At 39.9% G+C, this 144,179-nt stretch overlaps 3 protein-coding genes and 1 long non-coding RNA gene across 5 annotated transcripts; 3 read left to right on the top strand and 1 right to left on the bottom strand.

Moving 5' to 3' along the window:
• Positions 1–8,492: 8,492 nt before the first annotated feature.
• Positions 8,493–13,107, bottom strand: LOC141362785 (uncharacterized). 2 transcript variants are annotated; one of them, XR_012368371.1, is made up of 4 exons: positions 13,044–13,107; positions 12,310–12,473; positions 11,725–11,841; positions 8,493–11,052 (listed from the first exon to the last, which is right to left on the bottom strand). It is a non-coding gene; the product is annotated as an uncharacterized lncRNA (long non-coding RNA). The 2 variants fall into 2 exon arrangements; XR_012368372.1 differs by lacking the exon at positions 12,310–12,473 and having other exon boundaries at positions 13,044–13,070.
• Positions 13,108–20,941: 7,834 nt separating this feature from the next.
• Positions 20,942–48,817, top strand: LOC129425626 (Fc receptor-like protein 5). Its single transcript, XM_073865101.1, has 15 exons — positions 20,942–20,972; positions 27,676–27,711; positions 27,792–28,076; positions 28,274–28,564; positions 29,118–29,393; positions 35,731–36,012; positions 36,099–36,236; positions 36,360–36,530; positions 36,644–36,919; positions 38,729–38,980; positions 39,063–39,266; positions 39,483–39,569; positions 40,418–40,507; positions 47,882–47,941; positions 48,041–48,817. Exons 1-15 carry the CDS (start codon positions 20,942–20,944, stop codon positions 48,076–48,078), a joined length of 2,517 nt encoding a protein of 838 aa, XP_073721202.1. The 3' UTR covers positions 48,079–48,817.
• Positions 48,818–53,925: 5,108 nt separating this feature from the next.
• Positions 53,926–56,325, top strand: LOC129421047 (NAD(P)(+)--arginine ADP-ribosyltransferase 1-like). Its single transcript, XM_073865028.1, has 3 exons — positions 53,926–54,397; positions 54,670–54,796; positions 54,874–56,325. The coding sequence occupies exons 2-3, from the start codon at positions 54,740–54,742 to the stop codon at positions 55,645–55,647; spliced, it is 831 nt and encodes a 276-aa protein (XP_073721129.1). The 5' UTR covers positions 53,926–54,397; positions 54,670–54,739; the 3' UTR covers positions 55,648–56,325.
• Positions 56,326–74,763: 18,438 nt separating this feature from the next.
• On the top strand, positions 74,764–132,630 carry LOC141362842 (Fc receptor-like protein 5). The gene is made up of 11 exons (XM_073865100.1): positions 74,764–75,013; positions 79,645–79,680; positions 83,457–83,713; positions 106,327–106,336; positions 119,471–119,737; positions 120,881–121,153; positions 125,262–125,387; positions 125,471–125,656; positions 130,388–130,666; positions 132,170–132,421; positions 132,506–132,630. The coding sequence occupies exons 1-11, from the start codon at positions 74,764–74,766 to the stop codon at positions 132,628–132,630; spliced, it is 2,061 nt and encodes a 686-aa protein (XP_073721201.1).
• The last annotated feature ends 11,549 nt before the right edge of the window (positions 132,631–144,179 follow it).

The following is a 144,179-nucleotide window of genomic DNA, read 5'->3' as shown; positions in this document are numbered from 1 at the left end:
CAGGTAACTAGTCAATCGTCTTCCTCCTTTAGAGGCTCGGGGCTGTAACACAATTCCCACTGCACCTTTAACTGTAACTTTCTCCTACAGATGGGACTGGTAACAGTAAATGCGGTGAGTACTTTTACAGGTACCTATTAATCATCTTCCTCCATTAGAGGCTTGGGCTATAACACAATTCACACTGCACCTTTAACTTCAACTTTCTCTTACAGATGGGACTGGTAACAGTAAATGCGGTGAGTACTTTTACAGGTAACTATTAATCATCTTCCTCCTTAAGAGGCTTGGGCTGTAACACAAAGTGTGTGTGCAGTGGATGGATCTACTCACAGGCCTCTCATGGTGAGCTGGTTTCTGGTGGTTTTTACCTCCAAGTCCTCAATCGCAGCGAGGGGTTAGAATACTGTCACTGGCGAGCCGTACGCTTCCCTCTCCTCTCCGTATGTGCAACTCCAAAGATCTGGACGGGGCGCACCTTTGAAGAGGCTCCGTGACAACCAGGTTACTACACTTCTACACACACTGTGCTTTTCTCCTCATACTCATCAGCATACGAATTTCTACTCACACCAGAGTCTGGGCCTTCAGTATAATCCACCATCAACTGCACCAACTCCACGACGGGGGCTCTTGATGCCACGCACGTCTCTTCACCAAACCGCTGCACAGCAGATGTATAATTAGCACTTCTTCTCTTACGGCCGACTCACTATAATGGCTCCTGACAACGAATACACAGCACAACACTTCACAGCATCAAGTGTAACACTCAGCAAAGTCAAAACTCACCCACGACACACTTAGTAAGGTCAGGCCAAGATCTTCCCGGAGTCAGCTATGGGCCGGCGGGGCGTTGTAATGAAGGCTGATGTTGAAAATAGCTGTTGCAAGGATTCTCCTTCCTGATAATAATACACTTTGCTCCGTGACGGGGCCGCTATCTTCTTTCACTGGGGGCTCACACACACATGAAACGACAGGTTCTCAATATACACATCCCACAGTAAATTCCTTGTACTCACAGTAAGTTGTCACACTCTCTCTCTCTCTTAGACTGCGTGGCACCCGCACAGCGAAGCTGCATATAATTTCAGTCAAGTTCAGCCAATGATTTAAAATGAGGATATACATGTCAACACTTCCACAATGTCAAGAACTTTCAGTATACTCAGCCAACGATTTCTTCTCTTCTTCCGTTTCCAACTCACAGTTCGTTCAATCCTCCGTCCGCTCTCCACAACAGCGCCAGTATCCTCTTCACCACCGTAGCAATAAGCTCAGTCAATACAGCAAGCCCGATGGGCAAACGAACCACACGAAGCGACCCGAAGCAACAACCACAACACCAACCTTTAATTTTCCTCTCCCTTTTATACTCCTTTGCTTCCTTACATCCTCCAATCCTCGATCGCTACGTTTATTTAACACACCTGCGCATCATCAGCGTGATTTTGGTCGCGGCGTTCTCCCGGAGATTCCGGTGTTTCTACTCATGCCGCCGGGCGGAACTCAACTCCGGGTGGAACCAATCTTCTCGAATTTTGGTTCCGCCCCATGCATTTGTCACCGTGTGACATGAAGCAAATCGGTCGGTTTTTGCAGTATATTGAACGTTATTTACAACATTATTAGCATCCATACAGAACTGTGGCAACATATAAAGTGCGCTTTTTACACTACCACTCTTTAGGTGGCGCTAAGAGGCTGGTTTTGCCTGCGGTTGGTAAACCATACTCTCTGCGCCACCTACAGAGCGGGAGCGTAAGTGCACTTCCTATTTGGCTGCGTTAATGCTTTAAATAAAGTTACATTTCTTTCAAAAACTGATCGATTTGCTTCACAAGTCATTATGATTACTTCTGTATTGGATATATTTGCTTTGGTAAAACGTGCAGTTGCTGAAACTGATTTTATGTTCATTCATTTTGGAAATTAAAACTTTAAAACGGAACCACCTTTGTTTATTTTTCTCTGCACAATGGTAAGCGTTAAACCAGCCAGCTGTTTTGTTAATTACATAAGTAAAGTTTTGCCCATTGCATAAATAATACTTTTTTAAATATTTTTGTCCGACACTATGGTTACAGGCGCCGCGTGTAACTGGCATACGGGTTTGAGGTCGGTTGCTCGTTCATACAGGCAGTGTTATATTTGTGTCCTTAATTTGCTGTGTGAACAGGACACTTCCAGACTCACACCTGTAAGTAAATACGGTTTTCACTCCCAAAATTGGCTTTCATCTATCAACCGTCATTATCACAACAAAAACTAAAGAAATGTTACTACAAGTGGACCTATTTATTTACTCATCATGCTGTGAGTACACCACAGTTTGGTCAGTGAAACAATAATATTTGTACACTGATTTTGTTTTAAAATATTCCTGTTTGGACAGTCTATTAAATGAATTCTTGATATATTTCATAAGGAATGTGTAAATCTAATATTTGTTTAATGTAAATTTGGACTGAACAACACACTTTTGTTTTATGTCTAAGCAATATTAGTTTTAATGTGAATTTGGAATGAACAACACAGTTTTGTTTTATGTCTAAGCAATGTTTGAAAAATAAGTGATTGTTCAATAAACTGTAATAATTTTACCCTTTTTGTCATAATTTTTATACTAATGTTTTTCTGATATTATGTAGCTTAATTCATTTGAGTTAAATCAACTTAAACCATGTAAGTCAATCGGGTTCCTCAAACCATTTGAGTAGCTATATAGTTGTGTGAACTTATTCATTTGAGTTAAGTCAACTTAAACCATTTAAGGCAATCGGTTTCCTCAAATCATTTGAGTAGCTATATAGTTGTATGAACTAAATAAAATGTATTAAGTGAACTAAAACCATTTGAGTGGTATGAACTTAAGCAAACTTAATATATTTGAGTAAAGGTAACTCAAACATTTTTAGTCATATGCACTTATAATTTACAGTTTACAGTACTCATATGTATGAGTTTTAAAACTTAAATGGTTTAAGGCAATCGGTTTCCTCAAACGGTTTAAGTTGAGTTAACTTATCGGGTTTTACAGTGCAGTTAAATATTGATTAAAATGCAAATGAATGCAACCTATCTTCGTTTTCATAAAAACAAAATCTTGTTACTTTTTACATTTGTTGAATTGTATTTGTACAAAGTATTTCACACAAATCTACTAAATGACATCATCTCTTCACGAACCATCAGATCTGTGTTCACAGGTAAATATATCTGCAGACATCAGTGTTAGTGGTCTAATGGAGATGAGCTCATTGTGGTTCTGGTTTCTGTTTTGTGGTGTGAGAGACAACACTTGTTCATCAGCTTCTAATAGATTCAGGTTCAGGTCACTATAGCTATTATGTGTTGATGATGAGAAAAAAATGTTTAAAATGTCACAACCAAAAATTTTTGTACAAATACACATATGTTTTTGTGATGCCCCTTTTGTAGATTTAATCTAGAACATTAATGTAGTACATTGTAGATCTGTGGATTTCAACCTTATTGGCTTCAAGGCCCAAGTGAGGATGACAGTAACAAACTGAAACCCTCTTCATCGTCAGGTGGTCATGAGGGTGTGTTAGACGCAAGGTTTCGCTTTTCAGCTCAGTGATTGTTTATCTCGGCATCTACTCCGTGTAGTGAGCAGCAATGAGAAGCAGTGCATTCCATTCACCCGTACGGCGGCCGACCCATGAGTGAAAGAGTACAAAACAGCGTTTCCGAAACCTGTCACTTTTATCGACCGAATATATACACATCTGTCTGTAAATGAGCACATGGTTAGCCAGGCAGTAGATTGTCTGAAAGAATATAGCCGTTTAATGTGGGTGTGTGGTGATTGAGACAATGTTATGGTTATAAATCTAAACTGACAACAGAAAATATGTAAATGACAATGGCTTTTTGGGCAACACACCCAGCCAACATTTGTATATAGGGCCCATATGGGTATGAACTGGGCTGAAAAATGGGCCCTATATAGGATTGTCCGCGGGTTCCATAATGGCCTCATGCCAGTTGCCCACATGGATTTCATGCAGGATTGCACTTGCTACTAGGTGGGCCCCACCTGGGCAACATGCACGACACCCATATTGGGCCCAGATTTGAGTTTTATATGGGTACTACATAGGGACAACATGGTCATGAAGTATGGGTTGTAAGTGGGATTGTCCACGGGTTCCATATTTGCCCCTTGTCAATTACCCATGTAGGTTATCTGTAGGATTCCACTGGGTGTTTGGTGGGCCCCATTGGGCAATATGCATAATGCCCATGTTGGGCCCAGATTTGAGTTTTATGTGGGTACTACATAGGGACAACATGGTCATGAAATATGGGTTGTAAGTGGGATTGTCCGCGGGTTCCATGTTTGCCCCTTGTCAATTACCCATGTAGGTTATCTGTAGGATTCCACTGGGTGTTTGGTGGGCCCCAATTGGGCAACATGCATAATGCCCATGTTGGGCCCAGATTTGAGTTTTATGTGGGTACTACATGGGGACAACATGGTCATGAAATATGGGTTGTAAGTGGGATTGTCCGCGGGTTCCATGTTTGCCCCTTGTCAATTACCCATGTAGGTTATCTGTAGGATTCCACTGGGTGTTTGGTGGGCCCCAATTGGGCAATATGCATAATGCCCATGTTGGGCCCAGATTTGAGTTTTATGTGGGTACTACATGGGGACAACATGGTCATGAAATATGGGTTGTAAGTGGGATTGTCCGCGGGTTCCATGTTTGCCCCTTGTCAATTACCCATGTAGGTTATCTGCAGGATTTCACTGGGTGTTTGGTGGGCCCCAATTGGGCAATATGCATAATGCCCATGTTGGGCCCAGATTTGAGTTTTATGTGGGTACTACATAGGGACAACATGGTCATGAAATATGGGTTGTAAGTGAGATTGTCCGTGGGTTCCATGTTTGCCCCTTGTCAATTGCCCATGTAGGTTATATGCAGGATTTTACTCGGTTTTAAGGTAGTTCCCAAATGTACAACATAAGCAAAACCCATCTGGGACCCATCTTACAGCTCTAAATGGGTGCTACACGAAGACTACCTGATCTAAAATCTGGGTTGCTGGTGGGATTGTATGCGTTTCTGCTACATCTACATGAGTTTCAGCTTTGAAAAGCTGTGGCAGAGGTTAAACCAAAAAAATTAAAATGTTAGTCTGAACTTGCATTAAACTACACAAGAAAAACTTTTTGAGTCTGTTACCATAAATACATTTGTTGCAGAATTGATCAAACTTTCAGAATAGGAAGTTGTGAACCAAAGAATCATACAACCCCCTTGACTATATTTAGGCAAAAAATACCCCAAAAGACACAATTCACAACAAAAGGTACAGCAAAATATAGATTTCTTTAAAATTATAACTATAAATCCTAGGTCAGCAGCTAGTAAATACAATAACTATAGTTAGGCTGTAATTAATTTGTTGCAGGTAAATACATTATTTTAGTAAACTGCATATTCAATAAGACATATCCAGTGTTATCCAGTTAGCGTATTGTAATGAGAGGAGTGTGATGACGCCCTGTATTAACAGGGCAGAAAGAAGTAAAGCACACAGTGACACTGAAATCCTTTCAAATTCCATTTTTATTTAACTAACCATCATGCCACATTTGTTACAATGGCACAAAACTATTTTAGAACCTTTTAGAGTCTTGAGTGTTTTGAAAAGAAGTATGTCCTTCAAGAAATACAGTAACAAGATAAAGTATATTAACCTTTTGGAATTTCATAGCTTTCTAAATAAATTTGTCATAAAATGTGATCTGGTCTTCATCAAGTCAAGGGTATTGACAAAAATAATGGTTCTAAAAAAACAAAACAATAAAGACATGAAAGAACAGAATTATTTAAGAACAACCTAAAAACTCATAGTGCTTGTGAAAAAAGTATGTGAACTTTTAAGCGAACGAGACCTCGAAAAAGCAAAATGGAGTCAGGTTTTATCACACCTGGAGTCTCTTTAAGATAATGTATTTGGAGGTGTGGACTACAGCTACTTTAAAGTTTACTTTTGGAGTTCATTTTTTTATATGGGCCATGCCTCACCAAAAAGAGCTATCAAAAGAGCTTTAATCAAGAATTGTTGCTTTACATGGAGCTCGAAAGGGTTAAAAGTTATGTCAAAGACTGTAGAAATTCACCAGTCTACAGACATACAATCTACAAATGGAGATGCTTTGGGACTGTTGCTACTCTACCAAGAGATGGACACCCAGTCAAAATGACACTAAGAGCACCACGAAGACTCATTAAAGGAATAGTCTACTCATTTTCAATATTAAAATATGTTATTACCTTAACTAAGAATTGTTGATACATCCGTCTATCATCTGTGTGCGTGCACGTAAGCGCTGGAGCGCGCTGCGACGCTTCGATAGCATTTAGCTTAGCCCCATTCATTCAATGCTACCATTTAGGGATAAAGTTAGAAGTGACCAAACACATTAACTTTTTCCTATTTAAGACGAGTAGTTATACGAGCAAGTTTGGTGGTACAAAATAAAACGTAGCACTTTTCTAAGCGGATTTAAAAGAGGAACTATATTTTATGGCGTAATAGCACTTTTGGGAGTACTTCGACTCGGTGCAGTAACACCCTCCCTCTCCCATTATGAGAGTGAGAAGGGGAGCGGACTTTTCAGGCGAGTCGAAGTACTCCCAAAAGTGCTATTACGCCATAAAATATAGTTCCTCTTTTAAATCCGCTTAGAAAAGCGCTACGTTTTATTTTGTACCACCAAAGTTGCTTGTATAACTATTCGTCTTAAATAGGAAAAACGTTGATGTGTTTGGTCACTTCTAACTTTATCTCTAAATGGTACCATTGAATGAATGGGGCTAAGCTAAATGCTATCGAAGCGTCGCAGCGCGCTCCAGCGCTTACGTGCACGCACACAGATGATAGAGGGATGTATCAACAATTCTTAGTTAAGGTAATAACATATTTTAATATTGAAAATGAGTAGACTATTCCTTTAATGAGGTATAGAAACAACCCAGAATGACAGGCAAAGATTTGAAGGCATTATTGGAACTCTCTGTATTTGAGTCTACAACACGTAAAACACTGAACAAGCAGTGTATTCACGGCAGGACACCAAAGGAAGTCACTACTTACAGTACTAAAAAGAACATTGCTGCACGCCTGAAATTTGCAAAAGAACAAATTGACATTCCAACAGTGGTATTTGGCAAAATGTTTTGTGGACTAATGAAACGAAGATTGAACTATTTGGAAAAACACACAGCACTACATCTGGCATAGAAAGGGCACGCAATATCATTATGAAAACATCATCCCAACTGTAAAGTATTATGGAGAAGACCTGTTGATTTGGGCCTGCTTTGCTGCATCAGGGTATGGCCAGCTTGCAATCATTGAGGGGAAGATAAATTCCCAAGTTTATCAGACAATTCTTCAGGATAATGTGTGAATGTCTGTAGGAGGAATGTCTGGGTGATGCAACAGGACAAAGACCCAAAACACCGGAGCAAGTCCAGAGGAGAATGGCTTCAGAAAAACAAAATCCGCCTTTTGGAGTGGCCAAGTCAAAGCCCAGCCAGACCTCAACACAATAGAGATTTTATGGATTGACTTGAAGAACGGCATACACATGAGACGTCCAAATATTGAAGCGTGAGCGCTCTTTTGCTGTTAACTGTCATATTAGCAGAAACTTTAAAAAGAGGGCGTTTACTGTGACCTTGTTTGAGGGTGAGAGGTGCACAAACACGCAGGAGAGAGTGAGAGAGTCCGGTTCTTCAAAGCACTGTAAACTTCCCTCACCACACCGTAAGGCCTGCCTCTCCCCTCATTCGATTGGAAAATGGAAAGACGCGAATGACGTCGTGCGCTTTTCCGCTCTCAGCGCTCCTTCAAAAGCGAGTGCTGCGACTGGCAGCAAAAACCGCAAGCCGTTCGGCACGCATAAACAGCACGCAAACGCTCCCTGCCCAAAAAATATCATTCAAAAAAAGGCGCCTGCAACTTCCATAAACACGTTTGATGTGGTTGGCCACTAAGTGTGTTCAATAAAGACATAAAAGATCAGAAGTTGTGTTATTTTTTTAGACACATTATGTTAGATGGAGATCAGATCACATTTTATGAAAAAATTATAAAAAAAGTATGAAAATCTAAAAGATTCACATACTTTTTCTTGCCACCATATATAGTATAAGGAGGTATGTACTTTGATAAATATATTGCGAATACAATTAGAAAAAAAATTATATTTAAAGGGCCCATAGGAAAAAAAAATAAATTGACAGAACAACTGAGTTTCAATTTCAACAAACCACCATCATTGTGATCTGTGTTTGCATTTTAAAGGACACGTTTAAAGGACGCAGTTTTGCTTGGACCTACAAAGTGGCAATTTCAACTTGCTATAACAAATTATCTATATATACGATATTTTGAGCTAGAGTTTCATATATGTACTCTGGAGACACCAAAGATTTATTTTACATCTTAAAGGGGCCATTTCACAAGACCTTTTTAAGATGTCAAATAAATCTTTGGTGTCCCCAGAGCACAAATGTGAAGTTTTAGCTCAAAATACCATATAAATAATTTATTATAGCATGTTAAAATAGCGACTTTGTAGGTGTGTGCAAAAATGTGCTGTTTTGGGTGTGTCCTTTAAAATAGGGGTGCACCGAAATTTCGGTCGCCGAAATTTTCGGTCGAAAATGGCATTATCTGTTTCGGGCCGAAATAAAAAATCCAGCCGAAAAAGTCAACCGAAAATGAATGTTAACTGCGCCCCTCCCATCCGTGCACTAGCGCTTGGGTTTCACTTACGGTGATCAGTCGTCTCCCACCCCTCCCCTTCGTGCTCAAGCAGGTTTCACTCACGGTCGAGCTGTTTGCACGCGTCTGCAAAGATTAAGCATGTCTTGATGTGTAAACTTTAGAGAGAGTCGCGCTAATATGTCTCATACTGTAATCCATTAACATACATTCGGCGAATAAAGCAACGAAACACAACGTAACGTTTTTATGTGGAGCGACTGTTGCGCTGTTTGGGATCCACCCTCGTTCTCTATGTGTGCGGGCGTTTAATAGTGCACATACGAGAGAAACGCGTTTAAAAAAAAAAAAACAAGCAAACATAAAATCTCTCTGTTATTGACAGGGCACATATAAACAAAATTATCTCCACAGTATTCTTTTTCTAATAAAAACATTTGTTTATGTCTTAAGTGTATGTATAGATTACAGTCAGATTAACCTACTTAAGTCTGTGTCATTAATGTTAATCAAACAACCCATGACAAAGAGACAAATAGCTCTAAAAATAATAATACATTTAATTTATTGTGTTATGATTCATTTAATTTGATTTCTGTACCTAATGCTAATTTCAGACCTTATTAATGTACAACTTTGTTCTTTTTTGTAAATGTTTGCAATTTCTTTATTGTTTATTAGATTTTTTCCCACCTGCTTTTTGCTGATCCGAAAAATAATCTGATCTGTGCCTCAAAAACTGTAATGTGATCCGAACTGTGAGGTTTTTTTATCCATCACACACCCCTAGTAAAGTTAGTACACAGTGATAGCCATAAATGCAATTGTACTTATAATTGGCATAATAATTTCTTTCGGTGTTTCGGTTTTTCGGCCTTGGTTTCCTTTTTTCGGTTTTGGCCAAGAATTTTCATTTCGGTGCATCCCTACTTTAAAATGCAAATGAGCTGATGAAATTCAAACACTGATAACAATGATGGTGGTTTGTTGAAATTGAAACTTAATTGTGCTGTGAATTTTTTTCTCTGTCTCTCCCTCTCTGCACTAAATGGCAGTGCTGTGGTTGGATAGTGCAGATTAAGGTGTGGTATTATTATAATAAGAGCTCCTTCTGACATCATAAGGAGAGCCAAATTTCAACTACCTATTTTTTCACATGCTTGCAGAGAATGGAAGTTACTGGGTTGATCTTTTTCACATTTTCTAGGTTGATAGAAGCACTGGGGACCCAATTGTAGTACTTAAACATGGAAAAAGTCAGATTTTCATGCCATGGCCCCAAAAATTATTGAAATGGGGCCCTTAAAAGTAAATGAAAGTAAGATAATTACAAACACAGTTTTTCAATATTTTACTATGTTCTTCCATCAACTTAGCCGAATAAATACATATCTCTCTTTTCTCAATGCGTACACTTAAACTTAACTTGATATTTCGCAGAGTCTGCTCAATGTACTAACATTAGTACAGGCGTGTTGGTTATGTTGACTGTAGTTTAAGCAAGAGGGGGAGTAGTCAGGAGTGATGATGTTACTGTGCCCAAGGTCGAGTGCTACAAACTAAGTGCTCTTCCGCCATACAATATAGTTATATTTTTTACCATACTTCCTCGTGTAACTACTCATGTAACAGTCTTTGAATAGGGAAAACATGGAAGTGTTTGGTGGCTATTAAATTCATCCCTGTTTGGATCCTAATGAATGAATGGTGCTTGGCTAAATGCTAACACATTCACGCCACACTTTACAACAAATAAAGGCAGGGTGCATGAAAGCCAATGTTGATATTTGAAATCATCTAAACAAACACACCCTTACCCTAATAGAATCTGGACCTTCTTTTGATAGACCCGCCCCACACATACGCAACCCAGGCAACGATGTCATTTAGTAGACATGCTGCTAATTGGCTACAAGTGTGTTTTGATAGTCGGCCTGTCTCCCTTTTCCAAAACGTTTTTTTTTAGAAATTGTGCACCCCACCTTTAAGTGCACACATTGAGAAAAGAGAGGTTTGTATTAATTCATCTAAGTTGAGGGAAGAACATGGTAAATATTGAAAAATGATTGTGTTTTCCTTTAAGAAAAATTAAAGAACTACAACAGTTCAAATCAACAACTGTAGTTTTAACCTCTCAAACAGACATCCTTTTCTGCATTCTTGATGCTCTCTGTCCTCCTCTGTCCCTTGCCCCAGTAAACCATTTTGGCAGTGCCTTCTCAGCTTCTTGCTGGTTGACCTTGGACATCAGGGCGTTGTTCTTAAGAGCATCTGCAAAACCAAATACATTTTTAAGATAAAGAAATATTAAAAATGGCACATTTGTACTTTTTACAATGACAGTCTTTGGCATACAGTAGGTATTAAAGGATGGATACTCGAACCGAGCCAGCGGGACCCGACGGGCCGGGTTCGGATAGATATTTAGAAATTATGTTCGGGTTGTGCTCGGTGCAATAAGGCATTGAACATTTGAAATTTAAAACAGCTTATTATAATATGTAGGCAGCCAATGGGCCTGTTTATAGCGATAGTTCATCTTAAAATGAAACACGCGCATTCACACATCACCTTCTTATTCATCTAATGTTTAATAGCGGGTTGCAAAACAACTTCATAGGTGCATACTGCCACCTACTGTATCGGGTGCACAGAATGAGGGCGTAGGGGCTGCCATTTCTCTGGGGATAATGTTGTATTAGAGGTAAAAAATGATATAAATACTGTTCGGTTTCTCGCACAAACCGAAGGTTTTGTGTCTTAAGTAGGACACGGATGTGTCGTCACGAGCTGCAGGGTTTTATTTGGATTTGTCTGTGCATGTTTTTTTTTCTCTTTCGGTTTTTGTTACCATCCACTTATACAACTGACAGTTGTATAACTGTAAACTGTTGGAGTTAAAAATCTACATTTGTGTTCTACTGAAGAAACAAAGTCACCTACCTCTTGGATGGCCTGGGGGTAAGCTGATAAACATAAGTTTCATTTTAAGATGAACTATCGTCATCCATCTTCATGTGTGCGGAAATGTGTTTATGTTGAATAACAGCTACTCAGGATCTGAAAAAAATCCATAAAAATGACAAAATTATATGAGTTAACAGCTACTGTTAAAGTTCACTAACCAAGTCTATACTATACAGTATGTACGCTAAAAAAAAATCATGTAAAGGTAGGCATAGAAGTCAACAGTCTTGTTATAACGCTGCACCTAATTGCTTCCCTACATCCAAAATGACATTAAAACTTGTAATAGATATCAGTGATCAAACTGAGCAAACAAAATAGTGCTCTTACTAGATGCAGCCAAACGAAAACGTGATTTCCATAGGAGGGGACAGCAGTCAATATTTTACTTGAGTAAAAATACAGTAATTCGTGTTATCTAATATTATCAAACTAATGTGTCACAAAAAGCACTCACATCTGAACAAACATTACTTTTTAGAGCGAATCAGACGCCAATCGTAGATGGATTTTCTTCCTGTTGTGATTCAAGTGAACATTTCTGAAAGCACGTTAACTTACTTTGTCAGCTTGCGTGCGTTTATCCGGGTCTGACGCACAGGTCGCGCGAGCATTTTCGTCTTCGAATACATTTCCCGCTTCTGTTTCAGTAGATTGATAGTTCACTTGCATCCACTCCTTGGCGTGTTTTTAAGTTTCACGTTACGAGCGAGAAGTGCTGCAGCCTGCAGATGTACAGATGATTCAGATCTTGCAGCAAACGGAACAAATCATTCAAACTGATTCAAACCGTTCAATCAATAGCTAGTTTAGAATCGACCCGGTACAAAACAGTAATTCATTTGAAATATTTTGTGAAGTACCGACTCGTTCAAAAGAGTCATTCATTCACAAATCAAATGCTTCGGCAAATTATGAAATAATAATAATAATCTGAAGTTCGCATTTCGTACTGCATTAAAATAAAGTGCGTCGTGCAAAACTGAGGGCATGTCAATAGAAATATCATCGAGTTACGAGTAAAAGTAAAAAATACCCACTATAACTGTTATCCTAAAGCGCTTCTTAAGTAAATGTTACGTTAACAGAGTAAATGTAATGTTTTAAAACTCTAACAATTTAAACACAAGGTTGATTTTCGCAACCTCGACCGTACGCATTCACCAAACGTTATCCCGGCGAGCTTCGCCACTGATTTAGAATAACATCCAAGAATATTTTAATGTTTGACTACTTGAATATACTTTTTATCAACAGTTTAATGTCATATATTGTAATAAAACAGATCTACTCACCACACTTCGAGCTTGCAGCACTCCAGTAAAGACAGCAATGTACCAGCTCTACGTTAACTGGCTCAGGAGAACAATGCGCATGTCCTTTTTTTCTTGGCGCCGTTTTTTTAAACGAATACAACATAGTGATGATGCAGGACAAATCACTTTTTAGCATTAATACTGCATTTTCTGTAGGATACGCACATAATTCGAGTTTATTGCAATACACGTACACACACACAAACACACACACACACAATGTCTACGGTTTAGAATTTGTATGGGCCTGTATCTGCATAAATATACCCCAAAACACAATGTGCATATAGCCCTTACGAAAATTTACCATGGTTTTATTGTGGTAAAAGTGTAAACATGTTTTTTTGGTGTATTGGTTACTAGCAAAACCATGGTTCTACTATGTTTTTTGTTTTTGTTTTAACTATAGTAAAACCATGGTTAATTTTCTACATGAAAGTATAATAGCCCATTGAAAAAAGAGACAGCCTAGCTAACGAAAATTAAGCATGTTTTTTTGTGGTACAGTAAAATGTTTTTTGGTATTGATTAGGCCTACTATTGGCAAAACCATGGTTTTACTAGAGTATGTTTTTTTTTGTTGTTTAAACTGTAGTAAACCATTTAATTTAATTTAATTATTTAATTTTCATAAGGGTATATTTTGGAAAACTGTAGCCCATAGACCCCAAATAAATAAAATCCAGTAGCCACGCAGTGACGGCCGCGTGGTGACTTCTTTATCGAGGGCACATGATGCAAATCTCATCACAACATGTAGCCTGTCATGTGTGTGGCATGAATTTAGTGTAGTGTCTTGCAAGTATTTTGTGAGCGCCTCTTTAATTACAAATCCTTTCGATGTGTGTCCAGCAGGCACGATGCATGATGCACATGGTTCACATGACGCAACAAACACATATTTTGACATGATGAGCAACACACATGACACCCCAAACACAAATTTTTGAATCCTTCACAAGAGAAGTCACCAGCCACCCCTGCACCACACCATAGTTGGTGAAACAAACTGTAAACTTATTTCTGAAATCTGATTGGTTGATTGAAATGTTACCCCCGGGTCAACATAAAGTTGCCCTGAGGACATCAACCACTTGGCAAAATCAGGAGAGCCTAGTTGCTCAATGCTCTTCTCATGGACCTAAACTCATGGACTCAGCATGACTCCGCTTGTCTCAATGTTGGCTAAACATTCTAAACACTTTCAGTATTGAAGGTCTGGCCAGAGCATGATAGAGGCCTTTGGTGTATGGTGATAATTCACTTAGTATCTATCAAAACATAAAATCAGTTCTACATATGAACAAATCCTCTCAGTATAGCAAACATTGGAGACAATGTAAATAAAAGATTTTTGTGCAGTTTTGACTGTTTAATGTATTAAAATTACACTTAGACATCCCACCCTACAAAAACTGATTGGGAAGGAAGCTCACCAACAAGCCCCCGCAAAAAAAAACATACATTTAAAATAATTAAATCATCAATATAAATTATATATTGTGTTATATTGTTTATTAGCCTACTTTAATATGGTTGCTCTTTTAACAGCTATAAAATATATGTACAATTATGAAGGACACCTTAAACTCCTTTGACCCTATATTTATAAAAAACTACACATATTTAAAATAAGATAAAAAGGAACAAATAAAGATAGGATCAAATGTTTTTGTTTTGTTTAAAAGCAGAGGGTTTACACACAGATACACTTTTATGTACTTGAAAAATAAAGTAAATATTGTATTATTTTCCAGTGTTTTTTTTGGACACTCTGTCATTTACTGTACATTGTAAATAAACTACTGTACAGTGGTTTACTGAGCTGAAGAGAGAGGTTGATTGTAAGCCTGCCCACAGTGAAAACTGATTGGTATAGATATCAGAATACGGTGAATATGGTCTGTCACTTTCTCACTTTTGCTAATTATGTTAGATCGCTTTAGACTTGCAGGAAATTTTTAACCTGAGCCTGAACCTAACTAATTTTTGCAATGTTTTGTCATCATATTACAAATAACATTTTAAATGCACTAATACCCATGCAAGCTTTGGGTAAAAAATGCAAGGCTTCTGTTACATTGATGCAGCCGTCTTTACTTAGAAGTTATCCTGCAGTCCTTTGGGACTTCATAAACTATTAGGCTACATGTCTTGCTTTTAGCGTCACCATGGTTTGTGAAGTAAGACAGTCTGAAAACATAGGCATAAACCTTTCAGGATCCCTGTTTAAAACAGGGCATGAAATGAAAATTACATATGGGGGTCCATGTCGGGAGCTTGTATGGGACTGATTGTGTTTGCCCATTTTGGTCTAATATGATTTGACAGAAAGGGTCCCATAAGTGTTTCCTTATTTAGAATCCATATACTCATGACCTATGTGGGTCCCACTTTGGGCCCATATAAGGAGTCTTTATAGGAATTATTGTGTTTGCCCATGTTGTACCCATATGGTTTGGCCGAAAGGGTCCCAAATGTGTATTCTCATTCAAAACCCATAAACTCATGACCTATGTGGGTCCCACTTCAGACCCATATAAGAAGCCTACATGGGAATAATTGTGTTTGCCCATGTTTTACCCATATGGCTTGGCCCAAAGGGTCCCATATGTGTTTCCTTATTCAAAAGACATATACAGGTGACCTATGTGGGTCCCACTTCTAAACCATATAAGAAGCCTATATGGGAATAATTGTGTTTGCCCATGTTGTACCCATATGGTTTGGCCAAAAGGGCCCCATATGCGTTTTCTTATTCAAAAGACATATACAGGTGACCTATGTGGGTCCCACTTTCGGGCCATATAAGGAGCCTATATGGGAATAATTGTGTTTGCCCATGTTGTACCCATATGGTTTGGCCAAAAGGGCCCCATATGCGTTTCCTTATTCAAAAGACATATACAGGTGACCTATGTGGGTCCCACTTTCGGCCCATATAAGGAGCCTATATGGGAATTATTGTGTTTGCCCATGTTGTACCCATATGGTTTAGCCAAAAGGGCCCCATATGTGTTTCCTTATTCAAAAGACATATACAGGTGACCTATGTGGGTCCCACTTTCGGCCCATATAAGGAGCCTATATGGGAATATTTGTGTTTGCCCATGTTGTACCCATATGGTTTGGCCAAAAGGGCCCCATATGTGTTTCCTTATTCAAAAGACATATACAGGTGACCTATGTGGGTCCCACTTTCGGCCCATGTAAGGAGCCTATTTGGGAATATTTGTGTTTGTCCATGTTGTAACCATATGGTTTGGCCAATAGGGTTCCATATGTGTTTCCTTATTCAAAACACATATACAGGTGACCTATGTGGGTCCCACTTTCAGCCCATATAAGGAGCCTATATGGGAATAATTGTGTTTGCCCATGTTGTACCCATATGGTTTGGCCAAAAGGGCCCCATATGTGTTTCCTTATTCAAAACACAGACATGTGACCTACGTGGGTCCCACTTTCAGCCCATATAAGGAGCCTATATGGGAATAATTGTGTTTGACCATGTTGGACACATATGGTTTGGCCAAAAGGGTCCCATATGTGTTTCCTTATTCAAAACACATATACAGGTGACCTATGTGGGTCCTACTTTGGACCCATATAAGGAACCTATATGGGAATAATTGTGTTTGACCATGTTGGACACATATGGTTTGGCCAAAAGGGTCCCATATGTGTTTCCTTATTCAAAACACATATACAGGTGACCTATGTGGGTCCCACTTTGGACCCATATAAGGAATCTATATGGGGATAATTGTGTTTGCCCATGTTGTACCCATATGGTTTGGTTAAAAGGGTCCCATATGTGCTTCCTTATTCAAAACACATATACAGGTGACCTATGTGGGTCCCACTTTCAGCCCATATAAGGAGCCTGTATGGGAATAATTGTGTTTGCCCATGTTGTAACCATATGGTTTGGCCAAAAGTGTCCCATATGTGTTTCCTTATTCAAAAGACATATACAGGTGACCTATGTGGGTCCCACTTTTAGCCCATATAAGGAGCCTGTATGGGAATAATTGTGTTTGCCCCTGTTGTAACCATATGGTTTGGCCAAAAGTGTCCCATATGTGTTTCCTTATTCAAAAGACATATACAGGTGACCTATGTGGGTCCCACTTTTGGCCCATATATGGAGCCTATATGGGAATATTTGTGTTTGCCCATGATGTACCCATATGGTTTGTCCAATAGGGTCCCATGTGGGTTTCCTTATTCAAAACACATATACAGGTGACCTATGTGGGTCCCACTTTCAGCCCATATAAAGAGCCTATATGGGAATAATTGTGTTTGCCCATGTTGAACCCATATGGTTTGGCCAAAAGGGTCCCATATGTGTTTCCTTATTCAAAACACATATGCAGGTGACCAATGTTGGTCCCACTTTGGGCCCATATAAGGAGCCTATATGGGGATAATTGTGTTTGACCATGTTGGACACATATGGTTTGGCCAAAAGGGTCCCATATGTGTTTCCTTATTCAAAACACATATACAGGTGACCTATGTGGGTCCTACTTTGGACCCATATAAGGAACCTATATGGGAATAATTGTGTTTGACCATGTTGGACACATATGGTTTGGCCAAAAGGGTCCCATATGTGTTTCCTTATTCAAAACACATATACAGGTGACCTATGTGGGTCCCACTTTGGACCCATATAAGGAATCTATATGGGGATAATTGTGTTTGCCCATGTTGTACCCATATGGTTTGGTTAAAAGGGTCCCATATGTGCTTCCTTATTCAAAACACATATACAGGTGACCTATGTGGGTCCCACTTTCAGCCCATATAAGGAGCCTGTATGGGAATAATTGTGTTTGCCCATGTTGTAACCATATGGTTTGGCCAAAAGTGTCCCATATGTGTTTCCTTATTCAAAAGACATATACAGGTGACCTATGTGGGTCCCACTTTTAGCCCATATAAGGAGCCTGTATGGGAATAATTGTGTTTGCCCCTGTTGTAACCATATGGTTTGGCCAAAAGTGTCCCATATGTGTTTCCTTATTCAAAAGACATATACAGGTGACCTATGTGGGTCCCACTTTTGGCCCATATATGGAGCCTATATGGGAATATTTGTGTTTGCCCATGATGTACCCATATGGTTTGTCCAATAGGGTCCCATGTGGGTTTCCTTATTCAAAACACATATACAGGTGACCTATGTGGGTCCCACTTTCAGCCCATATAAAGAGCCTATATGGGAATAATTGTGTTTGCCCATGTTGAACCCATATGGTTTGGCCAAAAGGGTCCCATATGTGTTTCCTTATTCAAAACACATATGCAGGTGACCAATGTTGGTCCCACTTTGGGCCCATATAAGGAGCCTATATGGGGATAATTGTGTTTGCCCATGTTGTACCCATATGGTTTGGCCAAAAGGGTCCCATATGTGTTTCCTTATTCGAAACACATATACAGGTGACCTATGTGGGTCCCACTTTGGGCCCATATAAGGAGCCTATTTGGGAATAATTGTGTTTGCCCATGTTGTACCCATATGGTTCGGCCAAAAGGGTCCCATATGTGTTTCTTATTCAAATACATATACAGGTGACCTATGTGGGTCCCACTTCGGGCCCATATAAGGAGCCTATATGGGAATAATTGTGTTTGCCCATGTTGTACCCATATGGTTTGGCCAAAAGGGCCCCATATGAGTTTCCTTATTCAAAACACAGACATGTGACCTACGTGGGTCCCACTTTCGGCCCATATAAGGAGCCTATATGGGAATAATTGTGTTTGCCCATGTTTTACCTATATGGTTTGGCCAAAAGGGTCCCATATGTGTTTCCTTATTCAAAACACATATATAGGTGACCTATGTGGGTCCCACTTTGGACCCATATAAGGAACCTATATCTGGAATAATTGTGTTTGCCCATGTTGGACCCATATGGTTTGGCCAAAAGGGTCCCATTTGTGTTTCCTTATTCAAATCACATATACTCATAACCTATGTGGGTCCCACTTTGGACCCATATAAGGAACCTATATGGGAATTATTGTGTTAGCCCATTTAAGACCCATATTGGTTGCCCAAGAGGGCCCCATATGTGTTTCCTATTATGAGCCCATGCCCTCATTTCCCATTAACATCCCAACTAAGACCCATATAGGGAGCCTATGTTTTTTAACCCATGTGGGGCCTACTACACTAACCCAAGTGAGTCCCATATAAGATGCCCATAATAGGACCATGCCCACTTGGTACCCATGTAGCCCAAGTAAAACCCATGTGGGGCCCACATATACATGTTGGCTGGGCACTGTATTACAATACATAATATTTAGAGAATAGAAGCAAAACTGGTCTGAAGTTGCAACTAAAAAAACAGTTTGATCCAGTGTCACAGTTCCACAAAATCATAACATTGTTTCTTAAATAAAAATGGCTAGAGATGTCGAGAATATCCTTGTGAAGGGTCACCAACAAACTACAACCAGCAGCCAGTATCTGGTGGGTCCACACTGCCTATAAGTGAGCCCCGCGGCTCTCCTGATTTTGCCAAGTGGTTGATGTCCTCAGGCTAACATTATGTTGACCCTAGGACAACATTTCAATCAACCAATCAGATTTCAAAAATAAGATTATAGTTTGTTTTAAGTTTAAGCTTACAACCAGATTTAGCTGTTTCTAGACCATTGTTTTTTACTTATCATGTCCCTCTGATTTTAGGGTTTGGTTATGGTTAGGGTTGGGGTTTGGGGTAGGTTTAGGTTTTATTTAGAAAAATTGTGTCCTTGGGATAGCACAATATGTTGCCCTGAGGACATCAACCACTTGGCAAAATCAGTTCGAGCTATACAATAGCTCCACAATTGCAATATAAGTTTTTAAATTTTTTTTTTTTTTTTGAGGTAACAGCCAAAATTTCAGGTGCAAATGTGTACACAGTAGCTCAGGTTCCTCCCTTTATTCAGAAACATAACATCACTTCTCTACAAGTATGATCTCAGGTTTCATTTCTATCTATAGTACAAATGATGCAAGATGAGTTCTGCTCTAAACCACAATACTGTGGTGGATCCGCCCCTGAACCTACTGCTATTAGGGTAAGATGTTGAAGCATCTTTAGCAAACATGCCTTAGAAAAAGACATTATTGCTGCGTATATTGAGACACATCAATAGTACATATTTTAAGATCTGTTAATGTAAGTTATTTTCAGCTGAGAAGCTCAACTTAACAGGTGTTAAGCCTTTTTTGTGAAACTGAGGGATAGTTATTGTTCTGAATTATGTCATTTACAAGTATATTGCAGCAAACATTAGTCTTAGAGGTCTGAGTGAGATAAAGTTCAGTGTGGTTTTAGTTTCAGTTCTGCAATATTGTAAAATGTGTAAAAACAGCATTTGTTCATCAGCTTCTAATAGATTTTTCCATTACAAACACTGTCCACCATTACTATGTAACCATTAATGAATGCTGTTTTGCTCCATTTAATGCTATATGAAAAAATTAAACAACAAAACATTTGTGTAGAAAAGTCTATGTGATGCTTCATTTGTAGATTATATCTAAAACTAAAAGTAGTAGATGGTGTGGTAGAGCCGTGGATCTCAGTTTTTATCAAGCCCCCCCCCCCAGTAAAGAACTCCATAACTTAAATATAAATGCTTGTTAAAAAAAGAACCAATCACTGCTACATATATTGATAAAAACAAATAAAATAATATTTTATTTTAATGCGTGTACAGTAGATCTTTGATAAATAATTTCAAACCATTGTATGTCCCCCTAGTGGACCCCCGGCTGGTTAAGAAACTGTTAAGGAGGAAGTCTTGAGGTTTTATTACAGAGTGTTTAATGTTCAAGTGTCAGTCATCAGTAGATCAGTATGGAGTTGATTTCTCTTCCTCTAGTTCTCTGTGAGTATTTTCTTCTCTCTATGGATTTCACTACACATCAGTTACTGTCACATCGTTTACAGGATTAAGTCATTTTTATTTTTACTAAATCTTTTCATGTTCCTGTCAGAGTTTGTGTGCGTGCGTGTGTGTGTTTTAAATTAGTCCTGTGGTTTTGTTTTGTACATCTATCCTTGTAGATATGAAAGTCAGTAAGTGTGTATAAATAATCCTGTATTTGTAATGTGAAGTCCAGACTGTTGGCTTGATGTAAATGTGCTGTTCTCAGAACAGTTGAACAGAAACGTTTGTCTGGTGTGATATTGAAATCTGTAAACAGGACAATCAACAGCATGAGATTTTGTGTTCAAGAGCATTGGAGAGTCTGTAGCTAAGATGAGGCTTATTTTACCGTAGTAAAGAGGTTTGTGAAATAAATACTGTACATGTGAACTTGCTGATAAAGTCTTTATAGAAAGTCCCTTTTGGTTTTATTGTAGTAATTTTTATTTTTATTTTGGAAGATTAATTACCATTTGTATGACTATAGTTTCACTAGTTATTGTGGTGAGCCAAGGCCGTATCCACAGATTGAGCATTGGGGGAACCAAAACATTCAGGACTAAATGTATCACATAGCAATAAACAAAATTAATCCGCAGCAAATTAGATCAAAAGAGCTTCATCTTTTAACTCATATTTACATTTGCGAGTGAGATTTTTCTCAAATGCGAGCTGCCGGTGACGTTGACAAAACTTCCGAAATTTGTTTTAAAGACTGTGCGATGTGTAGCTGCGCAAAAGTAATCACGAATGAACCTACATTACTGTATGCTTACTGTATAACAATTTTACATAATTTATATCTACTATATAACATATTACAAACAAACTGCATTTTAAATTTTTAATATACATAAACACTTCTAAAATATTAAAATATTTATGGGTGTTTACTTGGAGACTGACTATTGGCTGTTTTATTTGAATAAATCATGAGTTTAATTTTAGGATCATAGGAGCTTTTTTGGGGAGGTTTTTACTATAAATATAATTATAAATATAATAATTATTTAGGTCTGTTTTTTTCATAAACTCTTACTGTAGCAGGCTCGTATTTTGACATGACGCGCAATGCACATAGATTCACATGATGCATCGAACACATATTAAGATATGATAATCCACACACATGACAATGTTTTGAGGAGTTTCGCATTCGTGCCTCCTCGGAAAAAAGTCACAAGCCGCCACTGGTTGTAGTGAATTATTTCTCATAACATTAGATTTAGGGGATGTTATGAGAAAACGGGTCAGGCTAGGACAGGATATTGGATAAAGTTAGCAAGCTTATTAATTGTAAATATTATTCTCTCAATCCATCCATTATTGTGTAAAAAAGATAAAGGCTATTAAATTCTATGGGGGTGAATTGTGTGTATATTAATACAAAAAAGCCCAGTGTGGCACTGTGATTCTGCTGATGTTATAATGAGTTTAGGGATGAATAAGAATTGAAAGTCATAAAGTTGACATCTCCCATCAGATGTGAAAGAACACTTATTATCCGATTCACGATTTTACATTTTGTGTGTAAGTGTGTGTTAGTACATATTAACCATATGCAAAGGTACAAATCCCAAAGTAAACGATGATGCGAGTTATGATGTCGACTACAAAGAATGCTTTGCTTGAGGCTGTTATTTTAGTTTTACTCTGTAAAGACAAAGACTTGTAAATGTTTAATGTTCATTTAACTTTTAATAAAATGTTGCCAGTAAACAGTGTTGGGTAAGTTACTTAAAAAAAGTAATCCACTACAAATTACTAATTACTACTTTAAAATTGTAATTTGATTACATTACTGATTACTACATGCAAAAAGTAATCTAATTACTAATTACTTTACTTTTAAGTTACTTTGACAACATCAAATGTAAAAAAGCTACAAAGTGAAACTGTCAGAAACAAGGACGGATGAACCCAAACGCAGGCGATGACGGGGGTGAACAGAAAACACTTTATTATAACACAGACAAAACAAGAGCCCACGTGGGGGCAGAACAAACACAGAATACTGACAGATGACTTAAACTTGACTTGACTATGATTCTAACGCTAGACAGAATCACACAGTAACAGTACAAAATGAACGAGCACAGGACTAAGAACACAATGGCATTAAATATGAAAAACTAAACAGGATAAGGAGAAAACAAGTGAGGGTAATGAACTAATGATTAAACTATTAACAGGGAGAAGAAGAGGGCGGAGACAAGAGACGAGACACCGAAGGTCATATTTGAATGCTTAAAGCTTTTTTGGTGTGATTTGCACTCTCCTGAAATTGCTGGTCATAATGATGCAGAAATATTTGTAGCTTTTATAATAAGTTACACATGTTTAAAATTTCTCATTAAACATTCTACATTTATTAACATCTATCTATCTATCTATCTATCTATCTATCTATCTATCTATCTATCTATCTATCTATCTATCTATCTATCTATCTATCTATGCACATTCATTCACGGTCGCGGAGACAGAAACTAGAGTTTTAACACGTCATCGCATTCGCGAGGGCTTTTTGGTCAAGTTAAAGAATGTTAATATTCATGTTAGTTCGTTAAATATAACAATCAAAAGTTGTTTTGGTAATTGTTTAAATAAACATATGATTAATTAATGCAAGTGCACGCATTGAGCTCATGATTAAATAACATAGTTAAATAATGTTAACAAAGAAAACCTTATTGTACATTAGTAATTTAAAAACACACCTGTACAATCGCTTCTGGCAGACCAGATGTCATCGCGCAAAGCCCACTTTTTTGGACATGTATTGTCTGTATTCCACTTGAATGATAAACCACCGCTCACACAGCATCCATTTGCTTGCGTCTCCGACGAGTGATTATGCACATGCTCGTTACTGACGCTGCGTGCATGCTCGTTAACAGACTCTGCGAGCATGCTCGTTAACAGACGTTGCTGAGCAACAGCGAAACGTCATTTTAAAATACATTTTAATTAATTTTTCAACACTTAATTTGTAACGCTAGTAACGTAATTTTGTTGTCATTGGTAACTGTAATCAAATTACATACATTTAAAATGTAAAGCGTTACGTTACTGCGTTATCAGGAAAAGTAATTAGAGTACAGTAATGCGTTACATAGTAACGCGTTATACCCAACTCTGCCAGTAAATAACATACATTTAAATCTACGGTAAGTTACCGGCAACCAGCTGCAAGTAACACTGTAGATTCTATGGATTTTTTTACAGTGTAGCCTATGTATGGAAAACAAACTTCTTATTTTCAAAGTCCCATACAGCTATGTGCTATGTATCACTGTATTGTAGAGTTAAAATAACAAACTTAAAGAGCATGGACAATACTGAACATCACCTTTAAGCGTATTGTGTCTGTCAGCACCAGGTCAGCACAGTTACATATGTGACCCATGCTGTCTAAGGCTATGTTTACACGTGAGGGGCTATTTTCATAAACGGACATTTCAACCTCTCAAAAATAATATCGTGCACACATGTCAGTTTTCAGAAAAGTGTTTATTTTCACGTACCAGTGCATATATGCTGTCAAGAGAAGCTCAAGCCCACGTAAGCCAATCACCGGCAGCGCTGGTGGTGACGCGAACTGGTTCTTCATGTTGGAGGAAGGAGTTGTTGCAGTAGGTGATCGATGATGTCAAAGTACCGCGAGAGCGAGTTGAGGAATCACACGTAGAGGTCCAATTTTGAATCGCTCTCGCGGTACTTTGACATCATCCGTCTCGGTTCTTGCAACGCCGCATGAAGTCAAACACGCATAAAATTGCTGACCTCCGAGCACTCGTCACAGCTCCTTGACATAACGAAGGAGCTGTATTTGCAAATACAAACACACGAAATGAGTTTGCACAAACATAAATGTGATCTTGGAAGCGTTCAGAGTAGCAGTCACATGTAAACATAGGTCGCACTTTTGACGTAGGTGCGAGCTCTGGCGCATACTCTGTGACGTTGCCTGCTTAAACATTCGTTTGTCTCAGTTTACATGCAACAGTACAACCGAAGATTTTTAAGATCTCCACTCTGGCCGGAGTTTTTAGAAACAATCGGTTTCAGAGGTGAGTTCTCCGTTTGCGTGTAGACGAGGGGCACAAATGAAGGTAAATCTCTCAGTTTTTAAAAATAACCATGTACGTGTAAACAGGGCCTAAATGAGTGGGATGTTTTCATAAAAAATAAGTAGCCTACATTAATCCCTCATTTAGCGATCCCAATATTCTAGTAATTAAATATCTAAAATCTTTATTTGTACAGAGGTGCACCATCCTACATGATTGACCTAATACTACAAAGATGCATGTCCATCCACATTTTGGTTTCAGTTTAAAAACATACAGGAACTAGATGTTTAAATAGTCATTAAGAGAGATAAAGTTCAGGACCTGATTTATGTTAAAACGTTATTAACATTGACAAGACTTGCGCTCACTGATAGATCCGAAATGCACAAATGTGCAAGTGCGCGCATCGTAGGGTGACCATACGTGCCATTCTTCCCGGACGCGTCCTGGCCAGGATTTCGGTGTGTCTTCCGGAAGTCGTATTTGTTGACCGCATACGCCCTTCAGTTAAAACATAAGACATACAATCATAGTTTCATTCTTATCTAAAAATGTAATGGTTGCTTTTCTGTAATAATAATAATAATAATAATCCTCTATGACGTATACGGTCAAAAAATACGACTTCCGGAAGACGCACCGATATCCATTCATGTTAATGTTACCCTGTGTTACAAGTTTTCTACCTGCATCATTAACCTTTGTTAATAAAGTCTCCAGTGTTTTGTGTCCACGTGTTTATTGTCATCCTTGCTACCCTTTATCCTCACTGGTCCCACCCTGCCTCCCTCCTCCTCTCTCATCGTCAGTCAAGAACTCAGCCACCAATCATCTGGTTTCTGATTACACCCAAGCTCACCCTCGGAGCGTCAGCAACGGTGGATCGGTTGAACTGGGGCATAACCATCTGCCTGCTGTCTCAGAGGCAGTTCGCAGGTCTCCATCTGGAGCCTCTGAGACCCTGACTCAGCCTTAGTCCTCCGACACATCAGCTACACCTCAGCTCAAGACTCCCTCATCTCCACTGTGGCTCATCGCCCTACCAGCTCCAACAGGCTTTCTCATCCCTCCGGCTCCGCCTTGATTGGTTATCGTCTAGTACTCCCCTCTGGACTACACTCCTATGGCTACGCCTCGTTACTCTGTCCTGCCGGCTCTGTTGGGCTCTTTCCTCCCTCTGACTCCACCTCGGTGTTCGGGCGCTCTGGCTCCGCCGCGGGCTTCCGGATCCCCACCTTAATCCCCAGACCCGTCGGCTTCGCCCTGGCCCTCCGGAACCTCAGCTTCCCCTGGGCTCTATGTCTGCTTGGCTCCACCCTGGTCATCTTCTACATGGCTGTTGTCACCGTCAATCTTCTCCAGGGTGTCGAGTCCCATCTCTACACCTTGGCTCCTCCCTCAGGAACTTGATGTGGATGACATCATCCACAACCCTCTTCTATTTTCTTTCTTTATTGTTGATGCCTCCCCCCTCCCTCCACTTCGGTGTTGTTTATGTTGCAGCGCGGGCCGCACCTAGGGAGAGGGGAGAGTACTGTAACAGTTATTCTAAGATGTACTCGTTTGCCCTCCAAACGTCATTGTCTTCACCTGTTGACTGTAATCACCATTCGTGTTCCATTGTGTATTTAAACCCCTGCTTTAGTTCAGTCCTGGTCAGTTCTCGTTAATGTTATTCTGTGTTAACTGTCTTCTACCTGCATCGTCAACCTGTGTTAATAAAGTCTCCAGTGTTTTGTATACCGGTGTTCATCTTCATATTTATTTAAGTTTATACCACGGGTCTGTTTAATGCTTCATTCTGATTGGCTGAGAAATGTTCTATGGGTGTTGATTATTTTTCTGTAAACCGCACACCTAACTTATCAAATGTCTTAAAATAGGCACCAGAGCAATGTTTGTGGTAACCGTGGAATAAGCGGAATAATTGACTCCGGTCCTTTGAATTATCCGCTTCGCGTCGTGCCGCATTACCACCTAGGTGTGCATTATTTTCTTATAATTCAATGGCCCGTCGTCAATTATTCCTTACGTGTACATGACACAATCAGTAATCAATTAACACATCTACCTAAGAATCCTCTACAGTCTTCAGAATCCCTCCACTAACCTCACCAGGTTACTTCCTAAACCTGAGGGAATACTCTGCTTTTACTCTCCTTTCGCTCAGAGCCCTCTCCCCAGAAAGCATGCCAAATAGATCGAAAAATAGATAGATTTCTAAAACGGACTTTAGCATAGTCAATAGTCCTGTTTGATGAGATAACTCACAGTGTGTTTCATTATGTAGTACTCGTGAGCTTACATTTACATTTTCCTGCAGTGTTAAAAGTGTCCATTGGTTTGCGAATAATCAAGCTGCTTTATAAAATATCGGGTAAATGGGGTGAATGTGTAAAGAAATTGCCAAATAAGGCTTAATGTTCTTCTATTTTCATTTATTGTGTGAGGTTGTGTAAAACAGTGTGTTATAATAATTGTGAAATGAATAAAGAAAAGGCACAACTCTGGCTAAAGAACATCCACATTTAAGGGATGTCTGTCCTTGTGTGTGATAACAATTTTTTCTCTTTTTTTGTCTACAGTGCTGATTTCAAACATCCACTCTGGACAACCTGAAGGTGACTGAATTTCATAGATTAGTTTTTTCATGCAAACAGACTGTGATGAGATTTATATTTTCATTTTCTTCTTTCCTCAGCTTTACCCAGAGCTACAGTGAGAGTAACACCAGACAGATCTGTGTTCACTGGAGAGACAGTCACTCTGAAGTGTGAGATAGAGAATCAGTACAGATCATTAAACTGGACATATCTGTGGTATAACAGACGTACTTCAGTGTTTAACTCTGAGCATTACACTGTAAACAGAGACTCTCTCACTATCAATGGAGTTACTGAATCTGATCAGGATGAGTACTGGTGTAGTGCAGAGAGAAATGGACAACCTCCACTTTTAAGCTCATCTGTTAATCTTAGTGTGAGGGGTGAGTTCAACTTCAATGTCTGTAAAATAGGAAAATAAAGACAGAAACATTGCATGTGTGTTAAATGTCAGAAACATTATGCCAATTTTTGTGTTGTGTCAATGTTTTAGAGGGATCAAAAATTCAGATTTGTGATTTGTGGGTTAGTTTTCAGAGATCTGTGACAAGATTGTTATAACTTAATTTTCTTTCCTCAGCTTTACCCAGAGCTACAGTGAGAGTAACACCAGACAGATCTGTGTTCACTGGAGAGACAGTCACTCTGAAGTGTGAGATAGAGAATAAGTACAGATCATTAAACTGGACATATCTGTGGATCAGCAGACGTACTTCAGTGTTAAACTCTGGGCGTTACACTATAAACAGAGACTCTCTCACTATCAAAGGAGTTACTGAATCTGATCAGGATGAGTACTGGTGTATAGGAGAGATACACGGACGACCAAATGCTTCACTATCAAGCTCTGCTATTAATCTCACTGTGAAGGGTGAGTTTAATATTAGTGTTACTGTAATACAAAAGTAAACAGTTATAAAAGGTCTTCTGATTAACTATTGGAAACTTCATGTCAATGGTTGTGGTGTATTGATGTGAAGTGGTATGTACTAAAACCTCCTAGAAACACCTCAATGCGCGTCTGCGCCCAAATATAACAGACTTTCCATTAATGTTTGGATAACACTCCTGCATCTCTTTTGATTTTAAATAATGTACTATTACCTCCAAGAAACACCTGTACATTGCCACTCCTTAGTATAAGGGGCTTTCCTTGACATTAATGTCTAAATTATACTCTTACGTTTCCAAAATTATTCATATTGCGGCCAGAGGATGTGATATTAGTAAAACTACCAACATCAGTCGACATGATGTTTGGAATGATGTATCGCAAGAAGAAATGTGTCATTTCAATGTTTTTTGTCGACATCTAAAAAATATTGCAAAAATATTAGCAAAATCTGTAATGGTAACGCAGCTTGTGATGAGATTTATAAGCTCTGAGACTATTGAGGGTCTGAATGTGTTTTATTCTCCTACAGGATCAAAACCAAAACCTAAACTCAGATCAGGTATTGAAGGATCTGTACTGACGGGTAACACAGTGACTCTGAAGTGTCACATTGATCAGTCTACTGGATGGAAGTTTTACTGGTACAAATACACAAAAAACACTGAGAAGACTACACCAAAAACAAACTCTTACACAATCAACAGTGTTAAAGTTTCAGATGGAGCTCAGTACTGGTGTAGAGCTGGAAGAGGAAAAACAGACTATTATACAGACTACAGCGATGGACTGTGGATAAATGTTACAGGTGAGAGATAACATGAATTTTTACAATGCCATTGTTCCCTTTCAGTCCGTCACTACGACGTCACATTGTGACCGATGAATTGGGAAAGCCCTTCGCGGCACCAATCTATTTCGAGAAGGTACTAAAGCGTCAATGTAGTTTGGAATGAAGGTATTTGCATCTGCTAGCGCTGCCCTTCCATGCCAGTATATAATGAGAGGCAGGTGCAATACCAAATCAGCTTTTTATGCTTCGAAAGACAGCAGATCAACTGCTATGAAAAAGCTTTCTCTATCTGCTCATGGGGACACCCTGCATTCTGAAGTTGTTTGGAGAAAAGACACTTCAGTGGAGGCTCGCGGATTTCCACCTCTGCCTCTCAGTTTGAACTTGAATTTGAGTGTGTGCGTTCCTCTCCCCTGTTTGCTTCATCACCCAATAAGAGTGTTTCACTAAAAGAGCTAGATGTATTCTCTGTAAACATGTGTTGAGTTAGGCGTCCATATTGTGTCCCCCTACGTGGGGTTCCTTTGTGAGTATTTTCCGAGGGGTTAATCCTACTAGCCCAGGTTTTCCCTTTAATTTGTATATGCTCCCACTTGATCAAATAATGAAAAAGAACCAAATTGCTTACCACAGCTATACAGATGACACCCAGATATACTTAGCCCTGTCACCCAATGACTACAGCCCCATTGACTCTCTATGTAAATGCATTGATGAAATTAACTGTTGAATGCGTCAAAACTTCCTCCAGTTAAACAAAGACAAAACTGAAGTCATTGTATTTGGAAATAAAGATGAAACTCTCAAGGTTAACACATACCTTGACTCTAGGGGTCTAAAGACACAAAATAAAGTCAGAAATCTTGGTGTAATTTTAGAGTCTGACCTTAATTTCAGTAGTCACGTGAAAGCGATAAGCAAATCAGCTTACTACCATCTCAGAAATATTGCCAGAATTAGCTGTTTTGTCTCAAGACAGGACTTAGAGAAACTTGTTCATGCTTTCATCACCAGCAGGGTGGGTTACTGCAATGGACTTCTTACTGGGATCCCCAAAAAGACCATTAGACAGCTGCAGCTCATACAAAACACTGCTGCCAGAATTCTTACCAGAACCAAAAAATCTGAGCACATTACTCCAGTCCTCAGGTCCTTACACTGGCAAAGTAACTATTGCGTTACTTAAAAAAAGTTCAAATATTTCAAATAACTTGGATGCCTCCAATATAAAATTTGTTAAATGAATGAATTAGAAACTAGAGAAACCACTAATTTTGTCCCTTACGAAAATTAACCATGGTTTTACTATAGTTAAAACAAAAAAACATGGTTACTGTAGTAAAACCATGGTGTTGCTGATAGCAATCAATACACCAAAAAACCATGGTTACTGCACTTTTACCACAAAAAAACCTGGTTAATTTTCGTAAGGGGTGGCAGCATGTGATGATGTGGGGTGCTTTATTAAATCAGAATTACAGATGTGAAGATGTACTTTTATACTCTGCATAAGTTGCACATTACATAAACATTCTTGCGTTTCACTTCAACGATGGAAAAGTAGTGCTTATTATACTTTGTGTTTGCGACTGCTATCTTTGAGTTTGTTGTACTTCTCATCGCTCTGTCATTGCGGGTGTCAATCCGGGCTGCCTGTGAGTGTCTAGAAGCATCAGCCGCTGCTCATTGAGAAGAGAGAGCGATACATGCTCTCGCATCAGTCTCCAATCATGCCAGAAAAGATCGCTAGATTTGTCCTAGTTGCTTTTTGTAAGTCGCTAAAGGGGTTTAGAAAGTTGCTAAATCTAGTGACAAAGTCACCAAGTTGGCAACACTGCACTGCACTTCCCGAACTGTGTTTGTGTGTTAACTCTGCCTGCCTCTGGTTGGCTAACGATTGAAATTAAGCCAATCATCATCGGTTATGTGGTTGTCCCACCCCCTCTAACACACACACACACACACCAATCATCATCAGTTATGTGTCTCTCAGCCCCCAACACATACACACACACAAGAGAAAAACATTGCCTGTCTGGATGAGAGAACCTACACTGGTGAAAATCGCTTTAGTGAGATTAATTATAGTAATGCGAAGAATTTATTGTCAATAACGGTAACAGCGTTATAACGGGGGAAACAGTAATTTATTTGATTACTCGTTACTGAAAAAAATAACGCCGTTAGTAACGCCGTTTATTTATAATGCTGTGAAAGGGCAGTTGGCGTCCAGGGAAGACTGGAGCACATCCAGGAGAGACTGGATGACAGCAGGAAAGTCTGCACCAGGGGTGGCAGGCTAGTTACCTTATCCACCAGTCCTTTAGTGGACACCTTAAAAAAACTACGAAGATGAAGAAAGGGAACCAACCCTGTGGCCCTCCGAGAGGCAGGGTGGAAGAAAGGCCAAACTTGACGGACTTCATGGTAATGACCGGAATGGATAAAGACAATTATTTAAAGGTTTTGAGAAGATGCAGGTGCGGATGGGAGAAAGTCACTACCTTCAGAGGTTTAAGGATTCACCAGGGGAAGAAGAAGTGTCAGGCGGGGGAAAAGCAGCAACATTGCTCTGCAACCGCAGGTCAGAGAAGTGGAGCCCAAAGCCAGGTCGCTAACCACAGTGCTGAGGGTTCCAGCGTTGCTGATGGAAGGCAGGTAGAGAACACAGGAGAGTCCTTGGCCGATACATATTCCTCTGAGGGTGGAACAGGAGAAAACATTCTTAGGACACCATCATCAATTAACCCCAGCAACCAGGAGCTAGGCCAGAGGACAGAGAAAGAACCCGGGCGGAGACAGCTAATCAAATGGCCAAAGGCAAATGAAGTAGCAGTGTGGCAGCAGCTCGATGATGACCTCAGCATTATTCTGGAGCAGACACTGCGTGGCCAGGTGGAAACCAAGCTGAATCGCATTGGAGACATCCTGTACGAGGAATGCAGAAGCAGGTTTGGAGTAGTGGCTGGGAAGCAAAAGGCCTCAAAGCAAAAGGGGAGGAGAGAGAGAGATCGAGCAACTTGTGAAAAAGCGTCGCCATCTCCGAAAGCAGTGGAGAAAGGCAAGCAAAGAGGAGAAGGAGGGCCTGAAGCCACTGTGAGAGGAGGTGAAGAAAAACTTAGCCAGCCTTCGGAGGGCAGAGCGCATCCGCAAACGAAGAAGGCGGAAGGAGAAGGAGAGGAGCAACTTCTTCAAAAACACCTTCAAGCATGCGAGACAGCTACTAGAGGACAAAAGAAATGGGAGCTGGAGATAACACAGTTACAGCTGGAGAGTTTCATAAGGAAGCAGTACAGTGACCCAGCAAAGTCATCGCCGTTGGGATCACCAGGTTATGTTCCTCATCCAGCCCCTCCATCCTTCCTGTTCAACAAAGATCCCCCCCAAGCTCAATGAGGTAGCAGAAGTTGTACGGAAAGCAAGAGCAGCCTCAGCTCCAGGGCCCAATGGGGTATCGTACAAGCTGTACAAGTTCTGCCCAGGGGTCCAGAAATATCTGTGGCATCTCCTGAGAATGGCCTGGAAGAACAAAGTCATCCCTTCAGAGTGGCGACGAGCTGTTACAGTGTTCATCCCGAAGGAAACAAACTCGACCACCATTAGCCAGTTTAGGAGCATTGCACTCTTGAATGTTGAAGGCAAGGTTTTCTTCTCCATCATGGCCAAGAGGTTGACCACCCACCTCATAAGCAATGGGTACATCGACACAAGCTGCCAGAAGGCAGATGTACCAGGCTTCCCAGGATACGTGGAACACTCCGCAGTCATATGGGATCAGATGCAAAGAGCAAAAAGAGACAAAGGTGACCTTCATGTGGTACGGCTGGATCTGGCCAATGCATACGGGTCCGTCCCCCACCAACTCATCGAGTATGCCTTGGACTTTTTCTACATCCCTGTCTGGATTCGTGACCTTGTGGCTAAGTACTTTGAGGACATGAAGATGTGTTGGACCCATCAGGACTTCACAACAGGCTGGCAAAAGTTGGAAGTGGGCATTGCCATGGGATGTTCGATCTCTCCCATCCTGTTTGTAGCAGACTTTGAGAACATCCTGATTGGAGCAAGGGTGATGGTTGGAGGCATGAAGCTACCATCAGGCCAAAAGCTACCACCAGTGAGAGGCTACATGGATGACAATACCAACATACTACAGACAGCAGCATGTACAAGAAGACTGCTTAAGAGGATTGACGAGCTTGTGGGGTGGGCGAGGATGAAGATCAAACCCTCCAAATCATGCAGCCTGTCCCTGAGGAAAGGGGTTAGAAGTGACCATACTGTCTTTGTCCCAGGTGGGGAAGAAATCCCCTTGCTGGCAAACAAGCCCGTTCGTAGCCTGGGCCGCACTTATACAGCAGACCTCTCTGATAGGCAGATGGGGGAAGCAGTGAGGAAACTGCTCGCAGATGGCCTCGCCAGGATCAATCAGAGCCAGCTCCCCGGCAAGTATAAAGTGTGGAGCTACCAGTTCATACTGTACCCAAGGGTGATGTGGCCTCTGAAGATGAGCGAAGTTCCCTCCTTGGTGGCAGAAAAGATGGATGGGCTGGTAAACTCATTCATTAGTAAGTGGTTGGGTCTGCCGAGATGCCTATCAGATGTAGGCCTCTTTGGCAGGAACACACTACAGCTGCCACTGCGATCCATTGGCTTAGGATATAAGCAGGAGAAGGCTCGGATGGTGCTGGAGCTGAGGGAATCCACTGACCAACTAGTGAGAGCAGCTGGCCCTACCATACAAACAGGGAGGAAGTGGAAAGCCCAAGAAGAAGTGGACATGGCAATTAGCAGGCTGAAACATCGTGAAGTAGTTGGCAGAGTCCAGGAGGGACGAGCAGGCCTTGGAAGGAGCAAGACCCCCCTCTTCTGGTCAAAGGCCTCCAAGGAAGAGCGGAGAGCCATATTGGTGGCAGAAGTGACAAGGACCGAGCAGGAGCGCCTTAACATCAAGGCAGTGTCTCAGAGTCGGCAGGCACGTTGGATGTCATGGGAAGGTGTCACGGATAGGCATTTGTCATGGTCTGATCTGTGGAAGATCCCCCAAGCCAGGCTCAGTTTCCTGATTAGATCCACCTATGATACTCTACCTTCTCCCAGAAACCTCCACCAATGGTTCGGCGCAGAGGAACTTTGTCCTCTTTGCAGCACCAGCAATGCAAGCCTCCAACACATCCTGTCGGGCTGCAAGACGGCACTGTCTCAAGGCTGCTACAGGTGGCGACACGATCTTGTGTTGAACAAATTAGCAGAGGTGGCAGAGTCATGCAGACAGGAGGCCAACGAGTAGATCCATCCAGTTCGCAAGGGCCGGAGAAAGAATCAACCAACCTTACCAGAGAGCAACATCTGGAGTTGTCTTATCTGGCAGGGAGTGGAACATGAGGGTTGATCTGGGGAGGCAGCTTCAATTCCCCAGAGAGATCACAGAAACTTTGCTCCGGCCAGACCTCATCCTATGGTCAGAGCCAACTAAGACCATCTTGTTGGTGGAGCTCACCGTCCCATGGGAGGAGGGAATGGAGGCTGCTAATGAGCGGAAACGTGCCAAGTATGCAGACCTGGTAGAAGACTGTAGAGAGGCTGGGTGGAAAGCCACCACGTATCCTGTTGAAGTGGGATGCAGGGGCTTTGTAGGGTCCTCAACGGTTCGCCTGCTCCGCGAGATGGGATGTACAGGAGCAGGGTGTCGAAAAGCCATTAAAGAACTGGCAGAGGAGGCAGAAAGGGGCAGCTTTTGGCTGTGGCTAAGGAGGAAGCATAGGAGTTGGGGGCCAAGTGACACCTAGGGCATCAGCAGGGGGTGGCAGGGAGTGATCCCTGCCATTGCTTCACCACCAGGAGATGCACTGGGGTTAAAGGAGCGAAACATCCATGACTGGTGGTCCCCAGCTGATGACCCGTTTTATGCCCTAAAGAGGTGGAGCACAACTGCACAAAGGCACCGGTGAAGGTGCGTCAGGCAGCAATGCCCAGCAGGTCGACCATCAGCCTGCATTTTGATAAGTTAGGGGGTGGCTTCCGCAGCGTTCCTACTCCCGCCCAGACAGGGTTCACTTCCCAGTCTGCCTAAATCACTAGCGACCGGCCTTTATTTAGTAAGCCCAGGTTCCGTCTCCTCTCGCGTTCACAATTCGTTGGTCACGACATGACGTATCCATTCCTTCAGGGAATGAGGGTTACTGTACATACGTAACCAAGATGATTTCAGTATTTCTAAGCCTAACAGACTGCTTTTATTTTACTTTATTTATGTTTAATTTTACTACTGTAAATCTCAACAGCCTGAAATCATACTTTCACAATATCACACATTGTTTTAAATATTATTTAATACATTGTGTTTGTACAGAGAGTCCTAAACCTGTAGTGAGTGTTGATCCTGACAAACAGCTGTTCAGAGGAGAAACTGTTACTCTGAGATGTGACATACAGGATACAGGAGACACTGAGTGGACATACAGCTGGACTGTAAAGAAGACAAATAACAGAAATATAATCACACAATGCAACAAACAAGAGTGTAAAATTAACAACATTCAATACTATCACAGTGATAAATACACCTGTAGAGGAAAGATACGTAAACAAAACACTAAGATGAGTGATGCTGTTACATTGACTGTATCATCAGGTGAATTTATATGTTTGTTCATCATTATTAGTGTGATGAAGAGATAAAGTGTAACATGTTATTCATGAGAGATTGATCACTTTCAGATAAACGACCGACAGTTTTAAGTGTTTCTCCACAGCAGTGGTTGACTGAAGGAGATTCAGTGACTCTGATGTGTGAGGTTATAAATTCATCTACAGGCTGGACATTCAACTGGTTCACTGTACAGAGTCTTTACTCAGGTAATATCTGATAACAATCTCATAACAAATACATCAACTGGTTTAATTCAGAACATTGTTAAGAGTTAAATGAGCACGTCAGTATTTCATTAAAAGCATGTGTATCACATTTTGACTCTACAGTGAATAAATATGATTATGAGCTGGTGTCAAACAGCAGTGGAGGATCTAAAGGCATCTACACAGTGAGTTCAGTGACTGTGAAGCACACAGGAGTTTATATGTGCAGAGCAGAGAGAGGAGATCCAGTCTATCACACAGAGTACAGTAACACACAAACACTGTGGATCACTGGTGAGTTCATCACACACAACTAAACAACAACAATCTCTAACACTCAATGTCTTATATCATTCATTTATTTATTTGTCTCTTATAAAGATGATTTTCTGTCATTTTCTTCTCAGGTGTTTCTCCTTCAGTCTCTCTGATCATCAGACCCAACAGATCTCAACACTTCTCATCTGAATCTCTCTCTCTGAGCTGTGAGGATCACAGTAACTCTACTGGATGGACAGTGAGAAGATACACAGACAAACTGAAAAATTGTTCATCAGACTGGAGATCTACAGGAACAACATCTACATGTACAATCAGTTCTCTCTACACATCTGATACTGGAGTGTACTGGTGTCAGTCTGAATCTGGAGAGAAACTTCATCCTGTTAATATCTCAGTACACAGTGAGTCTACAAATCATTATTTATTCATTTTAGAGGCAGAGAATATATTCCCCCTTAGTGAAATGAAACAGATTCCATTAAAGGCGGAGTCCATGATGTTTGAAAGCCAATGTTGATATTTGAAATCACCTAAACAAACACGCCCCTACCCCAATAGAATCTGGACCTTCTGTTGATAGACCCGCCCCACACATACGCAACCCTGCATTTGATTTGATTTGATTGGCTATAAGTGTGTTTTGGTAGTCGGCCCGTCTCCTTTTCCAACGCGTTTTTCAAACATCGTGGACTCCGCCTTTAATAATCAGTGGATATTAAATAAATATAGATTGTGGCATTTTCTGAAATATAAATGCAGATATTTGCTTCTGCTAGTGATGGTCAACCCGGATCTTTTTAAGGATTCGGGTTAATCTGAGTCACTCACTAATATGATCCGGGTTGTGCGAGTCACTTGAGTCACTTGAATCACTTGGTCAAAATCTCCCAGTTCCAATCGCTAATACTAATGCAACCAAGCAACTCAGATCACGCATGCAGCTACGTGTCTACGACTCCTCTGCTCGCAAAAAAGGGCTCATGTGACCCGAGGAACTTGTAAAAAAAACATGCATGTCCGTGGTAACATTATCAATAACATCATTGTAAAAGTTCGGTGTGTGTGCGTTTAGTTTCATTTTATAACGACAAATATATCAACACCACGTTTAAAAGATGTGAGGCTTTGTTGAATTGGGACGTGAGAGGAACATGTCCTGTTTCAGATTGACTTACAAGATCCACGATAGGCTTCCGTTAATGCAGCCACACAGTCACTCATCCGTGCAAGAACATGATCTTGTGAGTGAGTCCCAGAAAGAGCCGCTCGCCCGCTCCTGCACGGGTCCTGTGAGTAAACCACTCACGTCACTCCGAGTGACTCAGTCAACAAGAGGAGCCGTGTACGTCCGTCGGTGGCGGATCTTTACAGCAGCACTGCTGCAACTGTCCTCGTATTTAAAATTTTTAAACATTTGCAGCTTCTACCCAAAACATTGTGCCAGTCAAATATTGCAACAGATTAGCCTACATGAGTCAGTGGGTTAATAACACGAGCAAGGCTCGTCGGATTCAAGCTCTATGAGTTGAGTCACTCTCTGTGTGAATCCCCAAGCCGCTGACCAACTCATTGTCACGCGCACCGCACGCATCCCTTTGTACTCGGACTCGAAGCTGCAGAAAATTACGAGTGAGCTTTTGGCTCACTCAGTACCCCCAGTCGACATTTGGTGAGTTAAATTAACTCGTTGCAAGTTATAGAACATATGGCAGCTTATGTAGAGTTATGTGTTGTTATTCTGTTGTAAACATTTGAAGAGCTTTGTGTTTGATCCAATTTCTAATTTTTAAAGCAAAATCTGAGAGGACTCAACTGACTCGGGTTAATGGTCACTAAGGACTCATGGTTCTCGAGTCATTTTAGGGATCGGGTTAAATGATCCGAGTTTCGAGTGACTCGCTCATCACTAGCTTCTGCAAAACTACACAATGCAAGTGTTGTGGGTGGCTGTTGCCAGGGTGCTCCAATGGTTTTTTAGACCAGCATTACAGTATATGGTTACAATGGTTTTCTTACTGGTTGCTAAGGTGTTGTTAGGGTCTCTATTATATTCTGGTCCCCAGATAATGGTTAAAGATTTTCATTTTAAGTCTATAGAATTTTAATTAAGTTTTATCATCTGCCAGATGTAACAAGCTGATAGAAAATGGAAAATCCCTCTGTTATATTTTTATGATTTGTAATCATCAGTCATTTCTTCTGTTGTGTAGATCTTGATGTGATTCTGGACAGTCCTGTTAATCCTGTGACTGAAGGAGATTCTCTGATTCTACGCTGTTTATATCGAGATAAAAAACCCTCTAACCTGAGAGCTGAATTTGATAAAGATGGATCAGTGGTGCAGAATCAGACTACAGGAGACATGATGATCATCCCTACAGTCTCAAAGTCACATGAGGGTTTCTACTACTGTAAACACCCAGAGAGAGGAGAGTCTCCAAAGAGCTGGATCTCAGTCAGAGGTGATCTCTCTCCTCTAGAAACAGTGTTGAAATCTTTTTGCATATGCGGTAGTTATATTAGGTTGTATCTCTGCTTTTCCAGTCGCAGGATCTTCATCTCTTGGTCTTATTGTTGGTCTGTGTCTTGGACTGAGCTTCATGTTTTTGATATTTTTCTTGGTCCTGCTGTGGTGCTACAAAAACAAAAAACGTTCTCAGTCTCCCTCAGCTGTCAGTCAACAGAAGAACATCAGCCAGACATCAGATCAGAAACAGGCTGAAGATGTTTACAATCCATTGCCGACTGGTCAGTCAGTACATTCATTTATTATGATCAGTGCAAGAAATCTGCTTTTATCATTTTGCAGGCATTATTTATGCTCTTACAGCAACATTACACGCTAACTAAAGATTAAACAATGGGATCACAAAAAACGTGACCTTTAAGGGTCAAATTATTTTCCTTTCCAATGTCTCAGGCTGAGAAGAAAACTCTTAATCATTTCTTTATTCTTTATTATAGACAATGTAAGTGAATCAGATCACATCTATCTTAATATTAAACTGAAATCTAAGAAAGAAATGAAGAAAAAGATGGAAGACAAGAAAGGTAAAACAAAACAATATTTCTATGAAGGCTTCACAAGACATAAAGCTTTGACAAATGGTCTTTTAAACTTTATTTATTACAAGAGATGCTCATCTTTATTCTATTACAACAGATAATAAAGACACAAGTGCAGGCATAGATATGTATATAAAGGCTAGATGGCTCGTCCGCGCTGCTGGCCAATTGAGTGCAATGTCCGCATTTTGGCGGCCATCTTACGACAGGGCGCTCGCTCACTCGTAGCATTGAGTTTTAATGATGCAGGTACTTTTAAATGACCATAACTTGCTTAATTTTTTACCGATTTTCAAACGGTTTGGTTTGTTATAAACGTCAAAGATGTACCTATGACACTGCATACCTATACTAAAAATAAAAAATAAATTCATGAAACATGTTAAAGCATCCAGAATTATAGCCACGTTAATAACGTTTGTAAAAACCCAAACCGTTTGAAAATCGGTAGAAAATTGAGCGAGTTATGGTAATTTAAAAGTACCTGCACCATTAAACTCAATGCTACGAGTGAGCGAGCGCCCTGTCGTAAGATGGCCGCCAGGTGATGCCGTTAGGGACTCCGCCTTGAGCCATCTAGCCTTTATATACATATCTATGAGTGCAGGTAATGTATTGATATCATTTAATGTTGTTTATCCCATGACAATAAAACAATTTTAAGGTTAAACTTTTCCTTTAGCAGTGTCTCAGGCCGGCCACAGTGATGTCATGTATTCACAGATCAACTTCAAGAAAAATAAACTAAAGAGCAAATGTAGAAACTACCAGAGGAGTAAAACTAAAGACTGAGAGGAGAAAACTCTTAATCATTTCTTTATTCTTCATTGTAGACAATGTAAGTGAAGCAGCTGATGACATCTATGCTAATATTGAAATGAAATCTAAGAAAGAAATGAAGATAAAGAAGAAAGACAAGAAAGGTAAAATAAACAGCGATAACATCCGGAATCAGAGATGTGGCTTTCTGTTGCTTTTATTGAACAGATCTACAAAACAGAAAGTTAAAGGGTTAATTCATCCAAAAATGAAAATTATGTCATTAATGACTCGCCCGTAAGACCTCCATTCATCTGTGGAAAACAGTTTACAATGTTTTAGGGTCCAGTCACACCAAAAGCGCTTTAAACGCTTGCAAACGCAAGGCGCTACGCACTGCCTTTTTTTAAAAAAAAGAGCAGTGCGACGCGGCTTTTCATATTGCTAAGCAACCACCGAGTCAGCTGTCTTGTCAATCAAATATTGAAGCGTGAGCGCTGTGGTAATATTTTCATCAGAGCGCATTCCCGAAATTTCCGCACCGCTCGCTCATCCCAGAATGCCCTTTGGTAATTTGCTAGTTCGAGAATCTGTAAAAACGGCTAGCAATAAGTTATGAATTTCAAATATTGTTTTAATGAAGTCGCCAGCCTTATATAAAAAATGAAAGAAATGAAACTAAGATGACAGAATAACTGTAGCGTCGTCTGCATCTAGATGCAGTTTTAAAGATTAAAATTACTTTAATCTAACTGATCAACACAAATACAAAGTGTTACCATACCATAATATAACTGATTTCTTACCAGCATTAAAACCACTTAAAATAAAAACCTTTATAGTTCTCCGCTCCGTGGATGAGGAAGCTTCAGTCAAAACGCCGGTGCCTTTAGTATTAACTGACTAAACTTACCTGGACATTTAGATATTAATTTTTTTCATCAACAGTATCTGCGTGGAACATTATAAACATTGATGATAATCTGCCAACTCGACTGATTCAGCACGTCCTCTATTATACAGATTTTTTAATTAACGGCTTTTCGTTCGGTCCGCATGAGCTAAACATTTTCGTTCTGTAATTTGTGTAACGATACAATAAAGTGGAGGAGGCAAGCGCAGACGATCAACACAGTTTTATTAATAATGATGGTAAATATAATGAAACAACAGAGTGAATGACTGAGTCCAGGATGTTGGCAATGGTGAACGAAGGTCTACGGTGGTGTGAAGAGTGTTGAATGGTGAAGTCGATGATGAGTGTGATGATGGCCAGTGGATAGAACCAGGAACAAACCAAACACTCACACGGAGACGACAACACGAACACAAATCCAACACGACGACGAGAGACGATAATCCAAGTGATTGCAGCAACATGAAATGAGGATCTGACAACAGGGAGAGAACAGGGTGAGTATTTGTAGCTGATGGGTGATGAGGATCAGCTGGAGTGAGGCAATCATACACAGGTGACAACACTTAATCAAACGAGCACATGGCAGAGGTGAGTGAACAAACAAACATACACACACACATGACACGGAGAAAACAGAGGATTTCCTACCGTGACAGTACCCCCTCCCCTAGGAACGCCCCTTGGCGTTCCCAGCCTGCTTTACCTGAAGATTGTAATCATCAATAAGGCGGTGATCCAGTATGTCCCGAGCAGGAACCCACCTTCTCTCCTCCGGACCGTAACCTTCCCAATCCACCAAGTACTGAAAACCGCGTCCCCTCCGTCTAGAGTCCAGAATACGATTGACCGAATACGTGGTCTCCCCATTAACGATACGAGGCGGAGGGGGAACCGGGGCAGGCGGATTAAGACGGGAAAAAATCACCGGTTTAATTTTGGACACATGAAAGACGGGGTGAACCCTCCTGTACGCAGGAGGAAGGCTAAGATGCACTGTTACCGGATTAATGATTTTGGTAACAGAAAATGGGCCAATAAATTTGGGCGCAAGCTTATTCGAAACGGAACGCATCTGAATGTTCTGGGTTGAAAGCCACACTCTTTGACCGACGACGTAACGGGGAGGCTTCGACCGGTGGCGATCGGCCTTAGCCTTGGTGCGCGACCTTGCCTGGAGTAGAGCTCTACGAGCTCTGGTCCAGGTGCGGTGACACCTCTGGACTAGTGCGTTTGCGGAGGGGACCGACACCTCGGATTCAGTACTAACAAAATTAGGTGGTTGGTACCCTAAACTACACTTAAATGGAGACATGCCCGTAGATGACACTGGCAGAGAATTGTGTGCGTACTCCACAATTGAGAGTTGTTGACACCAGGATGAAGGATTGTTGGATGTCAAACACCGCAATGCCCTTTCGACATCCTGATTGGCTCGCTCGGTTTGACCATTGCTCTGGGGATGGAACCCGGAAGAAAGACTAACAGTCGCTCCTAACAATTTACAAAACTCTCGCCAGAATTTGGACACAAATTGGGGACCCCTGTCAGAAACCACGTCTGTCAGAAGGCCATGTATACGGAAGACGTGGTCAATGACAGTTACCGCTGTTTCCTTGGCTGATGGCAATTTGGGCAAGGGGATGAAATGAGCGGCCTTCGAGAACCGGTTCACTACGGTTAAAATCACCGTATTACCCTTGGAGGGTGGGAGGGCGGTAATAAAATCTAGCGAGATGTGGGACCAGGGTCTCGAAGGGACAGACAGCGGTAAGAGTAACCCATCTGGAGGGCGATTGGAAGTCTTACCAACAGCACAAACCGAGCAAGCCAAGACGAAGTCGTGGACATCACGAGCCATACCAGGCCACCAAAATCGTTGCTTGACTAGAAATCTAGTTCTACTAACCCCTGGGTGACAAGCAACACTGGAACAATGACCCCACTGGAGAACGTCTGACCGTAACCCCTCCGGCACAAATAAACGGTTCGGTGGGCAACGAGCCGGGGGCGTTACCCCTTCTAAGGCAGTCAACACCTTCGATTCGACCTCCCATCTGAGCGCGGAGATAATGATGGTCTCCGGTAAAATGGGCTCGGGAGTAGCAGTACGATCGGAACGCTCAAAAAGACGGGATAAAGCATCGGGTTTGATGTTTTTGGAACCCGGCCGGTAAGAAAGTGTAAAATCGAAACGACCGAAAAACAATGCCCACCGAGCCTGCCTGGAGTTAAGTCTTTTAGCAGTTCTAATGTATTCGAGATTCTTATGGTCCGTCCATACAATGAAGGGTACACCCGACCCTTCAAGCCAGTGACGCCACTCCTCCAGTGCTAATTTGACGGCCAACAACTCCCGATTGCCAATGTCATAGTTAACTTCCGCAGGAGATAAACGATGAGAATAATACGCGCAAGGATGAACCTTTCCGTCTGAGGATGCGCGCTGGGATAACACTGCTCCTACCCCCACCTCTGACGCGTCGACCTCCACTATGAATTGACGTGAGCGATCAGGGGTGACAAGAATAGGAGCTGAAACAAAGCAGCTTTTCAGTTTGGCAAACGCAGCCTCAGCTGCGTCTGACCACCTGAACGTCAAACTAGGGGAGGTCAAAGCGGTCAGAGGCGCGGCTAGTTGGCTGAAATTGCGAATAAAACGCCGATAAAAATTGGCGAACCCCAGAAATCTCTGCAGGGCCTTGCGAGACTCTGGGGATTGCCAATCTACCACAGCCTTAACGTTCTCAGGATCCATGCGAACACCCTCAGTCGAAATGATGTGTCCTAGAAAAGAAACAGACTGTGCATGAAAAACGCATTTCTCCGCCTTGACAAACAATCCATTCTCTAGCAACCGCAGAAGCACTCGTCGTACGTGTTGCACGTGTTCCTGGAGAGACGAAGAAAAAAATCAATATGTCATCCAGGTAAACATATATGAACTGATCGACCATGTCTCGCAACACGTCATTAACGAGTGCTTGGAAGACTGCCGGCGAGTTAGAAAGACCGAAAGGCATCACGCAGTACTCAAAATGGCCACGAGGGGTGTTAAAAGCAGTCTTCCATTCGTCCCCCTCCCTAATGCGGACCAAATGATAAGCGTTACGTAAGTCCAATTTAGTGAAAACGGCCGCTCCCTGCAACCTCTCAAAAGCTGAAGACATAAGCGGCAAAGGATAAGTATTCTTTACCGTTATGTTGTTCAACTCTCGGTAGTCAATACAAGGTCGCAGAGATCCGTCCTTCTTTCCCACAAAAAAGAACCCCGCCCCCGCTGGAGAAGAGGAAGGGCGAATGAACCCCGTTGCTAGAGAACTGGATATATATTTCTCCATGGCCGCCGTCTCTGGAATAGACAAGGAATATAACTTGCCCTTAGGCGGAGAGGTACCTGGCAATAACTCTATCGCACAGTCATAGGGACGATGAGGAGGAAGAGAATCAGCCCGCGACTTACTGAACACCTCCTTCAGGTCGTGGTACTCCGCGGGCACGTTAGTCAAATCCACTGCTTCCCCCTGAAACACAGACTCAGAAACATTAACACCAGCAGACAAAAGACAAGACAAATGACACTCCTCGCTCCAGCTAACCACAGATCCGAGACGCCAATCGATCCTGGGGTTGTGTTTATGGAGCCAAGTGTGACCGAGAACAATGGGAGTCTGAGGTGAGTCTGTGATGAGGAATGAAATCTTCTCCGTATGGTTACCAGATGTGATGAGTGAAACAGGAATGGTGGTCTGAGTGATGACTGGAAACTTGTGTCCATCAAGTGCAAACGGTGCAATGGGGTGTTTGAGAGAGGTGAGAGGAATCTTGGTCTTACATGCGAAATTAAAGTCCATGAAACTGCCCTCGGCCCCAGAATCCACCAAAGCGTGTTGATCCAGTGTGTGAGTAGACCACCGTAGTCTCACCGGAAGGAGTGTCGATGTAGATGAGGTCTTCCTGGCAGAGATCCCACCCGATAGTAGCCTCAGATTTACTATCGGGCTTGATCTTTTACTGGGCAGCACTGGATGTGATGTTCTGGACTGCCACAGTATAAACACAGTCCATGGGATCTCCGCCTGTTCCTCTCCTCCCGGGAGAGCCGAGCTCGCCCCACCTGCATGGGTTCCAGATCTCCAGGTGGACTGACCGCAACCTCTAGCCGCCGATGCTGAACCTCGGGACTGGTTGTGCGAGTGGTTCTCCCCCTCCGTCTGGCGGCTTGGTCTAGCCGGTTGTCAATACGGATAGTGAGATCGATTAATCCATTAAGTGAAGATGGAAGTTCCACAGCTCGAATCTCCTGTTGGATGCGGTCAGCCAACCCATGCAGGAAATGATCCCACTGTGCCTCTTCGTTCCACTTACACTCCGCCGCCAGGGTGCGGAACTCGATGGAGTAATCAGATACGGACCTCTCTTCCTGACGTAGGTCCGCTAACAGTCTGGCCGCCTCTCTCCTGGCGACGGAGCGGTCGAAGACCCGTTTCATCTCCTCCGAGAGGGCGTGGAACGAAGAACAGCAGCTGTCGTGGTTCTCCCACACCGCCGTCCCCCAGAGGGCAGCCTTCCCCGTGAGCAAGGAGAGCACGAACGCCACTTTCACTTCCTCGGTGGTGAACGTGCGGGGCTGCAATGCGAAATGCAAAGAACAATGAGAGAGAAATGATCGACAAAATTTCGGCCCACCCGCATACTTCTCCGGAATCGAAAGGCGTGGTTCGGACTGGGGAATACCCCCGGTGGCGATCGGCGGTGTGGGTGGCGTGGGGGGCGCAATGGGTGGCGATGGATGTTGTTGTTGAGCCTGAAGGGCGAGCTCGGAAACCTTCGTCACCATTGCTTGGAAGGCTCGACCCATCTCATCTATCGCCTTGTCCTGGCGATCCATACGACCCACAGCTCTCTGTAAAAACTCTTCTAGATGAGATGGGGAGCGATCGCCTGCTGCCTCCATGATGGTCAGATCCTTCTGTAACGATACAATAAAGTGGAGGAGGCAAGCGCAGACGATCAACACAGTTTTATTAATAATGATGGTAAATATAATGAAACAACAGAGTGAATGACTGAGTCCAAGATGTTGGCAATGGTGAACGAAGGTCTACGGTGGCGTGAAGAGTGTTGAATGGTGAAGTCGGTGATGAGTGTGATGATGGCCAGTGGATAGAACCAGGAACAAACCAAACACTCACACGGAGACGACAACACGAACACAAATCCAACACGACGACGAGAGACGATAATCCAAGTGATTGCAGCAACATGAAATGAGGATCTGACAACAGGGAGAGAACAGGGTGAGTATTTGTAGCTGATGGGTGATGAGGATCAGCTGGAGCGAGGCAATCATACACAGGTGACAACACTTAATCAAACGAGCACATGGCAGAGGTGAGTGAACAAACAAACATACACACACACATGACACAGAGGAAACAGAGGATTTCCTACCGTGACAATTTGTTCTCGCATAAGCTATATTTCTACATATTTTCTACCAAGTAACACTCGGGATAAAATGTAAGTTGTTTTAGATAGCATTTAAGCTTGTTCTGAAATGATGACAAATCAGTCTGACTAAAATGATCTATCCAGATTAATTTAGCCAAAATAATGATTTATTCGTTTTCATACTATATACACGTTAAATTATCTACTAATATACTATTGAAAATGCCATAAATAAATACTCATGGCCTTCTGTTTTGCATTCGTTTTGTACATTTACAGGTTCATAAATACTGTCTAATTTTCATTTCTTTAAGACAGAGCTGTGTTCTGTATTTACTGATGCACTGTAAATTTGCACTTAAAAAACCTTCTTGTTAAGAAACTGTTCTTTAATTTATTTTAGTTTTTTCAAATAATATATTAATATAATAGTTTAGTTTGTTAATCTTTTTCTCATAAGGGGAACGAAGTATTATAATATTTCGTAATTACTTATTACATTTATTATTACTTAAAATTGTGAATTAGTAAAACATGTGGATGTCGTGGAAACAAATTGTTAATTTGAATTATATCCGGAGCTCCGTATCAGTTAAACTAATAGTCTAATAGCCAACACACAACTGTACATAACTACGATTTATCAGCTAATACTTTAATTAAATGCAATTATCCAAGAACGTCAATACAGAAAACAATTAGGCTTACTAAATTTTTTTTTTTTTGTCGGAGCGGGATCTGAGCGGGAATTGGTTTATTTGCGAGCGTGAGCGGAAAGTTAATGGAGCGCTTGCTTGGGCGGTGAGCGACTGAGTGGAGCGCTTGAACAGTAGAGCAGAATATTTAGCAGAGCGTCACACCGCTCTGCTTCGCTCACATGCTCTGTCTGGTGCGCCCGAGCTTCTTTCCAATCTGAGGGATTAGGACATTTGCAACATGCCCTATTTTTTAAAATATAACAATACCAAAATAGCTTGAATACAGCTTACGTCACACTCAGACTGTTAACGAAGCTCGGGCGCACCAGATAACACATCAGCAGCGTCATACGTCATAATTTTGTTGTTTAATATCTATAAACATAGCTAAACTGTCATCTTTTTTTCGGAAGTTAGCTGTGAATGTTGGGTTGTTTATAATGAAGTTTCCCAATTCTTGCCATTTTTAGGGAATACCAGGGAAGGTGGGAAAAATGTTTACTCTAAACTGAAGAAAGAAGGAGGTCAAGGTGAGATAAACTAAAATATTAAACAAAATGAAAATAGCATCTATAATCATCACTAATCTGTATTCAGTTTCTAATTTAGTCTTTTGCATTTTTTTTCAGTTGTTGCTTTTGGATCTGTTGATGTGGAATATTATTAGAGGAGGAAAAGACGGCAATACAGTAGCTAATGCTTAATATTATCATAATATAAAGCTTCAAGTGCATCAGAGTAATGCTTCCTAAACTTTGATTTTCTAAAAATGCTTAATATTATCATAATATAAAGCTTCAAGTGCATCAGAGTAATGCTTCCTAAACTTTGATTTTCTAATAGCATAAAAGAGTTTACTTATCAGAATATGCGGAGCTCAGATGCTCCCTCGAAAATGAGACAATGATATTAACCAAATGCTCTCGGCACGTATACATTCATCAAAAACTTTTGTTCCACTTAATCCCAGTTTCAGGCCATCCAGAAATACCAGTTTATTGGCAGAATCCATCAAGAGACTGATTAAAATGCTCATTTACATAAGAAACTATAGTAAAAAAAAAACTTTTTACTATACTAAAACTAAAGTTTCTGTTTTGTTTACAAATCTGTACAGAATTTGGGATTTTACAACTTTTTTGTGTTTATTCTTCAGTTCTTTATTGTATTTTTAGTTAATTTCTTAGGTTTATTAGATTTTGTATATAAGGACTCAAATAAGACAGTAGTATAGTTTGAAGAGCGTGTGCTTTTGATCTTTGATATTTTTTATTCATGACATGATGTTGTACATTAAGCCACACGTTAAGGTGTAAACTTGTTGCTAAGTAAAGCCTGTTTGTGTCTTGCAAACATCCTCACAGTCACATTGAAAACTATGATTGAATCTCAGATGTTATAATAGTAACTATGACAAACCATTTAATATTCACATGTATTCAGTTATCTTAGGAGCAGACCTAAAATAAAATAATACCTATTTTTTCATCATTGTAACTCTCTGTTCATGATATGCATATCTGTTGTCAAATTGTTGTGCATGACATTTTTTACCTCTCTTGAAATATTGAAATTTGTTCTACCCTTATACTGTAATTTATATGGCCTTTATGAGAGCGTCAATAAAAGCTCTGGCTGACCTGCCAACGACGCTAAAGAAAACGTGTAGTGGAGGCTCTGACCCTCGAATGCATTCTCTGAACTCCTTTCAGGCGGAGGTTTCCGCCTTCCGATCGCTTGCCACCGAACATTTCTGCCGAACTGCGTCATATCTCATTACCATAAAGTTGAGCTGATTTTAACTCTTATTGAGGCTCACGCTGTACATGACACGCCGCGCCACTGCTCGCCGTCGGCTCTCATTGAAAATGAATGACTTCCAGCCACTTTGACGCTCTCGCCGGTGGCAGTCTGAATGCACAGTAACCGAGACAGTGAAATTACAGCTAACTATAGACCCAATATAGTTCGACTATGAGTAACTTACTTCTACCTTGCTGTTTATGCCAAAATAACTTGCTACAGAAAGAGGTACGGTATTCCATCATGTAAGCAAAGTCAACAAGTGTTGAAAGTGTTCGCTTTTATTTCTTTTACATGGTCTAAGCGTATATGCTTTGTCTATTCTTGGACTAGACGTTTCTGAGACAGCCCAAAATTTGCCTTGTTTTAGCCCGAATTGCTTGCTTGGGCTTCTCAGCTTTATTGAAAATGTTTTTTCTTAAGTGCTTTACATAATCTATTAAAAGATCAACCATTGAATATAAAGGTATCACATGTTATGAAAACATGAATCAGACTGGATATGATGCATTGCATTTGGACTTTTCACAGTGACTTATTTAAAGATTTTTTACATTAATAGAAAACGCCTCCTTCAGCATCTTTATTTCTATGTACCCATTTCTTGCAAGCCTACCATACACTGTTAAAGTATTACACCATCTACAGGTCATAACAGGAATAACAACTAATCACACGCATCTGGATTCAGACTCAATCAGGATGTTGACCTCTGCAGCTCTTATTCTCATAGTCACCAGTAAAGTTCTCCCATAAGCTTAAATTTTGAGTGTAAATATTACAATATTACGTGACAACTGATGATGTGAAGTTACTATTTTTCATTGCAGGATCACAGCCTGGCTGCTGAAGGAAATATATATCCATTAGGTATGGCAATGGATTCAGATACAGGCACTTGTGATCCTATACTGTAGCAATAAGAAAAAAATAACATCTTTAGTAGTCATAATTGTATTGTAATATACAGACTCATAATTCAGTCTTACCTGTCCTAGGGCAACTTTACTGGTGAGAATAAGAGCTGCAGTGGTCAATATCCTGATTTTGTGGAGAACTAATGGAAATACAGTAGTACAATGAAGAAGCTAAAAAGATGCGAGTATAAAATTTGCATAAATGACATAATACCTAGCCATAATGCTTCCGTGACCGATAGCAGCGCTATTTTAGTGGAGTGTTCTTATGGTTCAAAGTGTGATAAAAATGGTGGCACAGAATAAATTTTGAGAAAGGAGCATGCATGAACCTCCGGGGGACAAATATTGTTCCTTACTAAATATTTTAGACCGTGATACATATAGCTAACCAAAACTCCATTTCAAGCAAGTTGCTCTAGTTTACCCTTGAGGGGCCATATCAAATCAAATCAACTTTATTTCTATAGCACTTTACAGCACCCACAAGGTGCCCAAAGTGCTTCACATCGGAAATAACACATCATTTTAAAACACAACATACAAATAAAATAAAGGAAAGAAAACAAAGAAAACAAACGTATTCAGGAACAACATAAATCAAATAAATACTTTAAATTCATTTTAGTTAAAACAAATGGATTTCTGGATCTACAGGCCTGCTTTGACCTGACAGATTGGCCAATCTTTAGGAGCTGGGCATCGAGTCTGGATGATTGTACTGCAGTCGTCATTGCTTAAATTCGTTTCTGCATGGAGCTCTGTATCCCAGTACGATCTATTTGCCAATATCCTTACAAGAAGCCCTGGATGAACGGCAACGTACGTCGGAGAGCTATCAAAGCTGCCAAAGGATGATAAAGAGAGAAATTGGAGCAGGGTTGTACGGTCGTGATTTGCTTCGGATGTGGTAGGGACTGCGGGTGATTAGACTACAAGACTTGGCAGGATTACAGATTCTCCCAGGTCTCTCCCGGACGAATTGAACAGTTTCTTTGCCCGCTTCGAAGCCACCAACTCAGACTACCCAGGCCTACGAACTGCACGGCAGTCATCAGATACTGTTGATTGTCAGGGAACAGAGACTGATGTGCGTGAGACTTTTAGTAGGGTAAATGTACGTAAGTCTGCCGGCCCGGACAGCATTCCATCCCGTGTTCTTCAGTTATGCACAATTAGCTCTGGTTTACACTGATGTATTTAATATGTCCTGTCTATGTGTGCGGTTTCCAGCTGTTTCAATGAAACCATCATTATACCTATACCTAAGAAAACTCCTGTCTCTTGTTTAAACAATTATAGACCTATTGCTTTAACATCTTTGATTATGAAATGCTTACAAAAACTGGTTATTTCATTTATTTAACGTAATATCCCTGCTTCCCTAGATGATGCTATTTCACTTGCATTGCAACAAAAAATGCCTACGTCAGAATGTTGTTCATTGATTATAGCTCTGCCTTCAACACTATTGTTCCATCTAAGTTAGTGTTAAAGTTCGAGGCCTTGGTTTGGGCAACACTATCTGTAATTGGCTATATTTGATTTTCTGACAGACAGGCCCCAAGTTGTAAGGATAGGCAAAGCATTCTCATCCACCTTAGTGCTTAGGACCGGGGCCCCGCAAGGCTGCTGTCTCAGCCCCTTACTGTATAGCCTGTATAACTGTATAACTTGCAATTCAAATTTGATCATAAAGTTTGCAGATGACACTACCTTGGTTGGCCTTATAAGTAACAATGACGAGCCTACAGGAAGGAAGTAGAGAATCTTATCCTGTGGTGCCATGATAACAACCTTTTCCTTAATGTCGATAAGACCAAGGAAATTATTATTGACTTTAGAAATGCCAGAGTAGTTCACACTCCCATTACCATCAATGGAGCATCTATAGAGATTGTTGATAGCTTTAGATTTCTAGGCATAAACATCTCAGACACTAGCATGGTCATTGAACTGTAAGTGCATCCTCAAGAAGGCACAACAACGCATTTATTTTCTGAGGCGCCTTAAAAAGTTTGGCCTGAGTACCAGAGCACTTGTGAACTTTTACAGATGCACCATTGAGAGCGTTCTTTCCTTTTGTATAACAGTGTGGTATGGGAACACAACCTTCAATGATCGTAAACAATTGCAAAGAGTTGTTAAGTCAGCAGTCAGGATTACAAATGCTGACCTTCCTGATCTTCACAACATACTGTATATGTTTCCCGTAGCAAGAGGAAAGCGGATTGTATTATTACTGACCCCAATCAACCTGCTCATGCTTTGTTTTCTCCCCTACCATCTGGGAGACGCTACCGTAGCATTAAAGCCAGTACCACCCGTCTCAGTAATAGTTTTTTTTCCACAGGCGGTCGGATTGTTAAATAGTTGATGCACTTTTTTGTCTTGCACTATGCACTTTCGGTCAATGTCTCTTGTAAGTATTTTTGTATGTCTGATATACTGCATGTGTGTGATGGAGCAAAATGCATTTCATTGTATTTTACTAAATACATACGACGATAATTATAATAATATTTTTCAATACATTTCTTTAAATGTAGACATTCAGCACCAGCATAGGTTTAGATTGCAGCATCAGTGCTTCCTCAAAAGGACACCAAGACGCTTATTTTGTCCTTTTTATGCAGTTTACATTTAGTGTGTTGAAATGTATGACAGGAATCAGTTCTCCTTCCTAAAAAAAAATAATTTTCTTGGTATTTATTTTCTGCTTGTCTATCGACTTCTTTATTTGGACTAATGTTGTAATAGTTCAAATTCAGAGGAACTTGATGTTTATTTGTTTAAGAGAAAGAAATGCAGAACTTTTAATATCTATCAATCTTTATATTCATTGACAATGAACAACGTTATGTTTATTAGGAGTAATGTGACAACAAATTGTGTTTTATCAGAATACCAGTTTCCACATTGTGTGGCTGTAGATAACAACACTATTACAATACTGTATAAAATGCAGCATGAAGTTAAAACTTGGTTTCGCAAGTCAATTCAATCTATTTTAAGTTTTTACTTGGAAAAAAGTTGACATTAACAAATTAAGTCAAACAAGTTAAAGTAACACAAAAACATTTTTTTTTTTTTTTTACGGTGAAGACTGCTGTGATAAAGTTATGTTTGATACAAACCCACAAAATATAAAATCATCACCATTCTGTAAAATTCAACAATTGGTGTTCACATTATCACCTTTTTAGGTTAACATTGTTGCACAAGAAATACCATTACTTTTTACTTTATTTCTAAATTATAAAAAATAAAAAATAAATCTTAATTTTAAGTAATGTAGCTGTATTTAAATGCCTATATAATAGGTTGCTGTCCAGCTGACTACAAAGTTTAGAAAACTACAGTAACTTCAATGTCAATGTTTCAAGGCCATTTAAAGGACAATTCGGTATTTTACACTTAAAGCCCCGTTTTCAGATTGTTTATGATGAAATGGAACGGTTTTGATTGAAATTTGGACATATGATGCTGGCCCGAGAATTTTCGGGTGTTTGTTGTATCAGCCCCCACCTCTTCAATGGGTACATAGGTGCACTGGAACAATCCTTCCTAAAATGCATTAAACTTTCGTTTACAAAAACGTGAACTCGCCGAGTGGTCAGGGGTGTTCACTGATATGCTCACACAAAAATCGATGCAAAAGATGCTTTGTTAATGGATTTTAGGAAGGATTGTTCCAGTGGACCTATGCAACCATTGGGGTGGGGTGTGTGTGTGTGTGTGTGTGTGGGGGGGGGGGGGTGTTACACCCAGTGAATGACACGTTATGCATTTTGTCTGTGCTTCTCAAACAGCAAGAAATTGTAAGATCTGATGTATGGGTAATTCAATGAGGCAGCGGCATATTGAGTTTTGTGTATTGCACATGTGGCACAATATAAATGTACTAATGATGTCAAGTCAGCATATCGCTTAAACAAATCTATTTGTATCTTTCCAAAATCCTGACACAGACAGAAAAAAACTGTGTGATAGGATTCTCAGATGTTTTAGGGGAACTGTGAATCAGTTTTCTTCAGTTTTTCAAGTACTGATGATATTTTTCTATGTATTGGTTGTCTTTGACCCCGCCTACTACTTTTAAATAAAACTATCTTAGTTTGTTCCTCTCTGCCACTCGTTCTTCGTGCATGCAGGTATCAGATCTCATCATTTTATCTAAACTTTAACTTTAATACTTTGAAATTTGTTACTCTATTTGTCAAATCCTGGAAGAAAAATCACTTGAAGGTCTTAACATCTGAAAAGGTTTGTTACTGTAATTTATTTCATCTCACAAAGGAGGATTATGATTAGATATTTACATGTAGTGCTCTTATTAAAAATATGTTTGCTTGATAAGTTTTTAAAAATGTTTTATATGGCTCTTTAAACAAAATGAGTCAAAATACGAAATATTGAAATCTCCCTTAGTTGTAAATGGATATGCAGCTGCGATGTGCAATTTTGTATTGTGCATACATTTTTTTTAAAGTATGATTTTGGCTTTGTAACACAATATTGCATTTGTTGTCTTACAGCTGCTTCGCTGTACTTTATTCTAACCTGAACTTCATTCGTTGTTCATCTGAGGATTGAGACTAAATCAGGATGTTGTCCACTGCAGCTCTTATTCTCATTGTCACCAGTAAAGTTGTCCTAGGAAGGGTAAGATTGAATTATAATCTGTATAATACTGTACAATCATAATTACTGAGGATGTTATTGTTATTTCTCATTGCTAGGATGACAGAGTGTCTGTTAAAGAAGAGATTTATCCATTGGATATGGCAAAGAATTCAGTCGATGACCGGTATGAAGGTTGTACAGAGACAATGGCAAACCTGGTTAAAAAAGAATATTTAAACAAAGAAATCTGTTCTGGAAAAATTAAATTTAGCATAAATTATACACAAAAAAATAAAGATAACTTGACTGGAAACCATTTAGAAGCCATTTCTGAGTACACTGGTGCTGACATATGCGCTAGGTTCAATGATAATGTAAGGAATGGTAAACAAAAATACAAAAACAGGACATTCGAATGGTATTCACTTCACTTTTTCTTGACAGAAGCGATACAGATTCTTAAGAGAACACAAAATGAATGTCATTTAACTTATCGTGGTACCAAACTTAGGTTTAATGAGAATATTAAAAAGAATACAGAGATTCGTTTTGGCTCATTTGCGTCCTCCTCTCTTAAACGTGAAACAACAACAATGTTTGGAAAAGAATCTTGTTTTGAAATCAAGACTTGTTATGGTGCTAATGTGACCAAATACTCTCGATTTAATGAGGAGGCAGAGGTGCTGATTCCCCCATATGAGAAATTTAAAGTCACCGCTATCAGAAAGAAAGGTGAGAAGGATGCCTGGTGTAACACTGTGTTTGTGTTAAAGAGCTCTGGGATTAAAAGTAATTTAAACTGTGCAGTGGCATCAGTCGAGCCCAAGAAATTCAGTATTAAATCAGCTTTTAACCGTTTGTTAAATAAGCTAGGTATTAAAAAATCATAAGTGTCAAAAATCTCTCAATTTCTTACCCTTTTCATTCTGCATTTTAAACTAAAATATGAGATACATATAATAACTGCATGAATAAATTTCACTTTGCCTATATTCTATTTTGTATGTTGTTCTCATGACATGGCTCTTTAAAGGGATAGTTCATCCAAAAATGAAAATTCTGTCATCAATTATTCACTCCCATGTTGTTGCAAACCTGTATCAATTTTTTTGTTCTGATGAACACAAGAGAAAAAAATTTGAGAAATGTTTGTAACCAAACCATTCGTGTACCCCATTCACTTCCATAGTAGGAAAAAAGAATACTATGGAAGTGAATGGGGCTCACGAATGGTTTGACTACGGACATATCCAAATTAGCATTCTTTGTGTTTATCAGAACAAAGACATTTATACAGGTTTGTAACATAATGAAAGTTAGTAAATGATGACAGAATTTTAATTTTTGGGTGAACTATCCCTTTAAGATAATTGATTCTGGTCAGCGGTGACATTTTAAGGCCTGTTATACTCCAATAACAATCGCTTATACTAACACACCACTTATTCATGTACCTTGAGTCATCTTGACCTATATGACTTATATGTTTAATGTATCACTTTGCTGTTTTTTTTCTCATGACATGTTTGAATTTGATACAAATGAGCTAATAAAATGTTTCAAATCAGGATTTGTTTCTAATTATCTACTTTAGCCAAAAATGTGGCAAGTAAACATTCAGTTATTTATTCAACTAAAATAAAGGATAATACCTGCCCTCGGAATATTTGTCATAAAATTATATCAAATATTTAGTAACCGTTTTTTTGCCAAATTGATTACCATTATGACCATTTTAGTAAACCATGGTTAATTTGTTACTATACTAAAAAAAACTTTAAACTGTGGTTTATATACGGTTTATTTTTTGTAAGGGTTTATTTTGCAATTATAACCAGCTTTTCACTTGATTATAATTACATGGGTGGGTGAATAATCCTGAAGATGATCACTAAAATTAACAACATTTTCAGAAGTTTCTTTTTAATTGAAAGACTATATCAAGATCTAAACATCTGATCTAATTTTTTACAGTTAGTTCAGAGCATTAATATCCGCTTGCAGTATTAAAGAAATGTTCTCCACAACTGGGTCATTCTTTATTTGTGATGATAAGTGGTCACCCTCAACAGTTGAAATAAACTTTATAATAAACCAATAAATTATAAAAAAATCCATGTTTGTAGGATAAACACAATTTGTTAACAATAACATATTTTTTATACATTTAGTATTTGTTTAAGAGAGTTTGAGAGATTGCATTTGTAAGTCAATATGCTAATTAAATGTTTTAGAAAATGTGGTCACACTTTATTTTACGCTATCACTGTTACAGTGTAATTATACATTTAAGTACTAAGTAATAATCATTAACAACGTGTACTTAGGGTTGGGGTTAGGATAAGGGTTTGGTTTAAGATTAGTTGCATGTAATTATGCATAATTAACTGTTATTACAATATTAATTACATGTAGCAAAGACACCATAAAATAAAGTGTTACCGAAAATGTTTCTTTGTTTGTGAGTTTAATTATGCAAGTTCATGAAACATTCATCCTTCTGACTGATAACGCTACGATTTTGCCTAATGCTTTTTGTTTCTTGACAGATTTAATGAGAAACATGTGCATAATTAAAAGGATAACTAGAATGTTAATAATCTGCTGGCCCTAAATGAAAATAAAAACAAATAATACACTTTAATTAATGGCTTAACTATGTTGAATAATTTATTTTTCTTAAAAACACATATTTAGAAAAACTATTGCAATGATTTTGTAGAAAGTCAAAGTGTAACATGTTTGGACTGAGATTGTGTTGCTTATACAACTTTTGACCAGCAAGTGGCACCATATTTATGTGTTTCGATTACTTTGAAACTGCTTGGTTCAACTGTTTCAAAGCTTCGAAAAGCTTTGTTTCCTCCTTCACTAAGGATAGGTGAAAATTTGGGTAATTTAAACATGTGCTTTTAGCTTGCTTACACAGCAAAATCACCAGTGTTAAATTAACACTGCTGGTGTTTATATAAGTAACACCAGACCTGGTGGTCCCCATATAAACACCAGCAGTGTTGATTTAACACTGGTGATTTTGCTGTGTAGTGTAAAACCCAACAAGTTCAGAGTACTCTTTTGCATACTGTACCTTTTACCGTTTAAAAGTCAGAGAAGCAGATTATGTCACTCATAAAAAATTAAAGTGATAGTTCAACCCAAAAATGAAAATTCTGTCATCATTTACTCACTCTCATGTTGTTACAAACCTGTATTAATTTCTTTGTTCTGATAAACATAAAGAAAGATATTTTAAGGAGTGCTCATAATCAAACAATTTGTGAGCCCCATTCACTTACATAGTATTATTTTTCCTACTATGGAAGTGAATGGGGCTCATGATCGGTTTGGTTTCTAATATTTTTAAATTATCTCTACATATTCATCAGAACAAAGAAATGTATACAGTTCCCTTTCAATACGGCTCACTTCGCATTGCATCAGTTAGCTGACGCTATGGGGGGAAACTCCTGTTTACTCCGTGACTGAAGCCTATTGGTTAACGTCTGTAGAAAATACAGACCAATGACGTTTGAGCCCGCGCAGGGCGTGGCCCACATCCTTATATAAGCCCCGGGAAATATGTCAAGAGCTTATTACTTTCTCCTTCAGCGCGAACCTTCTCGCTGCTCCAAAGAAGAAGCCCTTACTCGCCGTCGATCTGAGCACTGCAGCGGATTACTACACACCAGCGTGCTCACGACTCTGAGCTCATCCGCATTCTAACAAAAGCTACAGCAGAGCTCGACATTCAGTGATCGCCGCCGTCAGAGCCTCAACTCAGCCGGCTGGATGAGTGGTTTCTGCAGCCCGGGCGCCGTCAATCATCCCGCCAACGGCAGGCGCCGTTCTTTCCGGAGGTTCACCAGGAGCTCACTAAAGCCTGGCGTGCTCCTCACCCACGTCCTCTCCGTAGTGGACGGCGCCGACAAACACGGCTACATGAAGATGCCGCCGCTTGAGGAATCTGTCGCCGCCCACCTCTGCCCGTCTTCAGCCGGCGGATGGAGGGCGAAGATGAGCCATCCGTCAAAGCCCTGCCGTCTGACATCAACCCTGGCGTCAAAGTCTTACACCGCCGACTGCAACACCGCATCCGCTCTCCATATGATGGCGGTGCTGCAGGTATACCAGGCAAAACTCCTCCATGATATGGATGAGACAGGCCCGGACCCATCAACCCTTAAAGATCTGCGCAGCGCAACTGACTGGGCCCTCCGCGCTACTAAAGTCGCCACTCAAGCTGTAGGAAGAGCCATGGCCAGCCTGGTTGTTCTGGAGAGACATCTGTGGATGAATCTGACGGAGATCAAGGACTCGGATCGGGTTGCCCTTCTTGACTAGCCCGTGTCACCGTCGGGGCTCTTCGGCTCTGCTGTGGAGGGGTTCACCCAGCGCTTCACTGAGGCACATAAATCGTTGCAGGCTATGCGGCATTTCCTTCCTAAACGATCGGCCTCAGCGTCTGAGACCGGCCGCCCAAAACCGCCGCCAACTCAACGTCCCAAACCAGCGCCAGAGCTGAACCGGAGGTCAAGCGCCAACGTCCTGCACGATCGGCTGGCCCGCCTTGACGCCGCGGTCCCCGCCCTAGGATCACGCTGGACCCTGAAGAGAGTCTGAGGAGGAAGAGAGGCTCTGGTCCCGCTTCGGCAGGCCCGCCTTCAAAAGTTCTGCATGTTTCAGTCCCCTCGGGCGCTGGACACACCCCCGCTGTAACAGCGAAATTTTTTTTTTTACTTTTTCACAAAAAGAGCAAATTTCCTCCTCTGTACACACCCACACACACGGCTTACCCCCCATAAGCATATCGACGCTCGCTGTCAAACTTCACGTTTGGCAATCCACCCCCGGTATGCCGGGCTGGATTCTAAACGTGATCCAACATGGTTATTCACTTCAATTCGCTCGGAGACCACCCCGGTTTCGCGGCGTTCTCTACACCACTGTCCCAGACAATCGCATGCAGATCCTCAGGGAAGACGTGCATTCTTTATTACTAAAAGACGCGATAGAGACGGTCCCGGCGGATCAAAGTGAATCAGGCTTTTACAGTCGTTATTTTCTCGTTCCAAAGAAAGACGGCGGCCTCACACCGATATTGGATCTACGCGTTTTGAATCACGCTCTTGCCAAACGGCCATTCAAAATGCTTACAGCTAGATGAATCATGGCGCTAATTCGACCGGGCGATTGATTCATATCAGTGGATCTGAAAGATGCTTACTTTCACATTCCGATAGCACCACGTCACAGGCCGTTTCTAAGATTCGCGTTCGACGGGACAGCATACCAGTACAAAGTTCTGCCCTTCGGATTATCTCTGGCACCACGGACGTTTACCAAATGTGCGGATGCGGCTCTCGCCACTCTCAGACAGAGTGGTATCCGCATATTGAATTACCTTGACGATTGGCTTATTCTAGCCCAGTCAGAGAGAGAAATTATTGCGCACAAGACCATTGTACTCCAGCATTTGGAGAATTTAGGGTTCAAAATCAACCTCCAGAAGAGTTTGCTTACCCCCACCCAGCGAATCGCGTTCTTAGGCATAACGCTCGACTCATTAAAGATGCGGGCATGGCTTACACAGGAACGCGCGCTCACGGTCAGACGTGAGGCGGCATCGTTCAAAGCGGGTTCACATCTCCCTCTGAAACGATTCCAGAAAATGCTGGGTCTGATGGCAGCAGCATCCCCACTAATACCGTTGGGAATGCTTTTCATGAGACCGCTTCAGTTTTGGTTGAAAGCGGAAGTTCCGCCCCGTGCTTGGTTGTCGGGCCGCTTATTAATCAAAATCACGTACAGCTGCGTGAAAGCACTTTCGATATGGACATCCCCTCACCTTTTCCTCTCGGGCATGGAGCTCGGCTCTGTGAACCGGAGGAAAGCGGTGACTACGGATGCGTCTGCGACGGGCTGGGGCGCACACTGGGACGGCGAACCCGCCTTCGGTATGTGGAACAACCAGTTGTCTCAGCTACATATCAACCACCTTGAGATGTGGGCGGTTATCTTAGCGCTACGACACTTTCGACCAAAACTCCAACATCAACACGTTCTAGTGCGGTCGGACAGCATGACGGTGGTCTCATTCATAAACCACCAAGGAGGGCTGAAATCTCGCTCCCTATCCAGGCTGGCGAAACGGCTTTTATTATTATGGGCTCACGCGAATGTACGCTTGTTAAAGGCGACTCACGTACCGGGTGTAGCCAATACGGGTGCAGACATTCTCTCACGCAGCGGTCCGCCGCCGGGAGAATGGAGACTGCATCCTCAGACGGTCGAGAAAATATGGACCGTCTTCGGCCGAGCGGAGACCGATCTGTTTGCATCCGACGAGAACGCGCTTTGCCCGATCTTTTTCTCGAGACACCACGATGCCCTGTCGCAAACATGGCCGGCGTGTCTTCTATATGCTTTTCCTCCAGTGGCTCTGTTACCACAGGTCCTGCGGAGGATAAGAGAGACGAAATGCGCGATAATTCTGATGGCCCCGCTTTGGCACAATCAACCGTGGCTCCCCGATCTATGGCAGCTGATAACATCAGCACCATGGCCAATACCGCTGAGGAAAGACCTCCCATCTCAGGCGAGAGGGATGATATGGCATCCACAGCCGGAGCTATGGAATCTACACGTTTGGTTTCTGAACGGCAACCATCACGCCTTTCAGGACGAGTGTTAAATACTTATCAGAAGCTAGGGCCCCATCTACCAGGCGCCTTTACGCTCAAAAGTGGTCTATTTTTTCTGATTGGTGCACGACGAAAAACTTAAACCCAAACACCTGTGAAGTGGAGCATATTCTCTCCTTTCTACAGGAAATGCTGGACAGCGGTCGCTCGCCCTCGACGCTTAAAGTATATGTGGCGGCAATAACGGCGAATCACGCCCTTATCGCCGGTCACACCGTGGGAAAACATGACCTTGTCATTAAATTTCTCAGAGGCGCTCGCAGACTAAACCCACCGCGACCTAACACGGTCCCGTCTTGGGATCTGTCCACGGTCCTGAAAGCGCTGCGCGGTTCCCCTTTCGAGCCCCTCGAGCAGACTGACCTGCGCACTCTCTCGTTTAAAACTGCTCTCCTCCTGGCGTTGGCATCGGTTAAACGAGTGGGCAATTTACACGCGTTTTCAATTGACCCGTCGTGTCTGGAATTCGGTCCTAACGATAGCAAAGTGATCCTTAGACCGAGAGCGGGATACATTCCTAAAGTTCTGACCATGCCATATAGAGTTCCGATGGTTTCACTTCTCGCCCTCCCACCGGCGGACGGCGAACAAACCCCGAACACGCTTTGCCCTGTCAGAACACTATGAATATACACGGACCGTTCTGCCTCATACCGCAAGTCAGATCAGCTGTTCGTAAGCTTCGCGCAACACTCTTTAGGTATGCCGCTCACTAAACAGAGGCTATCTAAATGTATTGTCGAAGCCATTGCTTTAGCTTACGCCTCCCTGAATGAACATTGTCCTGTCGGTTTAAAAGCGCACTCCACGCGTGGTGTAGCTTCATCGTGGGCTTGGTCTACGGGATTTCTATTTTTGACATTTGTAATGTGGCCGGCTGGTCCTCGCCGTCTACGTTTGTCAGATTTTATAGCCTGGATGTCCCTGCCTTACACGCACAGGTCTTATCGGCTTAATGTTCACGCGACTGCATTTCTGTATGCCTTCATGGTGCGCTGCAAGCTCACCGTCATGGCTACCTATTAATATATCATGCACAAGATCGCGGCGCGCTCAGGGAACCCGCCGTCTTGTGCTAACTGATGCAATGCGAAGTGAACCGTATTGAAAGGGAACGCTTAGGTTACTCACGTAACCCCGGTTCCCTGAAATAACGGGAACGAAGCATTGCGTTGCTGGCCGTGCTACAAACGTCTACGCAGCGAGTGTTATTCGGCTGCGTGCTTCAGTCGAATAATAATGAGCTCTTGACGTATTTCCCCGGGCTTATATAAGGACGTGTGCCACACCCCACGCGGGCTCAAACGTCATTGGTCTGTATTTTCTACAGACGTTAACCAATAGGCTTCAGTCACGGAGTAAACAGGAGTTTCCCCCCATAGCGTCAGCTAACTGATGCAATGCTTCATTACTGTTATTTCAGGGAACTGGGGTTACGTGAGTAACCTAAGCGTTTTGTAACAACATATAATTGAGTAAATTATGAGAAAATTCGGATGAACTATCCCTTTTACACCACAGACGATTCGATTTTTGATAAAGTCATTGATTAGTTGTCCAAACAAACAGTCCTTTGCTTTATCTGTCAGGTATGCATCAGTTGTCTGATTTATACCCTGTGCCCTCGTGAAAAACATTATGCCTCAGATACGTAACGTTATTCTTCGGCTCACAGTATTCTCTAAACTTTTCGTTGAGCACTTTCAGATCATCATCATTATCAAAGTCCATTGGTACAATAGTGATGGGTTATAAAAATAAATCACAGAGACATGAGATAGATGTGACACTAACTGCATGGTCTTGTTCTGCAGTTTGCAACTCTAAATAGAGCACCATCAACAGGTAAGGAGCATATACCCATTACTATACATTATATCGACTTATAACGCAAATAAAAGACACATATCTGAAGTTTTTTCAAATTTTAATACCCAGTGATAACTACATTAGCCTGGCTTCAGAAGGGGACCTAAAGGATGTGTGAGTCAGACCCTGCTGAAAAAAAAACAATAAAACCCTTACAGAAAATTCTAATGGTTTCCATTAAAATACCAATAGGAACCATTTGCTTTTACCACTAAAGTGTGTGTTGTGTGTTTTGGGCCATATTCCATTAGAACAAATACATAGAACCAATAGAACCAATACATAGAACCAATATATACCATTAGAGACCAACAAAAACCAATACACTGTAGTGTGTTTTGGGCCATATTCCATTAGAACCAATAAAATTCCCAATAAAACCAATATAACTAATGGGTCATTCATAATCCCATAATGATAAATATATATTTAGTAAATATAGACTGTCCTTAAAATGATGAGAGAGTTTATTTATTTAATTTTCTTTTTTCCTTTTTTAAAACTTTTTTTAATTGGTCCTGAAAATTGCCCTGTCCCTTTGATCATACATGGAAGTTGAACTTGGGAACTTATTATTTATAACCATGTTTTTTATAAAAAACAATTCTAGCAGCTCTTTGAAGTTTTTCATGGGTCAAGAGGTCAGTGAAAAGAGTGCAGTGGAGGAAGACAAAAGGTTTGTGAGATGTCTTACCTTATTTGTCTAAAATATCATGATATATTTGAGATAAGATTTTTTGGATGTCATTAGTGTTACTCTTTTTTTATACTGTATTTGGGAGTGTTAAGATCTTTACATAAAAATACATTATACTGAATAAGTATGTGATTGTTACATCTCTGATGAAATAGCACATGGCTAATGGCAGCCACTTTGTTAAAATATTTTTTTTTCTGTAAATTGTCATTGGTGTTACCATCATTGGTGTTACCGTCATTAGTGTTACTTTTATAATGAGTACTTCCTAAGCACTATTCCTTTAACTGACCAACATAAAAGCTTAAAAACAACACAAGATGGAACATTTTATGAAAGTTTATAAGTTTTATCATATTCATTATCTATTATTATATTCTCATTTTGTCATTGGTGTTACGTTGTGTCATTGGTGTTACATTGTGTCATTGGTGTTAAACCAAGTTTTGGTGTTATGAATGTATTTTGTTGTACTTTCTAGTAATATTTTGTTGTTTGGGATGTAAGACATTGTTGATATTTCAGTCTTTGCATCAAAGCCTTTTTGGTTGAATATTTTTGTTTTTGTTGGTTTTAAAGAAAAAAGTCAAACTGAGAATCAAATAATTTCATACAATGCTGGGTAAAGATGAAGAATTTAAATAATCAAAAATTAATAATCAGCTATTTTTCTTGCTGTTATCATTCCTCTACTCAACATTTAACTATACACAAGCTGTAATGAGAAAAAATATTTAGTATCAACATTAATGTTTAAATCACAGGTAACACCAATGACAAATAAATGACTCATGGATTCTTTATTAAAATGTATTAAAAATTTAAAAATAGATTAAGCTCCCCGTTTTACGGATTCATGGATTTGACAAGTTAATTAATGCTATTAAAGAAGTTTTGGGTATTGAAAGAAGTTCATTTAAGCAAATTTCCATCACCCGAATTTCACCTTTTCTGTAGAATGACCCTAATAGAATTTCTCTGATGGTGTCTATTGGTTATTTTAGCAGGGGAACTTCACCCGGAAAAAGTTAAAACTGTGCGCAAACCTCAAATGGTGATGTTAACACTGACATGACCATGTGTGGTCAGTTCCACCTGACGCTTATTTATTCACGAGCCTGTTTCATGAGGTAAACATCTTTTGATCTTATAAATTTAGAACAGAGATTAGATCATTTTGTTTTTCCTCTGTCATTTGGTTATGAGTATGATCCAGTGTAATAGATTAAATAATTTACCATTGAAGGTGGTTCTGGTTTCCATGTTTCGTGGGGACATTCCATAGACGTAATGCATTTTATCTCATACAAACTGTATATTATACTCCCCTTACCTACCCCATTCCCTAACCCCAACCATCACAGAAACCCTTCTGCTACTTCACATTTTCAAGAAACATCATTTTGTTTGATTTATAAGCTTGTTTCCTCATGGGGACATCAAAATGTGGTTTCCCAATGGGGACATCAATTGGTCTCCACAACATGATATTTACCAGGTACGCACACACACACACACACACACACACACACACACACACAAATTGTGGCAGCAATATCGGTACAAGAACATTCACTTCAAGCACTGGCTTCAACAGTAGAAAGATCACACCATGAAGTTTCTGTTTTTCTGGTATCCAGATACACAGCAGCTCAGGTTCCTCACTTAGGGCTCTATCTTACACCCGGCGCAATGCAGCGCAATGCGCGACGCAATTGTCTTTCGCTAGTTTCCACCCTAATTTTCACGTTTAGCGCCGCGTTGTTTAAATAGCAAATGCATTTGCGCCCCCTTTTGCGCCCATGGGCGTTCTGGTCTGAAAATGAGGTGTGTTCAGGCGCATTGTTGGCGCGTTGCTATTTTGAGGCAACTAAAAGAGACTACGCCATTGACCAACAAAAACCTGGTCTAAAGTCTAAAGTCAATGGCGCAATGTTTTATGTTATTTAAAGGGCGCATTAGTAAAATACTAAGGAGGACAACGCGGGTTTGCTTATCACAAAGTACATGAATGCACAGCAGCTCAAAAATGCTTTTAAATATGAAAGATTTAAGGATTGAATGTAAAAGATTATTATTGAGTCTCTTGGACATAAATGAGGACTAATTATGAGACGTTAGAAAGCACAAAGAGCTGCTTCACCTGTAGCCTGGTAAGTAAATAAAAGCTTTACTTTAAACAAATACATCTGTTTTTAAATGTTTTTTTTAATGCTACCTCACAGATTTATTGTATATGATGTACCTGTGGATATGGGGAGATGAGAAACATTTTTAAGTAATGCTTAAAAAAACTCTTTGCTAAAAAAACGCTGTCCAAAGTGCTGAAACGCGCAGAGAGCTGTTTGTAAATTCTTTATCTCCTGTTTGTTACAAATAAAGTATTTTTAGACTACAAACCTTATCTTACATACTTGTAAATTATGTTTTGATGATATTGGATAGCCATACATTTAAAGCAATTAAAAGCCTGCTTTTTACTTCTATGACTAAAAGAAAACGGGTTTTAAAGGTTTTAATAAAAAATAACAATTTCAATACAAGTGAAAAACAACACAATTATTTAACATTAATCTTAAACTGGGGATCTTCTACCTCCGCTTAGTTTTTCAGTTTACAAAGTCCGTCATGTAAATAGGGATTAGACATAGCGAAACTTGCTTTTAAAGGGGATGAGAGCTGAGTCTCTCATTGGTTTACTGCACTTTACGCCCAAAATACTCCCATTACTTTTCGACCATGCGTTCGGCGCAAAAACCATTTTTCCCGTCGTTAAATTAGCAAAAGTGGATTCGGACACGCCCATTTAGACGTTGCGTTGTGCGCTTTAGACAATGCGCTTAGATCGTTAAAATAGGGCCCTTAATGTTTTTTTTATATTCAATCTTATAAATATTCAGAAACATAACATCACTCCGCGACAAATTTCATTCATTTATATCATTCATTTATATCACAAGGTATCATTTATATCTATAGCACAACTGATGCAGGATGAGTTCTGCATTAAAGCTCAATACTGTCATGAGTTTATTTAAAATTCAAAACCTACGTATAAATAATATATAGTTGTTGACCTCTTAAGAATCAATTATGTCATTCACAAGTTCATATAAAGCAGCATACATAAGTGTTTGAGGTCAAGTTCAGTGTGGGTTTAGTTTCAGTTCTGTGGTATTAACCAATGTGTGAAAAACAACATTTGTTCATCAGCTTCTAATAGATTTTTCTATTACAAACTCTTGCAGTTGATGAATGCTGTCCTGCTCCATTTAATGCTGTATGAAAAATGTAAATAACAAAACATTTCTATAGAAATGCAAGTCTGTGATGCTTCATTTGTAGATTTTGTCTAAAACGTTAATGTGGTACATGTTAGGAACTCAATTTCTTTACTTCAAGTCCCTCCACTATCCACAACAGTTTGTACTATAGGCCCCCCTCACAATTTCTTCTCAAATAGAGCACTCCATAACAGTGGTGTAGTCTAGATTTTTGTAGTGAGTATACTGTGATTTTTCCCTCTCACCCTTATGCTCACTCGTCCCAGAGTGACACCCCATAAGCACCACCACACGTACAGATGCATACAGTATGGATCTTCATGTAATCGAGAGCATTCTGAAAGTGTACTCATAAACACATAAACTGAATGTGTTATCAACATGTCAGTTTATTATAAGAAAAAAGACTTTAACAGTCAATGGGTTTACAGCTGGGGAAACTGGATGGATTTTTAGACTGGTTTAGTGTTAATCAACATCTAACTCAGGGCCAAAAGTTACTCAACTGTTAATTAACATTAAATAAACTGTTTCCAATCTTCAATCCGTGGCTAACACATGCATTGAAGGAGAAAAAAATATCCACTCTTTCAATAGCTATTATCTGACAACTATTGATAACATTACCATGTGTAATTTAATGGTGTAAATGTTTTTAATTAATACACATTTAAGATGACCATGAATTAACTCTAATTTGCATAGTCATTGAAATAAAAGCTTATTTTATGCATATAATACAAGCAGTGTCTAAAAATGAAAATAGGCTTTTACTTAATTATTATTACAAGACCATCATGTAGCCAATATTAGACACCCAAACCAAAGTGAAGAAAATGATCTTTAATTTGCAAGTCTGAACTGAACATCAACGCAGACATGATTTTCCCTATTTTTTTACGGTCTATGGATTTTCCTCACAAAAGTTTAAGATCATATACATCTTGAACGTAGATATATAAATTAACACAGAGAAGGAAAGTTTAACACTATGAACCACAAGCAAACATGCTGAAAGCTAAAACCATCAGGATATAATTACGGGCTTATTTTATTGCATTTGGAGCCTTACCTCCAGATAAACTAATAAACTGGACTGAGGTTTTAAATGTTGTTTACTCACATGTGCGTTGTTAACTTTCCGGATTTTATATTGCAGCAGCTCGTTCACTTCACATGGTTTGTTTACAGTGTCGCGTGAGCAGCTACACTGCAGGTTCGACTTCATTTGGCGCTAAGCAGGCCCTTTGGTGATGTCAAAGTACCGCGAGAGCGATTCGAAGCAGATTTCTCCATGTGATAACTGCAATCGCTCTCGCGGTACTTTGCTGTCACTCGCATGTGGGTTCTTCTGGTGCCACACACCATCTGCTCCCCAGTCACTTTCGCGCCGCTATGGTAATTTGATTTCATACGCGAATCGGATCGCGCAGTTCGGCAGGAATTCAAACACACCAAATATATAGCCTAATATATATATATATGCAGTTCAACCCGCTAAAATAGCAAGTGTAGCATTCTACTGGTCAGTGCTTTACATCTGAATTATGACTAAAAGTTTGAAATGTCAGAAAACCATGCTGTTACGCATCCTCAAGCTATTTTTAGTGGGTATACGGAAATCCTTGACAATTTCTAGTGGGTATACGGCGTATACCTGCGTATCACGTAGACTACACCACTGCTCCATAACTTGGGATAACTAGAAAGTTAAATAATTGTTATCACTGAGAAATATCTTGTTTTTTATATATCTTCTTTATTTTAATGTGGACAGTAGATCATACAATAAATAATTTCAACCTGATCCACCTGTTTCCAATTTCCATTGGATACTTAAGAGATCTGGGCTGCGTTTCCTGACAACGTTCTCTCTTAGCGCGCTACGAAGACTCTAAAGTTAAACCTTAACTACAGGTTTACCTTTTCTAGGCGTGTTTCCCGAACTGCACCTTAGCGGGTTTCTTAAGGTATACTTTCTTACGTACGACGTTACCAGGTGCTGTCCATGGCGATGGTGCTGAATAGGTTGATATCGATTGCTCGACAATCAATTGTTCACTTTATGTAATAGGTACTTCGCTGCGTTATGAGAGAGCGGTGTTATTTATTAAAGAAACATTTCAGAAATAGTTCAAGTTACATTTATTAGGAATATCTGTTAAAAATATTTCAAATTGCAAACAACTAAATATAAACCTTGTATATTTTATTTTATATCAAACCCATGCAAAACTCGCAACTTCATGTCCAAACGTATAATGCATAAACTGCTCCAATGCATCCATTATTCCTTCACTTTAAAGGATAATTTCCCAATAACTGCATTGCACAGGGGAATAAGGTGGGTCGTGCAAGTCACCTGGCTTGGCATTACACTTAAAATATATAAAAACAAATTGTTGTTCATTAGTTCACGCGTTTATGTGCTTGGACAGTGGATGCGCAAGCGGTTTACAATGCGGATAATGCTTAATGGGCGCAGTTCTGGAGCCGCGCCTGTCTGTTTATCTTAAATACTGTATAACATAAAATATGTGATATATAAATATATATTATGATTGCTTTAGATTTTAGCTTTGATTAGTTTTAATGTTGAAATTTGTTGACCTTATACAAGCAATAATCAAGTGGAGCAGTTTCTTTTGAATGTTTATAAAGAATATGGCATGCAGCTGCCTAACATTAAAAACTTTGATGCAAAGTCGACCTAACATCAATAATAATATTTAGGAAAATCAACAATTATGATTTTGTGATGAATGTGCTCCCGTGGCATGCGATTTTACCTGATTTGTTTTATTGCGGCTAAAATAGCCGGTAAACTAAAGATTTAACGGATTTGAAATGCACTAAGTAAGATTCGCTGTATAGCTACCTGCCATAGTTTCACCAACTCCTTCACCCAAAATGTTTTTTAATAGTTTCTTTAGCCTGTAATAGTTTAAAGCTGATGTTCCTTTGGAAAAAATATAAAAAATCTAACAACCATCAGTGTAATAATGTCTAATTATGTGAATGTTTTATTCTTTAAATAAAAAATGCCTAATTTAACACTGAGTGTACTTCAACTTTTTTTAACAGATATTTAGTTATATAGACTGCAATATACACAAGCTTTTATCACATTGATGGCCCTAGCGGAGTCAAGTGGGATAAGGTAAAGCTAAGAGTGCTCCAGACCAACCTTCCGAACGAACGACTTACAGAAGTGATAAGTAACTAAGAACGTTTCGGGAAACACGTATTAACGATAAGGTACAGCTTAAGGTACAACTTAAGAACGACGTAGAGCTAAGAAGGTTTCGGGGAACGCAGCCCAGGATCCTCACACCAGGGCTCATTCTCATTTGGCTTGGTTTTGAGTCTGGCTGGACCTTTTGTTTTGTTGTGCCTCTTTATATTTAAGTTGATTTTTCTGTTAAGTTAGGTGTATGTTTATGTTTAATCTGATCTTATCTTACCTTACATTTAAACCCCTTTATTAAATAAATTATATTTTGAACTTGCACCCTTGTGTTTTGTTGCTTCCTTGAAATGGGTTGTAACACCATCATGAGGCCCCCTAGTGGACCCCGGCCCACAGTTAAAAAACTGTTATAGAGGAAGTCTTGAGGTTTTATTACGGAGTGTTTAATGTTTAAGTGTCATTCATCAGTAGATCAGTATGGAGTTGATTTCTCTTCCTCTAGTTCTCTGTGAGTATTATCTTCTCTCTATGGATTTCACTACACATCAATTACTGTCACATTGTCTACATGATCAAGTCATTTACTGCTCCTGTATTTTTACTAAATCTTTTCATGCTTCTCTCATATGAGTGACTGATGTTTATGTGAAACAGTCAGTCAGTGTGATGAGTGTTGTGTGTGTGTTTGAAACAGAAATGTATCTGTTGTGGTATAGGTGAAGAATGGACGTGTGGTTGTTGTTGTTATGCGCAGATTATGCTTTATTGATAGCTTTATATAATCCTGCATAAATCTGTAAACAGCACAGATGATTCTGTACCTGAGATTTAACAAACAAGTTTGGAGAACTGATACTTTTTAAACAATCCAATTTTTTACTAATGAACAGAACATCATTGTGTGTTAAAAGTGGGTTTCATAAATGTTGTCAATGAAACATTAATGAAACATTATCATGTTTAAACTATAGATAGGTGCTGATTTAACATATATTGGCGGTTTCCCGGACAGGGTTTATCCTAGGGGTTCACATACTTTTACTTGCCACTGTATTTTAAAATGAGACATTTTCTGGCTGTGAAACCTAAAACTGAGACATGCCTGTCTGTCTTTTATTCACTGAACCAGACTCAATTCAGCAGTTAACAAACTCAATTCAGCAGTTATGTTGTTTAATGGTTACAACAAAACCCTTTGCATGAACACAACGGTCAGCCATTTAAATCAATATTAAAATGAGAACACTTCTTTATTAACAAATGTGGCTTAATAATGTTAACTAAGCAGAAGAGAAATCAGTAAATAACAGTCTGAAACACATCTTAGGTTTCTCCAAATATTTACCACATCTTTACATTCTCTGTAGACAAATTGTGATGATCAAAGTTATAGCCTCAGTCTGCGGTAAATCACTTCTTAAACCATTTTCTCAAAACATTTCATAATTTCTGACGCTAATGCAATGTCTAAAATATATATATATAAAAAAAACACTGAACCGACAGTAATAATGCAACACATGTTATACCATGTTTACTATATTAAGGTTACAGGTTGTTTGAAATATGTGTATGAGTATTTATACATTTTTAACCAAAATGACCCCTACTGTTCTGACTGTTAAATGTTTAATTTGTCTTTCATTTACATCTGAGAGGTGCATCACTGACACTGTTATGACATTTAAGTAGTTTTTACAAACATACCTTACAAAAAACAATACTGGTGTGCATCTTGAAACATTTAGTGTGGAACTAGTTTAATTGTGTGATTTATTGCTATGTTGATTGATTAAGACACTCAAAAATTTCAAGTTTGATGTCCTTAAAAAGCATCAGCTCTTATGAACCATGCCTTGCAAGAAGGAGCTCTCTAGATATCCAATCAAGAGTTTTGGCACTCCATAAGCCTGAAAAGGGATACAAAACAATGCCAAATACCTTGTTTTTTACTTCGGTTTTTTGTTCGATCGGTTAAATGGTTTAACCCATTAAACCATTAATGTGTACTGAATAAAATAAGATATTAGTGTTTCCAGATTTTGTGTATCTGTAGGGATGAATTTCATCACACGGTATTGAATATATCCGTAACATCATCACCTAGTTCTTGAGTTGCATTTTGTTGAAGCAAATGTATCAGTTGTGTACATAAATTTGAGGGAAAGAATGTTTATCTTAAAAAATATATTTTTATATATCCCCCTTTATGACTGACCCACACCTCAACGTGATGAGGGGGTGAACAGTCAAGTAGGGGACCCTACTTGGGCTATGCCATCAGTGATGAAGGTGCTCGCATCGAAGTATCACCCAGGGCATTTCGCGTGGTGGAAAGGCCGTGCAGGAACACTGAAGTGGGCTCCGGCAAAGACTGCCATGGTGTCTTCTGGCTACTACTCTGCACATCACGACAATGGTGAAGACAGCACCGCAGCTGAGTAGTCACAAGCCACTCTGGAGGGTGGATGGGATCCAGTTTTGGGATCACTTCTGGCCAGCTTGCTGCGCCAGCAGCCACCAGCCTTCACGTCTCAGGTTCTGAGCCTGTCTGCAATGGTCACTGTTGGAAGAAAGAGTGGGATCGGTCACACAAGCGTTTCTCACTATAATCTACTCATTGTGATGGTATGTCACAGACACCAAGTTCTGCAGCGATGGGCAAGTGGTGACGGGTGCAGGTGGAAGATACCACTGGGAGCACTTAGTCACGAACCTGCATGTAGGCGACCTGGGTGTGATGGTTGCCTGATGCTGACTGGAACGACAGCACCATCTGTATCTTGCCCAGGTGACAGAGCAGCCCCTTTCAGGCATAGCGCTGCTCTCTTCCACAGAAGAAGGGGAAAGAAAAGGTTCCTTAAACATCGCTCATTCCACTCACTCTTCTGGTTCACCGCGGCCAGCTGAGTATCCAATCCTGCGGTAGACAAAAAGTACAAAAGATAAAGAATGTGTGCACACTTCTGGACTCTGCTGATCGACATGAGCGGAGAACTGCAATCATTGCCCGTGAACTGGCGAGGTACAGTATAGACATTGCTGCCCTCAGTGAGACAAGAATTTCTGGAGAAACCCAACTCACAGAAGTCAACGGCGGCTATACATTCTTCTGTATTGGGCAGCCCGAAGGTTAGCCAAGGCAGGCTGGAGTTGGATTTGCAGTAAAGACATTACTGCTACCACTCCTAGAAGTGCAACCTCGTGGCCTGTCACCAAGACTGATGACCCTGCAGCTGATGCTTAAAAATGGCAACAGTGCTGTCTTGATTAGTGCCTATTCACCCACAATGACTGCTAGTGATGACCAGAAGGAGTCTTTCTATGAACTCCTTAACACTGCCTTACACTCAGTGCCTCACAAACACTGGCTATTCCTTATGGGAGACTTCAATGCGCATGTGGGACGTGATGTCATTGCATGGCCAAAAGCCTTTGGGCCAACATTCAGTGGGAAACAAGAACACAAACGGCACACTGCTGCTGGAGATATGTGCGCAACATGAGCTGCCAAACAAGTACAAGACCATGTGGCAACATCCTCGATCAAAGCACTGGCATGTGTTGGATTACATCATCACCTTGCAGGAACATCTCAGGGAGGTCCATTTAACTCGAGCCATGCAAGGCACAAGCTGTTGGTCTGACCACCAACTGCTGCGCAGCGTGATGTCTCTGGACCTAGCTCGATCTTGCCGGCATAAAGCCAAAAGACGGAAGCAACTGGATGTCTCTAAGCTTCATGTTGACTCCTGCCACATTAACTTTTGTCAGACTCTTTCAGACAGGCTCAGCACCTTGGACAATCAAGTTGCCATTAATGCTGAGGAGACATGGTCCAAAATCAGGAATTTCACGTACAACACAGCTGCTGAAGTCATCAGGCTTCACCCCATTCCAACATAAGGACTGGTTTGACGAGTAGGATGTCAAAGCGCAAGCCCTACTGAACACCATGCACACAGCTCACTTGGCATGGGTCAATGATAAACCTAGCACTGTAAAGAAATCAGCATATACTCGGGCAAGAAATACAGCACATACTTGCCTGCGTGAAATGAAGAATAGATGGTGGCAGTCAAAAGCTGAGGAACTACAGTCTGCTGCAGACCGACACGACATGAAGACATTGAAGAGAGCTGGTTCTACACCTGTGCGTGCTATCGACGGAACCCTAATTACTGACAAGGCTGAGATTCTCAGACACTGGGTCGACCATTTTCAATTGGTATTGAACCAGCCCGCTGTTTTTGACGAATTGACGAATGCTTGGCGACATAGTACAGCGGCCACTGGCCTCAGATCTGGACTACATCCCATCTCGAGAAGAAATCACACGTGCCATTAAGCAGATGCCCTCTGGTAAAGCCCCGGGTTCTGATGGCATTCCAAGTGAGGTGCTGAAGGAAGGCGGACTCTCTGTTCTCGCCGCACTCAATGCATTATTCTGTAAAATATGGAGCGAGGAAGCTGTGCCTCAAGATTTCAAAGATGCATTGATTGTTCACATCTACAGTACAAGCGTAAGGGAGACAGAGCCTGCTGTGACATCATCGTGGCATCCCAATGCTCTCTATTGCATAATAAATGTATCTAGCGCTTACGTTAGACAAGATTCAAAATGGAGCAGCACTCAGCATTTGATCACTGGATGCAAAGGCGTTGATTTGGGTAGGGACGCTAGGGACATGTCCCTACCAATATCCAGGGAACACTAAATTGTCCCTAGCAATAATTTCGGCCAAACAATGAATCTATATGTACATATAACCACTGATGAACGTCTGTTTTTTACGTATTACTTATTTTATTTAAAATAAAGCAGATCTGGAGGAAATATTTTGGTTCAGTTTTTTAATTAACCAAAAATAATAAATAAAATAGAACTATTGTATATTTGTTGTTTTTGGCCTGTAACATAAAAAAATAAGGTTATGATAACAAAATACTATTTTAACTATTGTTCAAGTAAACAGCGATAAACCTTTGCCACAATGCGGCTCTGAAGACAATTTTATTTATTTTCCCACCAATGTCAAAATCAAACTTTCTGGATGTATAGACACCATTTCATTTTTAAAGAAACTTGCGGTTAAAACAAACACTTCAGTTTTATTTGTGAAGTGAAATTTTAGACCTAGCAGTATTGTTGCAGTGAATTTTGTGAAATTCAATATTGTTTCTTGCAACAGCTGTTTTTGTTTTTATTTACTTAAAATTAAACAAATATGTTTTAACCCTTGTGCATCAATTAAAAAAAGTTACACATAGGTTCACAGGGGACAAAAATGTCCATGTCCAAAAAGTGTCATAAAAATATTATAGATTAATATTTTTTCCACTTTCACTGATGCCATTTTTTTAACCAACATCAGCTCTAATCACAATGACCAAACATTCATTAATTTTCAGAAATTTAACCCTTTAAATGCTGGTTTGTTTACACAATGCCACTGCTGTTTTTTTATGAAAAAAAGGAAAAAAAATATTTTCAATTTACTAAATGCTAAGCAGATTTTTTTTAATTTGAGTATTACAGGCTTGGATATGTCAATGATTAACAACAACATTAATTTTTATGCATTCATATTTTTTATGCAGTACCAGATTAAAAAAAAAGTTACCTCTCAGGTCCATAAAGGACAAAAATGTCCATGTCAAAATAGTGTCATAAAAATATTATAGATTAATATTTTTTCCCACCTTCACTATTGCCATTTTTTAACCAGCATCAGCTCTAATCACAATGACCAAACATTCATTAATTTTCTGAATTTTAACCCTTCAAATGCTGGTTGTTTACACAATGCCACTGTTGTTTTTTATGGAAAAAAAACGACACCACCTTTGCAGCGGTTGTAATCTTGTGATTTCCAGTACAATATATTTTTTTCATTCAAACTGTTCACACACGCTCACACACACGCTCACACACACGCACATTCTGGTTTCCATGTTTTGTGGGGACATTTCATAGACGTAATGCATTTTATACCATACAAACTGTATATTCTATTCCCCTTACCTACCCCATTCCCTAACCCCAACCATCACAGAAAACCCTTCTACTACTTCACATTTTCAAGAAACATCATTCTGTTTGATTTATAAGCTTATTTTCTCATGGGGATCTCCTATCTTTGTGGGGACAATTGGTCACCACAACGTGATAATTACCAGGTACACACACACACACACACATAAAATTTTCAGTATACACATACAAACCACACTCTGACATCCATACCAACACACCCACACAATTATAGCTTCATAATATATCTAATTGGCTCTATAATATGCATAAGCAGAAAACAACAATAAAGCGATAATTTGCTTTATATGCAAAACCTAAAAAAATGGCACCATCTGGTATTAAAATTTTGAAGCCTTGCCAACAGAATGAAGGCCTGTTAACAAAGATTGCATAATTTTATAGTTGAATGGCACCGGGATTAAAAATTGCAGTTTTAATGGGTTTCAATGGGGACATTTTTGTCCAAAAGGTCCTGAGAGGAAGTATTTTGTGCACCTAGTAGAAAATAGATTTTTTTTAAAGGAAATGAAGGTGAAATATTAAAATTCCAATAAAAATGGCAAATTTTATGCAGTTAGCATTAACGCAGGTAAAGTTATCAAAAAACAAAACTGAAAGACAAAAATGTCCTCAGGGATGCACAAGGGTTAAAGAGTGATTTTGTTTTATTCAATGTGTTACTATCAGTTGACACTAATAGCAAAGTAAATCAGTGTTAGTATTGTGAAGTAACTGTCTGTACATTGCACTTCACAAATTAGTTTTTAAGGCTCTTGTTGGTGCAAAATAATTGAATATATTTTCCCCTCTTTATATATTTGAAATCAAATAAGATGTCAAAAGTAATCTAAATGTAATTCAAAAGTAGTCAGATTACATTACCAAGGATGTGTAATCTAAGAGATTATATTACTGACTACAGATTTTGTCATGTAATTCGTAATCAGCAACGGATTGCAATTCATAAGTAATCTACCCAGCTCTGTTGACAGTGACATCATCCCGAAAAGTCAGTGTTGATTGCGTGCAGGGCACGGTACTATGGACATGGTGTTCACTGCTAGGCAGATTCAGAAGAAGTCCAGAGAACAACACTGTGATCTCTATATGATATTTATTGACCTCACGAAAGTCTTCGACTCAGTTCCCCACACCAGGCTCTGGCTCATTCTGCATAAGATTGGATGTCCAGAAAAATTAATCAACATTGTTTGTTCATTCCATGATGGCATGCTTGGTCAGGTTCTGGATGATGGAAAACTGTCTGGCACTTTTGGCATCTCCACTGGCACCAAACAGGGCTGTGTGCTTGCTCCACTGTTATTCAGCATCTTTTTTCCATGATGCGGTCTGTGGCTTTTAAGGATTGTGACATGGGTATTCCAATTCAGTTCCGTACAGATGGCAGTGTCTTTAATCTACGCAGGCTTCAGGTTCGTACAAAGACACATTGAGCAATTCTGCGTGACCTCCTATATGCAGATCATTGTGCACTGATGGCACACACCCTTACCAAAGCTCAGTCGCTATTCGATCGTTTTAGACGGCCATTGACAAATTCTGCTACCTCGGGAGTATTCTTGCAGCTGATACGACAGCGGACTCCGACATCAGTGCCCGCTGGTATCGAGGCCTTCCTGCTTGCTGCGCAGTTTCGCTGGTCTGGACATGTTGTGCGCATGGCAGATTCACGCCAGATTCACGTTTTAACATTTTGTTTTGTTTCAGTTTAGCTTAATGCAGTGGTTCTCAATTCCAGTCCTCGGCCCCCCCAGAACATTTTATATGTCTCCATATATAAAAACACCTGATTCAGTTTATTAGCTTGTTAGTGTGTTAATTAAGGAGCCTGATGAGTGATATCAGGTGTTTCATATAAGGAGACATCTGAAACATTCTGTGGGGGGGGGGAAGGATTGAAATTGGAAACCACTGGTTTAATGAATTCTTCTTGGGTAGTACCTTGTGAACATGAGAAATTATGATGTGTGGTTTTATTTTTGTCATTCTGTTGTTTGTAGAGTATGGATTATCTGTATGCATTGTGACCTGCAAAGCCAGTTTCAATAAAGGCATGCAAACAAAAAGTGTTGTACTGCATTGTCTGATATTTTCAGTGAACAAGCACAGAGAGTCTTAAGCCGAAAGTATACTAGGGACGTCCGCATATGCGCGCCGTCCACATAATGTCATTTTCGTCATCAGGAGGGTCCGAAAATTTGCAGCCCAAAATTTGAGACCGCGCGGACAGTGTGCGTACAGTCCGCGTACAACAGCGCATGCGCGTGAAAATATTTAGACAGGACACTCCACTACAAACAATTATACAAAGGAAATAGACAGCATTTGCACACATACTATCGTTTTTCTTCTTTAATTTTTATTTCTTCCAAGAACAGAAAGCTGTGGAGCATGTTTGTTACCATATTGTTTGATTCCTGTTCTTTGTTGTCTTGTTGTTTGTTCTAAACTGTGTTTGCAATGGTGGATCGGTTTCTTTCTTCACCTATCCTAATGTTTTAATGTACTGTAAATGTCTCCAAATCAGTGCTGCACTACAGTAATAATTTGAATAAGAAATCATTTGTATTGCGTATAGTGTCGAACGCGGCCATCCGCGTGTAGCCGCGGTGAGTATACTCGGAAAGCTGAGCCTGACGCGGACAAAATGTATACCCCGGCCTTTACTGATGCAATCTGAAATTTTCCCAACATTAGGATCACAAGTCTTGCAAATTTTTGAGACATCTCTATAATTTTATTTCTCAAGGAATCATGTGTTTGTGTGTCAGCTCCCACTACATATCTAAATTGGTGGGCGGGGCCAAAGGGACAGTGATGTAGAAGTAGGCGTTTATCTTCTTCAGCAGGTGTGGTCTTTAACAGAACTATGATGTGATATTGACACAAAATCTGAAATGTAATGTTTTTGCAGCTTGGTTTCAATAAATGCTGTTCCTGTTTTTGTACTAATGAGTACTAAGGGGAATTTTATATCTCAAATAACCCATGCTGCTTTTCAAAAATAAATTATATGTTTCTTTTTATTTGTATTTTACTTTCAGATGGTTTATAAGCAACATGTTTTCTCTTTGTTTTTTTTTTACAGTGCTGATTTCAAACATTCACTCTCAACAAACAGAAGGTGAATTAATTTAATTTGTTTTGTTTTAATATGTGTTTGTTTGTTTGATTGATTGATTTAGTTTGTTTTGTCATTTGTATATGTAACTGTACAAAAAGAATGACAATACCTTAAATGCTTAAAGTCCCCATGAAATCAAAATTATCGTTTTTATGTAATATTCCAGTGTTAGTGGGTCATTATTTTTTTCATAAACTTTAATCAAAGTCTAAAACTTCAGCTCTCTTGTGTTAATCATTCTCTAATGAGAATCATTCTCTATATCCAATCAATTCACACTGGAAAACACAAGCCACACCCATTATTTAAAGGGGGGGGTTTAATGGTATTTCAAGCATTCTGACTTATTAACACAGTTATAGAGTTGTTTCCTCATGCTAAACGTAGGCAAAGTGTCAAAAATGCAGTTGGGCGTGTTTCAGAGTATTTCTGTGCCGAATGCACTTCGCCAGGGTTCGTACAAGTTTCGGCTAATTTTTTTCGATTACGGTTCTAACTGACGTTTCAGGGGTTTTCGATACGTATCACTTCTTTATATGGGCTTCCGCCGGAAAACTTCCCCCGGAAAACCCCGCCCAGTCGTCAGTCAGCGGGAGACGCTAGAGCTTGCTAACAGCTTATCACGCCACTCAGCCTTGTTTAATTTCAAAAGTCAACAATGGCACAACAAGAAGTGTGCTTTTGGATGTAAGGAGAAGACATCCAGCCTTATGGAAACAATGGATATAGTTTATTATCCGGATTAGCAGCGGAGTTTTGCGTGTGTGTTTGATGCGGTGGATTTTCAGAACCGGGTCATGACGAGTTACACGTGGTAAGTAAGACTTCTGTCTTATGTTGGAAATAGGCGCGTGTATATTATATAAATGACACGAACATGTAGTGAATCATAAGTTAAAACAGTGTTGTATAGTGTTGTATGACTCCTACTCGCTCCTCCCGTGTTATAACTCCTCCTTCTTCATTTTTTCGTACGTTATCGGAAAGATTCGGTAAAGCTAATCTTTCTTTTATAAATCTGATTAAACTAAAGACTCTTCAGAGATATAAAGGATGTCATACTACTCTAGGTACTCCAGATTAATATCAGAAATGCAGAAACAGCGTGTGTTACGTGAGCTTTAACTTTGTGTGATATTTTCCATTTGACTTGGAAAAATACGTCACATTATAAAGTAAATATGTAAATTATCAATCATGACTTCCTGTTTACGGGGGTTTTAATCAAATATGTAATTTTATCCTAAAATAATACAAAAACTTTCATCACATGCAGCATAATAGACTTAAAGGCATTCCATGCAGTTTGACGTTTTTGTCAAACAGCGACCCCTAGAGTCACTGGGGAAAACTTGCAACTGTCGTAATTTCGCACCCCCACTCTGTACGTACCTGTAAGGATAGTGTTGGGCGTGAATATGCAGAGATGGACTCCGAAGATAATGACCAGGGAATGTTTCACAATTTCATACAAATATTAGGCTACTGCATGTCTACTAAACTACAGATGATGGTAATAGGATAATAAGAAGTTTATGCCAAGTGTAGAGTAGGCATATAATAATAAAGTTGCCTACCGTGTTTGCTGGCTTATTACGTTTTTACAAGATTGCAGCTTAATCACAAGTAAACAGTCTATAGTCTAACGTTATGTCTACTGTATAATTTCATTTGTTATTTAATTGTAAACATTACGAAATGCATTGACAAAGTTAATTGTAATGTATACGTTGCATTATTTCATAACATTGGCCGTTATTCGTTGGCCATAAGAAATCGAAATTAGACAAATGACTACGTACACATCACAACACAATACTTGAGTTTAGATGGCAAAAAAACATGTAAGAGAAACGAGTGTTTGTTAGCAAGTCTGCTAAATGCTCTTATGATCGTAAGCTAGCTAGACCCATGTTGAAGTTATTTTACTGGTCTAATTATCAACACTGGATGAATGAACAGCAAAAAAATACGCAAGCAAGCGCAACCACATACAACATAGACCGCAAACAAATTTACAAATAAGAGATTTACTTACTTGTCCATCAACAAGATCGCCAGATCAGCATCCCTTTTGCATCAAGTGCTGTCTATTAGCTCACGCTAACGAGTAAAAACCTGAGATTCTTCCAAACGGGTTTTTTTAGCTGTTTCCCTCAGCGAGCATCACGTCTCAAATGCGCGCCTGCAGTTGTTGTTATAGGCTTGTTTGACTTCATGCAGCGCTGCAGGAACCGACAGCCGGATGACGTCAGAGTGCCGTCTCGGATCATTCTCGCGGTACTGTCTAATCCCTATTTAGATGACAGACTTTGTAAACTGAAAAACTAAGCGAAGGAAGAAGATCCCCAGTTTAAGATTAAGGTTAAATAATTGTGTTGTTTTTCACATATTGAAATTGTTATTTTTTCATTAAAACCTTTAAAACCCGTTTTCTTTTAGTCATGGAAGTAAAAAACAGGCTTTTAATTGCTTTAAGTGTATGGCTATCCAATATCATCAAAAAATAATTTACAACTATGTAAGAAAAGGTATGTACTCTAAAAATACTTTATTTGTAACAAACAGGAGATAAATAATTTACAAACGACTCTCCGCACTTTTCAGCATTACTTAAAAATGTTTCTCATCTCACCATATCCACAAGTACAGAGTCATCATATACAATAAATCCGTGAGGTAGCATTTAAAAAAAAAACATTTAAAAACAGATGCATTTGTTTAAAGCAAAGCATTTATTTACTTACCAGGCTACAGGTGAAGCAGCTCTTTGTGCCTTCTAACGTCTCATAATTGGTCCTCATTTATGTCCAAGAGACTCAATAATAATCTTTTACATTCAATCCTTTAATCTTTCATATTTAAAAGCGTTTTTTGTGCTGCTGTACATTCATGTATGTGTTAAGCAAACCAGCGTTGTCGTCCCGCTTATAGGCCCATATTACTAATGCGCTTTTTAAATAACAAAAAACATATTGTGCCATTGACTTAAGACTTTAGACCAGGTTTTTGTTGATCAATGGTGTAGCCTATTTTAGTTGCCTAAAAATAACAACGCGCCAACAATGCGCCTGAACACACCTCGTTTGCATTTGCTAATGCATTTGCTATTTAAACAACGCGGCGCTAACCGTGAAAATTACAATTACGCAGGGTAGAAACTAGCAAAAGACACTTGCGTCACGCATTGCGCCAGGTGTAAGATGGATGGAATATAAATGCCATTCGAGGGGGGCAGACCCTTCAGATGGAAACAATGACTTCAGATTACAGTCAGGCAATAAAGAGCAGTTGTAAATGCATCCCAGATCACCTCACTCTAAGCAGGTAAACATGATAGCAGGAAAAAGGGCGTGTGTAAAAATTATCAATGAAGAAATGTTCACCAACTCACCTAATGGAACAAAGGCACAATAGCCAGGCAATATCTATAATGACCTTGATTGTTTCTCTCATATTGTGGTGAACAGATACATATGATAATAATTAATCAAACAAAAACTTAAATTATTGTCCACTTGTTGACTGTATCTGCTTTAAAAACTTCTGAGTTTCTCAGGGCTGCTGGACAGAAATGATAGAGATGAAGTGACGACTTCCAACTCTGTGAGAATTTCAGATGACAGCAACTCTGAATCAAAACAAAACTGACAAATATTTTCATAGTGTACTCGTTATGATGTAAACATTGCTATAACATGACCATTGTTACCAGTTACAACAAAAATATATTTTTGAAAAAACATTTACAACTCCCAGTGATTTTATATTAACAGATAAACCAACTCTGACTGTGCAGCCACAGACGTCTGTGTTCATTGGAGACTCAATTACTCTGATCTGTGAGATTCATCAGTCCACTGGATGGGAGTTTATCTTTATCAAACCTCCAAACACTGAATACAATGAACCTACAGGAACTAAAACAATCAGATCTGTGCAAATCTCTGATGGAGGAGAGTACACGTGCAGAGCTGGAAGAAGAGGAAAATCTTTGGTTTTAACACAATACAGTGAACCAATAACAGTGAAAGTAAAGGGTAAGTATTTATATTCACAGAATACACTTTGTTCTGAAAACATAATGTCAATTATTTCACTAAATAAGTGGTAATTACTGTACATTTACTGAGGATAAACCATGTAGTGCTTTTGTTTGAATATGCAAAATATGTAAGAAAAAATTATACAAAACATTATCCTTAACAGTTTTCTCAACATATGAGACTGTTACATTACAGTGGAGATGGACATCCCAACATTAAATTATACATTAAATGAATAACAATGTGGTTACAATGCTAAAAAAAAGTAGTGATTGCTCAGTTAGCGATATATGCTAGTTAATGCTATATGCTAGCGTTTAGGCTGAAGTTCTTCTTTTGACAGTAGTTACGTTTTGCAGGTTCACACTGAACAAACACAAATTAACCAATAAAAAACGTCCATTTCCAATCTCTGAAAAATCTATTATTCCTCAAAATCTTTATCTTTGTCTGATAGAAGCTCAAACATAAGGTCTGTATGTAAACACTGTAAGACCGGGTGTTAAACAATCAACTTTGGGTTTGTTTATGGAGAGACATTGTTAAACAATAAAACTTCGCTTGATGACATTTATCTACAGTTGACACTCAGGTGGGGCTGTTGACATGCATTCGACCCCTTTGATCTCTTCAACTCAAATCCTCTCAGCCTAAATCTTCCCACAAGCCTTCAGGCTCACATCATTGGGTATTGGCTGAATATATATGATCTTAGATATAAATATTGTTCTGAGATTGTAATTTTATATTCATGAGTGGTTTTATTTTAAAGGTCATGGTGCAATGGTTAAAAAGGTCTAATAATATCAAAGTTTAGAACTTAAGACATTGGGCTCTATCTTACACCCGGCGCAATGCAGCGCAATGCGCGACGCAAGTGTCTTTCGCTAGTTTCCACCCTGCGCAATAATAATTTTCACGTTTAGCGCCACATTGTTTAAATAGCAAATGCATTTGCGCCCCCCTTTTGCGTCCATGGGCGTTCTGTTCTGAAAACGAGGTGTGTTCAGGCGCATTGTTGGCGTGTTGATATTTTGAGGCAACTATAATAGACTACGCCATTGACCAACAAAAACCTGGCCTGAAGTCTAAAGTCAATGCCGCAATATGTTTTTTGTTATTTAAAGAGCGCATTAGTAATATGCGCCTATAAATGGGAGGACAACGCGGGTTTGCTTATCACATTATTCATTACAGCGAGATGGTCTTTCTGCTGGGCCTTAGGCCTGTCGCACCTCCTACGGTGCCTGGAGGACTATGCATGGCAGGGGCGTCCTCTTCCCTGAGGCAGGCCTAAACCTGGCCGCATACCACATGGCTTTGCTGCAGGGTCTTCAGCTGGGGACCACCACTCATTAACGTTTCGCCCCTTGACCCAGTACGTCTCCTGGTGGCGGGGCGGTGACCAGGGACGTCTCCCTGACACCCCCTGCAGCAAAGCCTAATTGACTCCCCAAGCCTTGTCTCGTCGTCTCAGCCAGAGCCAGTGGCTTGCTTTCTCTGCTTCCTCAGAGAGCTCCTTAGTGGATCTACTCAGTATGGCTCCTCGTTGTCCCAGGTCCCTGAGCAGGCATGATGTTGATCTGCCCACAAAGCCTCTGGCTCCCACTTCCACCGGGTACAACCTCACACTCCATCCGCTTTCTCTACACTCCGCGACCAAGTCTGTGTACTTTGCCTTCTTTCTCTCATATGCAGCTTCCAGTCCCTCCTCCCATGGCACTGTCAGCTCGATCAGTATCACTGACTTTACAGCTACAGACCACAGCACCACATCTGGTCTTAATTTGGTGCTGCATATCTCCTGTGGGAAATGGAGTTGCCTTCCCAGATCTACTTCCATCTTCCACTCTGCCCCTGATGTTAATAACTTGGCGGGTGGTCTCTTGCTGGTATGCCTTGCGGATTCACCCTGCCTGAGGAAGTGGATCCTAGATCGGCTCTGTGTTGGACTTTGCTGGTTTGCCTCCTGCCGACATTTCTCCAGCACCTCTGCCAACTTCCTGAGCACTTGGTCGTGCCGCCATCTAAGCCGACCTTGTATCAGCGCTGTTTTACAGCCTGATAGAACATGCTGGAGTGAGGCGTTGATAGTCCCACAGAGATCGCAGGATTGTTCTGTTCCAAGCCATTGGTGGAGGTTTTTTGGGCACGGGAGGGTGTCGTATGTTGCCCTGATGAGGAAACTGAGCCGAGCCTGTGGCAGTTTCCAGAACTCTGCCCAGCTGATTGCTCGGCTCGCGATGCCCTCCCACGTTGTCCATCGCCCCTGCTGCCCCTGTGTCACAGACCTTACTCTGAGCTCCTCCTGCTCAATCCTGGTGACCTCTGCTACCACTAGGTCCTTCCTCTCCTTCCTACTTGCCTTGGACCATAGAATTGGTGGCTCGCTCCATCCAAGGCCTGCCTGCCCTGTCTGGACCATGCCCACAATTTGCTGATGTTGTAATCTTCCAATCACCTTCTGCACCTCCTCCTTCGCCCTCCATTTCCTTCCAGTCTCAACTCTGGCATTTGCATCAGCCACTGTCCTGTCGGTGGAGTCCCTTAATTCCATCACCAGCCTTGCCTTCTCCTGCCTATAGCCCAAGGTAATGGATTTTAGGGGTAACTGAAGTGCATTACATCCATACAGACCAGCAGCCGAAAAGCATCGTGGTAGGCCGAGCCATTTGCGGATGAAGGAATTGGCTTTTGCCTCCATCCGGCTTACTGCTGATGAGGTAACCTCACACAGCTTCAGAGGCCACATCACTCTTGGGTACAGGGTGAAGTGATAACACCACACCTTGTACTTTCCAGGTAACTGGCTAGCGTCGATCCTAGACAGGCCTTCAAGTAGCTGCTGAAGGATGATTTTCCCCATATCTTTGTCTGAGAGACCAGATGTGTACAGTCTTCCCAAGCTTCGGATAGGCTGATCCGCGATGCGGGGGATGTCTTCCCCGCTGATGGTGAAGGTGACTCTGTCATTTCTCTCCCCCTTTCTCAATGAGAGGCTCCTCGACTTCTGCGGCTTGAACTTCATTCTGGCCCAGGTGATCAGCTCATCCAGCCTCTTAAGCAGCCTGACTGTACATGGGGCAGTTCGTAACAAGCAGGTAATGTCGTCCATATAGCTCCTTAGGGGCGGGAGCCTCTGGCCTGCAGGCAGCCGGACACCACCCACCACCTGCCTAGCCCCGATCAAGATCACTTCAAATGCTGCCACAAAGAGGATTGGAGAAATGGAACATCCCATTGCGATCCCTACTTCCAGTTGTTGCCAGCCAGTAGTGACATTCTTCAGTACAAAGCACATGTACATTTCCTGGTAGTAGTTCATGATCATGGTCCTGATGTTGTCTGGGATGTAGAAGAATTCCAATGCGTGGGCAATCAGCAGGTGTGGCACTGACCCATAGGCATTTGCTAGATCTAGCCATATGACATGCAGATCAGTCTTCTCCCTTTTAGCCGTCTGGATCTGTTCCCAAATCATGGAAGCATGTTCTACACAGCCAGGGAAACCTGGAATCCCGGCTTTCTGACAACTGGTATTAATGTAGTTGTTCTCTGTGAGGTAGGTGGTCACTCTTCTTGCCATCACAGAGAAGAAAATTTTCCCCTCCACATTCAATAGAGCTATGCTTCTAAATTGCTCAATGGTCTTAGCGTTCTGTTGTTTGGGAATAGCGACTGCCACTGCCCTCTGCCACTCGGATGGTATGGTCTGCTTATTCCATGTGGTTCTCATCAGGGTCCACAGCAGCTTCAGCACTCCTGGGCAGTGCTTATACAGTTTGTAAGGTATCCCATTCGGGCCTGGTGCTGAAGCAGATCTTGCCCGCTGGATCACCTGCTTGATCTCCCTGAACTTTGGTGGTGATGCATCAAACAGGGCTGATGGTTCTGAAGGTCTAGGCACATAACCTGGTGAATCTAGGGGTTTATTCCTTGCTGGGTCACTATACTGAGTGTGGATGTATTCCTGCAGTTCTTCTTTGGAAACATCCAGAATTCCGCTTGTCTTCTCCTCAAGGAGGCTGCGTGCATACCGGAATGGGTTTCTGAAGAAACTGGATCTTTCCTTCTCCTTCCTTTTCCTCCGCCTTCTAATGCGTTCTGCCCTCCTGAGGTTAGCAAGACGTTGTCTTATCTCATCCCAGAGGGTTTTCAGACCCTCCTTCTCAGGCTCTTCTGCCTTCCTCCAACGCTTGCGGAGCTGCCTTCTGCTTATCACCAGGTCATCGATTTCTTTCTCTCTCCTGCCTTTTGATCTTACTGAGGCTTCTTTGATAGTCACCTCGCCAAACCTGTTGCTGCATTCTTCATACAGGATCTCCCCAAACAGGTTAAGCTTGGCTATCACTGACCCGCGCAGAGCTTTTTGCAGTAGCCCAGTCAGATGTTCATCCAACTTTCTCCACTCCTCAAACTCATTGGCCTTTGGCCACTTGATTTTGTTCCTTCTGTGTGGGTTTTTTAAGTTCCTGGCCCTTTGTCTCAACTCCGTTCTTGGGGGTGCTACTGAGTTCTCTTCTTGGGGTTCATCAACATCCCTTTCTTCCTCCTCTGTCCTCTCCTCCTGCTCTGCCTCTGCAACATTGGGCCCATTGGTACTGTGGTTGTCAACCCGACCATGGATCCCATTTGTCTGACCCGCCCGCACCGGGGCAGTGCAAGGTTGCTTCAGGCTACCAACACCACACTTCTTCTTTCCCATGTGGATGTGAAGTCCCCTCAGAGTTGTGGTTTTTTCCCAGCCACACCCACACCTCCTTGGGATTTTCTCTTTTGCCGATATCCTTGCGTTCGTTACCGTGTGATCCGTCCTTGTTGGCCCTTCTTTCATCCCGCCTCTCGGAGGGCCTTCGGGTTGTTTTCTTTGTTTCCTCTTCGTAGTAAGCTTTGGGTGTCTTCCTCTTGGAAAACTAGAGGATAGGGTTACCATAGTACATGAATGCACAGCAGCACAAAAACGCTTTTAAATATGAAAGATTAAAGGATTGAATGTAAAAGATTATTATTGAGTCTCTTGGACATAAATGAGGACCGATTATAAGACGTTAGAAGGCACAAAGAGCTGCTTCACCTGCAGCCTGGTAAGTAAATAAATGCTATTTTTACATTTTTTTAAATGCTACCTCACGGATTTATTGTATATGATGACTCTGTACCTGTGGATATGGTGAGATGAGAAACAATTTTAAGTAATGCTTAAAAAACTCTTTGCTTAAAAAAACGCTGTCCAAGTGCTGAAACGTGCAGAGAGCCGTTGTAAATTCTTTATCTCCTGTTTGTTACAAAAAAAGTATTTTTAGAGTACAAACCTTTTCTTACATACTTGTAAACTATGTTTTGATGATATTGGATAGCCATACATTTAAAGCAATTAAAAAAACCTGCTTTTTTACTTCCATGACTAAAAGAAAACGATTTTTAAAGGTTTTAATAAAAAAATAACAATTTCCATGCAAGTGAAAAACAACACAATTATTTAACATTAATCTTAAACTGGGGATCTTCTTCCTCCGCTTAGTTTTTCAGTTTACAAAGTCCTTCATCTAAATAGGGATTAAACATAGCGCCAGCCCAACAAGCTTTTAAAGGGGATGAGAGCTGAGACTCTCATTGGTTTATTGCACATTGCGCCCAAATACCCCCATTACAATAGGACCAACCCTTTTCGACCATGTGCTCGGCGCACAAACCATTTTTAAATTAGCAAAAGTGGATTCGGACACGCCCATTTAGACATTGCGCTGTGCGCTTTAGACAATGCGCTTAGATCGTTAAAATAGGGCCCATAATTTGTACTACTGCGAGGGGTGTCACCTCCTAAAGAGATAACAGATGGTTTACAATCCCATTTGGTGCTTTTACGGGTCACAAGAACCTGACCAACCAAATCCTGATTTGGGAAGTGAAGAATTCTTTTCTCATCTGTGTATATCCACCTATTTCTTAAACTCAAAAGTAAGTGATGTGACGTATTTCCTCTCCGGTCCAAGACTTCTGTTTCTAGCCAGCCGGTAGAGGCAGTGGTGTAGTGCAGGGTATACGCAGGTATACGGAGTATACCCACCTCTTTTTTTGATGGCATGGGGTATACCCACTTCTACTGGGGCTGGGGGCATAAATTAAGAGTATACCCACTTCTCCAGACACCACTACACCACTGGGTAGAGGGGCGTAGTGGGAGCACGCTTCAACCATGATTTAAACATTTAATATTTACTACACCTGCCATGTATGAACCAGTGTGAGGATGAAATTAAGAAGTGGCTTGATATATGAAGATTCAATTATTTTGTGTTTTTGATCGGAGGTGACGGGTCTTCAATGTGCAAATATAGAAGCTCAGAGACATACCAGTATATTTACAATGGGAAAGTCAGTCGAGTGTTTGTACATGGATTTTACCAAGACTTTCTTTTCAGGGGCTGGTTTAAAATGTCTCAACTGTCCCTCTGGTGTGAGGATCTTTTTTTAAATGGCATTTTTTAATGGACTTGTTTATTGCAACACGTCAAGATTAAGTAAGCTTAATCTTACCTAAAACTAGGGAACTGTTTTTGACTTTAAGATCTTTTAAATAATAATTATTACACTTGGTATTTCATGTTGTTGTGCAGTCATTTTATTGTCATTTTAGATTTCAGCATTTGCTTATTTACAGGGAACCATTTTCTTTTTTCTTTTTTTTTGACCATGGAGGGCTGGTGGTCTATAAAATTTCCCGGTAGATTTTTGGGTCCCACTCCGCCCCTGCCCCAAGGGAAGAGAGGGCCCTTGAAAAGTCTGGAATATATTTTATTTTACCTGGATATTTTCATTTCCTAATTAAATTTTATAATAAATGTCAGATGAAATGTAAAGTTAGTGTATTGGCTGAATAACTGTTTGACTGACTTCATTTTGTATAAGTCTCACGGTCCCACCCCTTGCTAATGCACCAAATGGTTTAGTCCAGTGGTTCTCAAACTGAACCGGGGGGCACACACTGAAAAAGTTTGCAAACCACTTATTTAGTCCATCTTCATATTCATTTTGTTTATGTTAATTGAGCTTCTGGTGGAGCGCAAACGTATGAGGTTGAAATGTCTTTCTCAAAGAAAGCTAAATCAGGCCACCAAAAAGAAAGGAAAGACAAACAAACAGTAAGAAGGAAAAACAAAACGAGGGGAAACGATTTGTGACTGACTTCTTTTCAAAGCGATTTGTGACTGACTTCTTTTCAAAGAAAGGTGAGCACAAACTAGAACACAAAATCTATGGTGCTAAACTGTTTGAATATCCCCGCGATTGTTAGTGCTAGAAATAAACCGAATCAACCCATTGAAAAAGCCGAACATACACTTTTAGATGATAATTTAGTTATAAGCTACATGCAATTTGAGGTGAAAGGCTAAATAAATAAATGGTATGCAAAATGTATGTAAAAATGTAATGTCTTGTTCATTCAGCAAAATAAAATATGACTGAATCAAGTCTTGTTTGGTTATCATACAAGTTGTTCAAACTAAAATGGAAAACTACGGGGCCCATCAGGAATGCCTATGCATAGGGCCCCGGGACCTTGTGCTACTCCCATGTCCTTCGCAATAGATAAATGACTTTGTAACTTTTGCAACTGTTGATAATTTTTAATAACTGGAATGGAATCATATTTTGTATTGTATTTTTTAATTGATGTTTAAATCTGGAACCTGCCTGGTATAATAAATTGTTACATTTAATTCATTAGAACTTGTATTGATTTATTTGAATTCTTCAGAAATTATTATTTCCAGTAGATTAGGAGGAGTCTTATAAGTATTAGTTTACCCGGCAACCTCTGAATAAGATCAATCATCTGAATTATGATCAACAGATGATTGATATAATGCACCAAATTCTTAGTGTATTAAATTGTAGTCAGATTATAATTTAAACACAGATGTCAAAAAAGTAATTTATTCCTGATAAATAGAATTATTATTTAGAAGCGCCAAGACACGAAAGAACACAAGATCCCTTCACCCACGGCATTGGATTCCGTCGTTGGGCCAATGGGTGGCTCCTTACAACACACACGGATTCTAAAATGAGCCGCTCTGAGGATAGAGTCAATCAACATTATTATTCATGACCCTGGGGTCAAATCCTACACTGTAAAAAATACTTTGCTGCCTTAAAACTTTTTGTTGAATCAACTCAGATTTACAAGTCATTTTAACTTACTATTATTTATCTTGACTAGAGATGAGTTGTTATAACTACATGTGAGTTGTTATAACTTATAAAATTAAATTGATTTTTCGCAACTACACTTAAAATTAACCCAACTTGGGTTGTTTTGCAACCCAACGCTAGATTAAATATGGACCAACCCAACGCTGGGTTTTTTAACGCTGGGTTGATTTTTTTTAACCCATCTGTTGGGTAGAATAATTTTTTTGTTGGGTTGAAACAACCCAATGTTTGGTTAATGTGTTTAAAGCTGAAATTTTGTGGTTTAAATTGCTTTCATACCTTTCATTGTGGTGTCTATAAATAACTAAGCATAGATTTAATTGAAAAATGTAACAGGGTGTGCTTTAATGAAAGCAAAGAGAAGGGGAATCCATATGCAAAAGGTGTTTATTGTAAAATCCCAATAAGGCATAAAAAAAGTTTGGTTCCGGTTGGTTGTCAGTTTAGGTCATGGGTCGGTAGGGAATTTATTTTTATTTTTATTTTTATTTTTTACAGTGGCAGCAAGGGATAGGTAGGAAATTGTTAAATATTTAAATTGAATAGCGGATATATTTGAGGTGACTTTGGCCATATTGCGTGTTTGTCTCACGCAGCGCAGAGCCACGGATCGCCACGGATTATCTCTTTTTAATTGTGTGTGTGTGAGAGAGAGAGAGATAGAGAGAGAGAGAGAGAGAGAGAGAGAGCAGTAAATGCAGCTGAACGAATACACTGCGTGTTTTAAAGTAAAAAATAAATAAATAACGAAACGCAATATGTGGAGGCCGGTGTTGAATCTGTCTGTATGATATGAAAAATATCTTACGTGAGCCTGTGGCTAAAGTATAAAAGTGAAACTCTTTGTAGCATAATCAGGGCTTGACATTAACTTTTTTGCTCACCAGCCAAAGTGGCTAGTTGTTTTTCAAAGGTACTAGCCAAAGTTAAATTGTATATGATTTAATTTGACTTTGGCATCCTAAAATTACTTTAATTCGAGCAAATTTACTTGCTAAATTAGATGCAGACTGAATTTCAAATGCAGTCTGACTACCCGAATTATGACAACATTTAGCTGGTATATAGCTGGTATATCAGTATAGATCATATAAGATGCATGAAAAACATGCTAGTAAGTAAGGCATAAATAGATTAACTTTGAATGAATATATTAAAAGTAGAACAGGGGTGTAGAAGAAACACTAATTCTAAACTAAAAAAAAAGATAAACACAAAACCCATCGATAACCACTTTAAATATTTATTAACAACAGCAGTAAATACTGTCAAGATATGTACATTAATTTTACTGTCATGCAGATGTATTTTATAAGCTAAATGGTTTCTGATAAAAGTGATTTAAGACTTTTAATGACAAATGTCGGGAGGGCATTATTGTTACATTAAAATGATGCGCGAACCTCTCGATGGCGGGTTTCTTTTGATTTCGTGTGCATTCAGGCAGTGTTGTAGTCGAGTCACCAACTGTCGAGTCCGAGTCGAGTCTCGAGTCCCAGTGTTCGAGTCCGAGTCCAAGTCCGAGTCACCAAAGAAGATTCCGAGTCGAGTCCAAGTCGAGTCACCATTACCAGAGTTCGAGTCCGAGTCGAGTCTCAAGTCCCCAGTGTTCAAGTCCGAGTCGAGTCTCGAGTCCCGTATTTGAGTCTGAGAGTGCCTACATGTCTCCACTCTGGGACCTTCAAAAAACCGATAAAATGTATTAAAGAGGTTCTACATTAAACAAAAATGTCACCACTGTCACGATTGCAAAGGGAGTTTATTTACTGATTTGACATATGTAACGGAGTTTAAATAATGTTGTTAAATTCATGCATTAATTGGGAAAACTCGACATTGGCTGTTACGTCACCCGCATTTACGTGCACGATATTACAGGGGCGGAGCTACATCACCAGCAGCAGTTGTTTACATCTCTTGCTGCTGGTAAGTCGCATCAAAGATTGCTGCGTCTTGACAATTGAGTTTAAACTGTTTTTAAGTGCAAGGTTTGACTTTTATACTACACACAATGTTATATCATTTGTCTGTCAGTTTTTAGTTCTGTCAGTCGAGTCAAATGTGTTATTTGCAATGATAAAATGAAGTGTGTGTGTGTGCTAACCTGCTTGTGAACTCCGAATCTCTGTTTATTTTATTTAAGACATCTATGCCACGTGATGCACTGTACGTTAACCAGCTTTTGGTCGTGTTTGTTACAGGTATGTTTTAATCAGATTTGTTGTGTTCTGTGTAAAATATATTAACTGAATCGAGTGTTAGATTTAGTACACGTGCGATTTGCTCACACGTGCGATTTGCTCACACGTGCTGCTGAACTGTGTATCTGCACCATTTTAGATCTGTTCTTCATTTTCTGTGTTTCATTTATACAAAAAGATATGTAAAATTATGGTTACTTAAGTTTATAATATTTCTGTATTTATGTGAAATGATGAGGACAAAGACAGTGACTTTAATGTATGTTTTATTTGAGTTTTGTCCACTATATGTTCACAATCATTTTGAATAAGCAGTTGTTTACATCTCTTGCTGCTGACATCTATGCCACGTGATGCACTGTACGTTAACCAGCTTTTGGTCGTGTTTGTTACAGATCTCTCACTGCTGGCTCAGTAAAGTGCAATTTTGAGTAACCATCCACCTGCTCTCAGAGTGATTTCATCCCTACACATACAAACACAGTCACATTGGTGCCGTGACCCGTTGTTTCTTCAATCAAGATGGCTTGTGAAGCGGCCGAGGGTTCATCTTAAAATACTTGCTGGAGACAGGTGGACACAATTTTGCTTAGGGACAGTGAACTAGAAGAAAAGAAAAAGAGAATTTAATTTTAGTGCCTGCAATTGGGAAATTTGCAGTGTTTGCAAAAGACAATTTGCCTTACGATCAACAACATTTTCTAAACTTTGTTTATTGTATTCATTTTTTTTTGCAAGTTCTGATATTCATTATGAGTAATTTTGATAACTATCACACCCCAGTCTATAGTAGTAAAGGTAGAGGATGGGGTTTATTGAATGTGCCAAAGTCATTACAGTTCAGTGGGCCTGATGTTCAAAGTGATGCTCACGTAATGATTGACAGTCACACTTCCAGTTCAGATCCATTCGTTTGTGAGGGTCCATCCACAAGTTATGATTCAAGAGAGCAACAGGGTGTGTTTTCATCTACTCCATGCACTAATGCACAGCCACAAAATGTAATTACTGCAATGACTGACATTATCAGCCAGGTTGGTCAACAAATTGCTGATAGTATAGTCTCCAGACTAAACACAACACACAAAGTTGATGAACATTCAGTTAATAATTCCTCAAACAATGTGACGGCAGATGGAACAGCTTCACAAATGATGGACCTGTTACAAAGTCAATTGTCCTTTTCCAAAAATGTGAGAGAACCTCCTAGCTTTAGGGGAGAAGTTTCTGACCCTGTTGACTTAAATGAGTGGATAGATATCATGAGAGACTACATTAAACGCAATAATTTGAGAACAGAGCATCAAGCGGAGGAGATTATGGCCCATCTAAGAGGCAAAGCAAGAGATGTAGTCAAGTTTGGCATAAGAAACTGTGACATTGATATTGTGCATAAACCTGATGCAATTTTTAGTATTCTCAGGAAACACTTTGAAACTGCTCCTTGCTCTTCTCTCCCACTGGCTGACTTTTACACCACTTTACCCAGATCGGATGAGGGTGCTTACGAGTACTGGATCAGGCTAAACCGTGCAGTCGACATCGCTGCTGAGCGCTTGAAAGAACAGGGTAAAGTACTGGATTGTCCAGGAACAGAGGTAACCCGCATGTTCATCAGACACTGCCCATGTAAAGAGCTTGCCATCACCTTTCGATCGAAAACAATCAGTGCATGGTCCGTTCGAGAAGTTCAGGATATTTTGAACGAATATCACTCAGATTACAATTTTGTACCTAAAGTTAGAGATGCAGCACCCATAAAAATTCCTGTTAACAGAACTGAAGTGGAACTGTCGTCTGCAGCACGTCCAACACTTTCAGCTTCTTCTGAAATCCAGCAGTCCAGATCTCTGGAAGTGTCTGCATTAGAGCGAGTCATGAGCTTGTTGGAAAAAGTCCTGTTAAAAGAATCTGAAAGTAAAGTGCAGAGTCCACGTGTTAAGACCAAAGTAAGTCTACCTCGAGTAAAAGGCCTCAATGACCTGCCATGCTCTGTCTGTTCTAGCCCCGACCATTCTGGTCTCACGCATTGTCTTGACAAAAAGTTGTGCTTCCAATGTCACTCTCCTGACCATACCCGCTTCGTCTGTCCTGAGAGAGTGAAATCGCTGTCATCTCAAGGAATGGGAAACTAGAAGATCTGCACTCAAGGGAGGACAGTGCAGATCTTGAGTTTATTCCTCCTACCCAGTGTTGTATGAATGACCCAACCTCAGTTTACAGTCTTTCTAGTTCCGTTGAGCCTGCAGGGAAAACTATAATTTTTCAGAACACGCACAGAGTACAGCGAATTGATAGTCTGTTTTACACAACGGCGATTGTATGGGACGACCTTCAACTGAAAGCCATGGTTGACAGCGGCTCCATGGCGTGCACGATGAGTGTAGCTGCTGAACGTCTCTTGTTGCAGCGTAGGCCAACTTTACAAAAGTTCCCTGTCAGTGACGTCGTCATTATTGGTTGTGGCGGTCAACGTGTTACACCAACAGTTATGTATGAACTTGAGCTCTCAGTTTATGCCTGCAAGATGGTTGTTCCAGTTTTAGTGGTTCCAGGCCAAACTGATGATTTGATCTTGGGCAGCAATGCTATCAAGTGGCTGATTCATAAAATGAAAGAGACAGACGGATACTGGAGACTTGTGTCCACCCCAATTAACTCAGATGATGTTGAATGTCACCAATTCCTGTCCCTGATTTCAAATATTGAACGATGGAAGGGTGAAAACATACCTGATAGGGTAGGTACAGCCAAGTTGAAAGAGAAAATAACTCTGGAACCACACCATGAACATCTCGCTTGGGCTCAGCTTCCGGAATCAACAGCTGTTTCTGTGGGGAGCACAGTCATTGTTGAGCCAACCCTCAGTAAATGCCGTCCGAGGAGCGTGATTATAGGAAGAGTCATCGCGCCTATGTGGGGCAGTAGATGGGTGCCTTTCAAAATAATGAACCCAACAGACAAAGTAATCATTCTTAAGAAGAACACGAAAATTGTGGATGTTTTTACTTGTATAGCTGTGGAAGAGTTGTCCACACCAGAGTCCCTGAAAACTAATGTTCAGTGTGCTGCAAGTTCTGTAAATCATGTACGGACCAGTGATGAAAGGAGAAACGTGCTGGATAAACTAGAACTGCAGGATTTGAATCTGGATGATTGTGAAGTGTCAGAGGAGTGGAAGGATAGACTTCTGAATCTCATTGAGAAGTATGAGTCAACCTTTTCACGTGGAAAGATGGATTGTGGGGAAGCTACCGACTTTGTCCACAAAATCCACTTGGTGGATGAGAAGCCATTTCGACTACCTTATCGACGTGTAGCCCCCAGCCAGTATGATAAGCTGCGCACTGCCTTGAGTGAGATGGAGGTTAAAGGAATTATAAGGAAGTCTCAGAGTGAATATGCATCTCCTCTAGTTCTAGTGTGGAAAAGGAATGGTGACCTTCGTATTTGTACAGATTTCAGATGGCTGAATGCTAAGACAGTGAAGGACGCTCACCCACTTCCACACCAGGCTGATGCACTCGCAGCTTTGGGTGGCAACGTTTTCTTTTCAACCATGGACTTGACTTCTGGCTTTTATAATGTTCCCTTGTTTGAAGAACATAAGAAGTACACTGCTTTCTCCTCTCCTTTTGGACTCCACGAGTACAACCGTCTACCTCAGGGTTTGACGAACAGTCCAGCAACCTTTATGAGGATGATGATGTCCATTTTCGGGGATAAAAATTTCACAAGCCTTCTCTGCTATTTGGATGATCTGATGGTCTTTGCTCCAAATGAGCAAGTAGCTCTTGACCGGCTTGAACTAGTACTCTCACGCCTGTCTAAGCACAACTTAAAGCTTGCGCCAAAGAAATGCATGTTCCTCAGAAGATCTGTCAGGTTTTTGGGACACGTTGTAACTGGAGATGGTGTTCAGACTGACCCAGAAAAGGTGAAGGTGATCAGTGACATTCAGACTGCCGATTTAATGGAAGCGGATGGCATAACCCCTTCTCAAAAGAAAATCAGATCTTTCCTGGGTATGATTTTATATTATCAGCATTTCATTAATGACTGCTCGGCTAAGGCAAAACCTCTTTTCAGTCTTCTATCAGATCGGTCGAAAAAAACAGCTCAAAGGAAGCGTGGTCGGTTGAGGAAGTCACTCAGTGTCGTGAAGCTTTCTCCCGAGGATTGGACTAGTAAGTGTGAAACGGCTTTTGAAATTTTAAAGCAAGATCTACTGTGCAGTGTGACTCTAGCACACCCAGATTTCAGTCGTGATTTTATTCTCTCTGTTGACGCTTCATTTGATGGCATAGGAGCGGTGTTATCTCAGGTGCCTCCTGGAGAGAAAATTGCACGTCCCGTTGCTTTTGCCAGCAAAACGCTCTCCAAGTCTCAAATGAACTATCCAGCACATAGACTTGAATTTCTGGCTTTAAAGTGGGCCATTTGTGACAAGTTTAGCCACTGGCTAAAAGGTAGACATTTCACTGCATGGTCTGATAATAATCCTTTGACCTACATTTTAACCAAACCCAGATTAGATGCGTGTGAACAGCGATGGGTGGCAAAGCTCGCTGCATACGACTTTGACCTGAAGTACGTGCCAGGAACAAAAAACATTGTTGCAGATGCCCTGAGCAGAGAGCCATTTGTCAAGTCTTGTGTCAGCCATCGTCTGTTGAAAGAACCATACATTTCTCTTTTGGATAAGGTCAATGGTGTTGTTACCGGAACTGTGCAAGATGCCTTTCGTGTCACGAACAACTGTCAGAATGTGCAGGCTACCAGTGATGGCGAAACTGAGAATGAGCTGCAGGATGACGTGAATGACTCGTGTCCAGGATCCTTCGATGCTACTGAAGTTTCTGCTGTCCTGGGTGCTTTCTGCAATGGTGGAGTTAGTCAGTTACCTGTGGCCAGTCCGACGTCACTCCAGCTCCCTGATGAAGATCCATCTGTTGCAATTCCGTTTTCCAGACTTGCTAATCTCCAAGAGCAAGATAGCGTAGTCGGTAGAGTCATCAACTATGTTCTGAGGCATAAACGTCCTTCAAAGTGTGACAAAGCAAAGGAAACTAGCTCTGTGACAAACCTGTTGAAGCACTGGAAAAAGCTGAAGATTCGTAATCATGTGCTGTACAGAGTAAAGATGGATCGAGTGATGAATAAGAAAATCTTTCAATTTGTTGTACCTGATTCTCTGAAGCATGATGTTCTTCGTGGTGTTCATGATGCAGCTGGACATCAGGGGGGTGCAAGAACTCTCTCCCTCGCAGTTGAAAGGTTCTTTTGGCCAGGAATGAGTAAAGACATCAAGCTTTATGTGAAGAACTGCCATAGATGTGTTGTCGGGAAAACTCCTGAACCAAATGCTCGTGCGCCCCTTGAACATATTCGAACCTCTGAGCCTATGGAACTAGTATGCATAGACTTCTGGAGTGCTGAACAAACTTCTGGAAAGGTCGTTGATGTCCTAGTGGTGACAGATCATTTTTCTAAGATGGCGCATGCCTTCCCTTGTCGCAACCAGTCAGCTAAGCAAGTTGCCCATCGCCTTTGGAATGACCTTTTCTGCATTTATGGATTTCCAAAGAGAATACATTCAGACCAGGGTGCAAATTTTGAAAGCAAACTAATTAAGAACTTACTTGAGATGGCTGGTGTCCAAAAATCACACACCACACCATACCACCCTATGGGTAACGGTCTGGCAGAACGTTTCAATAGGACCTTGGGTAATATGATAAGGGCTCTTCCAGTGGAATCCAAGGCGAGGTGGCCACAGCTTCTGAGAACATTAACATTCAGTTACAATTGTACGGTGCATGAAACAACCGGGTTCGCCCCTTTTTATCTTATGTTTGGGCGTATCCCGAGGCTGCCAATCGATATCATGTTTCAGCATGTCCTTTGTGATGAAAAGGTGGTCAGCCACCATGGATTTGTCACTGCACTGAGATCTGATCTGAGCACAGCTGCAGAAATTGCCCGGAAACACTGTCTTAAAGAGCAGAATCGCCACGCCATTCTTTACAATCGGAAAGTCAGGGGTTCACCTTTGACAATGGGAGATAGAGTTTTACTGGCTAACCGTGGAGAGAAAGGCAAGAGGAAAGTTTCGGACAAGTGGGACTCTGTTTTATATGAGGTTCAATCAGTGAGACCAGAGATTAACGTGTACAGGATTAAGGATGTTCAGACTGGCAAAGAAAAAGTGGTGCACAGAAATCTGTTGCTCCCAGTGAATTTCTTATCCTGGAATGATAGTGAGGAAGAATCAGTTCGATCAGATTCTACTGGTGCTACTTGTGGCAGTGCTCTCGATTCCGCTCTGATAGATAATTCTGATCCTGTTTCAAAGACATCAGAGTGGTTATCACAGATGGACAGAACACATGACCCTGATGAAATGCAGGATGCCACTTGTGATGGAGTTTCAGACATTTCTGATGAGATGTTTCCTGAGCGTTCTGACAATGACCAGTGCAAACAAGACAATGAACATGTTTCTGAACCTGCTGAGAGTACAGTGAGTTTACATGCAACCATGCCAAATGAGTACCCCAGTTGTTTGCATGAACCTGATCAGAGCCTTACCCCTGTCATTTGCAATCAGCCCACAAGCACAAATACAGGCCACATCACTACACGATTAGGGAGATCAGTTAAGCCCCCTAATAGACTTATTTGTGAAATTGAAAGTCAGGAAATTGTGAAAAATGATGCACAAGTTATTTTTCAAGGGAGTAACTTTGTAGTGGAGTTGTTTAGGAACATTTTTGTTTAAAACGTTTAAGTGATGATTCATACCTAAGAGCCAACTGTGACGTTAAGAGTGACTTTTAAGTACGTTTTGCTTCTCTGTGAAAGAGTCTGAGGAGTTTGTTGTTTACATTGACTTATATGTATATTTGAAGAGCAAAGATACATTTGTTACCACTAGGAGCGTGTAGACTGCACCTCCTATAGTCTGTGTTAAGTGTGGAACCTGGTGCCATTTCATTCTTACACACTTCCTGGGAAGAGATAGATTATCTGACATGCTGTATTGTAAAGCTCTTTTTCTCACACCTGTCTTTAATAGTTTTTCTTCTTTTCTCTTCTCTGAGATTTTCTTTATATTTTGGTTGTTACATATGCTGGTTTGAGCCCAATTTAGCAGAATTTAGGGGGGTGTATGTAACGGAGTTTAAATAATGTTGTTAAATTCATGCATTAATTGGGAAAACTCGACATTGGCTGTTACGTCACCCGCATTTACGTGCACGATATTACAGGGGCGGAGCTACATCACCAGCAGCAGTTGTTTACATCTCTTGCTGCTGGTAAGTCGCATCAAAGATTGCTGCGTCTTGACAATTGAGTTTAAACTGTTTTTAAGTGCAAGGTTTGACTTTTATACTACACACAATGTTATATCATTTGTCTGTCAGTTTTTAGTTCTGTCAGTCGAGTCAAATGTGTTATTTGCAATGATAAAATGAAGTGTGTGTGTGTGCTAACCTGCTTGTGAACTCCGAATCTCTGTTTATTTTATTTAAGACATCTATGCCACGTGATGCACTGTACGTTAACCAGCTTTTGGTCGTGTTTGTTACAGGTATGTTTTAATCAGATTTGTTGTGTTCTGTGTAAAATATATTAACTGAATCGAGTGTTAGATTTAGTACACGTGCGATTTGCTCACACGTGCGATTTGCTCACACGTGCTGCTGAACTGTGTATCTGCACCATTTTAGATCTGTTCTTCATTTTCTGTGTTTCATTTATACAAAAAGATATGTAAAATTATGGTTACTTAAGTTTATAATATTTCTGTATTTATGTGAAATGATGAGGACAAAGACAGTGACTTTAATGTATGTTTTATTTGAGTTTTGTCCACTATATGTTCACAATCATTTTGAATAAGCAGTTGTTTACATCTCTTGCTGCTGACATCTATGCCACGTGATGCACTGTACGTTAACCAGCTTTTGGTCGTGTTTGTTACAGATCTCTCACTGCTGGCTCAGTAAAGTGCAATTTTGAGTAACCATCCACCTGCTCTCAGAGTGATTTCATCCCTACACATACAAACACAGTCACACATATACACTTTGCAACACACTTTGCAACTTTACGACGCCATCAAAAGCATTTACTTCCATTGTTGTGAATATGTGATTGAGAACTAGAAAATTTACAAATTGCATGTTTAATCATGCTGCATTTTGTTTTTTCGAGGAAACAAGAACAAACAACTGAGTTGGCATTGAAGTTCATTAAGAAAACATCCTGAAATTATTTTCTTTAAAAAACAATTTATTTCCACTGAAGAAAAAAGATCCTGGATGACAGTGTGAGGAGTACATGAACTAATCCTTTAACACTATTATAGAAATACACTCAGCGAAAAAAGAAACCTGCATTTTACAGGACACTGTATTTTAAAGATACTTAAAACGTAAAAATCAATACGATATGCAAAGAGAGAGAGAGAGAGAGAGAGAGAGAGAGAGAGAGAGAGAGAGAGAGAGTAACGTCTGTTGATAACTTAAAAAGAGTAACTAAACCCTAAATCAACTTTTTTTAGTTAATGATCTGTAAGAATGGGGCTTTATTAGTGCAGTTCATTGATTTTAGTAAGTTTTTTGACATTTGGATATAACCCAGATAGCAAAAAATATCCGCAGGACTTCTTTTTGCCGCCAGCCCTAAGCTGTCGGCTATAGGTGCGTCCCGCTGGCGGGGATGAAACGTTTGCCGCCGAATACGTCACTCCCCTCTCTTGCGATTTGCCGCCGGCATGCAGCCGGCGGCCCGACTGCTCAATTTTCTCTGGCGGTTGCCTCCGTCTAATAGACCGCGGCAGGCTGGCGGCAAGCCGCTTTGAAATCTTCTCAAACTCAACATTGGCCATTGGAGTTAAAGTACTGACAGCATTTTAACTTTCACATTTGAGCGGTTATAAAATCATAATAGCCTATATATGTGAATTATATCAAATAGGATAGTTGTTTTGCTCCAAAGCAAAGATATGTAAGTTATGTTTATACGAATGTGTTTTAAGTTAGTTTCCTTTTTTACACCCTGAGTTCAAGCATGTTTCACATGCATCTAAAGCCAGTAGGGTTTATAACAGATTCTTGAAGTTTTAGGAAATTACATTTAAATTACTTTTAAACTCTGAAGCGATTATACAGTAATATATGTGAAATATATCGAATTATTTTATCACTTAGGTGAACATTTGTACATGTCTTTGATTTATGCACTTGACTGGAAATTTCCTTTATGTCTTTCATTATTTTCCAACATCGATTTAATTTTTTTTACCTTTTACATGTACAAGGATTATTTTGCGATTGCGACCTGTACAAATTAATTGAGAGAAAAAAGAAAGTGTTAAAGCACAAACAGTGAAGTACCGCCACCGGTCGACAGGGGCAGCACTTAAAAAAGACGGAAGAATTGTAAACCGGAAGATAACGTGTCCTCCCAGAGAGCACTCGGCGTCACACATTTCAGTGTTTGAAGAGAGGATCAAGATACAGATTTAAGACAAAAGTCATCAATTACGATCGTTTAAGTAAGTACATGTTTCATTTTTGTGTAACGCAATTATGTTCATGTATAGAAGTTGTTTAAATTACTTTGTTTGTCTGAACAAGTATGCTCCCCTAGCTAAAGTGGCTAGCAAGTGTAAGCGAACACATGCTGTTTTGCCTTTGTTATAGTACACACGGAGGTTAAGCAAAGTTCTAGTTCTTTTATTTTTTATTTAAAAGTTGTTAGTAAGACTATGTTTGCTCTATGCTGCTTATCCAGTAACTGAAGTTGTATTAACAATGTAGTTTTATTCATATTTTCTTGCAGATAGCTTGCCCAGAGCACAGCATCTCGTGCACAGCATGAAGTTTTCAGCTATCAAGGTATATTAGGCCTGTGTCTTAGTGTGCAGTGTTTTAACAATATTTAAAATAGTGCTTTTAGTTGTTGTTTTTTTTTTATATAATGTAGATTTCTAGAGGCTCCAGAATGAAAACCAAGCCCTGCACTGCAAAAATGAAAGTCTTGCTTGGTTTTCTTTTGTCTTGTTTTCTAATATTAGTATCTGAAAATTCTTAAATTGAGACACTGACTTTGTAAGCAAGTGGCTTAAGATATTAAGTTTTGTTTATTGAAATAAATTATGAAAATCGGGAGTTTTTTGTTACTTAAAACAAGTAAAAAAATTGCCTGTGCAGTAAGAAAAATAAACTAAATTCCAGTTTTTAACTTAATCAACTTAAATTAAGTTTATTTTTCTTACCGCATTGGCAGATATTTTGACTTGTTTTAAGTAAAAAGAAAAACTCTTGATTTTTATCATTTATTTCAATAACAAGACTTAATATCTTAAGCCACTTGCTTACCAAGTCAATGTATCTCAATTTGAGAATTTTTAGATATTTATATTAGAAAACAAGACAAAAAACTAGGTAAGACAATCATTTTTTGCAGTGTGAGGGTGAAGAACCAAGCCCCGAGGGAACGTAGTGAACGAGCAGGTAAGAACATGCATTCTTTCTTAAATTTTACTTTTTTTGTCTGTGATGTAGGTCCAAAATTACCATATGCCTTTCATTTTGTAGCTTCGGATGACAGCGGCTTACATTTAATGTTGCTTGACAACACTTTGAGGCAGGATAAAATGCTCCAGGAACAAGTTGTAAGTGTGCTAATTTTGCCGTAGGGTAATCTAAAAGTAAAATTAGGTTTGTACACTGCATATACAGTCTGAATCCACAGCCTGTCTCACATTTATGTATGAGAAAATTCTGAGAAATGTAATTTGTAACACTTTTTTTGAATTTTCAGCTTTAGAGTATCGTCTCTAATCACCTTTCAATTAATACAACCTGGACTGGTGTAGGGAATCAAGCATGTTTTAGAGACCTGTTTCTGAAGACCATTGTTCAAAGTAAGTTAGATTTTTATATTTAAGTAGATGTGTATGGCCTTATGTTATTCAAATGGAATGACAGTTCTGTATTTTCTACAGGAGCCATCCGAAAGAACCCGGCAACCCAGGATGCCACTGATGGGGCTGTCCAGGTTAATGTTACGCGTAACCTGAAAGGAGCATCTGACCGTGAAGGCGGATAAAGGCGGCACACAGCTGAGAGGGACCCACAGCTGACCCCTTAAACCGAGGCTGACTACTGACACCCCAGCATCACTGACAACTGGAACCCTTTCTTTATCCTGCAGTCAGTAACATCAAGAAGCCTGAAGTGTGACAGTACACTCAACCAATCCACACTTCACTGTGAAAATTACTTTTCTTTTTTTCCAAATTCCCTGGGACCCTGCCTTGATGGCAGCTCCTCGGAAAGATATGGAATGGCGAGAAGGTTTGTCCTTTATACAGGTGCACGAGATAAAGTACTGATCATAAGCGCCTCATGCTTATACATTACATTCATGTGGATCTTTTTTAATGTCTTTAGTGTCTTTTACTGTTTTTTTTGTCATGTGGATTTGTTTTTTTTAATCATTCTGTTTATGTTGATGTGTGTTGTGTTATAAGCTACTGGGACCTTGAATTTCCCATTGAGGATCAATAAAGTATCTGTTCATTTTTCATTCACAAGAGACAGATCATATTGCAGCAAAGTAAAAATATTGTGTCCCAGGTCAGCAATGCCATTATAATAGTCTATTCTAGTCCAGAGCTTTACTCTAAATCAGTGGTTCTCAATCCTGTTCCTGGGGACCCCCTGCTTTGCACATTTTGTATGTATTCCTTATCTAACACACCTGACTCTAATCATCATCTCATTAGCTGAGAGCTCCATGAACTAAGCACAGTGTGTCAGGTTAGACAGACATACAAAATGTGCAGAGCAGGGGGTCCCCAGGAACAGGATTGAGAACCACTGCTCTAAATGATTAACACTTATCCTATTGTTAGAAATGACTATTATTTGGTATGCTGGCCATTCTTTGGTACCAAATATCCTCATTACTTAATATAATGTTTACTGGTAGCCTAATTATTTTCATCTTAGAGCTGACCTCTAAATTATTAACAATTGTTGAAAATGTTCTAATTTGCTTGTAATGTTTTTTTTTAAACTAGAATTTATTTGAAAACCTGTATGTTTTTTAGTACTTTTTTTATTTTTCAGTTATTTATATTTTAGTGCTCTTACACATCTTAGTTCAATGACTGTTAATGTACTTTGAAATGTGGAATAAAAACTCCAAATGAGAATTTGTCTGATTTGATCAATCATTATTTTTGATAAACTGCATACTAGAAATAGCCTATATAAATATTATATATATATACAATAAGCGGCGGCAAATCGCTCGAAAATAGCGTTTGCCTCCGACGGTCCGCGAAAGAGCCGCCTTCAATATAAAGGCGGCCGAACGGCGGTTGGCCGGCGGGCCAGCCGCGGATTGAAGGCGGTAGACAGCTGGCTGCCGCTTTTAAAAAGCGGCTGCCGCCGGCGGACCGCCGTCAGACGTGTTTGCGATTACGCCTTTATGACGCTTCTACTGTCGCCAGAGCACCGCCGGTGGTCCGCCGACTCATTGCTATCTTTTGCTATCTGGGGAAGTGTTTTAATCCTGCTATATATGGTGTAAAAACGTCTGAGTGCTGCCCTCTTCAGGTTGAACTGTGGCTACTGCAGTTGAATTTTCCTATTGGATGTAGGAAAATTCAACTGCAGTAGCCACCGTTCAACCTAAAGAGGGCAGCACTCAGACGTTTTTAAACATATATTGTAGTATTGAAAAACTTTATATCCAAATGTCAAAAAACGTACATCAAAATCAATGAACAGCACTAATAAACCATCATTCTTACAGATCAGTAACTAAAAAAACTTGGATTAGGGTTTAGTTACTCTTTTTTAGTTATCAACAGACAAAAAAATGCTGTAATCTGAACCAGACATACATTAACCTTAGCTTCTTCCGTTTGCTATATATGCAAGTCAGTAATATATATTTTTTTTTTAAAAAAAGCTAACGTTAGGCAATTGAAAGCATTTTACTTACTTTTCTGGGTGCATCCGTGTCTGTTAAAGTTTGAGGTTGTCCCAGTCTTTTCCTTTAATTGTGCGATTATACACACACAACATTTAGCGCTGCTCTTTCCAGAATTAGAAGCAAAATTCGCGTAGGCGAACTTCACGATCCGGGGCACGTCTTTCTGCATTTTACAAATGTGAACATTTAGCCCGCGAATCATGCATCATGCATTACACGAGCGTAAAAGTGAGTGACGTCAGTGAGTGTGTTGTCAAGCAAAGAGAGCGAGAGGTAGCAGTGTCTGTGAAGGGAGATCGCGACCGGTCTTGGGCACGAAACAGGAAAAGTGTAACACCTTATATAATTTTTTATAAAATATTTAGTCAAAAACAAAGTGATGAATGCTCAAGTCCGATTGTATATATCCTCGAGTCCGAGTCCAAGTACGAGTCATCAATCTGCGAGTCCAAGTCGAGTCACAAGTCCAGAGAATGGATTCTCGAGTCGGACTCGAGTCCAAAGAATAGTGACTCGAGTCGGACTCGAGTCCGAGTCCAGGACTCGAGTACTCCATCACTGCATTCAGGTACGCTGAATTTCTCTTCGCTCTTGCCCTGAGAGTTTGCACGCAATTTATATCTTATCAATCACTTCCATGCAATTGTTTTATCTTTCCCGAAGTGTGTATGCGCTCAGACTGCGTCCTCTTGTGCATTCGCAAATCCATCAGCTCTCGCGCGCTCTCTGGAAGGTGACGCTTTGGCGTCTCTCAACAGATCTCTGTGCGTTGCTCTGGGTCCAGAATGCTCATGGAAGTTGTAGTTTCCCAGTGTCGCATTGCGTATTGTTTATCATTTCGCATAACTTTTAAGAAAACAGACCCGCCTTACGGCCGAAATCTTACCCGCGTTTGGCGGTGTTAATGTCAAGCCCTGGTCATAATACCATAAATCCAAATATTATAATTCACTTACTGCCAGCAAAAATGAGCCTTGGTTTGTGCTCTCTGGAAGAGAAAAGCCCACTTGCATATCGTTGTTCAGCTCGTCTTTTTTGTCTGTAATTTACAACTTTCGGCGGGGCAAAACGAAACAGCATCTCGAATGCACACCAAAAATTACCACTTTACCAGTGCTTTTGTAAGTGGCGACAACGATCTGTGAACTATTGTGTTAACGACTGTGTAGCTGCTTTGTTTGTTGCTGGAGGACGCGTGCTTTACAAAAACGGTGCTGTACTAAAAGGTAAATTATAGTTCGCCTCAAATTTTTTTTATTTGTGTATTTATTTAATGTGTATTATTTCTTCCCCAAGCTCATAAAATAAATTTGGGTCGCACATAAATTGGCAGGGTCGGTCGGAAACCGGAACCAAACAAAATTTTTTTTTAGGCCTAAGGGCCAGCAAACAAATCCAAAGGTAAATCCAAATCAAAATCCAAAGACAGGCACAATATCAGGGCAGGCGGCAATCAGGCATTAAATGCAAAACACAGGCAGAAGTCAAAAACACAGGCAGATCCAGGTAACAGATAAACAAATTAAACAGAACAGAATACAGGCAGGATAAACAGACAGGATTTGGCGATGTAATAATCAGCCAGGAACAGGTGAACAGGAAGTGACTTATATACACAATACAGACAGGAAGTGTGAACTGTGACATGGCATGATGAGTTTCAAAATAAAAGCCAGAACAGAACAGGATGTCAAAATAAAAGTCCAAAATACAAAAATACACAGAATACAAGAAAACACAAAACAAAACCATTACAGAACCCCCCCTCTAAAGGGCGACTCCCGGAGTCCAATAGAGGGTGGGTGGGCGGGCCAGGACCTCTTGGCAATGGCAGGGCAGTTCAGGAGAGGTCCTGGGTCATGTGGCCAGGATGGTCCAGGATCATGGGGCAGATGTGGGCCAGGGTCATGGGGCAGATGCGGGCCTGGGTCATGGGGCAGATGCGGGCCTGGGTCATGGGGCAGATGCGGGCCTGGGTCATGGGGCAGGCTTGGACCTGGGTCATGGGGCAGGCTTGGACCTGGGTCATGGGGCAGGCTTGGACCTGGGTCATGGGGCAGGCTTGGACCTGGGTCATGGGGCAGGCTTGGACCTGGGTCATGGGGCAGGCTTAAACCTGGGTCATGGGGCAGACATGGAGCTATATCATGGGGCAGGAATAGACCTGGAACACAAGGAGAGGAAGGGTCCGAGCACACTTCGGCCTCCGCCTTGGTGTCCTCTGCCTCCTCCCTGTGTCCGGGTACTGCCCCCCCCAAAAAAAAACTTGGGAAAGCTTCCACTGAGCAAGGTGGCGATGTCCCAGATGGTGAATCAGATGAGTCCTTTGAGCCAGGTGAATCAGATGAGTCCTTTGAGCCAGGTGAATCAGATGAGTCCTTTGAGCCAGGTGAATCAGATGAGTCCTTTGAACCAGGTGAATCGGATGAATTAGACGGGACTGGTGAATCAGGCAGGACAGATGAATCAGATGAGTCGGGCAGATCAGATGAGTCGGGCAGATCAGATGAGTCGGGCAGATCAGATGAGTCGGATGGTTCAGATTCAGGGCCTTGAGGAACCTCGGGAACAACAGAGCAGAAGGCAGACCAAACACACCACAGGGCTATGGCAAATTCAGTAAGTACAGAGTCAATGAGACATACCTCTGTGGTAGTCGGTTCAGGCAAGACGGCCATCTTGACGGCAGGTGCAGGGTGAACGACAGCCCTCATAAGTGCAGGTGTGGTGGTGACGATGGCCCTCTGAAACACAGGTACAGGGATGGTGGTCGCTCTCTCGAAAACAGGTGCAGAAACAGGCAGGATGGCGGCCAGTTTGGGAACAGGCGGGATGGCAACCATTTTAGGGACAGGCAGGATGGCGGCCATTTTGGGAGCAGGCAGGGTGGCGGCCATTTTAGGGACAGGCAGGATGGCGGCCATTTTGGGAGCAAGCATTGTGGCGGCCATTTTAGAATCAGGCATGACTTGTACAGGTGTGGGTAGAACAGGCATGACATTAACAGGTTTGGGCAGAACGGGCAGAACATGGCTAGGTGTGTGGTGAATATTCCCTGGTTCATTATCCACCACACCCACCGTGAACGGAGAACCACACAACAGCAATGCAAAGTCAATATAACTCTCCAGGGACCAGGCAGACATATCATGGGGCATACACAAGCGCAACCATTCATCAAGAGCATTATAAAAAATAGGTTTTAAAGTGTCCTCATCATAATGTACCTGATTACTCAAATCCAAAAAGTCACTCATGTAATCCTCAATGGGCCGGTGGTTCTGACGGAGTGCAAGCAGTGCAAAAACAGGTTTCATGTTGCTGGTGGGAGATTACTGACCTTCGCTGGATTCCGGGTTATGGCTGATTATTCTGTAACAGGGTGTGCTTTAATGAAAGCAAAGAGAAGGGGGATCCATATGCAAAAGGTGTTTATTGTAAAATCCCAATAAGGGCCAGCAAACAAATCCAAAGGTAAATCCAAATCAAAATCCAAAGACAGGCACAATATCAGGGCAGGCAGCAATCAGGCATTAAATCCAAAACACAGGCAGAAGTCAAAAACACAGGCAGATCCAGGTAACAGATAAACAGATTAAACAGAACAGAATACAGGCAGGATAAACAGACAGGATTTGGCGATGTAATAATCATCCAGGAACAGGTGAACAGGAGGTGACTTATATACAATACAGACAGGAAGTGTGAACTGTGACATGGCATGATGAGTTTCAAAATAAAAGCCAGAACAGAACAGGATGTCAAAATAAAAGTCCAAAATACAAAAATACACAGAATACAAGAAAACACAGAACAAAACCATTACAAAAAAGCATATTTATTGCACATGAACAATAAAAGAGTACATAGCCCTACACAAACAATCAACTTTCTAATAAAAAAATATATTAGTATTATATCTCACAATCTAAAATGACAGATACCCAGTTAACATTACAATTAGATCAAGTAAAAAGTTGTACTAGTAAGGGATAATGTATTTGCAGCATGTCATCACAGAAAAAAGCCCCAACAGTTTCTTCAGGACAAATGTCACGAACACATTGGTTTAATCATTTGTAAATTTAATGTCGGATACCGGTATGTCATTAATAGACATTGATAGACATTGATGAGTTTTTAGTTTTGAGCAGTAGTAGAATGTCACGACTGGCCAATCAGAATCTAGCATTTTAGAGAACCGTGTAATAAGAAATGGTCAATGTAACACATGAGATCAACACAAAGTTGTACAAACAGTCAATATATGATCAACATGAGTTATCACCTCAACATGACAAATAACTACACAGACTTCTTATAGAAAGGGATTCCGTTCTTGGGAGTTTGTAAACAACAGTCTTCAAAAACACCCACACTGATGTGCACTGCTTAGTAAAATGAATGTCCAAAACATAAAAAAAGTTTAAAACATGTTAACATCACCAAGGAGGGTATATTGCTGGAGTGACTGTCTGTCAAAAACAACGAAGGCTTTATGGCAGAGATCACCATCTTTCAATCCAAGGACAAATGGGAATGGTTTTGTCACCTCAGCCTCTCAGAAGAGTGCAACCATGTTGGTCCCAACTGTTGAAAACACTTGTTAGAATGCAGACAAAGACTCTAAATGCATGATGCAGCATTATTATACAAAACCAAACAATTCATATTTCATACACAAAAATGTAGTATCTAGTTTAATTGTAATGAAATGTATAAATTTCTGTTTTATTTCAATAACCTTACAATATACTCTTTGTTCATGCCAATAACTCAGATTCACAGTCATTTCAGATTCTGCCACGTCACTTTACCTGGCAGTAAGCCCAATTTTTTAGATTTTGCAACAACCTGCATACTTGCCCTTATTACTTAATATAGCCAACACTTTATTAGCATATATTATGTAATGAATACAGGGCTGGACATTAACGTTTGTCCCTAAAGTCAATGTTTTAGGGTTGCGAGTGAAAGACAATTTTTCTTGTCCGAGTTTTAACTCTATTCCTACTTGTAAACATGTCTTCTTGCTAGTTCACAAACAAAATATTAAATGTTTTAGGTTGCTTGCAAAGCAAAGTGTGCAATACTTCCATTACTTACATAGACTTAAGACTTCTGTGTGGGGGAAGGGAGGATTTCTCTCTGGGGAAGAACAACACTGACACCCAGTGGCCGTGCCGGTAACATTCCGACTTTGTGTAATTAAACTTTAAAATTGACGTTCACTTTACAAACCTCTGTTGACATGACTTGTAAATCTGAGTTGATTTAACAAAAAAAATTATGGCAGCAAAGTTTTTTTACAGTATAGGGTTGTAAATGGACATGTAAAACCATCTCTGGGTAATTTTTGCACCTAGAGTAATAAAGTCACATACTATGAAGATATCGGAGAACAATGTAACATATTGTAATAATGGATTCTTTAACACCTTAAATATTTTTATTATGATTACATTTTAATGTATATCTTTAAATATAAAACGCTTAGGTTACTCACGTAACCCCGGTTCCCTGAAATAACGGGAACGAAGCATTGCGTCAGTTAGCTGACGCTATGGGGGAAACTCCTGTTTACTCCGTGACTGAAGCCTATTGGTTAACGTCTGTACAAAGTACAGACCAATAACGTTTGAACCCGCGCGCGGGAAGTACACGTCCTTATATAAGCGCGGTTCAAGCGTCAGGAGCTCATTATTATTCGACTGAAGCGCGCAGCCGAATACACTCGCTGCGTAGACGTTTGTAGCACGGCAAGTGACGCAATGCTTCGTTCCCGTTATTTCAGGGAACCGGGGTTACGTGAGTAACCTAAGCGTTCCCTTTCAATACGGTTCACTTCGCATTGCGTCAGTTAGCTGACGCTATGGGGGAACGTAATCCCATCACGCCGTGCATACACAACGTACAGAAGTGCCTTACCGGAGAGACACTGCGTGTGGCCCTATACCCGGCATATTCACAGCTTTAAGCAATGTGTAAGCACCATATAAAATGTCGACGCGCACACGGTGGGGTTTTAAACGCACCGGGGGCACATAACATAGCACAAGACGGCGAGATACCGAGCGCGCCGCGGGTGTGCGAGATAAGTAAATTCAGAGTCACGTTGGTGAGCTCGCTGAGCGCACCGTGGTGTACACATAAAACGCATGAGCGTGCATGATTGAGCCGAGAGAACCTGCGCTCGTAGGGCAGGGACGTCTAAGCTGTACAATCTGACAACGTAGACGGCGAAGACCAGCCGGCCGTGTAGCAGATATCAAATAGATACCCCTGTAGACCAAGTCCATGAAAAAGCCAAACGCTCACAGAGTGGGCTCTATATAGGACATAGCTCATAGAGGGGCGTGAGCCAGTGCGATGGTTTCAACGATCCATCTAAATAACCACTGTAAGCAACAGACATACATAGTGAGTGATCTGCGAAGCTCACGAACGGCCGATCTGACTATAATATGCGGCAGAACGGTTCGTAGCGTGGGATTATACAGATACCACAATAGTGTGAACCCAGGTGCGCCCTCGAGCGCATCGGGATGCATATAGGTAGTATTATAGTGCACAGATCGGTGAGCTGTCCAAGCGCGCCGTAAATGTGTATTGACTATAAATTGCACGGGCACAGGTGAACACTTGAATACATCGTGAATGCATATAGATGAATCAGAGTGTTATAATGCACAGGCCGGCAAGATTCTCAAGCGCGCCGTCATGTGTTCTGATAATAAGTTGTGCGCACACGGGTGAACCCTTCAGTGCACCGTGAATGCGTATAGATAAATCAATGCACAGAACGCGCCGTGAATGTGTACAGATATGATTGATGAACGTACGGTGGGCACTCAACGCACCGTGAACGTACACAGATGAACAACAATGTATGTATGTGTCACAGCCGTGTATACAGATGAGCTTTTCCGAGCGCATCTTTAGTGTATACTAGGGCTGTGCGATTTAGGGAAAAAATCGAATTGCGCCTTTTCTACCAGGAATTGCGATTGCGATTCGATTTGCGATTAAATTTTGTAGCAGATGCAATGTGCATCTGCCTCTTTAGATCGTTAGATCTTAATGATATTGCTTATGGGTCTGGTGATTTAACTGTATTCTTATGTTTTTTTTTTTTTGTGAAAATAAGGAAACAAAAACAAAGAAATTAAGAATATAATTACACTTCTTATTGTATGAAATGTAAAATGATCTTTAGCTTGGACTAACACTGTAACAGTATTTAAATAAGTGGGTTCATATAGATGCAACTTTAACAAAAATTTAAAATATTTAAATGGGTGACTGAGTTTTACTGAAAAGATTTAAATGCATGTTTGTTTGTTTTTGTAAACAAAGAACTGTAATACTCAACTTCATAACTATCAAAATATAAAAAAGCTACATTTGGGATTTTTAAAATGAATATAAAATCCAAATGCGTTCAATGTCATGTCATTTCATTCAAGTGACATTAGCAACCCAGTAAAATGGTATTTTAGTTTGTTTTAAATAAGGAGCCAGGCTTGTAAGCATTGTTGGGCGTGTGTGTGTGTAAAACGCATCATCCGTTTTGAGAGACGCGGACGTGAAGTCTTGCGATGCGGACTTGCGGAGACAGGCGTTAGTATTTAATAAGCATAGAGACACAGGCTTCGCGTGTGCGTCAAGTTTAAACACCTTGTCTGTTGTGGAAGACGCGCCCGAAAAGTCTTGCGATGCGGACTTGCGGAGACAGGCGGGAGTATTTAATAAGCATAGAGACACAGGCTGCGCGTGTGCGTCAAGTTTAAACACCTTGTCTGTTGTGGAAGACGCGCCCGAAAAGTCTTGCGATGCGGACTTGCGGAGACAGGCGGGAGTATTTAATAAGCATAGAGACACAGGCTGCGCGTGTGCGTCAAGTTTAAACACCTTGTCTGTTGTGGAAGACGCGCCCGAAAAGTCTTGCGATGCGGACTTGCGGAGACAGGCGGGAGTATTTAATAAGCATAGAGACACAGGCTGCGCGTGTGCGTCAAGTTTAAACACCTTGTCTGTTGTGGAAGACGCACGCGCAAAGTCTTGCAATTGGGAAACGGACGCGAGTATTTAACAAGCATTGAGAGACACAGGCTGCACGCATGCTTTAAATCGAAACCCCTCGTCAGTGTAGGAGAAGCGCTGCTTTGGTTGACGTGCCTCTCACGGAGAAAGCACAAACATACTTGCGCTCGCTCAACTGGTTAGACTGTCACAAAGCCTCTCTGCATATTTCTCAAATCGCATCATATTGCATCCTTTCGCGATTTGCTAATCGCAACGTTGCACATCGCGATTGCGGTTCGATTTCGATTAATCGCCCAGCCCTAGTGTATACCGAAATGTTGTAGCGTGCATATGTGAGCTTCTCTAAGCGCACGGTGGACGCATATAATTAAAACCCATATCGTGCATACAGGTGAGCTTACGCGGCGCACCTTTAATGCAACAAACCTCACTAGTGCGCGAAGCAGGGATGTCGAAGCTGTAAACTGACAACGTGGACGGAGGGGACCAGCCGGCCGTGTCACAAATGTCAAATGAGAAACTTCTAAGACCATGCCCGAGGATCTAATCCATACATGGAGTAGACTTCATTGTCACGGGAGGTGATAACGTCAACGATCCATAAATAACCTGTATTGACAGGTGCGCTAGTGAGTGATCTGTGACGCCGATGAACAGCTGATCGTCTGATGTACGTCAGACGTATCTGTCATACAGGACCTTGGACAGTTCCAGAGCGCTGCGCCTCGGGCACCGTCCGCATCTGAGAAATGACAGACTTATGAATAAAGTGGATGGTCGGTCATAAAAGCGTGGTTCGCTGTTATCACCGCCACATATATATATATACACGCAGGGGGAGAAAGCCGCCGTGCACGAGCCTCTGTAGTGAGGAGAAAGCTGTTCCACCTACAATTCGCGGGGGGAAGACTCTCGCTGTCACTAGACAGAATAGATCAGACTTTGCATAAGGACGCCTCGCGAAAGGGGTCCTAGCCGCTCGTGTCAACGTGTTATAAGGCACGTAATGTAGGTCGTGTCCCACGGATGCAATCTCTGCACGCCCATCGTAACGGGATAATATGTCTGCATCTTGGTAGTTAAGCACGAGATGCGTATCACTCTGATTGAACATAGCTTATAAAGCGATGCAATGAGTTTATAAAGGAGATGACTCGCCAGCTTGTACAGGGGGCGAGATCTCAGTCTGGTTCGGTAAATAATGAAACCACCGTAGTTTGCCCGACCGCATTATCACAATAACATGGTCGAGAGTGCTGCAGTGCTAAAATCATCCCCTTAATGGACCGTATGTACAGTACAAGGTGATTGATATGAGACAAACGGGCGTTCCACGCGCCGAAGGCTGATTGCCGTCGTAAAGCGTGTTCAACCCACAGCAGATGCTGGCGATCTTGTAATGGTAGCACTTCATGCAGCTGTGTGTAACTTAAGCATGAGCTTCCCGGCCGTCAGCTCGGGGCGGGACCTTTGCTTAGTCAAACTGAAGTGGACTTATGAACAGAATGCCACGATATTCAGTTTTCTGAGGCTCGTTAGAGGGGTACGTGAGCCCGTCTTAAACGAGATGCCGCGCGTCTGTCTGTGCGCGCGCTTTGAGTTTTGAAACTTATTGTGGCGGGTAGCAAGCTCACTTCAGGTTGATATTACCCTTAATATCTCCGAGTATTGGAGCAGAGCGGAGGTGTGAGCGTCTTCGGATCCGCTGATATAAATCAGCTGTATGGCCGAAAAACGTCATTAACCGCTTGGCTGTAAGCCTTTGAGTAGCCGTCCGGAGAGGGCGCGATTCAAATGCTTGGAGCCATGGAGAGGTCTGAGGCTGCGTCTCTCTAGGAAGAGAGAATGACAGCCGTAAGACCGTGCTCGTTTGCGCCGTCAGCATCGTAGCGGAGAAACTGAGGTGGGCTGCGAGCGAATTTGGCAGAAGTGTCAATACACAGTATATGGCCAAACCGGGGTTTTTTCGGCAAGCGTCGATAGAATTATGGACAGCGGGCCGTGTGTGCGTATTACTGATTGCTTGTCAGTAAGGCGAGAAAGTGTTTAGAGACACCGTACAACCGTGGGGTGTCAATACACAGTATAGTAAGCACGGAAATTACTCTTTTTAGAGGAATTCAATACCGTTCGCCACTATAGTGAGGTCGCATAACCAACAGTATTACTCAGTATGTTTTGGATAAACAGCACACAGAAAACATTTCAGGGCAGTCCAGCCGAGGCGCGACTTAACCCCTCTTCAGACAGTTCTATGTCGACGCAGCTGTGCTGCGAAGACCAGAGCTCGGCCGTTCAGCTGCACGAGCCTCAGTAGTGACGGTGACCCGAACGGCTCACGGAGCAGAGCAGTATGTCTAGGTGGTTTAATGTCAGACTGAACCCATCGCAGAGAGGAAGTCTGCCGTGAGGCCCGCGGTTTTGCCGTTTATTAAAAAGGGCAGAAAAACCGGGTATATAAGAATGTACCAATATTCAGCGCACTGATATAGGACGGGACTGAATAATGTTTAATGTCAAACTGAACCCATCGCAGAGATGAAGTCTGCCGTGAGGCCCGCGGTTTTGCCGTTTATTAAAAAGGGCAGAAAAACCGGGTATATAAGAATGTACCAATATTCAGCGCACTGATATAGGACGGGACTGAATAAAGGGAGGTATTCGGGCCTCAGTATGTTAAACAAATTCGTTCTGCCTCTGATTCCGTCTAAACCAGAGAGAAATGACCGGGCAGACTAGTAGTGAGCTTTCCGAAGTGAGATAGACTCAGGCCGGTTAAGCTCTATAATAAGTGTTTTAGCGCTCAGATAGAGGCGTGTCCGCCTTATCGAGCAGACGAATGAGATCGCGCCGCTCCAGGGGGGAGGGGCATGAAGCTCTGTATAGACGAATAGTGAGCCGGTTAGCTCTTTTAATGAGTGTTCTTGATGCTCCAATAGCGGCGAATCCGCCCTATCGAGCAGACGAATGAGATCGCGCCGCTCCAGGAGGGGAGGGGCATGAAGCTCTGTAATCGTTGAACACTAGACAGCTGCATTTAGAGGCAGCGAGCCGTAAGACTGCGTGCTAACTACGCCGTTAAGAGATCTCACCACTGCGGGGAAAGGAGCGAGGGACTCCGCGAGCGTGGAGCACGAGTGGCTGTGCTATGACAGGAAACAGGGGCAGATCCGCCCGTGTTTGCTTGTCGTATGCATCTTTCTAGTTTTACGGTTCCCCCGCTTGTTCATCTCAACAAGAGAGGAACGGCAGAGGGGAGCAGCAACACAGACAGAACAGCCATGCGTCATATAAACGGTATCACCCGATGCACTCGGGGGATTCATATGTGTCAGAGATTTCGCCACTGAATGTGAGAGGAGCGAAGGGACTCTGTAAGCATGAACGGTTGCGATGTGACAGAACACAGGGGGGGTTAGTCCGTGTGTGCAGGTCTATGCATCCATCTAGTCTCATGGCTCGCCGTGTGTTCATCCCGGGGAGAGAGGAACAGCGGGGGGAGCACGAAACATGGATAAAACAACCGAAGCATATAAGCGCGGTCCCGGCGTGGGAGGTGCCAGACCGGTGACGCGCTCGGGGAAATTCATAGCAGGGAGGCTCACACAAGCCGCTGTGCTGGACGCTATTACAACAGCGCCTGCTCTTTTAGCTTACAGCTTTATATTAAAAATATTGATCTTACCGGGCGGCCGCAGGGGAGACCTCGTCAGGCATGTGTCCGCTGCACAGGGCTCGTACCACGGCAAGCGAAGGCTATCTTCGGTTCTCGGCCGGAAAGCGGCAGGGGAAGACGCTAGACCTGGATTCTGCTGTCTTCGGTTCTCAGCCGGAAAGGGCAGGGAAGACGCTAGGCCTGGACTCCGCTGCAGGGCTTTTGTCGACGGCGAGGTAAGGCTTCTTGTTCTTCGGAGCAGCGAGAGGTTCGCGCTGAAGGAGAAATTAATGAGCTCCTGACGCTTGAACCGCGCTTATATAAGGACGTGTACTTCCCGCGCGCGGGTTCAAACGTCATTGGTCTGTACTTTGTACAGACGTTAACCAATAGGCTTCAGTCACGGAGTAAACAGGAGTTTCCCCCATAGCGTCAGCTAACTGACGCAATGCGAAGTGAACCGTATTGAAAGGGAAATCACCACTGCGGATTATATGTGGGTTTTATCTGTAAAATATGACTGCACTAATGATCTTTTACCAGTTACACTAACAAAATCTTGTTAAAAAAACTGACAAGTCTCATTGATTTTATATTGACAGGTATAACACCAACTCTGACTGTGCAGCCACAGACGTCTGTGTTCATTGGAGACACAGTTACTCTGATCTGTGAGATTCATCAGTCCACTGGATGGAAGTTTCTTTTCATCACACCATCAAACACTGAATCCACTGAAACTACAGGAACTAAAACAATCAGATCTGTTCAAGTTTCTGATGGAGGAGAGTACTGGTGCATAGGCAGAAAAGAAGAAAACACTCACTTAGATACACAACACAGTGAACCAATAACAGTGACAGTAAAGGGTAAATATTTATAGTCATACTTTGTTCTGAAAACATTATGGAAATTATTTTATAGGACACTGAACAGCAATTACATTTATAGATGATACAACTTTTAAAGCTTTAAATTAAACGAGACAAATTATGTTTGTTTTATGTTTAAAATTGTGTTAAATTACAAAAGCTAAAACATTTACCTTAATATTTTAAATACAAACATTGAATTTTGCTAATTTATTTCTTTCTTGTCAGCAAGAAAACACCACTAAAGTTCACTGTAAAACAACTTGGTTTTGCAAGTCAATTTAACCTATTATTTTATGTTTTGAAAAATATAATAGTGATACGTTGTCATAACATATAAAAACTGTTGAAAAGTTGAAATTGTTTAACTAATTTAAGTTAAAGTAAAATAAAAGTATATGTTTATATGGCATCATTTTTACAGTATATTACTCTCTCCAAAAAAGTATTTGATTACTTATTGCTAAATACTTTCTAAATCCTATTTAGTAAATGATACAAAGATAGGATTGAAATGGCTTGAACAAATCATGTAAAGTACAAAAATTATTTTGGTACCACTTTAGGGTTAAATTCTCAGTATTAACTAGGCCTAACTATCAACTACTTTTGCCTCAATATACTCCAATTTACTGCTCATATTTTTTTTTTTAATTTTAAGTATTGATAGAAAAGGGGATGGTATAAGATGTAGAATAAGGTTTTGCAGAATAAGGCATTAATATGTGCTATTTAAGTACTAATAAACAGCCAACATTTTAGTAATAATAATGCTAATAACCAACCAGTGAGTATTACTAGTATTCTGATTAACTTACCAAAATATTTAAATTGAGAAGGATTCATAAAACATGCCTTTAAACATTAGACCTTATACAGTATTTTGATGTTAAATCCACTATTATATATATATATATATATATATATATATATATATATATATATATATATATATATAATTGTATACAGTCCATATGCAGTATTTAGTTTAATTACATCAGAAGTAACTGTAATTAAATGAGAGTAATCTCTTACTTTACTTTACAAGTTAAACATAATTAAATTACAGTAACTAATTACTGTTTGCAATCAAGGGTTTATTTGACATCATTATCAATGTGAATTGTTGTCATTGTACAGAAAGACCAACAGCTCAAGTGTCTGTTTGGCCTGCTGATCATGTATTCAGAGGAGAAACTGTCAATCTCACATGTGTCATCAATGGAGGAGGAGTCAGCAGCTGGCAGTACAGATGGTATAAAGATGATTCAGTCATCCAGCAGAATAAACTTCACTATTACACAATCAGATCTGTTACTGAGTCTGACGCAGGTAAATACACCTGTAGAGGAAATGAAACCAGTGAATCACGATACTCACACATCAGTAATGCAGTTACACTAAGAGTATCAGGTGAGTCTGTTTATCATAATCCACAATATACAGTCATATTTAACTTATGACAAACCTGTAGTTTACCAGGTTATACAATCGGGATTAAAATTACTTCTACAAGAGGGACCTGACCTATACAACATATACAACAAAATCTTATTATTATAAAATGAAATATAAATATTTAAATGGCAACTGTATTGTAAGTTGAATATACCAAAAGCTACCTTTAACTTTTCCAATTCAAAAAGAAACATCAGTGTAGAGAGACTGAAGTGTGAGATAGAGGATCAGTACAGTAACTACAGATAGGCGGCGCTACCGGAAGGTAGTTAATTACGTTAATAACATTTTAAATATGGATATTTCTACAACAACACCGCACGGATTACCCTCAGAAGACCTTTGTTTATCATCCTGGAGCCGTTTGGATTTAATTTGTGAAGGATGGACGCACTTTTTTTGGACTTGAAGGTCGTGGACTATTGCTGGACCCCGTAACATTACATTTAATCAACAGAAAGATCTAAAATATTTTCTAAAATATCTGAAAATGTGTTTGTCTGAAAAACGATGGACATATGCAACTCGGACAGCTTGGGGGTGAGTAAATCATGGGTTTAATCATGGGCGAGGCTAGCCCCTTTTTAGGGGTGCTTCAGCACCCCTAAAAAGGAGCTCAGCACCCCTAAAACTTGGAGCAAGAAATGTATTTATTCTAAAATGTTCGTTCGTCTTTGACCAGGTTAAATAATGTCCAAAACATACTACTTAGTTTGTGGTTTAAAATGTATATGTTAATGTAGAAAATGAAAACCTCCCCGCTTAGCAAATGGTGTCACCCTCTTCTTCTACTTCTCTGTACCTGCATCGCTTAGCCCGACCGTCATTCAGCGCTAAACACACGCAGAGTGAGAATCAGCTTGTGATGCAACTTTTTTGTTCAAATCTTACAAAATGTTTACGTTATGTTTATAATGAGCGAGTACATCACGAATCAATCTTTCAAGCCGTGTTTTTGTCTTATACTGAATCACCACGGTCCACGTATAATAAGTGTTTATTTTCGGATTATTTTAGTCCGGCGGGTACCCGCGCGCTGCGGAGTAGCACAGTACCTGTGTGACTTGTCCATAGACTTAAACGGAGAGAAGTAGCACCGGTTACAATGTTCTTCCGCAAGACGCATGCAGTTTTGTGCGTCTCAGTGTAGTTGCATACGTGTGTCTCTGTTGTTAAAGTTTATTGTATGATTTATCGTTAATTTGAGACTTATTTTAACAATCGGGAATCATGTAAACATGACGCCACGTGCGTCTTTTCTGGTCAGTCGTCATGAAAACATGGCGTTTGGAACAGAGTGAAAACAAACTACATATCACTGTGTATACAGGTAAGTTATATGTGAAATCACTAACTGTCTGACTATCATAGACAATACATTTTTTTTTTAGTTTGTCACATGTAGATTAATATGAAGGGGATACCGTTGTTAACCCTTAGTGCAGGAGTCACAAGTGTTTTCTTTTAGACATATAGTAAAGATAATGGTTCAATTAAAGGACTGTTAAAAGAAAAGCTGCAAATTAACAAACTATTAATAAACCTACCATATATTGTAGGCATAAAAGTTATAAATTAGGAGATTTGTCATTTTGACAAAAGCTTAAAACGATACACTGTATATTCACATAAAACCATATCCACACTGCTGCTGTAGCCCACCTTTTGTCCAGAGACTTTAATATGGCATTAAATGCAAAAAGTGCTAGCTCGCCATTAATTAGAAATAAAAAGGTTGGCAAAAAATGCATCTCAAAACTCATCAGATTGATGCTTTAAAATGTGTAATTTAAAAAAATTCTAAGGGAGAGCATGCTCCCAGACCCTAGAGGGGTAATATTCTTCTCATCTTTTTCACCCCTGACCCGTTTTCATGCCTGAAAGGTCTCCAAAAAAATCTGGATTTTGGAGTTAGTTGAACCAATGTTAAAATTATAGTTATTTTACAATAGATATATTATTGGTTTCTGTAGGAAAAAAGAGTGGGTGGTGGCAGCGGAGCTCATTGGGTGCTCAGCACCCCTAAAGCTCTAACCCTAGAATCGCCTCTGGGTTTAATATCGTTTTTGGCTGAACTATCCCTTTAAGGACAACACATCTAGTGTGTTGTCCTTAATTTAACACATCTCTGTGTTATTTTTAGAACAACACACTTTGTGTTGTTTTAACACATCTTGTGTTGTCCCTTTTATTTATATGAACTCTAAATCAGCACGAAATGACAAATAATGTGTTAAAATTAACACATAATGTGTTAAATAGTTTAACACAAAGCAATGTGTTAAAATAAACACACCCTGGATGTGTTAATTTTAACACATTGCTTTGTGTTAAACTATTTAACACATTATGTGTTGTTTTTAACACATTAAGTGTCATTTAAGTTCATAAAAAATAAAACGGACAACACAAGATGTGTTAAAACAACACAAAGTGTGTTGTTCCAAAAATAACACAGAGGTGTGTTAAATTAAGGACAACACACTAGATGTGTTGTCCTTAACTAGACACAAGATGTGTTAATTTAACACATTCATTTTAAGAGTGCAGTCAGTGTAGACTCCATATTTAATCTGACAGTCTGTTATGGGTTGTTAGAAATTTCTAATGTCAAAAATATTTTTGCCATCATTTGCTCTCCTCTATGTTATTTCTTTATAACTTCATCTTCTATGTACTTGTTACACAAAATGAGAAATTGGTGAAGAACAGCTTTAGAAGAACTGGAAAAACTTTATTTTGCTTTTATGTCATCTTGGAGGTTGACATGCTCCTGATTAGGGTTGGGAATCGTAAGAAATTTTCCGGTTCTGATTTTGGTTCCAGTTCTGCCTAACGATTCCCGGTTCTAATTCCGATAATTTATTCTTGTTGAAGTAGTCCTCATAAGATCCTACCTGATTATGTGGATATGTTATGAGCAGTAGTTCTGTAACATTCAAAACATATGACAAAACACTTGCTCCAGAATTTATAAATCTCTAATCATATTACAGTAAAGCAGCCTTTGCAGGATATTATTTTTGTATATGCACGGCACTGCATGCACGCAGTGATGCATATAGGCATCAATATAATATATATGCATATATTTATTTAAACATGTAAAAGAGGATAGATATACTTTTCTTAACAAACGTGCCTGTTCATAGGTGCCAATTTATTTTAGCACCCCGTGGGTGCTCTTCACAACGTCAAGCAATGCTTAGGTTACTTAGCAACGACAGAAGCTCTGGAGCGCCCAAACTCTTTGAAGAAGAGGAAAGCGACACAGTCACATTTTTGCGTGATTTTAGACATGAATTGTTAAACAAATATTAAGAAATTGAGCACTTAAGAACTTATGAATTCCGTGCAGTTCCGGTTCCTTTTAAAAACAGAACCGATTCTGAATAAGAAACTGTTCTCGATTCCCAACCTTACTCCTGATTCACTTTTAAGCGAAAAAATGTCAGTACATTTTTTATATTTATTCGTTGTGCCTTCATGGAGAAAAGACATTTATGCAGGTTTGAAACATGATGGTCTTAATTTTCACTACCCAGTTTTTGGTCAATTAAGAAATGTTTGCTGCTTCCCCAACTAAAGTCTGTTAGTGTTTGTATAAATCAAATCAACTGTTCAATTATATGAAATTGTGTGTGTTTTGTTGAGTATTTTAGATGATGATGCAATTAATTAATTATAAAAAATGAATTGTGTTTGTACAGAGAGTCTTAAACCTGTAGTGAGTGTTGATCCTGACACACAGCTGTTCAGTGGAGAAACTGTTTATCTGAGATGTGACATAAATGGTACACGAGACTCTGAGTGGACATACAGCTGGACTGTAGAGAAGACAAATATAATCACACAATGCAACACACAAGAGTGTAAAATCAACATAAAAAAATACCACAGTGGTAAATACACCTGTAGAGGAAAGATACGTGAACACAACACTGAGATGAGTGATGCTGTTACACTGACTGTATCATCAGGTGAGTTTATATGTTTGTTCATCATTATTAGTGTGAAGAGATGAGGTGTAGCATGTTATTCATGATAAATTGATCACTTTCAGATAAACCACAGACAGTTTTAAGTGTTTCTCCACAGCAGTGGTTGACTGAAGGAGATTCAGTGACTCTGATGTGTGAGGTTATAAATTCATCTACAGGCTGGACATTCAGCTGGTTCACTGTACAGAGTCTTAGATCAGGTAATATCTCATTCATCTCATAACATCAACATCAACTGATATTATTCAAAACATCTTAAGGGTTAAATGAGATTTTGACTCTACAGTGAATAAAGATGATTATGAGCTGGTGTCAAACAGCAGTAAAGGATCTAAAGGCATCTACACAGTGAGTTCAGTGACTGTGAAGCACACAGGAGTTTATATGTGCAGAGCAGAGAGAGGAGATCCAGTCTATCACACAGAGTACAGTAACACACAAACACTGTGGATCACTAGTGAGTTCATCACACACAACTAAACAACAACAATCTCTTACACTCTATGTCAGGGCTATTCAATTAGTTTGTTGTGGAGGCCAGTTCATGAAAAGCATCTCAAATGAGGGGCCGGAGATATATCAGTGATGATGACTACATTTAACATGTTATATTTTGAAACAGCATAACAACAAAAGCAGTGCATTCTACAATAGGCTTTTTCTACAAACATGCATTTTGAAACTGCATACAACAACATTAGTGCATTGTTAGATGTCAAAGTAGGTATCCTACTTATTGAGAATTTAACTCATTTACTCACTTCAGTACACATAACAAAAAAGTTTAGAATATGGAACATAATTGTTTTATGCTGTTTTTAGTCAAAGCTATTACAGTAGCCCTATTTAAACCACATTTAAACAGCCATCTTAATTATTGGCAAACATTAGGCTACCTTCTAATAAGACAAAATATGTGGTTACACTTTATTTTGATAGTCCACTTTAGACATTCTACTAACTATAAATAACTTTGCAACTACATGTCAACTAACTTTTAATAATTTGCAACTATACGTCAACTAACTGTAATTAGAGTATTAGTAAACGGTAAGGGTTAGGGAAGAGGTTTGGGTTAGTGGAATAAGTTGACATGCACCTGCAAAGATACTTATGGACAGTTGAAAGTCTGTTGAGATATCATCGCAAGTGTTGGTAGATATTAAGCAGACAGTTTACTAATTCTCTAGGGATTGGTAGTTGATAAGTAGTTGGAAAGTTACTTATAGTTAGTAAAATGTCTAAAGTGGACTATCGAAATAAAGTGTTACCAAATATGTTTTTAGATTTCGCAAGAGCAGTGAAATCAGGTGTATGTTTGTCAGCACAAAATCGTTTCAACGAGTTTCCTTTATTAAGAAATCTAACGTTAATGTCATTGTGGATAAGCAAGTCATCATTGAGCTGACATATCAGACAACAATTCTCGGAAAAGGCAGTGTTTTTAAGCTGGAAATACAACAAATAAAGTAAAAACAGCCTTAAGTCTTAAGACGCGGGCGCTAGCGGGGGAGGCTCGCGTTGTGGACCAAAGTGCGAATGAACACGTGGCACAGCTGCTCGCACCAGTCACGTGACTCGCGCTCTGCAGCTTATGCTGTATGAAACAGACGCTCGCGCATCAACTCGTAACTGTAGGGCCCAGGCCCGGATTAAGAATTTGGAGGCCCCTGGGCACAATGGCCCTCATTTATCAAAAGTGCGTACACCAAATTTCCAGCGTACACCTTGCGTACACCCAAAACCACGGTGACTTTGAGATTTATCAATATGGACGTTGGCGTACGGCACGCTCAAATCCTACGCCAGCTCAGGAGGTGGTGTACGCACATTTTGAGTTAGTGCAGAAATGCGCAAACACTTCCTAACACCACAAAACGCACTGACAAACTAAAATATATGATATATTATGACCCACTGTAAAAAAACATAGTAATTATAAACTTTAGTGTTTATTTTTATGCAACAATGTTCAATGTTTAATTTGTGAGACTTTACCAAAGCATTTGATTTGTATGCATATGTATTCCTTCAGTTGAGAGCCTGTGCGCTTTACCTGATGTTTCAGAGCGAGCATGTGAACGGAGCTTAGTGGGAGCGGTGCGGTAATATTACCATCAAAGCGCCTTTCCGAAAATTCCGCTCCCTCAGCACCGCTCGTTGAACCTAACATCCTCATCCCATGGCGTCAATATTTGACTCACTTGACCATGCGTCAATATGTTACGCGGAGGGTATACCTTTCGCGTCATTTTTTGACGAACTGGGGACTTCAATACTATTACGTCCGTTGCATTCTCTTTTCCTATTTTCTAACCATTTTCGCGTCGGTTTAGGGTTAGATTACGCAAAATTAAACAGTGTACGCGAAATTAAACAGTTGTCACCTGGCGTTGGGGTTAGAGTTAGGTTTGCGAAATTAAACAGTTGTCACCTGGCGTTGGGGTTAGAGTTAGGTTTGGGTAGGGATGTCATTATGTAAATCTAACCCTAAACCGACGCGAAAATGGTAAGAAAATAGGAAAAGAGAATGCAACGGACGTAATAGTATTGAAGTCCCCAGTTCGTCAAAAAATGACGCGAAAGGTATACCCTCCGCGTAACATATTGACGCATGGTCAAGTGCGTCAAATATTGACGCCATGGGGATGAGGATGGGTTGGTTGAACCCAGAACGCCCTTTGATAATTTGCTAGTTCGAGAATCTGTAAAAACGTCTAGCAATAAGTTATGGAATTCAAGCCTTATACATAAATGTAAAGTAAAAATCAAAGTTAAGATTGAGCAGGAAGAAAAAATTTAAAGGGACATGCGGATAGACTGTAAAGAGTTAGCAAATATTCATCCTGGAATCTGAAGCGGCACATTGCAAGAAAGCACAAGGATGTGCTACGAAAACATGGTAATGCATTAAAAGGTAAGCTAGTTACGTACCATTCGATGATAAATAAATACAGATGAGGTAAGGTAAAATGCTTGTGTTGAATGGAGCCGTAAATCCGATCATGATATGACATGCGGACAAAATTATGGCCACGAATAATTTTTTATGCTACATTATGGACACTTCTTTTTCTTATTTAGTCTAAAGTATGGCCATAAATTTAGAATTTGTTCCCAATATTCAACAGTTTGTTCCTTGGAATTAATTATTATAATATTTCGTAAATACTATTACAATTATTATTACTTCAAATTATGAATTAGCTTAGCTAAAACATGTGGATGTCGTGGAAACAAATTGTTAATTTGAATTATATCCGGAGCTCCGTATCAAACTGGATCTAAGATACAGCTAACAAACAACTTTATGTAAATACAGAACAACACACTACAAAAGTTACTACATCATTTTAAAATATTATTTAAAAAAAATTAACTGAACCATTAAGCAGACATATAATTTAGATGTAGGCAACAGTAAATAATAATAATAATAAATAATTATTCTTCTAAATATCAATTAATAATAAAAATAATAATACGAATATTACAAATTGTCATCCAATTATTAATGTGTCTTTAATCCCACTCTTTAAACTCCCAAATAAAACAATTTTGTTTCTTTTCACTTCCCCGGATTCTCTTCTTTGCCGTCTTTCGTGTGTCAATGGCGTAAAATGAGGGCGTGGGGGAGGCGGAGACTTGAATTTATATGGGCTTGTTATTCTAATGACGATCGTTTTCGGCCGCGGCATTTATGAAGGGCAGATATTGCGTACACCTGAATATCAACGGTATGCACAGTTTCATAAATCAGGCGGTGAGAGGAGTGTAAGCATAATCTTACGCCAACATATACGCCCGTTTCTACGCAAGAATGATAAATGAGGGCCATTATGTCTTGTAGGCCCCCCACACCCACAGTCAAATTGTATATATATATTTTGTTAGAAACACCTCTACTTTTACAGGATTTACAGAGACACATTACAGTCTGTGAGAGACCTGCACAGAGACCGACACAGGGGGCAGATGCTCAAGTGAAAAAAGGGCACTTCTCTTAGGCCTAATTTTTTTTTAACAAAAGATTAAATATATTTACACAACTTCCTTACCAGTTTATTTTAATTCCTTCACATACACCCAACTGTTTCATACACTACAGATTTCTTGAAAATACAAAATAATCAGTTCACATAAAGTGTTTATCACAAGAACAGAAGACAGCAAATGATACTGCCAACAATGTGCATGTTTTCCATTCTACTAGTTTCAAATATATTTAGAATAAATGACTGCGCCAAGGAGAGGGTAGACAGTTTCACTAATAATGTGTTTGTTTATTTTGCACGTGGTAGTAAATCTTTTTAATTCTTTTGGTGTTAAAATAACACATCTTTACACTAAACTAAAAAAGGAGGGTTGCTGCTTTATTGTTAATTTCTTAGGAAAAATGCTGCAAAAGTAGTGGGAAAAACACTACAGATAGATTGACAAAATAAAAAAATAAAGCAACTGAAACTGTTACAAAAAGTTTTGAACTTTAAACTAAATTATGTTACTATTGGCTTATCTACACTTTAGAAAACGTATTATGAGTCATGTTAGCAAGACAAAAAAAAAATGTCTTTTGGATAATGAGCTGTAAAACTGAGGTACTGGTAGTTATGTCATTTGATCTCCACTGACTTCCCCACAAGTCAAGAAAAACACAGCTGGAATACGACCTGTGTGAAGAGCTCCTGCCTACCTGTCTGTCTGTTGGCGATGTGTGTTGCATGTGCACAGATGCAGAGGAGGAAGGTCAAATACGACAAACTTTCCATGTCTCGCGTGCACGTTTCCGCGCAGCTTCCAAAGCATACTTAACCACGGACAAGCACGGACGGCTCCGTTCGACACATACGCAGTACAAATGATTTCTTAAACAAATGATTACTTTACCAGGCTGTCTGATTTGCGTCATTTACAGGACATTCACAAATTTAGGATAGATGAAGAAAATAGTGGACTATCTAAATAATTAACAATTCGATTTTACATTTTATTTTCTCCTGTCGCTTGGGCCTGATACTGCACGTGGGCCCTTGGGCATGTGCCAACTACATAAAGGGCCGGATCAAATTACCTTGAGGGCAGGGTTTGGGTCACGGGCTGCCATTTGAATAGCCCTGCTCTATGTCTTATATCATTCATTTATTAATTTATATCTTATAAAGATGATTTTCTGTCATTTTCTTCTCAGGTGTTTCTCCTTCAGTCTCTCTGATCATCAGACCCAACAGATCTCAACACTTCTCATCTAAATCTCTCTCTCTGAGCTGTGAGGATCACAGTAACTCTACTAGATGGACAGTGAGAAGATACACAGACAAACTGAAACCTTGTTCATCATCAGACTGGAGATCTACAGGAACAACATCTACATGTACAATCAGATCTCTCATCACATCTGATACTGGAGTGTACTGGTGTCAGTCTGAATATGGAGAGAAACTTCATCCTGTTAATATCTCAGTACACAGTGAGTTTCTATTTCGTTTGTATTTATTTATTTTAGAAGCAGTAAATCTGTACAATCAGTGCATAAAGAATAAATTCATAAACAGAATTCAGTGATTTCATTAATCAGTGGCTATTAAATAACATTTTTTGAAATATAGATGCATAAACTCACTTCTGCAGAATTTGAAGTCCATGTGAAGTTTGATATTAAATGTGTTCTCAGTTTGTGACACCACAGAAAAATGTGATAAACCACCCAGATAAATATGAATGATTACAAAAAGCTAAATAAATAAAATTAATTATCAAGCTCTCAAACACTGGGGACGTGTCTGCTGTCAGCAATGAAACCATGGCCCACTAGCGGGAAAGCTGCCTCTCTTAACCGTTGTCAACCCACCCCAATTTATCCTGAACACAGAAATGTGGAAAAACTGCATAATTCATTACTAGTTCTTTTGTAACATGTTTCAGCAACATTTCTAACATTTATAATGTGTTTAGAAACAGTTATCTTAAATGGACTTTAACAACACAATGCAAATGCAGATGGTTGTCAGGATGTTGCTATGCGACTGCTAAGGTTTCCCAAGTGGTTTTTATACCAATGCTACTGTATAAGGTTGAAAGGATTTTCTTAACCCTTACAAAAAAATCTTGCAGGACATACAAAGCACATACCTGCACATTCCTACAGGATCCCACAGGATTTTCGGGATCATTTTCCTGCGGGATCCTACAGGACTCCTACTTGTTTCCTACAGGACTTCTGCTACAGGACTTCTGTGTGTTTCCTAGAGGACTCCTGCAGGGTTTCCTATAAAATCTTGCTGGTTTCCTACAGGAATCCTGCAGGAATGTGCCCTGTCCTGCAGGATTTTTGCTCTGTACTACAGGATTCCTGCACATAGAAGCAACATCCTACAGGAATCCTGCAGAATTGTTTTGGAAGGGACTGGTTGCTAAGGTGTTGTTAGGGTCTCTATTATATTTCGGTCCCTAGATGAATGGTTAAAGATGCTCTTTGAATTGAATTTTACTTTGTTTTACCATCTGCCAGATGTAACAAACTGATAGAAAATAGTAACACTCTGATATATTTTTATAATTTATAATCATCAGTCATTTCGGTAACACTTTATTTCGATAGTCCACTTTAGACATTTTACTAATTATAAGTAACTTTGCAACTACTTATCAACTACTTATCAGCTTCCAATCTTTAGAGAATTAGTAAACTGTCTGCTTATCTACTAACACTTGATTGCAATGATATCTCAACAGACATTCAACTGTCTAGAAGTATCTTTGCATGTGCATGTCAACTTATCCCACTAACCCAAACCTCTTCCCTAACCCTAACACTTACAGTCTACTAATACTCTAATGACAGTTAGTTGACGTATAGCTGCAAAATATTGAAAGTTAGTTGACATGTAGTTGCAAAGTTATTTATAGTTAGTAGAATGTCTAAAGTGGACTATCAAAATAAAGTGTAACCGTCATTTCTTCTGCTGTGTAGATGCTGATGTGATTCTGGACAGTCCTGTTGATCCTGTGACTGAAGGAGATCCTCTGACTCTACACTGTTTATATCGAGATAAAAACCCCTCTAACCTGACAGCTAAATTTTATAAAGATGGATCAGTGGTGCAGAATCAGACTACAGGAGACATGATGATCATCCCTACAGTCTCAAAGTCACATGAGGGTTTCTACTACTGTAAACTCTCAAAGAGAGGAGAGTCTCCAAAGAGCTGGATCTCAGTCAGAGGTGTGAGTCTAGAGAAATGATCTCAAATGATTTTGTTTGTTGTTGTTCAAATATACTGCATGATAACATGTGTTTCAGTTTCAGGTGGTTATCAGGAGGTGTTTTCTCTCAACATGATCACTTTTCTGCTGGCAGTTTGTCCATATCTGTTGGCGACAGTCGTGCTGGTTGTCAAATGCTACAGATTGAGAGGTGAAACATCTGTCTGATTTATTGGGTCATTATATTCGATTATTATACTGAATTTAACAAATTAGTTCATATTTTTTTATCATTATCACTCAGTGTGTCTGGATTATATCTGGATACAATAACAAAGTCTGTATGATTTATTAGTTGTGTTGAATTTGTTGTGGCCTCTTGAATTTGTATCATATTTCACTTTATTAGCGACACTCCTCTCTGTCTGTACAGATATACAGTTTATTTTTCATCTCTTTAAACATCTTTTCAGGATTATTTTACTTATTATTGTTACCTTTAGCTTGATCACTGAGGGGTTTGTTAATCACTTTTCTTCATAAAGGGTCTTTGAAATGATATGCATATCACTTTTGATCTGACTCAACATGTACATGGACACACTCTAGATTTAATTATCAGTAAGGGTGTAAACATTTCATCAATTGTTATTAAGGATGTAGCACTGTCTGAAAATTTCTGTATTTTCTTTGATATATTAATCTCTCCTACTATTGAAACTAGATCTGTGTCTGTCAAAAAGAGATCCTTAAATGAGAACACCAGTGTGCTATTTATTAAGGCTATTTCTTTAACACCAAGCATATCTGCAGACTCTGTTGATTTTCTCCTTGATTCCTTTAATTCGAAAGTTAAGAGTGCAATCGATGATATTGCTCCTGTAAAAGTTAGGAAGAAGAATGGCAGGCAAAAATCACCTTGGAGAAACTCAACAGCGGTCCAGGATATGAAGAGACAATGCAGAAAAGCTGAGCGCATGTGGCGGAAGACAAAACTTGTAGTCCATTATAGTATCTATGAAGACAGCCTTCGTGCTTTCAGTGTGGAACTAGGCAAAGCAAGACAGACTTTCTTTTCAAATATTATAATCAATAACATAAATAACACATGCACTCTTTTTGCTACTATATAGATACTAACGACCCCCCCAAGTCACATTCCAAGTGAAATGCTCTCAGACAGCAAATGTAGTGAGTTTGCTAACTTCTTCTCTGAGAAAATCAATAATATCAGAAAGGTGATCAGCACATCCTTGAGCTGCGCCGGGGTCAGAAAAGTCAGACCACAACATCAGAAAGTAGTTACGATGTCTGATTTTGAAGCAGTTGATGGTAAAATTACAGCATCTTAAAACATCAACCTGTGCCCTTGACACATTCCCAACATCTTTTTTCAAAAGTGTCTTTAACTGTTTAGAAGCAGATCTCCTAAAAGTGGTAAATTCATCACTTAACTCTGGGACTTTTCCAAAGTCCCTTAAAACTGCAGTTGTTAAGCCCCTCCTGAAAAAGAGCAACCTAGATAACACTGTATTGAGCAACTACAGACCAATCTCAAATCTTCTTTTCATAGGCAAGATCATTGAAAAAGTTGTTTTCAATCAGCTGAACAAATTCTTAATTTCTAATGTTTACTTTGACATTTTTCAATCTGGTTTCAGACCACACCACAGTACAGAGACAGCGCTCATAAAGATAATAAATGATATTCGCCTCAATACAGACACAGCCAAACTATCAGTGCTGGTGCTACTCGACCTCAGTGCTGCTTTTGACACTGTCAATCACAACATACTTCTTGACAGGCTGGAAAACTGGGTCGGGCTTTCTGGGGTGGTCCTGAAATGGTTCAAGTCATACTTAGAAGGGAGAGGTTATTATGTCAGTATAGGTGGCCATAAATCTGAGTGGACATCCATGACATGCGGAGTCCCGCAAGGCTCAATTCTTGCGCCACTCCTGTTCAACCTGTATATGCTCCCACTAAGCCAAATAATGAGAGAAAACAAAATTGCCTATCACAGTTATGCAGATGACACTCAGATCTACTTAGCTCTATCCCCTAACGACTACAGCCCCATTGACTCCCTGTGCAAATGCATTGATGAAGATAACAGTTGGATGTGCCAAAAATTTCTTCAGTTAAACAAAGAGAAAACTGAAGTCATTGCGTTTGGAAACAAAGATGAAGTTCTCAAGGTGAATGCATACCTTGACGTTAGGGGTCAAACAACTAAAAATCAAGTCAGGAATCTTGGTGTGATTCCGGAGTCTGACCTTAGTTTCAGTAGTCATGTCAAAGCAATAACTAAATCAGCATATTATCATCTCAAAAATATTGTAAGAATTAGATGCTTTGTTTCCAGTCAAGACTTAGAGAAACTTGTACATGCTTTCATCACCAGCAGGGTGAATTATTGTAATGGCCTCCTCACTGGCCTTCCCAAAAAGACCATTAGACAGCTCCAGCTCACTCAGAACGCTGCTGCCAGGATTCTGAGCAGAACCAGAAAATACGAACATATCACACCAGTCCTCAGGTCACTACACTGGCTACCAATTACATTTAGGATTGATTTTAAAGTATTATTAATGGTATATAAATCACTCAGTGGACTAGGACCTCAATACATTGCTGATATGCTCATTGAATATAAACCCAACAGATCACTCAGATCATTAGGATCACATCAGCTAGTAATACCAAGGGTTCATTCAAAGCAAGGAGAGTCAGCTTTTAGCTATTATGCCAGTCGCAGCTGGAACCAGCTTCCAGAAGAGATCAGATGTGCTCCAACAGTACTGTAGTCACATTCAAATCCAGACTCAAAACACATCTGTTTAGCTATGCATTCTCTGAATGAGCACTATGCTGCGTCCAAACTGATTGCACTATATTTTCTATGCACTATTTGAATTCTTTTTATTTCTCTTGTTTTTATTCATATTTTTAACTGTTTTATTATTTTACACATTTCACATTTATTTTCTTTTAATTGATATTTTAAATTCATGTATATTTGATTTTTTTGTTATCTCATTTCTATGTAAAGCACTTTGAATGACCTCTGTGTATGAAATATGTTATACAAATAAACTTGCCTTGCCTTGCCTTGCTGTTTTTACTGCTGTGTCATTTTTGTCAGATACACTATTACAGTCTCTCTGCAAATCCAGCATCGACTTGTGTGGCTTCTTTGAATGAATCCGGGGTACACAAAGTAAACAAATACTCAGCACGCGAGCTGGAACTTCTTTAAAAACAAACTTTAACCACGCATTCCTAATGTTATGTTCCGAGCCTCAGAGTTAAAGGATAATTCCGGTATTTAACACTTTGGGTCTCATTTCTGGTTGGTTTTGGATAAACTACAGTGATGGACACAGAAATTTTGACAATGGGTCGTGTCTTGAGTTTTTGACTTGTTTAGAAGCGTCTCTTGACTGCTTCAGAATGGAAGTCAATGGCCATGCACAAACATGTCATTAAAACAACACTTAACGCTTATTTTCAAAACTGTGCTACTCACCGAGTGGTGCGTAGTGTTCGTTGATGATTAAAAACAAGTTGTGTAGCGAAATACAGTTTCTGTCATGTTTTATTTGGCATTTTGTAAGATTCCATTGACTTCTCTTGGAAGACTCATTGCTGGCTGATATATCACTCCGCCGCCGGGAAACAGAAAAGGGTCTGTTTTCATGTGGTTGTAGTTTTTTCGCTCGGTTTCTCTCAGAAGGAATTTTTCCCATATTTGTAGGGCTGGACCAGAATATTCAAATATTAGTTACGTGGGTTGACATTCGATTTTCAGTTTTGAGATTCGAATATATATATATAAATATTTTACAGCGTTAATGCAGAGCTTTTGCCAAGCAGGAAGTACGCTTCACGCTCCCGCTCTATAGGTGGTGCAGAGAGACCAACATCCATAGCCAACAGCCACCAAACGCCACCATTGGAAGAGATCAGGAAGAGATCGCTTCGAATGGAAAGCGCGCTTCCTTGGCTACTTAGCTGCAATTATAGCAGTATTAAGGACGCTTTTCAAGTTTGTCTTTGTTGTGCGTCATGGCGGAGATCTCGCTTCAATCTATTTGGGATGCGTTGCATCGAGTGAAAGAGCAAGTAAAAACTGAAGTAAAAGCACATTTGGACATGCAAATTGGGTCTGTTCAGGCAGGCTTAATGGACATTCAACAGTCAATGGGCTTGCTTACTGGACAAATTAATGAGTTGCAGCAACGAGTGAGCACAAATGAGGACACGATTGGTAATCTGGAGGAGCGAGTGTGTGCTCTGGAAAAAGATAATTCTTACCTGAATGAGAAAATTGAGGATTTTGAGAACCGGAGTAGGAGATCCAATTTGCGCTTTATTAATATACCGGAGAGAAAAGAAGGGGAAGGCATGGTTGCTTTCATTGGAGAGCTGGTTGTCACGCTCTTCGGTAAGGAACATTTTCCCACGGCGCCTGTTGTGGAGAGGGCTCATCGCTTACCAACATTCGTCCGCTCGACTAGGTCTGGTGAACTTCCAAGGCCTATCCTGGTAAAATTCTTGAATTTCCAGGACAAGGTGAAGATCATGAGACTGGCCCGGGAGAGGAGGACTCTAAAGATAGGAGAATCTACGATCTACATCTACCCGGATTTCAGTCCTGGTCTTGTAAAAAAACGCAGGGAGTTTGACCCGGTGAAGAAAAAGCTCCGTGCCGCCGATATCAAATACTCCCTGCAGTATCCCAGTACGCTGAGGGTAATTGTGGAAGGGAAGCCAAAACTTTTTCACTGTCCCAAAGATGCTGAGAAGTTTTATCGCGACCTCCCGGAGGGGAAGTAAGTACTGTTAAATAAACGTTAAGCACGTACTAGCCAAGGGCTGCTGCTAAGTATAAAGTCTTAAGTTTAGCTGGACTTTTTCTGTTTTTCCTCTTTGACAAGGACGATGTAATATTTATAGCGGTAGCCCGGTGAGTTCAGTATTTTTTTTGTTTGCCGGAAAGTAATGTGTCTAATACACTTGTGCTGCAGCGAACTGTCGTTGAGTTACCTGTGTCATATTAGTTTTAGTTACTTATATATTTTTTTCCCTTTTATATTCATAATGTTTTTCTTTCTCCCAATGCCTTAATTTAATTCTAAGAATGCAGCAAAAACACTAAATAAAATAATAAAATGTATATTAATAGTCAGTGCCTCATAGGCATCTTACTTATCTTTATTTTCTTGTTTTTCCTTAATTTTGCTTTATTATCTGTGTTGTGTAAGTGCGTATGTACTCTGTGTGTGTGTGTGTGTGTGTGTGTGTGTGTGTGTGTGTGTGTGTGTGTGTGTGTGTATGTGTCTGTGTGTCTGTGAGTGAGAGTTTGGGTATGTGTCTTCTTAAATGTTCATGTTGTTGTGTGTTTGTTTTTGTTGTGTGTCTGGGGCCCTCATTCTGTGATGATCATACACCCTCAACCTTTAAACATGTTTCTGATATAATAACAGATGTATAATTCTGATAGTGATGGTAGTTCCTTTGAAGTTGAGGATGAATTCCATATAAATACACTAAATTTAGAAACAATTAATAATTTATCAGATCATGTTGATTATAAATTACCAATATGTATGGACTCAATTGATCCAGACAGTAATATCCTTTTAAATACAAAAAATGATTGTTTATATTATACTAATAGTACATATGAGAAGACATTTACTTTAGATAAGAATATTTCTCTGATTCATTTTAACAGTAGGAGTTTACAATCCAATTTTGAAGCCATTCAAGACTACCTGAATCTTTTTAAGTCTCATTTTAATATCATAGCTATATCAGAAACATGGTTGAATGATGATAAAATATGTGAGTTTGATATAAATGGTTACGAAATGTTTTATACAAACCGGACAAACAAGAGAGGAGGTGGGGTGGCTCTCTATATAGATAAAGATATTCATTGTAGTATTGTTGACAACATGTGTTTAGTGGTGGATGATCTATTTGAATGTGTGACTGTTGAATTGGTACTTTCAAAAAATAGAAATATTATTGTAAGTTGTATTTATAGGATGCCGGGATCTGACTTGGCATCATTCAGGGAATGGATAGAAAAAATATTTACTAATAATAACAAAAAATATATTATATGTGGAGATTTTAATATTAATTTGTGGAATCCACATAAACACAAAAGTACAGAGGAGTTCCTTGACACCATGTTTTCATTGGGTTTGTACCCACTTATTACTAGACCCACTAGAATAACATCACACAGTGCTACACTCATAGATAATATATTTTGTAATATTTTTGACAATAATATAACAGGCGGTTTGTTAGTGAATGATGTCAGTGATCACTTACCAGTGTTTATGGTATACGATCTTAACTGTAAATTATCTAAAACTGTACAGAGTGAATATTACCGTAGAGTCATAACTGATCATTCAATTATAGCACTGAAAAATGAATTGGCAAACCAAAATTGGGAACCTATTTATCAATTGTCAGATGTAAATGTGGCATTCGATAATTTTCTTGATATTTTTATTACACTCTATGATAAACAGTGTCCCATCAAAAAATGTACAACAAGAAAGCCCACAAAAACACCTTGGATAACAAAAGGGCTTGCGAACTCGTGTAAAAAGAAAAATCTTTTATATAAGCAATTTCTTAGGTATAGAACTAGTGAAACTGAACAAAAGTATAAAATATATAAAAATACATTAACTAGCATATTGAGAGTAACTAGGGGTGAATATTATACTAATTTATTGATTAATAAGAAAGATGACATAAAAGCAATTTGGAAAGTCTTGAACGCTGTTATTGGTCGTGATTCTAGCAGCTCATGTTATCCGGAGTATTTTGTAGAAAATGGTACAATTATAAGAGAAAAACAGTGATTGCGGACAGATTTAATAATTTTTTTGTCAACGTTGGACCTGAACTGGCGAAAAAAATTCCATCTACAAACGAACACATTAAGGGACTAATTGATATAAATTCAAATACTATGTTTCTCGTTCCAACCGATGAGAGGGAAGTTATGAAAGTAATTAAGAATTCCAAAAATAAAATATCCCAAGACATATATAATATTGACATGAGGATTGTTCGTAATGTTGCAGAAGAAATTATAAATCCATTCACATATATTTGTAACTTATCCTTTCAACTTGGTCTTTTTCCATCGCAAATGAAAACTGCTAAAGTCATACCAATATTTAAGTTAGGGGATAAACATTATTTTAATTATTATCGGCCTGTTTCCCTTCTGCCACAGTTTTCCAAAATTTTAGAAAAATTATACGATAACAGACTCCGGAGCTTTATCGATAAACACCAATTATTATCTGATAAGATGGAGGACTATGGCATAAGGGGAATAAAAATGGTTGGTGAGCTATCTAGACGATAGGAGTCAGATTGTTGAGGTTGATCAATTCAGATCAGGGTTTCTAGAAATAACTTGTGGGATACCGCAGGGATCAATACTTGGACCAACTTTATTTTTAATGTATATTAATGAAATATGTAGGTTATCAGCGAAAATGAAATTTATTCTTTTTGCTGATGACACTAACATTATTTGTACTGATGACAACTTGGAGCAAATTTTGGCCTCGGTAACTGTGGAATTGGTAAAGTTAAAAACCTGGTTTAATATTAACAAATTGTCATTGAATTTGAAGAAGACAAAAATCATGTTGTTTAGTAATCGTAAATCTAATACATCTGTTAATATTGTTATTGATGACATACATATAGAAAAGGTTCAACATAATATATTTTTGGGTGTTATAATAGATGAAAAGATTTCTTGGAAACCCCACATAAGTTACCTGAGGACAAAAGTGGCTAAATGTGTTGGAATGATGAAAAGATCCTGTAATTTATTGAATATGAAAGCACGACTCTTACTCTATCATTCCTTTATTATGTCATATTTATATTATTGTGTTGAAATCTGGGGAAACTGTTATAAAACCCACTTACAGCCCTTGATTACTCTGCAGAAAAAGGCTATCAGGATTGTTTCAGGTGTTAACTATAGACATTATTCAAATCCTTTGTTTGTAAAGTTGGATGAACTTAAATTGCAAGATGTGATTAAATTTAAAACTGTTCAAGTTATGTTTAGGGCATCTCAAAACTCTTTGCCTTCTAATGTTCAAAACTTATTCCATGATAGAGATGCTCATCATAGGTACACATTAAGAGGAAATAAAAATAAATACTTGCCGAATTATAGAACCACTCTAAAATCTATGTGTATCTCAGTGCGGGGAGTGAAACTTTGGAATGATTTGGAGGATGAATTAAAATCATGTTCAAATATAATTAAATTCAAATATTTATTTAAAAAAAGAGTACTAAAGAAATATATAGAGCACAGAGAGTGATGCCCTCAGCATGATGCCAGTGGTGAGAGGGTGTAGGGTCAGTGAGTGTTTGGGCCAGTGTCTTGTGTAAGTATGTGTGATGTTTTGTTTTTTGCTTGTCTTATATCATTATTTATTACACGGCTCTCTGGAATGCTTGATTCTGATTGGTCAGTTGAGACATTTGCAGGTTCGTTCTTTTCAAATAATAACCGCTCCAAAATAATAACGCATAGCCGGACTACTTGCACGAGTAAAATCGCTCCGCGCCAATAAAGATCAATAAAGATTACTGTCTGTTTGGCGCCATCTTGTGACAAACACTCGACAACCACAACAAGACACAGACAGCTTACTGAGACTGAACTTGACAAAATAGAGCATGACAGCTACGAAGCCAACACACAAAAAAATACAGAATGGGCCTTAAAACTTCTCAAAGACTGGCTCAAAGAGAAAAAATGGAGACAAGTATGAAGCAGAGGATCTTTATAAGGTATTACGATCATTTTATGCATCTGTGCAAAGTTTCGCGGAAGGATAAAAATGTTAATTTAAAACAAATATGCCAATAAAATGTTTAAAATTCATATTCATGTCCAGTTTTTTTTCTTATGTGGCAAGTAGCCGTGTAATAAGCGGGATAATGTAGAGGCAGCCGGTAGTTATTGGGAAATAAGCCCCTTCAGTGTGATACAAGACCCTCCGCTTCGCGTCGGGTCCTGATCACACTGTCGGGGCTTATTTCCCAATAACTACCGGCTGCCTCTACATTATCCCTTACATAGTGACAATTGTTCCCTGTATGTGTTGTATTAGAATATTGTTGTTGTTTTGTTTTTGAATTATTTTGGTTGTATGTTGTTTTGTATTGTATTTTCTGTTGAATGTGAAGGGTTTGGAATTATATAAGCGTTTGCTTCAACCACTCCCTTTTCAAACCAGGCACTTTTATAATATGTTGGTTATGTTACCTGTTATGTTGTTTTGTGAGAAAATTTAGAATGCAGGTTTGAAATAAACAACAAACAATTCAATATGTCACACGGAGGTTATGGGGGATTACTGTTGTATTGGATATATATGCTTTAGCTCTTAAAGTGTGCGGATCGGTTGACTTGCATGATGGAGCACTGGGGCTTCTGCAAAATATCTTCTTTATTGTTCTGCTGATGAAAAAAACATATTGGATGCTGTAAGTGTTATAAATAAACTTGATTTTGAAAGTATGCTACCGTTTTATTACAGTTTGTTGAACTTCGTTCATTTATTTTCGTTGTTTTATTTAAATAGCCTACCCTTTACGTTGTCAGTAATTACTGTGCTGCTTATTTCTGATACGGGAATGTTTGTTTGTTAGAAAAATGTTAGGCTACCTTATTAAAAGTATTGCTCTTGTGTTTTGTTTCACTAATGCTGTTCTCGCAGGACGCGTGACAGGGACGCCGCTTCCGGCTTGCGCTGTTCTGTAGTATTTTTAAAATGTATTAATTATAAACGTGTCGCATGTCCATACTGCACGAAAAAAAGGCACTACACTCCCTTAGGTCCGCCGCAACACATACGCCACATAATAAAACTGTAGACAGACAGACACACACACACACACACACATACACACACACACACAGAGATTCCTGCCTTTATTAAAGAGAAAAATATGTTCAGCCCCTCCTAACGAAGCTTCGAATATTCGATTTGATTTCTACTAGAGCTTCGAAGCTCAAAAAATGTTATTCGGAACAGCCCTACATATTTGAGTGCTCAGTGACCAGCTTTAGGTTTGAAGTTGAGCTTGATTGTGACTGTCTTTACGCTAGACACCGAGCGTACTTGTATGGCAAAGTGGTTGTCGCCATTGTAATACTGGATATTAAATAATCAACTTTAATTTTATTTATGAAGAGACACTATAAAACAATTAAACCTCAAGTGGTGTTGCTAACCCAAATTTGACTCTTAGGTGGAACTGGTTACAGACATGAATCTCTTGGTGCTCATAATCTCTTCATCACAAAGGCTTTTGCACTGTTAGCCTTTAGGCTCACATCACTGAGTTTCTACTGAAATATATGATGTAATGTATACATATTTTGTGGTTCTAAGATTGTAATTTTATATTAATGTTTAGTATTATTTTAAAGGTCATGGTGCGATGAGTAAAAAGGTCTCATTTCTATAAGTCTACGGTCAGATGGATTAAGGTTTTAGAACTTTGGATAGAAGATGCATTTCTTGTAGAGGTGGGGTTTTGCCTTGATATTTCTGGCTAGTTTGACCAGTTGCCAAGATACTCTTAGCTAGTTTGACCAGGTGCTCTTTAGTATCACTTGGCACAGGTCAAATTGGATTTTGACCAGGTGTTCTTTAGTATCACTTGGTACAGGTCAAACTAGATTTTGGTAGTTTTCTCAAGCTGTGTATAAAAGGTGGCCTGGCAAAATGTTCTGCGAGCCATTCTGTACCCAGAAGCTCCCACACTCTGTGTGTACTGTATTCAAACTTTATGGAGGCATTCTGTAGTCAGATCTTCCCACACTGCTGTGTGTCTTGAATTGCCAGGTATGATTGTATTTTATGTATACTGTTTCATTTTCTATGCTGATCTTTTAATGAATGTTTTGATATATATGTAATTGGTTGATTTGAATAACCAAATGATTGATTTAAGTGTAACCTGCCTGGCAAAATAAATTGTTAATCTTTATTCATTCTAAAAATTGTCAAATCTTTATTATATTTTCAGGGTTTAAGTTATGTATTGAAGGGGACATAGATTAGGAGAATTGCCTCTATTGAAAATATTACTGGAGTAATTGCCTCCCCGTTTTAAGGTTAGATGGAGTAACCTCAACCTAAAACATAGATGGATCCTCTTATTTTCAATGTGTTTTGGAGAAACCTCTAACTTTAACTTAAGTTAGAAGGAGAATGCCTCTATGCCCAGCTGTATGGAACTGCCTTAGCACCTTCAGAATTACACCTTATTCCCTATGTGAATATAATTAATTCTAAATAAATTTAATAATAATTTTATAAATTATGATCAGCATCAGAATAGTATTGGTAACTTATAAATTGGAGTCAGATTATAATTTAACCGCAGAGGTCAAAGAAACAAATTAAATAAATGGAATTATTCTTCTAGAAGCGCTACGGAAGGAAAGAACACGTGATACCTTCACCACCGCAATGGACTTCGACGTTGGGCCAATTGGGTGGCGTCTTACACCATCAAGTGGTCGGGAGTGTGCTAACGCTTCAGACTCAAATATAGAGCGAAAGTATATACGTGGTTGTGAGGTATCTGAAAAAATAGTTCCACTATAGCAAATAACACGGATTGAAATCATACATTGCACCAATATATTTGTTTTTAATCATCAACGAACACCACGCAC

Source organism: Misgurnus anguillicaudatus, unplaced genomic scaffold (genome assembly GCF_027580225.2).
Source record: "Misgurnus anguillicaudatus unplaced genomic scaffold, ASM2758022v2 HiC_scaffold_29, whole genome shotgun sequence".
Lineage (NCBI taxonomy): Eukaryota > Metazoa > Chordata > Actinopteri > Cypriniformes > Cobitidae > Misgurnus > Misgurnus anguillicaudatus.
The sequence above is the reverse complement of the archived record's forward strand: the minus strand, read 5'-3'. Positions and strand labels throughout refer to the sequence as shown.

Bases quoted from the DNA above. Each gene is read 5' to 3' on its own strand.
- LOC129425626 (XM_073865101.1), top strand. From the start codon at position 20,942: ATGGAGTTGATTTCTCTTCCTCTAGTTCTCT. The intron at 27,712-27,791 runs GTGACTGAATTT...TTCTTTCCTCAG, and splicing joins CCACTCTGGACAACCTGAAG to CTTTACCCAGAGCTACAGTG. The intron at 28,077-28,273 runs GTGAGTTCAACT...TTCTTTCCTCAG, and splicing joins TGTTAATCTTAGTGTGAGGG to CTTTACCCAGAGCTACAGTG.
- LOC129421047 (XM_073865028.1), top strand. From the start codon at position 54,740: ATGTTGTCCACTGCAGCTCTTATTCTCATTGTCACCAGTAAAGTTGTC. The intron at 54,797-54,873 runs GTAAGATTGAAT...TCTCATTGCTAG, and splicing joins GTAAAGTTGTCCTAGGAAGG to GATGACAGAGTGTCTGTTAA.
- LOC141362842 (XM_073865100.1), top strand. From the start codon at position 74,764: ATGCTTGGCGACATAGTACAGCGGCCACTGGCCTCAGATCTGGACTAC. The intron at 125,657-130,387 runs GTGAGTTCATCA...TTTTCTTCTCAG, and splicing joins ACAAACACTGTGGATCACTA to GTGTTTCTCCTTCAGTCTCT. The intron at 132,422-132,505 runs GTGTGAGTCTAG...TTTCAGTTTCAG, and splicing joins GAGCTGGATCTCAGTCAGAG to GTGGTTATCAGGAGGTGTTT.